At 42.2% G+C, this 144,179-nt stretch overlaps 1 protein-coding gene across 3 annotated transcripts; it reads left to right on the top strand.

The window, feature by feature from the left end:
• Nucleotides 1-1,033: 1,033 nt before the first annotated feature.
• Nucleotides 1,034-106,167, top strand: KLF7 (KLF transcription factor 7). Of its 3 annotated transcripts, XM_070387644.1 has the most exons (5): nucleotides 1,034-1,188; nucleotides 1,406-1,644; nucleotides 42,532-43,165; nucleotides 92,050-92,173; nucleotides 99,999-106,167. In XM_070387644.1, the coding sequence occupies exons 2-5, from the start codon at nucleotides 1,441-1,443 to the stop codon at nucleotides 100,048-100,050; spliced, it is 1,014 nt and encodes a 337-aa protein (XP_070243745.1). In that variant the 5' UTR covers nucleotides 1,034-1,188; nucleotides 1,406-1,440; the 3' UTR covers nucleotides 100,051-106,167. The 3 variants fall into 3 exon arrangements, with proteins under 3 accessions (XP_070243745.1, XP_070243736.1, XP_005908365.2); XM_070387635.1 differs by having other exon boundaries at nucleotides 1,051-1,644; XM_005908303.3 differs by having other exon boundaries at nucleotides 1,054-1,644; nucleotides 42,532-43,162.
• Nucleotides 106,168-144,179: the final 38,012 nt, after the last annotated feature.

Raw genomic sequence — 144,179 nt, forward strand, 5'->3', positions numbered from 1 at the left:
TGTCTTTAACACACACACTTCTTCTAATACTTCCCCTTCCAATTAACTCTAGCTGGCACTCCGACCCTCGCCGGGTCCCCAGCGCGGGGTCAGAGGGCTGGGCAGGGGGTTGGGGGCGCGGCGGCGCGCTCCTTGGCGCCGGCGGGCTGGGGGCGGGGCCTGCGCGCGGGGCGGGCCCCGGGCCGCTGTCTGCGCGCCGCTCCCCTTTGTTCTGTTCCATTGTGTGGCACTTCCTCCTCCGGCGCTTCTTCTCTGCACTCTGGTAGCCGGTGGGGAATTCGTGAAGGGGTTTTTGGTGACTTTTTCCTTTCTCCCCCGCTCCGGTTTATTTTTTAGGAAGTGTGGAACTCTTCTGTGCTGCCCCTCCCTCGCGGTTCCCCGCCCCCAGGCCTGGGAGGGAGGCGGAGTGGGAAGTGGCTGGCCCTCTTCCCCGCCGGCTTCCTTGTCCTCCCACCTTGCTCTTCCTCCAGGAGGCATCCTAACCCCGCATTCTGGACTTTCACCTCCTGACCGGCCGCGTCCACGCCAGAATGGCGATACACGACCCTCTCCCTTCTGAGGGCGCCGGCTCCGGCCGCCCGAGTTTCCATCTGGCACCAAAGCGAAGGTCGAAGGCCGGCGTGCGGCCCGAACCCAGCCGCCTCGGCGTCCCGGGAGCCGGCGAGAGTGTCGCCGCGACCCTCCCCGTCCCTCGCGCTCACGCTACCCGGCCGCTGTGCGGCCGCCTCAACCCCGTTATATAGCCCTCTAAAAATAGCTCGCCTCGCACCGCCTTGTAAGGCAGCGGGGAGATTCGCAGCTTGCCAATCGGCGCCCGCCGCCAGGGCCGAGCCCCGCCTCAGGTCCCGCTCCGCGCTCCCCATTGGTCCTGAGTGACTTCATGAGCCCCCTGTTTACCTTACATGGTCACACGCGGCCTAATGTACGCCCTCCTCCGAGATCCCACGGCTGCGCGGAGAGCGGGGCGGAGGGAGGGAGTTTGGGGAGGGGGAAGAGCAGGAGGAGGAGAAAAGGAGGAGGAGGGGGAGAGACTACAAACTAGCGAGGATGGGGTGGGGGGTGGGGAGGGAAGGAAAGGGGGGGAGAGAAGCGATCGCGAGAAAAAAAAAATGCAACCTCCCAAAATAAAGAGCAAAGATTGCATTAGGAGCGAACAGCGCTGCAGAAATAGATGGCAGCTTCGTATCAGTGAGTTTGCATCCCCCTTCCTGATCCACGAGCTGGAGTGATTAGAGCCCTGGAAGGGAATTGTTACTCCCGTGGAGAAGTCCCCTTTTCCTGGCAGCCGTCTGCACTGTACACGCTGGATGCTTCTCTCCATCCACCCCACTCAGTCTCTCCTCTCTCACCTCCTCTCTCCCTCTCTCCTGCATTGATTTTTTTTTTTTTTTTTTTTCCTTTTTAGTTGACTGAAACAAAACAAAACAAAAGGGCCACTGGATGTCTGCCTTCTTGGGGGGTGAGCCAGACAGACTGACAAACAAACAGACCCAACTGTGCTCGGGGAGGGTTTCTCCTCCGGTTTTGCCCGGCAGCAGCAACATGGACGTGTTGGCTAGTTATAGTATATTCCAGGAGCTACAACTTGTCCACGACACCGGCTACTTCTCAGCTTTGCCATCCCTGGAGGAGACCTGGCAGCAGGTGAATGATTTAAATTACTTGTGTAAATCGTGTGGTGGCGGCGGACTCGCAGGGGCTGCGTTGGTGTGGGCTTGGGGTTGAATTTTTTTGTTTGTTTGTTTAATTTTTACCCCCCTTTTGGCTGTTTGTTGTTGAAAATGTTTTTGGAAACAGTCATATGCTTACCTCTCCACCCACCCCCTAACCCCGTATAGTGTGCAGAGCTGAGCAGCCGGTCCGAGCTGCCTGCGTTTCAGTCACCAACACACATCCTTGTGCACATTTTGTTGGGCTCACTGTCCCCCAGCAGAGACCTGCCTAACTTCTGGGGTTCGGAGGAGCCGGGTGGGAAGGGGGTTTGGGGCTTAACGAGCCATCGCAGACAGCTACCGCGTCCCTACATGCACTAGCTGTACCTACTTGGTACCTTAAATCAGGTTCATCTCTCAACTGGTGCTGACGGCCGTCAGATGCGGAGGGGTGGGGGGTGGTAAGAGCAAAGCGGGGTGTTTTCCTAGTAATTAGCGAGTGTCAATAAAGAATAGGAACTTGATTTTGAGATTAGAAGGTGGGCAGGAGGGCGAGGAACCCAGTTATAAAAGGTACTCAAGGATATCTTGGAGGAGGATGGGAAGATATATCTATCTAGTGCTGACCATGCATTGTAGGCTTCCCCAGTGCAATATCCACGGAAAGAGATCGCTCTCTGCGTGTGTCCTTGCTTCCCTCTCTCCTTTGGTGTCCCTCTCCACTTAGCACAACCTCCGACAAAGGGTGGTGTGTGCTTCCATGCCTCTGACTTTGTCTTAGAGGACTAGTTAAGAAACTCCTAAGATGCTGAAGGGCACCAGTGCCAAGTTGGCTAGGTGTCCCAGGGAGGGGGAAGTGGGGCTGGTGACAAGTTCACTGGGCTTTGTGAAGTAGAATAAAGAAAGTGCTGGTCAGTGGAAAGTGCCAAATCTGCTGCAGAAACGGTGGTTTTTCGCAGTAAGGATTGGGAGCTGCTGAGGGGACATTTCTTCAGGAAAGATGGTGGATGGGGGGAAGGTGGAGGGACACGAGTATGCTTTAGTATTCTTTCAAAATTCTACAATGTGTATCATGGAAAGTCCAAGAAGACAATTCAGATTTGCATGGAGGAAGTGTGAACGTGCACAATCCGTCTTGGAGTAACGTGCTTGTCCTTGGGGAGGGCTGCGAGAGGCTTGGTGTGTGGCTGCTCATGTAACTTCTCTGCTTCGTGACAGCAGCTTGTTAAGGCTAATGAACGGCTGGATTTCCTCTGCCAGGATCCAAAGCGGGATTTGCCGGCTTGAGTCTAAGGATGTAACAGTCGCTGCTTTAGCGAGTGAGGTTTGGTTTTCGGTGTAAGGAGGTGATCCTCTGTACCATTGTTACTAATTGCCGTTACTCCCCTGATTCTTCCAGGCTGGAGTTTCTCCGGATACTGGTCTCTGGTGTCTGTGGGTCCATACATGCATTCCTGCCTGAGGATGCTGGCAGATGTGTTTGACTTTGTCCTTCTCTAAAGGCACACACAGCGCACACTTTTTTAGCATAAGGCATTTCTCCAGTGCATCCTTTCTTCCATCCTTGATGAGACTGCCTCATGAAGGGTCTCACTGGAGCTTTTTCCTCTTTTTATTTCACATGCTAATTAAACCAAAAGGTTGCCAGAATTTCATTTTCAGAAATAGTCTTCATTTCACACTGTCAGCCCACTGGTGTTGAATTGGTTGCCTATTAACAACTGTCTAGACTCGTTAGGGAAGAGAATCTGTTGATTTAGGCAACCCTTGTTTGTGACTAACTGTTAAGTAGGCTTGGAGGAAAGAAAGTTGGCTTTATTTGTTACAACGTTCCCCCCTGATGAATCACCCAACTTTGTTTTGGTTCAAGTTGTCACAGTAGTAAAGCCTGCTTTTTGGGGAAGGCCTCTCCAGAGGAAACCTGCCTTTCTAGATCTGGTTAGACCATCCATGAGAACATCTAGATCTATAAGGAAACATCATTGGTTTGATAATTAGAGGATGTATTAGATCTATTGTTTCCTCAGAAGCTTTCTCTGCTTTTCTCTCCACCTCCCACCCCCCTTCCTCCTCACTTCATCTCACCCACTTCGAGGAACCTCTAGTTTAGTTTCTATCTGTGGGCAAAGGAATTTCAGCCCACTGCACCTCCTTCCCTATTTCTTGCCTTAATCCTGTCCTACTGCCTGTTACCCTCACCTTCAGATCCTTTACCACGCTCTTTCAGAAGCATGCTCATAGTCCATACTGAAATATAACTTGTGAGGACACAGTCCTAAATGAGCTGTCACTCCAAAGAGCTTTCTTCTCTGGACTCCTTAGTCACAAATGCTTTCTGTAAAGGTGACTGGGACTCCCAAGTTCGTACTGGTGACATATCTCCAACTTCTCTCTCTTCCTCTCTCTCCCTACACCCTCCCCTGTGCTGCTTCTGAGTATAAAGGAGGGGAATGTGGTTACATGCAACTGTTGGTTCCAAATCAACCATCAGATGGTGAAATTTTAAGTCTCCTTTGCTCAAATCAGCTCAGGAAGGTTGCTACAAAGAACCCCAGGCCGGAGGAAGTTTGCTGATGCTCTGGGGTAATCAGATTTTAGAGGTCAAATAAGGAGCAATTATTAGATGTACTCCTGAAAGTGAACAGTGTACCTTGAGGAGATGAGCGAAATGCAGAGATTCCAGTAATCTGGTTTGGTTCCTAAGAAAAGACTGGCTTGGATGATAAACCCAAGAACATCTGTGCATTTGAAAATTAAGGATGGAGGTTTTATTTTAAATTCTTGCCTGAGATAATTGTCCTGCTTAACAGTCAGTGAGCTTGTCATGGATCTCCTGTCACAGGGGTCATCATTTTGACATTGGGTTTTGGGACAATCATGTCTTCTCCACATCCAGCTCCAACTGTGAAAATCGTTGCCGGTATAATTTTTAAATCCAGATGGACATCCTACATTAACAGCTCTCCATTCCTGGGCTCTGACTGCATACTTAAGCACTTGGCTCAAGTAACATCATCCCTGCCTGTCATATAACTGTAAATTACGCTGTGCTTATGTGGTCTATTATTTTATGGAATTCAGCTGACGCACAACTCCTACAGCCACCAGCCTTAAGCCCTTCGGAAACTTGCAGGAAATTTTCCAAGAGCTGTCTGAGCAAAAGTAGAAAAAAGTCAAAGGTAGGACAGAAGCTAGCGTAGTGTATAGGGTACCACTTGATGGATAACGGGGGACCCATTCATGAGTTTTGTCGCCGTCAGAAATCATGATTTTTCTGGATGTGCTGCTGACTTGGAAGATGAAGAAGGATTTAATACAATATTGATGGTTATTTTTCTTTGGGAAGCTACAAGCACTTTTAGAATTTTGATATATTCTTCATACCTAGACTGCTGTTTCATGAGTACAGGTCAAGTAATGATGTTCTAAGTCTTATTTACACTTAGCCTTGCTTCATGCCATTGAGGAGCATGGTGTGTTTACTGGAAAACTCTTATGGAATTATGTTTGTTGTTAATGCTGATTCATAATTGGCAGATGGGGTCAGTTTCAGGCCTCCCTTGTGCTCAGAGAAAATTTTCCACTGCTACTGGAAACAAATAAATAAATCATAGAACATTCCTCCCTCCTCCCCCACTCCCCCATTGTTTTAAACTAATGGCATACTTGGCTACTGTAAGAACTGCAGCGTCCCCATAACACTGCAATTTCATCTTGGTGACAGGCACCCTGAACCACTTTTTATAAGGGCCTTTGGTATGAAGCATCTCTAGGGGACAGCCTACAAAAATGGTTGCCTTCCAAGAGCAGCCTCATGGTGCAAGGGATAGGATTTGGTCCGTGAGCTACGTTGCTTCTCCTACACGGGGATCGTGCCTTCGCACTGCCTTCTACAGGCCCGAGCAGCCAGGTGCTGTCTCAGCCAGAAAGACAAAGCAAACTGTAGGGTCCCTGCACCCGCAGGTTTGCCTCTGTCCCCAGTTTGCAGAAAACCTTGTCGTGAATTAGAATTTCTTGGCAACAGCACCACCCAGGGAAATTTGTAGACACAAAGGAGCCTTGCTAACCACACTGAAAGGATAAAATAGCTGGCTTTTTATTTATTTATTTATTTATTGTATGTGATTTGTGCGTTCTTTAGTTACCATAAGCCTATTTTTAAAAAAATTTGAAACAGTGACTTGGCAGACTGAAAAAAAAAATTGGAACTGCCCCTGTTACCCAGATTTCCTTTATAAGGATGCAGTCACTAAATAAATGTAGCTTTACAAATGAAAGCACATGTGAATGCCATCAATCACACACTTAGCCTTTCTTTAACAGATTCATTTCCATGTTCTTCTGAATAGATACATCTCTGTGTAGATTTAGGGTTTCTAAACATGATCATTAAGTCTACCTGTTTCAGTTTGGTATTTTAAAGTGAATGAATGTTACAATGCAGATTTTTTTTTTTTAACTACATCTGTCTTTAGTTGCGGGAGAGGGGGTAAAGGAAGTGGTGACTTCTTTGTTCTCCATGTAACTCCCACCCCCACTCCCTACCCTGAGGAGAATGTGATGTTGGGGTCCAATCCATTTAAAGGGCAGAGCAGAAGATGCACTGTGACACCTCACCCTGAAATGATTTATGTATGGGTATGTCAGAGACCTTCAGTGTTCAAAATGCGCTCTTCCTCTCTCTCAGCCCATTCTAAATATAAATGCCAGTGGGGGCTATTTGCCTCTCCACTTAAATGGGAATAGTTTAGAGAGGGTCCTAATGGAGCTTTTAGTTGCCATTCTCTTATAAATCTTCAGATTCTTCTCCCATCAGAGAATTCCTGCATTTTAACTTTGTGCGTACAAGAAGGCAATGCAGAATTCTTTAATCAGCCTATGCTTATTGGGGAGGGAAGGCAGTTTCCTCCAGCCAGCCCCAAATGACTCACGTTGAGAGGGTAGCTGGCCACATGGGGTGGAGACACCCCCTATCTCTGCAGTTTGGCAGTAGCATGCCAGGAGTTTTCAGTCACCTTTGCTGGCCTCCATGATTGGCAAATGCAGAGAATGCCTCTGTGATTCCGGTTCACTCAGTCTATCAGTTAGCATGTATGTTGGGACAGAGATTTGCTGAAAGTTTAGGACAGCTCCCCAACGTAACCTGAGCAGTGCCAGAAGGGTGAGGGGTGGAGATGTATCTCTCTACAAATACACCCCTTTGTTTTCCCAGATCAACTGAGTGCTTGCTTTGCGTGAACAGGTAGAAATTTTTAACCCAGATCGCCAGATCTTACCAAGAACAGTGATTAGGAAGCTCTACAAGCACTAAAGGTGTTAAAGTCAGTGGAACAAGATACAGCAGCTAATCATTAATGTTACATGCAACACCTGCAAGTTAAGAAATACTCCTCTGCCCAGATACATTGTGTGCTTATTTTAGAACATCACACACCCACAGGAGAAACTCTGCTCATTCAATTTAAGTGTTCCCCAAATCAAGTCCTGCATTACTAGAACAGGTTTTTACCTGAAATTAGTCATCATCTTGTTCCTCTCCCTTCTTGTTCTTTCACTTTTGTTTTCTGCTGCTAATTTGGAGAATCATTTCTCCTGCCTTGGTACCTTTTTGTTTTCGTCACTTGGTATTTTGTTGTGACCCTGAGAATTTGGTCCTGCTGAGTGTATTGTGTCTGCTGCACTCTCCGTTAGAGCAGCTTCCAGCTGTCCCCATCCACCACGTGTGTGACATACAGAGGGACAGCTGAGGGTCAGCAGCAGCTTCGAGATCCATCTAGGATCAGCCTGCTTGACATGGGAGTGACTTATGATTTCATAGTGATTCACACTGCTGACTGAGCTGGTCGAGGCACTCAGTCACACCTTGTGGGCTTTTCTCTATTTATATGAAAATATGGAAAATACTTCACAGTCAGTACTTCATTCCTTTACTTTGGTTATGTGCAAAATACTGTTTGGGTGATGTGAATTTGAATTGGCTATAGGCTCTGCCCTGTATGAGCTTGACTCCAGTAGGGGAGAGTGAGCATGTTCAGAATTCAGTAATGCACTATCAGAACACTGTTGCCAAAAAGAGAGATTTGAAGTCCTGAATTTGAGTACTGACCCATGCCTCTCTATATAGCCTCACCTTGTTAAAATCTTGTTTATAGAACATACTTGAGATTTACTAAGTTCTGTTGTGCTTTTGTTTTAGCTAATGGGGTAATGGGGCTGGTGGCCCTTTGAGGGCAGATGAGTAGACAGCGTAAATACACATGTCCGTAATGGCCAGGAAACAGCATCCCTGTCTGTGTCATTCGGAAATGATTATAGGTAATTAAAATAATTAATGTAGAGCCGTATGCAATATCTATTTCTGAATATGGGTTTATTGACATTTCCTAAGGGTCATATTAAAAGTCAGGCCCCAGGCCTGTTATCAAAGCTAGATGCAGATAATCTTAGAGTTTCAAATCCTGAAAGGCTCTTGGTTTCTTTAAAACACTAGGCTAGGACCAAGTGATTGTTGAAGCCAGATGGAACACTGAACCTTCCAAGGTCCAGCTGTTGTTAACATGGATGGCGGTCCTAGGCCCCAGACTCTTTCAGATGTCCACATGATCCATTTGCTTGCTTTTCATCATGTTGTTCTGAGTATATTTTGGGTTACTTCTCATCTTTCCTCCTCTTTCTTTCCCTGTTTCCCCTTAAAAGGAGGCAAAAAAATCCTGTTTTTACTTTGAACAGCCCTTGTACATGAAGTTTGGGAATTGTCTGGGCCCTAAACCAAGCTATTGATATCTTGGAGAAAGCTTATGTGTGTCATTTTATCTCTTTTTCCACTTTTAATAATGTGTGGTAACCTGGAAAATGTACACTGTACTAAAAAGACAAAACAAAAGCCCCCAATTACAACTCCAGCCCTATGAAAAAAAGTGCTGTCACTTAAATGATAACAAATGGAGTGAGAATAAGGAGGTGCATTGAGATGGATGTGGTAGGGAGCTGGATGGATGGTGGAACTGGGGTTTTATGTGGAAAGCGTCAAGTGCGAAATGGTGAAATGCTTTGTCTCTGACAACTTGCCAACTAAGAGACTGCGTGAAACTGTAGCAGTTATCATGTGCCAATTCAGGAAAAGCTTTTCTGAAGTGTTTTAAGATTTCTTGAGAGGGTTGGATGGGCAGTGAAGTTGTAATGTTTTACAAATTTAAACAAAAAAATATTGCACATTGTGATAAGCAGTTGGGAAGAGAGTCAACTTCTGTGTGTTTTTAAAAAAGTCCTGTGGGGCTGGAAGGATTGTGCTGGCCTAATTTTGAGTGACTCTAGCGAGGAAAGGAAACTTGGGGCGCTCTTCACTCTACTTCCCAGCAACTTTTGGCCCGTCTCCACCCAATCTCTGGTAGTGATGATGGTAAAAGTTCTCTGTTGGAACTTGTCTCACAGATTGGCTTCACCTCTAAGATCTTAGAAATTGAAGTTTGCTTCCCAAATGGAGACTTCTTTATTTCATCAAAGCTGTAATCTACATGTCCAGCTCCGGTATCTTCCTGAGTTCAGTCTCACAGTTTGGAATTGGAAACATGGGGGCTGACACTAAAGACTTTTGGGATTGTCCAGTTATGACCTCAGCTGAATATACCCCGAAGTGTGAGCTCATCCACTCTGTCCTCCTTTTCCTGGCTCCCCTGTTTCTTGTACTAATCGCCTTTCTTCTGGGATCCAGGTTTGAAGGTTCTATCATCTGTGGCTTCTCTCTTTCCCTTGACTGTCATCGGTTGAAGAATCCCCCTGATTTGGATCTCACTGTACGGCACCTGGTTGGCTTTCTTCTTGTTCTGCCATTGCCCCAGGGCAGCCTGGCCACCTCACCTGGATTGACTTTCTACCTCAATCACCGTGTTTCAGATTGTTGGTGTTTCCCTCTTTTGCGTATGATGACGCCAAACGTCTAAGAGTCACAGTATTCCTAGACTGAGGCTAGGTAGTAGTTACAAGTTTGCCCTCTTGTTACCATGCGCGCTGCCATACAAATTGAATGATTGTGCTTTTTCTGCTTCTGTCTTCATTTATGTCATTTCCTTCAGACTTTTCCCTTCTTTTTCCTTTTCCCTCATGAGTCTCTTTGTCCAAATTCTACCCATCCTTTGACTTTCAGATGGTTGCCACATCATCCAGGAAACTCCCTCACTTTCCCTTTGCCAACAGTAATTGCTGCTATTCCTACACTCTTGTGTAGAACTTTCTACTTCCTCGTGATGCTTTTCAGTTTTGTCCTGTAATATAGTTTTTCTTTTTTCCCCATTACCCTGTTTTTCCAGTTAGGTTGTATGATTTGGAGCAAAGTCCATGCCTTGGTTGTAATTCTGAGAATAAACTTTTAATACATAACCCTTCAGGTTCTTAGAAAGCCATGCACATGGTAGATAATCAGTGGATATTTAAGACTTAAGATATGACCGTGACTTAAGATTTGACTATGTGTGCAGTAATGATTCACAACTGTGGTTGTACCCCAGACCAATTATATCAGTATTCCTTTGGGTGGAACCCAGACATCAGTGTTTGTTTTTTTCTTTTTTTTTAATAATCTTCTGGGTGATTCCAATATGCAGCCAAGGTTTTGAGCTCTTAATCTATGGAAGGTTGATATCAGATAGATCAGAGTTGTAGTTGGCTATTCCTTATATGGAAATATTTTATTTCTTGTATAACTTGGAAGCTAAGTGTAAAAGAGGTTTATAATAAAGCAGGGTAGTCGTGGGTATACTTCATCCAGCTCCTTGGTTAATAGCAACTGTCCAAGTGTTGTTTGATCCTTCTTGTTTTGCTTTCCTTTACCCTAAAGTGTTGAGTACAGTCTCATTTAGCTTACATTTCCTCTGACCCACTAGAGGTTTGCTTAACCTGGTCAAATTCCATTTCTGGTACTTTTGTGGTGGTGGGCACTAAACTCCAGCCGTGCCGTGCTTCAAATAATTCATTCTCAGCAGGCTGTCGACCATGATTTTCCACTTACCTCATCCCGCTCTGTGGTTTTGAAGGGATGGATGCATGCATGAACATCTGTTGGATGATGCCAGATAGGTATTAGGTACCAGTTCAACAGATTTCTTCCTGACCTCACTGTTTGCAAGTAGACTCTGTTTATAAAGAATTTCAAAGGACCCATGTTTCTAGTAAGAGGAGCAAAAATAAACTGTAGAAGAATTGCCACCGAGGACATTCAGGCAAGGGGGCCGCCTCCTTGTCCATAGAAGGCTTTAGCTCTTGTGGTAATGACTGTGGGCATGTGGTGATTTTCACAAAGAAGCCTTAGAAAGGCCTCGATTTCAAACTGTGATGTTTGCAAAAATGTATGTACTGTAGCTGCATCCTTTCATCTATAAACTGTCTTTGATGGGGTATGGTTGGCAAGAGAGAACATCAGGAGAGGAGCTCAGAGCTCAGGGTTGAAGGATATCTTTTGGAAAGCTCAACCCAGCTGTGAAAACGGCAATTAGCTGTGGAGCAATCGCTCGACAAGGGAGTGCCTGCCTGCTCCTGACCCTGCGTTCATGCTCACCTTCCAGAGCTCAGGTTGCGGGAATTCAATGGACTGGTCACAGTGCTGGCTCTTATTTTTGGAGAGGCGGCAGATTTGCTTGGCATACAAAGGAGTGGAAATAGATGGCCCCATCCCTCCCTTTTGAGCTCTTAGTGTTTGTTCATAGGGCCACTGTAGACCCTGTTCATAGAGCACAGCTCCTGTCTAAGAGGTGAAGGATGTCATCTGCGAGGAGCCCCCTGTGCAGAGCTGATTCTCCTGTGAGCTCCCTGAGATGCTGCTCAGTGTCACACTGAGTCTTTGGCTTTGCCTTCTGCATTCCAAGATGACCCGGCCCTCCCCTGTGCATTTACCTCCCTGTATTAAGTTTCTTTCTTTCTTTCTTTAATATGGACCAAGAGATGGTTTCCCCTGTGATGGGGATGTTCACGTTGGCTTGTAAGAGTCTAACAGACATCTGTATTGAGCTTTTGTTCTCAAGGACTCAGGGTGTTTTGATCAGGATCTCTTGTCACTGGCACATTCTTTCTGTAACTAAGGAACAGGCAGATATTACAGAATTTCCCATTCAGAGGTGAGAAAAATGGGGCAGAGGAAGATGAAGCAAGTTGTATTCATGTGGCTGCAAAGCAGATGAGTTGCAAAACCCATGGTGGAACATTCTTTCCTCTTCCTTCTTTCAACTTGGCCATTCTGTCTGTCACCATAACAAGCATCATAATAATACCTGTGCTAAGTTGCTTTACTCGTGTCCGACTCTTTGTGACCCTGTGGACTGTAGCCCACCAGCCTCCTCTGTCCATGGGATTCTCCAGGCAAGAATACTGGAGTGGGTTGCCATGCCCTCCTCTAGGAATAATATCTAATAGATATCAGATACTTCCTAGAGATGATCTCATCTGAGCACGTTATATACATCATTTCATTTAACTCTCACACCAACCCTGTGAGATATATGTTCTGCTTAATCCTCCTTTTACAGATGGATACATTGAGGTGAGAGTTATTAAATGACTTGCCTAAAGTCACACAACTTGGAAGTCTGGTTGAGCCAGATTGGGCTCAGAATGAGCCCAGGCAGTATGCTCAGGACTCTGAATTTCTACATTTATACTGACTCCTAGTTAGGAAGGAGACACCAAGGCAGAAGCCAAAGGTCATGGCTTGGGACTCAGTGGAACTGTATGGATTTGAAGGCTTTCTGGCCTATCTTTCTGGGACTTGGTTTTCTCATCTGAAAAAGAGCCCTATAATGGCTCAGATGGTAAAGAATCTACCTGCAGTACAGGAGACCTTGTTTGATCCCTGGATCAGAAAGATCCCCCGTAGAAAGGCATGGCAATCTACTCCAGTATTCTTGCCTGGAGAATCCCATGGACAGAGGAACCTGGTGGGCCACAGTCCATGGGGTCGCAAAGAGTCAATGACTGAGCGACTAACACTTTAGTTAGGGTTTCTTAAGGTCATAGTGTTTGTATTAGTCAAATTACATGAGGTGTTGAAATCAGGCAGAGCTGGAGCCTTGAGAAAGTCACCCAACATCTCTGAGTCTATTCTGTCATGGGTGGAATAGAGACAATAATGCCTAAGTAAGAGCAGGCATGTTGGCTCTCTGGCCCAGTGTCTGACACATAGGATCCACTCAACAAATTCTTTTCCCATTTTCAACCATTCTTCCTTCCGTTGAAAACAGTACTCTTTTTCTAAATAGTATCACTGGTTTCTCTAAGGCCCTAGTCATCTCGAGTGTCTAAGAGAAGGTGAATGATGGGAAGGCATGGTATTTCCTTTATCCATCCCACCAGAGCAGCTTTCATGAAATCACTTGCGCTTAGTAGTGGGGAAATACTCGCAGTATCCATTGCCCCCCAAAACTCGGCCTCCTTTGATACTGTTGGAATTTGCTTGGCTTGCTCACTCCCATGTCCAACTCATTCCCTTTCTTTCCAGTCTTACTTAGGACTTTTCCTAAGTTTTCCCGGCATGTGGATATTTTTCTTTGTGAGTCAGAATTCGGCACATATACTGTAATACAGTGCCGGTTACTACACCTGCCTTTTCTGCCTTACCTGATGACTGAGCTTATAGCAGCTTATGAGAGTGAATCAGGTTTTATGAGATCTATAAATATCTCCGATAGGATTTTTATTTCATTTTCCCCCTTCAAATAAGACATAATGGAAGCACTCACATACACAAGGAATATTCTTTCTGTGATAAAGTGGGTGTTTTTGAATTGGCCTCTGAAAAGCAATAATTTGATGTTGTTCATGATGTGGTTGTTCATGTTGGGAGTTTTATGGGGGAGGGGGAAGAATCATGCATATGCTGCTATAAAACTTGAAGATTATTTCCTCATATTGAAGGTTTAGCCCAGTACCTATGGAGAGATTTATGTCAAGAGATGCCAGCTGTGTGTACAGACTGCATCTCCTCCTTCTGAGGAGTGTGTGTTTGTGTGTTTCTTAGACACACAGAAACCAGGGAAGGAAAGTCCCGTTGGCTGACAGAAGCGGGGGCTCCCAGAAAGAAGATTTCCAGTTCTTTGTCTCATCTGCTTCTAGCTGCCCTAGGGGAGGATCTCGTCATCCTTCTCTGGACTTCATGAATTTCCTAGGGAGATTTCACACCACTTAATATATCTCAATGAAATTTTTTCCCTCGGAACTTCACTTTTTATTTTTTTTTAAGAGTCTTAAGCTTACCCAATTTTTTAAAAATGTACATTCCCCAATACCAAGAATGGAAAGGATTTTTCTTACCTTGCTTTTTGAGGAGTATCTAGAAGGAACCTTGAGCATGTAACTTTAAAGAATCCATTAAAAATAAAACTGTGAGGGTTCTTTGTCCCTCGTTTTTACTGCCTGGAAAATAGAAGTCAGGAACTCCACTTGCCATCTTATTCAGGACTGTTGTGACAAAGATAATTATGGACTTAACACTGGTTTTTGAAAAACTGGATATCTGACTCTGACTACTTAGGATTTTTGTTTTGTTTTTTTGCACAACCTCTCCTTGCATACATCTTCCAGCAATTCTCAGTAGCTTTATGTTTTAACTAGATGATATAATTTGGCCTCTGAAAAAATAAACTCTGTGAACTTAGTACACCTGACCTAAAGGCATGCAGGATTTTTGCCTTAATGTCATTTCATTTTTTTCCATTTAACATCATCTCGGTGTGTAATATAATCCTAGCATTTTGGCTCTGCTACAGGCAAACACTATTGCATGCTTATCATCAAATGATATGAGTTCTCTGGTCCTCAGTTTCCTCATGTGTAGACAGTAGGGTAGAGTTAGGAGCAGTCAGATGATCAGATACAAACAGGAAGCTCCTAGGCTAAACTGGCTTCAAGAGCTGTTTTATTTGGCCAGCATACCTATTTCAGTTTTCTTTTTAATTGGAATGCTTTCAGACACATCATGCACTCTTCAATTAACCTTGTCTCCACTATTTCTACCTTACTTTGTTTCTGATCTCTAGCCAGGTGAGCATGCATTTGAGTTTGTGACCCCCAGACTGTCAGCTCTCTAAGTCACCTTCCCCTCAAAAAATGCTGTGATTTGGGGGACAGCCGTTATTTCTTCATGAGTCTCAAGCTGGCTTGATTTCTGTTCTTACCCGGAATCCATTTTCATTCCTTTTTAGACTTCTCTGCCTTGTTGAATGTCTTTGTTTGGGATTCTATTTTATAAAGCAGATTCCAAATTGCATCTCAATTTCTCCGAGTCATCCAGGTTCTGTTGTAGATCATCGAAATCTGGGTTGGAAAAGTCCATCTGGTTTACCCCTCTCCCCGCCTGGGCTGAGCAGTTGCTGCTGAGCATGTTTATTCCTTATTGGTATTTGCAACATTTTCCAATTTGGAAACTGACTCTTAAGTTTCCTGAGCTTGCAGCGTCTTCTTGGTGGAAATGGGAGTGAAATGAGACAATACCAAAAAAAAAAAGTTCTTCTGGTCAGACAACCCTCATTAACAAATGACTGCCATTGTCTGGGTTTCTTTTGTCACTCATGACACACAACTGATCAGTGGTGGGGAAAAGTCGTTTTTGTGGAAGAAAAACGTGTATCCATTGCTGAGGTTTCATAGTCTTGATATAGAAGCATGTTGTATAGAACCCCATTATCAGCTTTAACTGCTAATTTTTTGTGGAAGTGGATTTTATATGACTTGTTTCACTGAGGAAGTGATGCTTTTTGTGTGAAGAACTCTAGGGCATTATAATAAAGTACTTTCCTGAGAATCAAGTAATTGGCTTTTTTTTTTTTTTTTTGGCCCTTGGCACTCAAATACTGCCAGCAAGGCACTTGGCCTTCATTTTCTAATGCTTTCAGGATGCTATTCTACATTAGGGGTGTTTAAAAAAATTTATTCTTTTGTATTGGCTCCCTGATATTACTAAGGATATCATTTAGGTTGACTGGCTGGCGATTTTCAAGTCATTCTTTTCCTGTTAAAAAAGCCAGTCATTCCATTGAATTACTTGATGCTGGGTATACCTCCTTTGCTACAATCTCCAATTACTTTTTCTTTTTAAAAAACTCTGAGGGTTAAGTAAAGGTCCAGCCTCATTATCTTGTTAGCATATGTATTAATTAATTTTTAAAAACTAAATAGTTGTTTATCTTACTATGTGAATTGACAGCTATTAAAATATTTCTGGAAAGTATCTTTAGAAAGGAAGAAAGAAAGGTAGAAAATAAAAGCAAGAAGAAAAAAGCAGGCAGACCTTATATGGCCCTCAAATGTCCTTGCACAGTTCTTCTGTGAAAGAGAAGCAGAATGCAAATCGTTTGTCTTCCTATCCAAGATGTGTCTTTTCCTCTTGTTTCTGCATTCATGATCTCTTTTTTTATGCACCCTCTTCAAAGAGTTTAAGATTTTACAAATATTAGAATCTGAGGACTATTAGACATCTCATCGCAATCTCTTTTCTTTCTCCTCGATTTGCAGATAACCTGCCTGAGCTCTGTTGTTTCAGTCGCAAAGTTGTGTCTGACTCTTTGTGACCCCATGAACTGCAGCACACCAGGCTTCCCTGGCCTCCATTATCTCTCGGAGTTTACTGTAAAGCCTGAGCTTTAGAGAGCATTATTTAAGTCCAAGCCAGTATTGGACCTTCAAGCAATTTGCTTTACTTGAAATACTTTATTTTAAAATTTTTATTGTAGTATAGTTGATTTACAATGTGGTGTTTCACGTGTATAGCAAAGTGGTTCAGGTATATATATATCCATATATACATGCATATACATTTTCAGACACTTTTCCATTATAGATTGTTATATGATACTGAGTATAGTTTCCTGTGCTATATAGTAGGTCCTTGTTGGTTATCTGTTTTATATATAGTAGTTTGTATATATTAATCCCAAACTCCTAACTTATCCCATTTCAATATTTCAGATGTCTTCCCATGTTAACATAATGTGTGGTGAAGCATGGCTCAAGGCAGTGCTTCTCAAAGGGTGAGCTACCCTCTGTGGGCTCAGGAGCACAGCGTTAAATAACAACAGAATTACCTTGGGAGGCCTTATTATTATTCCCGGTTCAGTTTTCTTTCAATCCTTCTGACTAACTCTAGGAGAAAGTCTCAGCTTTGTGTCCTTAAGGCTTCATGATCTTTTCCTTCTCTTCCTCCTTCTCTGTCCTGTCCTCCATCCTGCCCTCTCTTTATGCCTTCCTTTTTTTCATTTTTCTTCCTTTCTTTCTTTTTAATGACGAGAAAACAGAAACCAAACCCAGAGTTTTTGACAGTCAAACGTCCAGCTAAAAGTTAATATTATCATTTTGGTTATATTGTTTTTAATTTTATGGTTATTTTTTATTGATGATCATTTATAGGAAAAGTATTTTAAAATATATGCAGCCTTAAATTTTTACTGTAGTATAGCTGGTTTACAATGTGGTGTCAGTTTCAGGTGTACAGCAAAGCGGTTCAGATACATATACACACATACACACACGTATACTTTTTCAGACACATTTCTGTTATAGATTATTACAAGATTCAATGCCTTCATGAGGCAGTTATAAATGTAAATAATAGGGAAATGATTATACAGATGGAAAGCTGATTTGGTAAAAATGTATGAACGTGGGATGAAGTGAAATATGAAGAACACTGATGTGGTAGAGAATTCAAGGGACTCGGAGTCAGAAAACTGGAATTTAGTCCTGACTTTGTAAATATAAACCAGGGCAAATCGCTAAACTGCATTTTCCCATCTGCAGTGTGGGGTTTATAATAATAGGATTATTATAATCAAATGATACATGGCTGTGAAAGTGCTTTGTAAACTATCATATGCTACATAATGTTATTGTTTTCTATTCTGTGGTAGCGGAGGCTTTAGTTTCAGACTTAAACTAGCACTCTCTGTTGACTTTCTTCTTCCTTATGATTTCTGTTCAGTGTTCTGAGCATGGATATAGTAGCTTCTTACTTGTTCAAGTGGGGCTCTTGTCCCTTACTTGCAGCACTTTGAAAAATCTTCCTACTGGTTTTCTAAAAGTGGGGACATAATTTCTAATTTCTTTGTGTGTGTGTTAGCTTTTAAATAAATTTTGAAAAAAGTAAATTTAGTAAATATAGTATGTCAAAGCTAGATTAAGATAATACGTTTAGCTTAATTGATCCTTTCCAGATAAATTTTTAAAACTTAAAATATTTTATCACACTCATGAAAGAATTGGGTGTGTGTCTGTGAGTTGATGCCCAGAGATGAAGGCAGTTTGGGTTTTGTGTAGAAAGGAGAACCTTGGGGACAGTTTGCTCCTGAAAGTAGAAGTCTGTGTGGCTAAAGTGACTCATTAACAATGTCTGTCACATGTGGTTCACTGATAAGATGGGAACTTGGCCTGGTTAGGAAGTCCTGGACTTACCAGGACCTTTCAGCTGACTTCCAGAAAAGCCTAGCTTATGCTGCACAGGGATTGGAGTGACAGAGCAGCATTCATGGTCTCAGGGACATGGACTTTTATCCCACCCTAGACAACCCAGATCGGAGATAACTGTAGATAAGAAGGGAGGTTGATCTCTCTGACTTGAGGACCACACTGACTGCGTTGGTCAAGCTCCATGAACTCTTCAACTCAGGATGCTCAGATGGGTGCCATTTTGACAAGAATTTAGGAACTCAGAGTGTGAGGTCCAAAGGCCCTCTCTCATACTGCCTCATCCTGAAGCTGGGAATGAGGGAGTATCTGGATCCCTGTCTAAGAGAGGGCCACTAGGGTTTTAGCCCATCCCTGTTTTAGGGGATTGAGTAGCTCTGTCCTTATTCAAAGACCTCCATTCAAAGCGAAGGTTTTTAGGAGCAGCCCATGAAGTGGCCTAGCACAGGCCTCTCTCTCTCATCAGGGTTGAATGGCCGTCATGGCCTTCCTCTCAGCCTTGATAGAGTTACTGCTACTGCTGCTGCTGCTAAGTTGCTTCAGTCATGTCCAACTCTGTGCGACCCCATAGACGGCAGCCTACCAGGGTCCGCCGTCCCTGGGATTCTCCAGGCAAGAACACTGGAGTGGGTTGCCATTTCCTTCTCCAGTGCATGAAAGTGGAAAGTGAAAGTGAAGTTGCTCAGTTGTGTCCGACTCTTCATGACCCCATGGACTGCAGCTTGCCAGGCTCCTCTGTCCATGGGATTTTCCAGGCAAGAGTACTGGAGTGGGGTACCATTGCCTTCTCTGTTAAGGGGCTTCTTAAAACTCAGAGCTTCCAGTTTGCCCTTCTTCGGACTTTTAAGCGGAAGTGGAGATGGACAGGAATCTACTTCTGTAGGGATTTGTCAGGACATACCTTTGGCTCAACCTCCCACATGAGAAATTTGATTCTGGGGTCAGGAATGTGACAAAACACTTGAGTATGCAGCTGGATCTTTGCCATCAATATGATTTGCAAGGAAGTGTGGCCATAAAATGCTTGAGATCATGAATTGGATGGACTCCCCATCTGGAGAGCCATACCTTTCTCTGCAAACTTAAATACTTATGTACTTTTAAAGTTTAGTTTTGATTTTTTTAAAAGAGGATAGAAACTTAATCAGCTATTAAGAAAAAAACGGAACAAAACAAAAATTGCTTCAGATCTAGTGGTAACATTTTCAAGTTTGCAACAAACAGTTTTATTGGAAAATAATGTTTTGTTCGTTAAAGAAAATCAAACCTGTCCTAAGGCATTGCAAGAACTGGCCAATGCTACAACCCTGGTCAGTGAACACGGTGGAAAGAAGCGACAGAGGCTGGGGCTGATGTTGGCACATTGTATTATCAGAGAAATTTGTCATCATCTGTTACTTATCGTCCTCTTACTTTCAGGTTCTTCACTGTGGTTTTCCCTGTCAAGTGGTAACTTATTTCATTTTAGAAATGCTTTTTATTTTGAAGTAATTATAGACTCACAGTAAGTTGCAGAAATAATACAGAGTCCTATGTTCCCCACAGTGAGGGCATCTTACTCCATAGCCATCAGATGACTTGGTTCTTTTTGAGGGACTTGCTCTGAGGGAGTGGGGTGGGTGTGGTAAGTGGGGATACCTTGGAATACAGGGATGATGTTCTTATGGGGCAAAAGGGGCTGTAGGCAGAAGGCAGGGGTAATTGAGAAGGAATACAGGTCATACCTCCCCAGCTTGTTTGTAGCTGGGGCCTCCCAGCTGTTAAAAAGCCAATTAGTTTTTGTGTAAATGAGAAAAAAAGAAGAAATACAATTGTCTCTCTATATATACATTCAAATAAAAGGATATACTTATTGACAGTTTGAGGGGGAAGGAGGAGAGGGTGCTGGGAATTAGAAAGGGAGATTTTATTTTTTAAACCTTTTCTATTCTGTTTAAATTTTTTGACCTTCACCTGTGTTCATTACTTTCAATTTTTTTAAGAGCGATCCTGTGATGAAGTGATGGGCCTCTTGCCTTTTCTTTGTGATTTTTTTTTTTCTTTCAGTCTTATGTTCATTTAAAAGAATACCCAGCCTCTTGAGAGGATCAATAATTTGGACTGCTGACAATTGTCTATAATTATACCATGATTGCTCTTCTTTTAGTGGGGCCAATAAATTAACTCCCCTTCTCCCCTCCCCAACCCATTTGAGAAAATAGATACAGGAAACAGACAGATTAGAGGTTAAATATCAGGTTTCAAGTGGATAAAACTGGATTGAGACCCAGTTGGGAAGTGCCGTCTCATTCTGGCGTCCCAGTAGCTACTGTGGAATCCTCTCCGCACCCCCACCCCACGGCTTGTAGGCTGCTCATCCAGGGGAAGGAAACGTCGTCCAGCTGAGCAGCAGGTCGCCAGCTCTGCACTGCCTGCCTGGCCCCTCAGGGCTTCCCCCACAGCAGGGGGCAAAGCTTTCCAGGAAGGGGTTAGGATGACGAGAGAGGAGCAGGGCCTATAGCGTGTTTTTCTTTTTTCTTTTCTTTAATCTTTTCTCTTACAATAGCTTTCTTGGGCAGGAGTGAGGGAAGGTGATAAAAAGAAGTTTGGAAGCTCTACTTGCAGGACATCCTGGGAGATACTTACTTGGAAGAGTGAGCCCCGTGCCTCTGAGGAATTCTAGCGGAGGAGGGGAGGAGTCTAGTATAGCACCGGGACAGGCTCCAGGGTAGAAGGAAGACAGGAAGCAGCAATGAAGGTTTTATCTTGGTCTGACTCAGGGGAAGGGGCTCAAGGGACCTTGGTCCTAGGCCCTGCTCTTTGAGGAACACTGGCCAGAAAGGGACTGGGAGCAGCTAGGGAAGGGGAGTGACCCTGGGTGTGTTGAGTTCTAGTCTGTCCTGAATTCCCCCAACCTCACCCTGCAAGTAAAAATGGAAAGAATTTGAGGACTGCAGGCAGGTAGCCTCAAGGAAGAGTGGTGGAGGTAGAGAGATGAGAACAGAAGAATCCTGAGTCTCCAAAAATGCTGGTGTGGAGACTGCTTTGTCCCTTACCTGTCCACCTGTCCACTTGCCTCTTCTTGGCCACTTCACATCAGAATAGAACTCCTAGTCCCTGAAGTCAGCTGGCTCTTGCTGATCAGTCTGTCATCCACTAACAGGGGTGAAGGAGTCGGAACAGTCATACTCCTCTGTAATTAATCATCGGGATGCTTGAGAAGGAAGTAGGGAATGCTCAGTTTTGTAGTTATGCTTCATTTTTCTTCTATGATTTTTGTTTGGTTCTCTTTCTTTGTGATTTACTCAGTTTCTATCAGATTTCTCAGATAACAACTATTATCTCATGAATAGTTGATAGTTGCTCTTCTTGTGAAGCCAGGAACCACCTATGTTGCTATCCTGGTGACATCACTCTCTTGGTTCCTTTTCTTTAATTGATTAATTTAATTCATCCCTCTCTCTTTCTCTTCCTTCCTCTCTTCTTTTCTTGAAGGCTTTTGATATGCTAAGCATTGTACTCGGTGCTGAGAATGTATTAATGACCCAAACAGATGCTGTCCTTGCTAGAATCTAGAGTGGACCCACAAGATAAATAGATTGTGATTGGCATAGAAGGAAAAGAACAGGGTGTCAGGAGAGAATATTTCCTCAGTGATTTTCCCAGTCACATCTGAAATAGTTAAGGAATTTTCCTGCTCATCTCATAGCTTTTTTATATACTCCCCAAAATGTTCTTCTCAAAACTTTTTCCTGGAAGTATGTAGTTGACACTCAAGAAATCTAAAATGGAACAAACATTTTGGATTTAGTATACTTATGATCTGTTTCATTTATTGCATATATTTCATTTATCATGAGTCTCCTCTTGAGTGTGTAAATTCTCTTCTGTGTATGTAGCTGGAATTTTAATCTTGCTAAACAAAAAGGCTGTCACACTCCATATACTTACTGTGTGTATTGTCAGTGTTTGAGTAACTGTATTATCGTTTGAAGGTTTTGTTTTTTTTAACCTCATCTTATTTTCCAATAGATTTGTTGTATTCCTTTCATAGGAAAAACTGAGGGAAGTAAAGAAAAGGAAAAGCTAATGGTCTTTTCATGTCACAGCAAATCATGGCAGCCAGGAGATTCTGACTAAGCACGTCAGTTAAACCTTTAATGGTACGTTACTGTGCAGCACTTCCTTATAAAATCTATACGTAAAAGCAGTAGGTAATTTATGGTCATCAGTGGTGGCAGTTTTAAAAAATATAGATGTGATAAGCATTCTGTTCCTTAAGTTCTGCCTCAGGACTGATTGGTGAGTTGCCATTGTGTTGAGTGATGTGAACAATACTGATAAACATATCAGGTCGTATTTATTTGATTCCAGCTAAAGGAAAAAAACCTTTCTGGAAAGAGTGATGCTTCTTTAATAGCAAATGGATTGAATTGATGTAAGTATGGTTTGTAACAAGGGATATTTAACCTTCTATCTAGAATCAAATGCGAGAATCAGAGACGCTGAAGACAACAATGACTTTACAGAGAAGACTTTTGCTTAATCTGCATGATTGGAGGAAGGCTTTGGGGATAAAGATGCATCTGAAAACTTACTTTGCTTAGCTTGGTGCTGTGTGCTTAGTCGCCCAGTTGTGTCTGACTCTTTGCGACCACATGGACTATATAGCCCGCCAGCCTCCATAGGATTCTCCAGGCGAGAATACTGGAGTGGATTGCCATTCCCTGCTCCTGGCGTCTGAGGCACCTTTCAGCCTTGTAGTGACAATTACAGGCATTCCTGAGGGATGGTGGCAGGATATTGTAGAGACCAAGGTACAGCCTCACATGAAGGGAAGGTTGAAATGAACCCTGTTCCCTCAGGCGTGCATGAAATGTGTTGGTGATACTGACTTGGTGATAGAGGCAGCTGAATTGGGTCATGTGACTGATGCGAGGGAAGCCGTGACCCAGCTGGTTGGGAGTCCTAAGCAAATCAGAAGGGACGCAAGGATAGGGCTGGTGGTTTCATTTCCCTGCAGGTATAACAGAGGCTCTGTGTTCTCCTCTGCTGACATTTGAAAATGTTCATTTTGGTACTTGTCGGTGACCCAGGAAAACAAGGTGAAAAATTAGCAACAGTGGGATGCTATAAAGCTTGTGACTGAACATTTCTATGATGTTTTTGAAACTTTTGCCTTGGGTTAGCCCCCTGGCGTGACTTTTTGGAAGTCTAAACCAAACAATAACTCCCTGTCATTCAGACTAGCTTGTCTCCCTCTGAGACTTCTCCTTGACCAAGGGCACAACTTTTATGGGAGTGGAGGAGGTGCTATATCAATACTGGGTTCATCTGTAGAGCTTAGATGAATTTGCCTCCCGAGAGTTCAGACTTTAATGAAGCATCCTTTCCCTTGGAGCCAGCCTGCCTTTCTGCTGTCTTCACTCTCCACTAAGGCAGAGAGCAGAGCCTTCTCTTATGATATTGCAGAGTTAATAATGCTGCTCTATTGATTTTGTGAGCCTCTCAGTCACAGGGGAATGTGGGGGCGGGGATGGGTCCAGTGCTCATAGTACGCTTCCTCCAACTCTCTTTCCAGCCTGGAGCTGTTGTTTTGATTCTGGAAGCTTCTAACCAGGGCTGGATTTCCAAAGGTCAAATGTGCCTGCACATTTTGTCCTTAATGAGTTAGCTCTGCCCTGGAGTCCTCCCTGAACTTGCCAGCGTTCAACCTGAGCAGTAGCAACAGCAACTTCATAACCAGGTCCAATTGCTTGACACTCCACCCTTGAGAGGTGCCAAAAGGAGCCGCTTAGTGTTATTGGCCAGGAGAATGTGGTCATAAATGCATGTCTACAGGAATGGGTGAGGTTTCCTCTTTGCTTAGAAAGCCAGAAAAACATCAACAGAAAGGGGCTACAAAGGAGAAAAACACATCCAGGCGCTGAACCTTTGGTCCCCTCACCAGCAAAACATTTGATGGTTTTAGTGAGGAAATTCCACTTTTTTTTTTTCCTTAAAAAAATAGGGAGATATACTTTTTAATCATCTCCTTTTTTCCTCTTATTCTTTCTCTTTTATTCCATATTTTGTCTTCTTCCAGCTCTTGCTTTAAACCTGGCATACACAGATCAACTGATATCTGAGGAACTGATGTTTCTTTTTCTTAATGATGAGAAGTTCTTAACTTATTGTTGATCATTTTACCTTGGCTACCAGGAAACTCAGGGCTGAATTTCATTTTGTGCTTGATATACTAGCATTTTTTAAGCGTTCTTTTTAATAATATTTATCTCTTCTTTTATTCTCATTTGAAGGCTTATTATATGTGTGTCTTAAACTAGGAGTATAAATCTGAAATGGAAAAAGCCTCAGATGACTTTGTAAAACATTTGGTTCAGAAGTATTACTTGGTAGCATTAATATGACCAGTGGGCTTTACTAGTGTTTTTTGAGCTCTTCATCTTTCCCTGAATTATCCCCAATGCACTAGAGAAACAGCCATTGCTGTTTAGCAAATTATACTGGTAAAACTGAGCCCAGAGCAAACAGGCAACATCATTTTCAGCCGAAAACTGCATTTTCTGGGCCCGGGGGATGCTGTTGCTGCCCCTTTATAGCTACCCCCGTGTATCAGAACCACGAGTCTGCTCATCCACTTCCAGGCACACAGTGGGGCTTTCATGTGTCCGTGTGCTCTTTCTGGAATGTCACTATCCCCTTTCTCCACTTAACAGAAGCCTGCTCATTTTTCAAGGTCCAGCTCAAGTGTGACTTTTTCACGTGGCCTTTACCAACCTCTCCAGGAAAGTGAGCTGGTTCTTTTGCTGCGATGCCGTCATACGTGGTTTGTCCTAATTATTAGTCACACACATACTCTCTTAGAGTTGAGCATATTTCTGTCCCTCTGTCCCTGCTATACTGTGGGCATCTTGTAGGCAGGTTTTGAGCCCTAGGACTCCCCAGAATCTCTAGCAAAGTGTCTGATGTAAAGCAGAGACTCAGTAAATAATCGTTCAATTAATTTAAAAGAAGGACAAGACACAGTACCTGCCCCTGAAAGGCCAACAGAGTTCAAATGGGTGTACTCTGCATATCCCAGCAAAGTTCTTTCTCCCTGGCTGTTATCCTGCTCATCAAAGCAACCAGTTTGATCTGGTCACTTCTGAGAAGAGCACAGAATGATAAGTAATAGTGGCTCCTAATCAAGATTTCTTTTTAAAAAATTCACTTAAGAATTTACTGAGCAACTGCTGATGATACCGAGCACTGTGCTTAGCCCGAGGGAGGTTTAAAACTTGGTGCCTGGCCTCCAGGCTTCTGTAGATTTGTCCGCGCTTGCCCTCTCCTGCTTGACATTTCTTGGTGACGTCTCTGCACATTTCCCTTTCTTGTGTCAGGATTCTTCTCAAGAGCAGGGATTCCAGCTGTGTGGTGCTGGGCAAGGGTAGCTGAGCAGAAGATGAATGAAAGTGCTGCTCATTTGTGATTTCCTCCAGATGGGTCTCTCCTCAAGTGAGCAGTTTCATAGGAAAACTTGGAGGAAGGTTTACTGCAGTTCCCACCCATCTCTGTTGTCATATTCTTTCCACTAAATCCTGGCCCCTATAGGTGTTTGAGTGTGTGAATCCTGACCTAGATTTATCAGGAAGGGCATTGATACCTACTCGAAGTGTGTGTGTGTGTGTGTGTGTGTGTGTGTGTGTGTGTGTGTGTGTGTGTGTGCCCGCGTGCATGCTCAGTTTTTCAGTCATGTCTGACTCTCTGTGATTGTATGGACTGTAGCCCATCAGGCTCCTCTGTCCATGGGATTTCCCAGGCAAAAATACAGAAGTAGGTAGCCATTTTCCTCCTCTAGGGAATCTTCCTGACCCAGGGATCAAACCTGGTTCTCCTACGGCTCCTGCATTGACAGGCGGATTCTTTACCACTGAGTCACCTGGGGATCCTTAAAAACAACACCTGTCTACCCCAGCACCTCAAGGACAACTGTGTGGCCTTGTTTCCTGGGATCTCACCTGGGAGATTGGGCAGAAGCTGCAGTCCACAATCTGAAATGGAGATTCCGGAAGACTCCCATAAGCAGAGGGATCCGAATAGTAAAATTTCATCTTCCACATGCTTTGCTTCCTTTAGACAAGCAAGATTTGGCCATGAGAAAGCAAGGACCAAACAGGAGGTGACTTGAAGAAGGCCGCAAAGCTAATTACACGGGAGGAGCTGGTTAAAGTCCTCCTGACTCCAGTCTGTGTTCTCTCTGTGACCCCACATTGCCTTTGATATCTGTAAAAAGTCCCAAAGTGGAAAGGTTTTGATATCCAAGATTGATTAGGTGCCCATCCCAATAAGATGCTTAATTCCTTGATTTTTTAATAAAGATGGTCTTCCACAACCACACCTTTCTGAATCACAATAATGCCAGCCATCTTTCTTCTTAGCTGACTACCAAATGATTATAGACAAAAGCACTTTAAAATTAAGGTTTAGTTTCCATGTAGGGAGCAAGGCCAAGTGTCTCTTTTACCCTTGAGTTGATTTGCTGCCCAAAGTTTGATGGATCTCCTTGGTTAGAGGTGTGTCACCTGAGAAGAGGTATTGGCATCCAGGGTTTTTACACAGGAGTGAAATGCTTGCTGTTCATCTGTTTCGCTTGCTGCTATTTTTCCTCTTCTTGCTGCTTCTATTCCTTCTATGTCCTTTTTCAGGCTGCATTTTTTATTTGAATCTTAAACAAAAGAAATGAGTGATTGATAGTACTGGTGTTGAAAATAGCTTGAGTATTCTGAAGGGCACTGGTTGAGAGGGATGTTGAATCTGGTTTGGTCAAATATGCATTTTTATGTTTATTAAAACTAGGAAAATTTTTAAAAAGATGTTGAATGGCAGGTTCAACTACCCCTTTTAAAAAAATGAATCACTTATAGTTTCCATATATTTGTCATTAATCCAATAAAAAAATAAAATTAGGTTCTTAGTAAACCATAATTATAAATTTTCTTAGTTCAGATCTTAATGATACTGATTCCATTTCTTTCTGTTTCATTGATGACACTTGATGTTGATAAATTGGAATGACTAAAATTCTAATTACTTTTAACAATCCAACCAGGGTTTGGAACAGCCAGAGAAAACTCAGAAATTTCCTAATAAAGGGTGTCGTCAAAACTAAGACTTCTTGTTTCCTTCTTACCAGGAGAAATTACACAGAAATTACACAAATATTTGAAAAGCTTGTGGAATGAAATTTGGGTATTGTGCTTACAATTTGGGAAGATCCTGAGCCTTTGTCAGGAATCTGTTCCTTCAAGCTTACTGCAGATGGTTTGTTGAACTTTCTATGTTTTGAGATCATGATAGAGGGTTCAGAGTTGGACCAGAAAAAGAGCCTAAGGGAAAAGCCCAAGAATCCTTTGGTTCTGTTTCTGGTTTTGTTGGTAGTACGGCTATAGAAGTATGGAAAACCCATTTTTCTTTACCAGAAAGGCTTCCCCGTTAATAGGAAGGGAATTTTAATCCTTGTTGTCTAGTTAGACTCATAGGAGGACTTTAAGGTTACATGAAAACATTGACAACCATTTTCAGAAGCTTTGCACAAAACAGTTCTCTATAAAGAAGTTATATGTCATTTCATACGGATTGGATTGGAAAAGTCCCAGTTTCACCTGGCTGCTATATTTATGATTTGTTCCTGATTCTGTCAGCCTGTTTTCTAGAGAAAATGGAGGGGTTCTGTGGATCTCTGATTCAGTGAATCGTGGTTTCAGAGCTCAGAGTGTGTTTTCAAGAACGACATAGATAGTACATCCCTGCCTCAGCAAAAGTAATCCTTTCTTTCATATAGTTGTTTGCAAATCCTGATGGTGTAGATGTCATTTTTATTTTCTTTTTCCAAAAAGCACATTCAAGATCTCAATTTGTTGAAGAGCAAGCCAAACATGACCAAATTTTATGACAAGTGCAAATATAGACACAACATCAGAATATCTCCTTAATTAAGGCTGTGGCTCTGCTGGGGCCCACATTCCAGGATTCTCAGTTGAGAAAACATGTTTTCTTTATAGGGGAGTTTTATTAGCAGCAATGTTCCGGTATGTGGTTCAGGTTAATTAATGATGTAGTCACACTGGTGTCTTGCCATGAGTTTTATCCCAGTAAGCAGGGCACTAGGAAATCTCATTGGCATATCCTGTCAGGCCAAAATGGGATCCTTAATTTGAAGCATTAAAATACATCTCATTGAGGTCTGTCAACAAGGTAGTTTAAGAATTTTTAATGTGGATACCACCTTACACTGAGATTTCATCCACCATAAACTATTTAAAAGTATGTGCATTGATGTCAGTGAATATATGCATTTTGAAATATTTTGCTCGCTGATATGATTGAGATCTCAAAGACCGAGACCACCCACAGGCTCTGGTGGAGTTGACCTTCAATTGTGTAAGGAGATTTGTACCAAAAACCACCTTTTCCCCATGAGAGTTTTTATTAATTTTAAATCACGGTGGCGTTTTAAAACTTAATTTATGTTGTGCATATGTAGCAACCTTCCTTGGAGGTTGAAACAACAAAGCAACTGGATTGGAAATTAGATTTTCCCCCTTATGCTGCTAATGTAGTTCTTGTTCCATTGGGACTTCCCCTTTGCATGGGCTGATGATTTCTTTGAAACTGTATGGAAATTGGTTCAGACAGGAACAAAGAGGAGAGGGGATGGCAGTGATGATTCAAATTAGTGTCTCTTCTTCAGTGAGAAGACTGGTGCGCCTGAAAGTGCATGTCATGCCGTACCGGGTGAGCCACCTAGGGTTGAATGAGATGCCAGAGCTACTGGAAACCAAACTTCAGGGCCTCAACACTTGATTCTTCCCTGTCAAGTTGGGTTGAATTGTTAATTTGAAATCTGCAACATTGGATTGTGGTTCAAAAATGGGCTGGGCACAGTTTTTCTTTTCTTTACATGATGGAAAACCATCTCTTCCTTTCTCCCTCACCTGTTCCCAGCCATCATTGAAAGCTTCCTATTGCCTAACATAATAAACAAGAAAGGGACTGGCTCTGGGATTCTGGAAACAACAATGAGTTTAGGGAAAAGCATCTGAAAGACATGAAAAAGAATCTGCATTGCATTGTCAGTGACACGTGCACACGCTCACATACACTGGGACCCTGTACAGCTTATATTCAGTATTTTCACCCTTAGCTCTTGCCTAGTTCAAACGCCATACCCTCTTAATTGGATTTTGGCTTACTTCCAGGTTCAGTATTTGAGAGCTCTGTATCTCTGAGATAATGATCCTGAAATAAATAGCATCTCTCAGTAGAGATATCTTTTTATGTAAAATTCTTAAAGGGAATGGAGAGGAACGAAACGTTTTGTGTTTAGGAATTTATGGGAAAGTCACCAGAAGAGGCCAAAATAGGAATTTCCCAGGACCTCACCTATGTAAGTGGAGTGTGAGGCTATTTAAGATGACAAAAAACAGGATCCTTGCTGCCTGTGAAATTGAAATGCACTCTTTCATGGAAAGACCAGTGAATATGGGGAGACCCACATTGGGGACCAAATGGTTGTGACCCTCAAGGGCTGCAGAGACCAGTGATCAGAGTTGCCTTTCCCAGGGAGGCCCTTTTGGGTGTAGAAATGGGAATAAATGATATAAGAGGCTTGAGCCTCTACCCTTAGTCTGTTCCCTCAGGGCACCAGTTAACAAGCTCCTGGTGCGGAAAGCCAGGAGAGGGTGGGTTTGCTCATCTGAGTGACACTCTGAACACATGATGCAATACCGACTTCTGAGAAGAAATGCCCTCCTTGCATCTGTTGGAAATGGGCAAGTGTGAGGACCCAAGACTGATCCCTTTGTCTTGAGCAGAGACTCCATTCTGCTCAGTCCGATGAGAATGAATCATCAGCACATGCTTTCTCGGTGCTGATGTGTGAATGGAGGAGAAATGTTGATGGAGCCCTTTGACTTCGTAAGGTACACCTTTTAGAATAGATTTCTTGGCTAGAGAGACCAGCTATCATTCTCTGTAGAATTCGGCATTGACTAATGGCTTCATTGATTCCTTTACCCATTAAACTAGTATGTGTAGATGGCTTTTCCAAGCCCTGTGCTGAGTGTGGAGATTCACTGGCACATAAGCTGGAGGTCCCTACTCTGCTGGAACTTCCTTAATAGTAGGGAAGATAGACAGTAAACATGAAAACAAACAATTTGGATCTTTCCAGGGCTTGGCAAGTAACTGAAAAGCAAATAAAACAAGGTAGTCTGATAGAGAATGAATAGGATGTTTGAGTTATTTAGGCAGATCAAAGGACTCTGAATAGGTGGCAATTAAACCAGAACATCATAGGTTAAAAGAAAGCAGGTAACAGCAGGCACTGCGGCTCTGAACTTGGTGTGTTTGTGTGCATGGGAGAAGGGTAAGAGGTGAGGAAGGCAAGACAAGTTCACGTAGGACCTGATTGGCCATGGCAAGTAAGTAAATGTGATGGCTGGCTAGGATTGTCAGCAAGAATTTGAGCTGGAAGGAGTCTTTGCGAGGATGGTTCACTCATTTTGCAGAGAAGGAAATTAACTCTCTGCTCCAGGTTAGTAGTTTAGTGGGAAGGGGAGAGGCAGCATCAGAAAGGGAGACATTGAACCTGATTCCCAGACCAGGCCCTTTTACCAACAAAAAATGAAAATTGGACATAGCAGCTTGTCCACTTGTGTTTTTCTGGCGTCTCTTCCTGGTGGTTTCCGGAGGCCAGAGGAGAAAAGATGAAGTGGCCAAAGGAAGAGGAACATTCTCTGAGATGACGAAATGACTTTTACTTCCTACACAGGGCTGCGCTATGGCCTTTTAGGAATCTAAATATGCCTCTCATTTAGGAATGCTGGGTGTATCCCAGAGAGTAAGCATTTAAAACTTTACTTTTTTAATGAAAAATTTAATTATTAAAATACTGTGGAATCCTACAAGGACTGTTGCTGATTATATATGCATGCATACTTTTTTCTGATGTTCTTTGGGTGAAGGAGGAAGAATTTTGGCTTTTATCATACTCTTGGACCCCTACCTGACAAGAATTGTGCTCAAATATGTTGACATTTTGATGGAATTGTTTGAAAGTTGCTTCATTCATTTATTCATTGACTCATTCATTCATTCAACAAGACAAACGGACCATGAGAGAAAAACAAGTCCAGGTATCTGAGGAATCCACATTCTAGTGAAGATTAAATGCTAGTGAGGCCAATACCCACGGTGAAGCAGAGGATTAGTTTCACAGTATCTGGAAACATGGGTTAGAGAGTGTCATAAGCTTCCTGAGTCCCCTGTGAAGAGGCCAAAGACCGCCTTTTTTCTGGGTTCTCAGCCTCCTTCCTTTCACCAGCCTCTTGGGCAGCAGAGCCACGTGTCTCTTCCTTCGAACCTGTTCTCAATGAGCCATTCCCACCTTTCACCACTTTTACCCTTTTACCACTATTTCATGGCATCTTGGAACCGCCAGACGAGTAGGTTCCTAAGACCCCCCATCCGTTCACCTGGTAGGTGAGAAAACAGCCCCATGAGGTAGATCACTTAATCTTTCCTACTCAACAGCGTTGCTTTACCTGGATAATTATTTGCTGTTTTTATTTTCCCTTTCCATGCCCTCAATGTTCTTAGACATGTAATAAAAAGAACACATTATACTGGCTAGAGAGTGTGTGTTTCAGGCCCTGTTCTAGGTACTCAGCACTTGAGAGGGATGGAACTCGCACGCACTTCTGTGCTGTAGGTTTTTCTGTTATCTCATTTTACAGATGAGGAAAGCGAGGCAGAGGGGTCGAGTAACTTGCCCAGCAGTGAGTTGAGCTAGTAAGTAGTGCAGCCTGATATTGGCCCTTGGCAGTCTCTCTCCAGGGCCGACTCTTCATCCCTTCTCTTCTGCCTTTCAGAGCACACGGGGCCAGTTTCTTTAACTGGGGTGAGCAGCCCCGTGGCACACCCCTGCTGCCACCTGAAATATTTTGAGAAGTGGATTCCAAGTACCTCAAATGAAGTCAGTGTACAACCTTCTGTGTCAGGAAAAGCAGCTCAGGGCTTGGTTTTCATTATGTTTTTGCTTGTCACTTTGCAGTCTGAGGAGCAGAACAAACATTCCTTAGTACCTCCACCTTTAACATTCCACAGTGGAAGTTGTTGAAAACTCTCTTGGTTTTGAAAATATCCTCTGTGATCACCAATCACTAAATTGCATCTACCACTGAGGGCCCTGATGAGAACTGAACCTGTTGTTCTTGGGAAATTCAAGCTTTGACTGGGTATGTGTATGTGTGTGTACATTGTACACATGGGCAACTGTGCTTCAGGGTAAAAAGCAATCATATATGTATATGTAATTTTTATGGGAGGTAGAGAAAGGATATATTTAATTTACCCGACTGAGGAGGATATAACAATTGTCCAGAAGGGCGTCCATAAAATGAGTTTGCTTTAAAGAAAAAAAAAATCCCAGTAGCCTGAGTCAGCCTGTGCAAGTGATTTGGGAGAGGAAGGGGAGATGATGTCATGGGTTCGGCATGTTCCCATCTTGGCCACTCAGTGCAGAGGGGCCCGGGGAGTTTGGGGAGGGTGTGTGCATGTGTGAGCAGAGTTCACAGGAGTGAGTGGGGGAGTGAGTAAGAGCGCAGTTGTGAAACAGCATTAATAACCCCTTGTCAGACCTTTCTCTGTTACTGTGTTTTTCAGCAATCTTGGTTTGAATGAAGGCTCTCTAGCCAATTAATGTTTATTTGTTTCTTTTGGCAAGACCCGTTGGGGGAAGGGATGAGATTGGTGAGTTGAAACATTTTTGTTTTGTTTTTGCATTTTGGAAGAAGAGGCAAGTAATGTGAGTCTGGGTTTTCAATGAAGGCTCCCCTGCCCACCCCGCCCCTCAGCCCCAACCCACCCCTTTAAGAGGCAGGAGGCAAGACATGGCCAGCTGGTGCCTTGAACTGACGCAGGTGCAGAGGCTGTGGGGGGTGGGGAGCCAAGAATAATTACAGGTTTTTGAAGCATCAGGCCCCTCCTGACACAAGCGCTCGTTGCAAAAACTGCTCTTTATGGAAAATTAATGGTGAAGCTGAGCAACTGTCAGGATCACTGTTGTTCCCAGGAAGCATCACTCCTTGGACAGCATGCCTTCTCCCAGGTCCGTGGGCTCTTGTGAGTTGCTGGGACAGGACTTAAAGCAAGGACTGTTGGCACTCCCCTACATGGGAATGGGCTTTTCCTTTAGTGGTATCTCTTCTGCAGTTTTGTCTTTCTTAATCCACACACTCAGCCCAGAGCTAGGTCTTTGCTCTAATGGAGGATGATTTTTAATTGACTATTAAGGCATGAATTTTATTTTGTCCATGAAAGTGTGATGACTGAAGCAGAGACATCTAATGAAGCTTCTTTTCAAGCTATAAAGTAACAAATGGGATTTCCTCCAGTGTGTGTCAAGCTAAATTGAGGCTTCTTTGGGAAGTCTGTTGATAGCGGACCCAAGCATCTTCAGTGATCTAGCTGTGATGAGCAGTGGTGTCTATCTACCACTTGTAAGTTGAATTTAGTTTTAATTCAGTGGCCAAATAATAGCAAGTGCCTCTCCTAAAGGGCTGATGGAGGGTAGTTGCAGTAATTGTGGATGGAAGCCAGAGTGATAGACTTCTAATTGGTGTGTTCTGAAAAGTAATGTGTGGAAAAACAACCCTGAGCCAAGATAGGAAGACTTCTTATGCATGTACCTCCTTATCCCTATGCTATGCTAAGTCACTTCAGTCGTGTCCAACTCTGTGTGACCCCATAGATGGCAGCCACCAGGCTCCCCCGTCCCTGGGATTCTCCAGGCAAGAATACTGGAGTGGGTTGCCATTTCCTTCTCCAATGCATCAAAGTGAAAAGTGAAAGCGAAGTCGCTCAGTCGTGTCAGACTCTTAGCGACCCCATGGACTGCAGCCTACCAGGCTCCTCCATCCATGGGATTTTCCAGGCAAGAGTACTGGAGTGGGGTGCCATTGCCTTCTCCCTAGTGGACACTTAATTTTAAGGATTACAGACACTGAAGGAAGAAAGTGCTATTCTAAGTTGTTGGAGGTGTGGGGAGCCTTCCTTCAAGGAGCGTAAGACCTGGATCCCAACTCTGCCTAGGTTATGTGACTTTAAAACTCGCCTTAACAATTAATTTGGATTTATGTTGAGGTGTTTTTTTTTTTTTTTAAATGTACCACAACTAAGACATCCTTGGGAGATGAAACGAGTATTTGAGGCTGTTTATTTCAAAGACATCACCGTCTCCCCAAGCCTTTAATCTGGTCTCCTTTCTCCCCAGACTCCCCATTGAAAAACATACAATAAATACTTTTTTTGTATGTTGAAAATAGTTTGGGCAGGAGAAACACTGAAGAGGTTTTGGTAGAAATTTCCCAACTTTGATGTTTGTTTAGAATTCAATTAATTTTCATAGTACTGTCTCTCAGAGTGTACAAATTACTAGAGGGAAATATTGAATTTGGTTTCAGCTCCAGCAACCAGTTGATGTGAGAAACAGTGGAAAGGAATGCGATGTTCCAGTGATTTTAGTACTGTGGTTATTTTGTGGAGTTCAGCAGTTCTGGTAGTGATGTGTAATTCTGTTGTACCTCTGGGGTGTGCTATTGATGTGGGTTCTTTTTTTTTTTTAACCTAATAACTGAAAAATGCAGTAAGAGATTTTCACTTAAACCATATACTTGCTTACCCACAATATCTAGATAGAATTTTTTCTCCCCTAACCTTCCACTCTAATGTTTTCCCCCAGTGGAAGTCAAGAAAAAGTGGATGTTGGTTTAAAATCATCAGAGAAATCACTTTCTAGATCTTACAAGGTTAATTCTTGTCACTGGTTCATGCATCCTGCCTGCCATCAGTTAGGTTCAGTGTTACCTTCTTCTCCTCAAACATGCTTTGAAATGTTGAAACCCAGGAAGATGGGCAAAGAGTTGAGGTGCTTGTTTTGTAAGGTTCTCCTATATGCTTACTGAGCTTATCAATCATGGTGCTTCCTTTCCCCTTTCTAGTTCCTGAGAAAAATGGTACCAGAACTCTCTGGCCATGCTTTCCACTTCCTTTTCTAAACTCTGACCTAATTTTAAAAGACTAGAAATATGACAGAACCATTACATCATATCATCCTTTGAAGGGAAAAAAGAAATCACAAAGTTCCCATAAATATCAACTTTGCAATCCTATAAAGTTTTCAAGTTGGCTGTAGGAGTTAGAAGAATAAAGATTTTGCTAAAAAGTGTAAAGTGTGAGCATAGCTAATAATATGTTAGAAAGAATGAGTATTTTAAGAGATTGCTTTATAGAAGAAGGCCAGATTACCCTACTACAAGTCGCTTGTTTTGTGGCACTTTGAATTTCCATTCTGGGATGTGTGTTATGATTTCAAATCACAGAAAAGTAATTAAGCTTTGGGATACTCCCAGGAGAAAGGTAAGAGGTTCTTCTCCCTGTTTCTACACTTCAGATTCTTTGGGGACTGTGGCACCACGGTTAATAGCATGTGACAAAGCCACACATAACAAATGTCACAGGGAGGGACTCGCACGGGCAGCCAAGTACAGTTCACTTGTGTGTGCAGTTACCTGGGTGAGCATTCTTTCTGGGAACCAGAGTTTACCCCTTTCTTCCTAGGAGCATCGTCATCATCATAACCATCAACATCAGCAGGTCAAGGTCTGATCTCAGAAGAAGCATGACTTTGCAAGTTTCCGCAAAGGAGAATGCTGTGTCTCCCCATATTTTTGCATCTATATTCTTTCCCCAGATTGTTTTATCTGTTTGTATTTTAGATGAATGAAGTAAGTGGGATTCTTGGAATGAAGGGCAGATGGTTAACAGGAACACAAATGACTGATGATTGATTATAAACATAGGTAGTAGTAGGTAGCATTTTATTTTGATGACTGTATGTTTCCAGAAAGAAATCATTAGCAAAATGCAATTTCTTTTATTTCTTTTTTACTCACTAACTCAAGTATGTGTGGATACTTGAGTAAAAGTACAAAGACGATAAATAAATATTCCTAATGACACAGCTATTGAGCGGTGCCAAGAATATTGGACCACTGACTTTGTCTTATGTTCTAATTAAAAGACACAGAAATATTTACAGTGGTGGTGATGGATGGGGGTTGTGAGGTCAGCTTAATTTTTAGAAAGTTCTTAACAACTCTACACCACTTCAAATACTTAGATATATCTCCCATCTGAGATAACAAAGGTAGTTTTAGCTCTAAAAGATTATTTATATTGTTTGAGGCTTAAGTGATTTAAACAATATGATTATTGCTTTTAAGGAGATCATAAATCTTAATAAACCAGACATGTCACCAATTTGTGGCCCCTTTGATTCATTTTGGAGATACTATTTAATTGTCCAGGATTGAAGAGGAATGTTTTTAAGCACTTTACAGCCAGCATATTTTCTTAACATTTCCTAGACCAGGCTCCTTAAAGAGATAGACTTTATGTTGAACTTTGAATGAAAGGATAATTAGTTGGGGAGAAAATGAAAGATTGTGTCAAGTATATGGGCATGAGGGAAAGTTAATGAGAGGAAAAATAGGTGAGGAAAACCCTTTAGGAGAGATGGCAAAAGTGCCTGGAGATGTTTGTAGTCTTCCCTGGCAAGTTTCGTGTAAATTATGATGAGATAAGGACTGGTTGAAAAAGAGCCGTTTGGTAACCTTGGCATCATCTTGCCTGCATATGACAAGTTTCTTGCATACTTCTTGATCCTATGAAAGTAACTACCGCAGGGAGATTTTGGTGAACTGAATTTGTGCTGCAAGACTTGGATTATCTTGTTTTCTATCAACTTATGCCTTTGGATCCTATCATAGAAGTTGCAGATATGGCAGTAATAGATTTGCATTTTTTTTTCTTTTTTAGAGACTAGGTCTTGGATTGGGGCTTCTTTGGTGGCTCAGATGGTAAAGAATCCACTTGCAAGGCGGGTGACCCAGGTTCGATCCAGTATTCTTGCCTAGAGAATTCCATGGACAGAGGAGGCTGGCCAGCTACAGTCTTTGGGGCCACAAAGAGTCAGACACGACTGAGCGAATAACACTAATAACAATGGGTCTTGGATGATGGTTTTTAATAAGCATGTTTCAACAAGAGGGCTATGAAGAGAATGGAGAGAGCATATTAAAATATTTCAGAATGATCAGTTCAAAGCCAAATTCAGGTGATATTTGTTAGAAAACTCAAAGAAGCCATACATTTTGAAATCAAGATATTAGTGACTCATTTGTGACTCATAAATAATAAGAAAGTCGCTTTGCACTTGGGCACCTTTCCTTCTCACTGCTGACGGTAGTAGATTTTTGAGATGGTGGAGGCTGATACAGTGTCTCAAGTCTTTAGCTGTACTGTAAGCTCAGGCTGAGCAAAGCCTCATTTCTCCAAGGTGAGGTACCAGACAGCCATGATTTATGTCGTTAAATTGACATCTGCTGACTCCAGTTTGGAGTTTGCTGGCTAGAGTGTCTTTGGGACAGAGTAAATCTCTGTGTCTGGTAGAAAAACAAGTATTCACATTATATCAAAATTGACAATCTGGAGATGTTCCTAGTTTGCTGATGGGTATTTCTTTTTTTCTTTCTTTCTCATTTGAAATAATTTAGACTTAACAGAAGTTGAAAAAGTTGTACATAGAATTCCTATATACATATTCCCAATTTACTTTGATATTACATAACTGTAGTACAAGTCCTCTGGAGGAGGGCATGGCATCCCCACCCCAGTATTCTTGCCTGGAGAGTCCCATGGACAGAGGACCCTGATGGACTATGGTCCACAGGGTTTCAAAGAGTTGAACGCTGCTGAAGCGACAGCATGCACACATGCATGCATGCAAATCTCTGGTTCTGATAGAAAAACAGACATTCAAACTCTATCAAAATTTGCAATCTGGAGACACTCCTGGTTTGCCAGTCGGTATTTCCTTTTTCTCTCTCATTTGAAATTATTTACATTTACAGAAGTTGCAAAAATTGTACATAGAGTTGCTGTATACATATTCCTAGCTTACCTTAATATTACATAACCATAGTACAGATATCAGAATAAGAAATTGACACTGATAAAATACCATGAACTAAATCTATATGCTTTCTTTGAATTACATTGTTTTCCCACCCCTGTTCTTTTTCTCATCCAGGATCCAGACAGGGACCTATTGCATTTGGTTGTCTGATCGTCTTAGTTTCCTCCAGTATGTGACAGCTTCTCAATCTTTGCTCCTCATGACCTTGGTACTTTTAAAGAATACTGGCCAGGTATTCTGTAGAATGGCCCTCAGTTTGTATTGGTCTGATGTTTTCTCATGATAAGATTGAGGTTATTGAACTTTTGGCAAGAGTGACATAGAGTAATGTTGTGCCCTTTTCAGCCTATCATACCAGTGGAATATGATATCAATATGCTGCTAAATTTCATCATATGGTTAAGATGGTGCATGCCAGGTTTCTCTGCTATATAATTATTATGTTTTGTCCTTATAATTAATAAATGTCTTATTGGGAGGGGATACTTTGAGACTAGACAAATATCTTGTTTCTCATTACACCTTCATCTATTAATTTTAACGTCCTTTGGTGATTCTTGCTGAAAGTCATTGTTTCTTTGTTATTTGACTAGTAGTGATCTTCTATTTCCATCAATACTTATGTTTATTAATTGTCATTTTACTATAAGGAGGAGCTGATCTGTCTCCTCCATTTTTTTATTCAACCATTTTTTTATGTCACTGAATTTCTTGAATATTAATTTTATTCCATGGGTTAGAATCTGTTATTATCATTATTCATTTTTATTGCTCAAATTCCCTAGATTTGGGCTTTGAGAACTCCTTCAAGTTGGCTCATGTGTCTTTTTGACATACACTCATCACTTTATGAGCACTTTTTTACCTTATGGTACAACAACATATTCCAAACTCATCTTTATTTTCTTTGCCTCAGGCCTTTCAATCAACTTTTCCCTCCCAGGTTCTCTTTATTGGATAATGATATTTAGAAACCAAGATCTTGATGCCAAGTGTGCTAACTACTATTGGGGTGTCTTTGCTTGTGGATTCTTCTGATTGACAGAGCCAGGAAGTACATACATGTATACACATACATGCAAACACACCTTTGTTACTATAAAAATCTCTGTGTGTATATGTGTTGAAATCTCTAAATAAATACTGAAACCACAAATTCCAATTAAACATCATAGGTGTTTCTTATGGGACTTCTTGTAATTATTTTTTTTAAATATGGGAGATAAACTATCTCTTTTGCTTGGAAATAATCTAACAATGAAATAAATACTCCTCATCCTTAACATTTTATTCTCCAGCACTCCTGATGAGTTTCTGGTTGACAAAATCTTCTTTTCTATCTAAGCTTCATTACCAGCAGATATTATAAGAAGTAGATTTCTCAAGACAACAATATTCCATAATGATTTCAGAGGGCTATCCAGCATATTTTGACGGGTTCTCATGGTTTATAGCTCTCAGATGGAATAGAATGCCTTGTATTAGGATTGCAAGAGATAGCCTCTCTTAGTGATCCAGATTTCCCCGTATTTAAGTGATGAGAAGTATCTCCATCCTTAGATGATTAGTATGATCCATGTGTTCTGGGATTCAAACTAGGGCATACTGGGTAGGTTAGTTTGTATCCTCCCTGAAGAGTGTGTAAATGCATTTAGAATGTCTCAGTTCCTCAGAACTTTGAATATGAAGAGATCTAAGCCTCCTGTTAGTAACAATCACAATTTCTTAGTGACTTTTGAACCTTTGAGCTAAAAACTACATAAGAGGATATGACATCCAAAAGCCCTATCGATAGACACTGGTGACTGTGAAATAGTTCCTGTGTGTGAGGACCTGTCTCGAGGACCTGTCTCAAGGACCTCTTCTAACCCATGATTCAGCTGACTTCCCCCTGGAACATATTTGTGTCTCAAAGGTCTGGTTCTACTCTTTGAACAAAGCTAAAGGAGCGTTATGTTCTAGAAGACATGTATTAGTGGTCATATCTAGCTTCATCGTATTCCAGATTAAGGTCAGCAGGTAGCTTTTGTACAGTGGAGTGGAATAGAATGATTAAAAATAATAGTATATAGTTGGTTTATCTTTGGTTGGTAGACATTATGTACCTGATGGGTACCAGACACTGTTCTTGATAGGTGATGGTTTAAAAAGAGAAGGGAAGATTAAAGGGAGGTTTTTGGGGGGTAATATAATTCAGAAGTGAATTGACTGGGGCTGAGACTGGGGGTTTTAATACTGGAAAGAAGTAAATGATAATTTTTAGCAATGAGATGGAAAAAGGAAAGGAAAAAATCTTTGAAACATAGAATTCAGAAAAGGGACAAATAAGGATAAGAGAAATTTCTAGACCTGAGAAGGTGGCAGTATTGGTTTTAGATATAAAGTGGTGGAAAGCTACTCAGCAAGAGCTATTATTTAATCAATAAGCAAAATAGAATCAAGCTTAGTTTTCCAATAAGCTTTCCTTGATTAACACCTCCATAACATAAGAGTACAGAATTCATTGTCCACTCATCCTTTAAGAACTTGTCAACATACTTTATTGTTATATTATTTGGTATCACTTTGCTTGTAAATTCATGTAAATTTTAGCTTGCAGTTGTTTATTCTGTATGTACGTCACATGGATCTGTTACTGTGTCATCCTCTAACACAGAAAGCCTTGCACCTTGCTGTGAACACAGTAGTTGAATGAACACTTGTGACATGAGTATTGAATGAAGATTGGAACCATTCATTAGTTTATACTATTAAAAATCAGCAGTGAGACCCAAAGGTGATTCATCGTTAAAAATCTGCTTTTCTTGTTCAGTAATGCAGTTTTACCAGAAGGCTGATTAAAAACCAATCTTTTGAAATGTCACCAAAATAAAATCGTTGACAGATACAACACAACCAGGTATATCATTAAAATATATTCTTAACAGAATAAAAGCCTAGAATCAGAACACCGGTTGAAAACATAGAAGTGCTAGAGAGCCAGAGAATTAGGAGCTAGTCAGATTTTAAATTTGCCGGCAGTGTTTCTTTGTTGAAGCCCCAGAAGTTACAAGTTGAACTGATGGCATAAATTAGGACTGGGCTTCTCAGGTTGCACTAGTGGTAAAGAACCTGCCAGCCAGTGCAGGAGACAAAAGAGACACGGGTTCAATCCCTGGGTCAGGAAGATCCCCTAGAGGAGGGCATGACCCCCCACTCCAGTATTCTGGCCTGGAGAATCCCATAGACAGAGGAGCCTGGCAGGCTACTGTCCATAGGGTCACAAAGTGTCAGACACAACTGAAGTAACTTAGCACACATAAGTTGCTGCTAAGTCGTTTTAGTCGTGGCCGACTCTGTGCGACCCCATAGACAGCAGCCCACCAGGCTCCTCCGTCCCTGGGATTCTCCAGGCAAGAATATTGGAGTGGGTTGCCATTTCCTTCTCCAATGCATGAAAGTGAAAAGGGAAAGTGAAGTTGCTCAGTCGTGTCCGACTCTTAGCGACCCCATGGACTGCAGCCCACCAGGCTCCTCTGTCCATGCTCCAGGCAAGAGTACTGGAGTGGGATGCCATTGCCTTCTCCAAAACACATAAGTTAGGACTATGGTTTTCTACCAGATTCTGAAAGAGCAGGATTAAGTGAGGAGAGCTTTCAGGTTATAAACTTAAATATCCATTTTTGCCATAAAAACACTTCTACCATCTTACAAAGACTTACGAGCACCGTGGATGAAGATTTGTTGAAACTCTGAACTTTTCTGATTATATTTTTCTTGCCTCACTTCTTTACCAGGTGAAAACTTTATATTGAAATAGATTAGTGTCTTTTTCTTTAACAATTCAAATAGCTGTGTTTGAACTTATTTTTATCACGTAGACAGATGTCAGACTATTGTAATGGGACTCATGCTTCTTGCCTCGCAATACGTAATGATTGTGCTTAGTGATTTGCCAAAGTCTGTTTGAAAAATGAAGTTGGACTGTGGGGAGTCTTACTTGCTATGAAAACCTCATCTGATTTTGTTTGCTTCCTGCTTGCATACGGGCTCCTAGGGAGGCTAAGAGCATCTCACCTACCGAATTGGATTGTAGGATGTGAGATCATTTTAACATTGAATGTTCTCAGGGAACTTGATGGTGTGAGATAGCCCTTCTGGGTTTCTAGTTCCCCATTAACTGTAGTAGTTGAGCTCATATGATGTGACCCTTGTGAACCCTTCAGAAGTGTCCAGGGAGAAAAATAACAAGGTCAGACCTTTCACCAGGAAGATTTCAGATATGAGCCAGGAAACATCCTCTGTTCCTTCCTGTAGATTGCTCCTCAGCCTGTCAACATGTGGTCCCCTGGTGTTCTTTGCTTCTGATGGCTGTTTCTCTCCCTCCCTCCTTGCCCTCTGCAGACATGCCTTGAATTGGAACGCTACCTGCAGACGGAGCCCAGGAGGATCTCGGAGACCTTCGGTGAGGACTTGGACTGTTTCCTCCGTGCTTCTCCTCCCCCGTGCATCGAGGAAAGCTTCCGGCGCTTAGACCCCCTGCTGCTCCCCGTGGAAGCGACCATCTGCGAGAAGAGCTCGGCCGTGGACATTCTGCTCTCTCGGGACAAGTTGCTATCTGAGACCTGCCTCAGCCTCCAGCCAACCAGCTCTTCTCTAGACAGCTACACAGCCGTCAACCAGGCCCAGCTCAACGCAGTGACCTCATTAACGCCCCCATCGTCCCCTGAGCTCAGCCGCCATCTGGTGAAAACCTCACAGACTCTCTCAGCCGTGGACGGCACAGTGACGTTGAAACTGGTGGCCAAGAAGGCTGCGCTCGGCTCAGTCAAGGTGGGAGGGGTGGCAACAGCAGCGGCAGCCGTGGCGGCAGCTGGGACAGTTAAGAGTGGACACAGCGACAGTGAGCAAGGAGGGGTAGGGGCTGAGGCGTGCCCCGAAAACAAGAAGAGGGTTCATCGCTGTCAGTTTAACGGGTGCCGGAAAGTTTATACAAAAAGCTCCCACTTAAAGGCCCACCAGAGGACTCACACAGGTAGTGGTACAAGTTGGCCGCACGTGGTTTCTTCTTTTTCGTCCTTTAGCCTCGTGGGGGGAAGGGCTTCTCTCTGTTCCGAGAAGTGGCATCCATGCCAACGAGGAGGTATAGAGAGGCAGGCAGGCCTGGGAGGGAAGCCGAGTGACTCACCCATTAACCTTAGGATCTCCAGGTGTCCTGGGCACCAGACATGGGTTTGTCACTTGCTGGCTTGGAGATTCTTTCAGAGGGCAGTGCCAGCCTTGGTGTAGTATCAGACACTGCTGAGGATGCCTGAACAGGGGTTCTGGTGGTGTGACTCACAGCCGTACGTGATGTATGCACCTGTCACTTCCCTGACACTTTTCGTTGTTTTATCGGTGTGATTCGGTGGTTTTGATCAACACTGGAATCTGAGACGTTACCTTGGAGAGAATTGCAATTGAACAAAGTAGCCAGGGTGTCCCTATTTACTCTTTTTCCAGCATCCCTGATTTTTCATCAAAGTCACCAACAGCAGGAGGGTTTCAGAGTTCATTAGATGTGATCATTCTGTAATTAATTGGCATCTCCTCTTTTGCATTGTTCTCTGGCGCGTGCTTTATAGAGAGATGGCAGAATTGCTTTTTAATGAGCTTGTTACTGCGAAGTTGCTAAAGTGATTACATTGCTATGTGTGTGGTAAGGGCGGTGGGGACCGGCAGGGACTGTATAGTTTACTCAGGACTTCTGTGGTGACTCCCAGGACTCATACTGATCTTGGGAGTGATGGGATAATTTAGAAGAGTGGGGTTTGTGAAGAAAAGAATGAGATTAGCATTTTCCTTGAATCTGGTCTTTGTCCTCTGCTTTGAGGCAGAAACTTAGGGCTGGTGTCTCTTCTTGGGGTTAGCATTGTAGGAGCAATTACTGTCATTAGTGGTTTTTAAATGAGTCCCTGAAAGTATATTGCCGGTATGGTTTTTTCAATCTGCGTGCACAATACCAACTGAACTGGGAAGAGCTCCGAAAGTGTAAGTAGCAGAATCAGAGTGTTGCTGGGAAGAAATGGGTGATTAGATCTAGGCTGGGAGATATGTCTGGAGAGAGTTCTTCTTCTTGGGCTTGCTGCTTGCCTTCCGGGTGCTCTGTGGTGACTTGAGGACTATGTCACCAGAGAAGTGTGCAGTGCAAGGATCATTGGTTGGAAAATGGGGAAACCTAGGTTCTAGTTCTAGTGCTGTCCCTAACTAGCTTTGTCACCCTGAGCACATCCCTGTACCTCACTGGTGGCCTCATTTTCTACATCTACCAAACAATTTGGCTTTTGAGGCCCCTCTCAGCTCTAATGTTCTTGGGGGAGGCGGTTTTGGGAAATGTCTTTGTGTAGAACAGAGGAGCTTCCCTGAGATAGGAGTGTATAATGTGTGTGTAGAAACCATCACCACCTTGAATTTCAAAGTTATTCCCATGGGAGGATGATAGCGGACAGTGTTTCCTCACAGCATAAGACTTAGGCATGTTCTCCTCTCATTTCAAACTGACTTTTGCTTGTGGTCCTTGCTTGCTTCATGGAAAGTTATCCTAAGGTTACTTTTGAACCCGTGGCTCAGGTTCAAGTCCCACTCATGGTTCCTTTTGGAGTTTGAGTTCGAGTCCTCTAGTCCACATACTTCAAGGCAAAAGCTTCTTGCTACTGTCAGCTTTTCCTTTTTTTCACCTGTCTGGTATTGTTCTGGAGGTTAGTTTTATTTATTTGTCTTTCTCAAGTCGGTGAGTAAAGTAACTAGAAGACATTGCAGTGCTCCCAGGCTTCGGCCGTGACTCATCTCCTCTTCCCCCCAGGAAACCAGAGAAGGCAGGATGAGGTGAGAAGGTTGAGCTTTGTTGAGGGTATGGAATTCATGATTATGAGCACATTTTTAAAATTATTGACACGAAGACAGGCTATGTCCTGCCTAGTTTGGAGGCTGGGCCTCTCTGGGAAAGCAGAGATTCTTTTTTGGGGGGTGAGTCCAGAGCATTTGCTTCCTTTTCCTGTCCCCTCTTTCTAATGGATGTGTTAGGAGGATAACTCTGAGAAGTGATGCATCTTATGTGGTTTGTTTTTTTGGGCATTGTCTACTCAGAGTGATTATCAAGGTGGAGCTCATTATGTTTCCCAGCACCTGCAACCACTTGCTCTATAGTGGATTAAAGTGGAAAGAATCCTCCCTGTGGGGAATTTATCCAAGAAGGCACCTTGCATTATTGGAAAGGCAGTACTGCAGAGCAGTTAAGAGCAGGGCTTTGCAGTCAGGGAGACTCAGGTTTGAATTCTGGCTCTACAACTTCCTAGATTTATGACCTGGATACCTGATGCATCTTCCCTGAGTCTCAGTTTCCTCATCTGTAAAACAGGGATAATTTACCTCCTAGATTGTTTTGAAAATTAAATGAGTAAATATATGTAAAGTGAAAGTTAGTTGCCCAGTTGTGCCCAGCTCTTTGGGATCCCATGGACTGTCGCCTGCTAGGCTCCCCTGTCCATGGAATTCTCCAGGCAGGAGTACTGGAATGGATTGCCATTTCTTCCTCCAGGGGATCTTCCCAACCCAGGGATTGAAACCAGGTCTCCTGCATTGCAGGCAGATTCTTTACCTTGAGCCACCAGGGAAGCCCAAATATATGTAAATTACTTGGCAGATGGTAAGAGCTCATTAAAGAGAGTAATAGGGTTGGTTGTAGTCCTGACTATTGCTGATGATATTGATTAAAGATGATTTTGTGGAAAAAAAGAAAAACAGCTTTATATAAACTAGAAATAAATCACTTAAAGTTAAATCCCACTAAAAAGCAAGAAGCTTTTCTTTCCTCACTTCCGTAATTTCAGTGTCGGGGTGGTGATGCACAGCCACTCGTCACAGAGGATGAAGTTGGACGTGCAGGCATTGACCCATTGAAGTTGGCAGTAATGTAGAGCACAGCTTTCCTAAAACAACACAGGAAGCAATGACCTTGCACCCTCCAGAAGCATTTTGCCAGTAAAACCTTCTGCAGAGACAAACATGGAGGGAAAAGTAGGCTATAAGAAAGAGAAACAGACAGGAGGGGAGGCAGAGGTGGAGATGGGCAATGAGGAAAGGGAATCTGAATTAATTTGGATTAAATAGATGAGAATCAGAAGTATTTATTTGGAATTGGTGTGAAGGGGGCACAGGGGAACTGAAAACAAAAGTGATAATTTATGTGGTGTGGATGAACTAAGAATAATGAAAAAAGCATGAAGGATGGAATCAAATTAAGTGCAAACATATCAAGGAAGTGGACTAGCAAAAGCTTGGGGGCAAAGGTATATGGTGATGAGAATTCAGGTTGGAGATGAGGCCATTGATAGAAAGAAATGAATAAGGGAGGGCTGCTGACCAAGTGTTGAAATGAAGCTCTGGTTGGATTCAGGCAAGCTATTTTAACACAGGGCTCACTTTAATTCAATGAAAATATTTTCTTATCTTTCAGCTGGGGAAGTGTTTTGGGACGTAAAAAGAGAGAGAGAGGGAAAAAAAAATCCAAGAGAAAGAGAGGAAATACTGGCATTTTGTTCTCTGGAGTTATGTATATGCTCTATCTCTTCTATATGGTAATATGTTGAAAAAGAGACACACTTGCAAAAATGAAATAAACTGTGTGGGTCTCAGTCTATGCATAAAGAAAGACAATACGTTGTTGGTAACATGGATTTCCTTGCAGTGAATAATTTTTAAAAGTGTTATTCATTTCATCTTTATATAGATAGAATTTACTGAGCTGGAAAAGATATGCTGCTGCTGCTGCTTTTTTTGTCCTTCTGTGGCTGTTTTTTTGAGGATGCTGAATCCTTCAAACTTTTTGCCCTGGAGGATGTTAGGCAATGAGGTGATTTTTCTTTTTTTCAGGTAGCAGATGCTCAAATTGGTAGCTAGGGCACAAATACTGGTTGCCCAAGGAGCTGAAGTGAGGGATGGGGGAGCCAGGCTGGGGGTGGCTGAAGATGAGGCAGGGGCTGGGACAAAGGGAATATTGTGAAGTAGCAGAATCTAAGTGAAAGGAAGCATATAAAAATGGACATATGGTTTATTCATTGGGAAGAGCACTTAGTGCTGGCGTGAGGGTAGAAATGTCCTTCAGCAGCCAAGCCATTACAGACCTTTCTCTTCCACTGTTTTCTGGTCTTTGTATAATATATTTTTCTTTCTCAATAAGTCAACCATTATGTTCACAGTTTTATTTGTCCTCTTGAAGACAGCTAAATAATCCTAAATTTTGTTGCAGGGAAATCCCTCACTTTCAGGTTTTAAAATACTACTTTATTATGTTTATTTTCAGCAAAAATCAATTTGTTAAAATGTTGGTAGTTTCTATTCAAAAAAACAAAAAATAATTTTCTACATTTCTTCTTGATCATTTCTGAGAAGGAAAAAAAGCCTGTGATTGAAATGGATCTTTATGTTAAGTGAGCAGACTTCTCTAATATGAAAATTCATATAAAATCATGTTCACATTTACACGATTAAGATGAGTCATGTTGGTAAAGTCAGGACAAAGGCCAGCAGTGAAATCTTTGACTGTTGGTCATAGAGGAAGGAGCAGAGGCCATGTCCTGTCTTCTGCTACTTGGACAAGGGCTCTCCATAGACTGGAGTTGCTTTTGCCTAATCCATGGGTGGTAATAGAACATTCTAGGTTTTGCACTGAAAGATGTAAAGATATGCTTTTTAGGTGAAAAGATAAAATGACCATGCAATTTTCTTAGTATCTGATACCTGCTTTGAGGCAGGTCATAATGAATCATAATGTGGCACAATCTCTAAGTTTAATTAGGATTTAGGGAAATAGTTTATTTTTAAATGGAAAGATGGCTAAAAACATTATGAACAAAAAGATGGGTATCAGTTCAGTTCAGTTGCTCAGTTGTGTCTAGTTCTTTGCGACCCCATGGACTGCAGCACACCAGGCCTCCCTGTCCATCACCAACTCCTGGAGTTTACTCAAACTCATGTCCGTTGACTCCATGATTCCTTCCAACCATCTCATTGTCTGTCATCCCCTTCTCCTCCCACCTTCAATCTTTCCCAGCATCAGGGTCTTTTCAAATGAGTCAGTTGTTCGCATTAGGTAGCCAAAGTATTGGAGTTTCACCTTTAGCATCATTCCTTCCAATGAATGTTCAGGGCTGATTTCCTTTAGGATGGACTGGTTGGATCTCCTTGCTGTCCAAGGAACTCTCAAGAGTCTTCTCCAACACCACAGTTCAAAAGCATCAATTCTTTGGTGCTCAGCTTTCTTTATAGTCCAACTCTCACATCCATACATGACTACTGGAAAAACCATAGCTTTGACTAGACGGACCTTTGTTGGCAAAGTAACATCTCTGCTTTTTAATATGCTGTCTAGGTTGGTCATAACTTTTCTTCCAAGGAGGAAGCATCTTTTAATTTCATGGCTGCAGTCACCATCTGCAGTGATTTTGGACCCCCCCCCCAAAATAAAGTCTCTCACCGTTTCCATTGTTTCCCCATCTATTTGCCATGAAGTGATAGGACCGGATGCCATGATCTTAGTTTTCTGAATGTTGAGTTTTAAGCCAGCTTTTTCACTCTCCTCTTTCACTTTCATCAAGAGGCTCTTTAGTTCTTCACTTTCTGCCTTAAGGGTGGTGTCATCTGCATATCTGAGATTATTGATATTTCTCCCGGCAGTATTGATTCCAGTTTGTGCTTCATCCAGTCCAGCATTTCTCATGATGTACTCTGCATATAAGTTAAATAGGCAGGGTGACAATATACAGCCTTGACATACTCCTTTTCCTATTTGGAACCAATCTGTTGTTGTTCCATGTCCAGTTCTAACTGTTGCTTCCTGACCTGCATACAGATTTCTCAGGAGGCAGGTCAGGTGGTCTGGTATTCCCATCTCTTTCAGAATTTTCCACAGTTTGTTGTGGTCCACACAGTCAAAGGCTTTGGCCTAGTCAATAAAGCAGAAGTAGATGTTTTTCTGGAACTCTTTTGCTTTTGTGATGCTCCAGTGGATATTGGCAATTTTATCTCTGGTTCCTCTGCCTTTTCTAAATCCAACTTGAATATCTGAAAGTTTACGGTTCACGTACTGTTGAAGCTTGCCTTGGAGAATTTTGAGCATTACTTTTCTAGCATGTGAGATGAGTGCAATTATGTGGTAGTTTGAGCATTCTTTGGGATTGGAATGAAAACTGACCTTTTCCAGTCCTGTGGCCACTGCTGAGTTTCCCAAACTTACTGGCATATTGAGTGCAGCACTTTAACAGCATCATTTTTAGGATTTGAAATAGCTCAACTGGAATTCCAATACTGCCACTAGCTTTGTTCATGGTGATGCTTCCTAAGGCCCACTTGACTTCGCATTCCAGGATGTCTGGCTCTAGGTGAGTGAGCACACCGTCATGATTATCTGGGTCATGAAGATCTAGTTTGTACAGTTCTTCTGTGTATTCTTGCCACCTCTTCTTAATATCTTCTACTTCTGTTAGGTCCATACCATTTGTGTCCTTTATTGAGCCCATCTTTGCATGAAATGTTCCCTTGGTATCTCTAATTATCTTGACGAGATCTCTAGTCTTTCTTATTCTATTGTTTTCCTCTATTTCTTTGCACTGATCACTGAGGAAGGGTTTCTTCTCTCCTTGCTATTCTTTGGAACTCTGCATTCAAATGGGTGTATTTTTCCTTTTCTTCTTTGCCTTTTGCTTCTCTTCTTTTCTCAGCTATTTGTAAGGCCTCCTCAGACAACCATTTTGCCTTTTTGCACTTCTTTTTCTTGGGGATGGTCTTGATCCCTGCCTCCTGTAGTGTCAGGATGGGTATAGTGTTTAAGAGATAAACAAAAGTGCTTTAATGAAAGCTTGAAATATAATTTATTTATTCAACAAACACTTATAAAAACTTGTTATATGTCAGATAATGTTCAGAGTATTAAGAAACAAAATTCAACTGAGTAAATTTTAAAGATCTCACTGGCTTTATTCAGTGATTCATGAATTGGGCAGCATCTCATCTAGCATTTATAGGAAGGAGCTCTGAAATGCTATAAGGGACTTCCCTGGTGGCTCAGACGGTAAAAGCATCTGCCTACAATGCAGGAGACCCGTATTCGATTCCTGGTTTGGGAATATCCCTTGGAGAAAGAAATGGCAACCCACTCCAGTACTCTTGCCTGAAAAATCCCATGGACGGAGGAGCCTGATAGGCTACAGTCCATGGGGTCGCAAAGAGTCAGACACGACTGAATGACTTCATTTTCTTTCTGATATGCTATGCAAAGTGAAAGACTTTTATAGGCGGAAACCTGGACAAGGAAGTTATACCAGGAAAGAGCTGATGGTTTGTGGCAGGGTCACCTTCCTTTAGGGAATGGTAGGGGTCTGTGAGGCAGATAACCTCACTAGTTCTGACCTGGCCATTTCAGATTGCCTGGTTTAATATTCTATTCCTGGGAGAGGCTGAATCTATATTAAATGTATAAGTTTCAGCTTGTTGAAGTAGGGCTTAGCACAGTTCAGTTCAGTCACTCAGTTATGTCCGACTCTTTGCGACCCCATGAATTGCAGCACGCCAGGCCTCCCTGTCCATCACCAACTCCCGGAGTTCACTCAAACTCACGTCCATCGAGTCGGTGATGCCATCCAGCCATCTCATCCTCTGTCATCCCCTTCTCCTCCTGCCCCCAATCCCTCCCAGCATCAGAGTCTTTTCCAATGAGTCAACTCTTCGCATGAGGTGGCCAAAGTACTGGAGTTTCAGCTTTAGCATCATTCCTTCCAAAGAAATCCCAGGGCTGATCTCCTTCAGAATGGACTGGTTGGATCTCCTTGCAGTCCAAGGGACTCTCAAGAGTCTTCTTCAACACCACAGTTCAAAAGCATCAATTCTTTGGCACTCAGCTTTCTTCACAGTCCAACTCTCACATCCGTACATGACTACTGGAAAAACCATAGCCTTGACTAGACAGACCTTTGTTGGCAAAGTAATGTCTCTGCTTTTGAATATGCTATCTAGGTTGGTCATAACTTTCCTTCCAATTTCATGGGCTTAGCCCAAGTGACTCCATTTTGGGCCAGTTGTGTCTTTTTTAACAATTCTCCTAGTTTGATCAGACTTAGCCTGAGAGATATGATAAAAATTTAAGGCATCAAATGCCACTCCCAGCTACTGCTCTGAAGATCTCCCAGTTTTTGCTGATTCTCTGTGTGCTATTCACAGATCATGACTTAAGGTTCACATGTTTTAAGTTGGTCATTCTCTTCATCCGTTTTCTGACATTTCAGTCTTAGAGTATTGGTTGGTGGTTAGTGGCTACAGACATGCACTTAAACATGCATTTAAAGTGCACCAGGAAGACTATTATTATTATAAGCAAGACGATTCCCAGTGTCTGGAGTGCACTTCAGAGCCACGGTCCCCAAGACCCAAGCCAATCAAAACTAAATATGTCAAAGAAAGATCTTGTTAAAGCAATCACTTTTTAAAGCCAAGTGATTTTATGTTCAGCCAAGTTCAGTGATTTTATGAAGCTGAGTTTCAGCTTCCCCAGAAAGGTTAATGCAGGTGCAGCAAGTGGTGTTGGATGCAGCACAGACCCCTTCTGGTGAAGCTATAAGATAATCAACGGCTATCCCATCATTAAGAGCAACATTGGTCAGAAAGTCTAAGGATTTTTCTTGGGCAGCTTTAGCAGTGGATTCTGAGTTAATGATGGTTTCTGATCATTTGTACTCACTCCTAACCAGGGAAGTAGGGTTCAGTCTGTGAATTGGTAAGATCCCCTGGAGGAGGGCATGGCAACTGACTCCAGCATTCTTGCCTAGAAAATTCCATGAACCTGGCAGGCTATAGTCCATAGGGCTGCAAAGAGTCGGACATGACTGAAGCAACTGAGCATACACACACACGGGCATAGAGAGACAACCTAAGAGGCATTGCCTGGTTACACACCAGCCATCAAGGCATGTATAAGCCCAAGGAGAATGATAATCAACACAGACAAAGATTAATCATGTTAGGGCACAAACCATTCCTACTGATGGATTCATTTGCAGGAATTTGTTACATTTGCCCATTCAAACCAGGGGTCAGTTAGGTTTTCAGTGCATTTGGAAAGTATATCTAGCTCAAAATAAAATGTTGTTCTAAATTTCTGGCAAAGATGGGTGCTGCTGGTGAGATCTTTTCATGACTGGGGAAGAATCATAGTTAGATAATCATAAGAACATGGGAGTGCAGATATACTGGGATTTCTCTAGGCATTGTGTCTCGTTGTGTCTAGGGCACCTATAATAGAAAAGTGAAAACGAGGCACTGGTTGTTCTGGCCATTAAAATCAGACCCTCTAAATGATTTCTAAGGGAGGTTCAACTGTAGTTTACAGGACATTCGGAATAGATGAAAAAGTGGTCATAGGGAAGACCAGTGGTTCTTTAGTATTACCGATAGATTGGTATTTTTACTGGCAGATCCAGTAGTCTAAAAGGTTATCCCCCTTAGTAATGGCCTGGGAGATATGGATGATAGTGTTATCTTTTTAGGACCATGCCAAAGTAAAAGAAAGAAAAGAAGAAAAGGTTTTTGTTGTTCAAGTATGAAGTCTTGATCCAGCATCTTGGGTGGAGGCAGTCTACACTGATTTCAGCTACTTCTCTTCCTAGTCAGTTTTATTTGCGTGTCTCCAGAGTTTGCCCAATTCTAGATGTCATGTGGAGCCTTCTTCAGCTGTAAGATATGTACTCAAGGTTTATTACTTTCTAATTTTGTAGCAGTGTCAGTGGTCAGGAGCACCTGGTAAAGTCCTTTCCATGAGTCTCATTTTTGCAAGAATATTGGAGTAAAACAGTAGCTGTCTGTAAATTACAAAAGACTTTAAAATGCCCATTGTTGAAGATCTGATGCCAACTCATTTGCTAAAGAAGTATATTTATTTCTCTGATATACAACATTTTAAGATAGTAACTAAAATTGTGACTGATAATATTTTACCAGAACATATGAGAGTTCCAGGAATGTTAAACAGTTTCTGGAACACTTGTAACATATGCCTATACAAGTACAAAATAAAGAAGACTTAATATTACCTATTTGACAGTGCTTCTTGGTTAATTTAACACAGTAAATAAGCCTATTTGGTTTAACATCTCTTTTTTTATAAAGAGAGAGAACAAATCTCCTGAGATGTTCCAGGAGCCCTCTAGAAAATTCCAAAAAAGTTTGAAGTCAAAAAACTTCATTTAGAATTTGGTTTGGGGGAAGTTTGTAAAAAATATCCATTTAATAAAATGACAGTAGATATTGTTAAAGGCAAAACAGAAAGTTACATAATTGTGAGCAAATCTTAGTTCTTTAATTTTGAGAAGATTGGGTTTTCTTAAGTAAAAGACCTGATAAAGACAGTGTGAAGCACAGTAAGTTATTTTGGTATGACATAAAATCTTTACTGTTCAGAAAGATTACTTAAAAAATAAAGAAAATTTCACAGTCTGTTATCAAAAGTAGACCAAAAGTCCAACAACACCTTAGTAATGTTAACAGAGAGAATAAAATTCTAATTTTGCACCAGTGTACTTTTGATAGTAAAACTCATTTTTTAAACAATTAAATAAATTTATTTTAATCCTAGCTATCCTGACTCCACATAAAACCAAGGTTCCTCTTACACAAACTGTCTACAATTTTGTTCCATTTTTTTCCTCTTTCTTATTCTAAAACAATGAGTCATTTTACTTTCCTTTCCTACTTTTCATACACAGTTACTTTCCTTCACCTTTATTTTTCTAAGTAGTTCTAACTACATACATGATTAGAATGACTCTTAGAATGGTTAATTCATAGTGAAAACTGAGATGTAGGAAGTTGTGGACTATCTCTTACACGGGCATTCTGTGGATTGGCAAATTTAGAAATACACGTCATAATTTCTAGAAATACATGTCATAATGTCTAGAAATACATTCTTCCTCATAATAAATTTTCCAATGTGGCAAACAAAAAAAATGTTTACTAATAAACCCAAATATCTTAAGTTTCTCAGTAATAGGAAGCCAAAAGTAGACAAACCTACATTCAGGACTAATGTTCCAATATTTATTCAGAAACAATCTAGGTATTCAATTAAATATTCATCATTTAAATTAACATAGAAAAACTCTAAGGTTTCAAGTTACCGAAAAAATTTGGGGAATATATTTAAGTAAACATACCAAACTATAGTTATTACTGGAAAGTGGAAATAGTTAACACACTTATATCTATTCAAATCACTTGTTCTTAATAGTTATGTTTAGATTACTCATGAAAATTTTAGTATACCAAATTATTTTTCTTGGTGAAAAATTCTGTAATAGAGATAACCCAAGTAGAATAAAAATGGTATGCCTGCATTATTTTCAGTGTTGATAACTTTATAGACATGTCTATTTTAATTAAACCAACAAACTTAAACTACCCTTTATTTAGTGGAGATAATACTAGGTTGTGAACTTGAAACATTTGGGATAGTTTTTCTATTTCTGAGATTATACTTAATTTATGTAGCATTTGTTTGTTTTAAAAGCAATTGAATAAAGCCCTTTACAAATTAATTTTAGCCTTACTATCCAAAGGTAGATAATACCACACATCTGTAACACATATACAATTGACCTTTGAACAATGTGGGGTTAAAGAGAGCTGACTCTCTGCATAGTCTAAAATCTGTGTATAACTTATAGTCTGCCCTCTCTACATGGTTCCAGTACATCTGCAGATTCAACTAAGTGCAGATCATGTAGTACTGTAATACCAAGTATTGGAAAAAATCTATACATAAGTGGATCCACACAGTTCAAATCTGTGTTGTTCAAGTGTCAACTGTGTGTGTAGATACACATAAAGACAGATCAGTTCAGTTCAGTCTCTCAGTTGTGTCCGACTCTTTGCGACCTCATGGACTGCAGCACATCAGGCCTCACTGTCCATCGCCAACTCCTGGAGTTTACTCAAACTCATGTCCATTGAGTCAGTGATGCCATCTAGCCATCTCATCCTCTGTCATCCCCTTCTCTTCCTGTCTTCAGTCTTTCCCATCATCAGGGTCTAGCTTCCATTCTCAAATTTTAGCCACGAATCAAGTACAATAATATAAAACTCATTAGTTATATAAAATAAGTTGGATCCAAATTGTGTATTTGCCAGGTAAAATAAATTAACGGCTCAAGTGGCTAAAGCTTTTTACTAATATTGGTGGGGAAGACAATTAAGGTTTTTCATTTGTCTAAGTTCCAAATAACTACATACCTCTCCCCATTTTTTTTCCTTTAATAGGAATTACCTCCCTGGAGTTTTCATTTAAAAGAGATGGCCTAGATAAGATTTCCTAGAGATGACCAGGTAGAACATTTACGTCTCAAAGCCCAGGGAAAGAATGCAAATTCCTTCAAGAAGGACTCTTGTTTCCGAAGGCCAGGACTGGGGAACCTGCAAGTCTTTTGAGATGAATAAGAGAGGTTTGGGGATTGGACTTCATATTGTTTCTAGAGCTGCATTTCTGGTTTTGCAAAAATTTGTAAGATGTAGACAGTTGCTTTTAATTTCTATTTCTCTAAAGAAGTTATAGCCTAAATGATTTTGTTAAAGGGTTGATTTGCTTATCCAACCACATTATCTTCAATTTACTTTTTTTATACTGGGGAGAAGATTTCCAACTAAGATGGAAATGAAAATCTTTGGAACATTTTAGTAAATCCTTCCATAAAACCATCAGAATTTTGTTTTTTTAATTTTTTTCCTCCTTCTGGGTACATGGTTTCATTTTATCTTAGGAGAGAAGGTTTAAAATTTTTTTTCCATCAAGCTCTGAATATCAGCTTCTAGTTTGGCCAACCTCTGATCACAGAGCTACTCAAAAAATGCTTTCAAATATCTTGTCAATTTTCAGCTGAAACAAACAATAAATATAAATAAATAAATACTGGCAGTATTGAATATTCCTATGGACTCAAGAGGTGTCCCCAAAGAGAGGGCAAAAGATATACCTCCCAAGATCCAGAGCCAAAGATAGCCAAAGGAAAAAAAGGAAGAAATAAAAAATACAATTCCCCTGAGGACTGGCCATATCCTGGAGCTGCAAATGAAGTTCAACCATATTTCTGTCCAACCATATCTAACTGCAAATGGGGATATAACCTACATTTTCTGCCCAGTCATATTTTGGGGCACCCAAATTCCGTGGTAGCTCAGTTGGTAAAAATCTGCTTGCAGTGCAGGAGATCCCTCTTCCATCTCTGAGTCAGGAAGATCCCCTGGAAAAGGAAATGGTAACCCACTCCAGTATTCTTGCATAGAAAATCCTATGCACAGAGGAGCCTGTCAGGCTACAGTCTGTGGGGCCGCAAGAGTCGGATACAACCTAGTAACTAAAGTGAAAGTTGTTCAGTCGTGTCCAACTCTTTGTGACTCCATGAACTGTACAGTCCATGGAATTCTCCAGGCCAGAATACTGGAGTGGATAGCCTTTCCGTTCTCCAGGGGATCTTCTGGAGTGAGTAGCCTATCCCTTCTCCAGCAGATCTTCCGGACCCAGGAATCAAACTGGGGTTTCCTGCATTGCAGGTGGATTCTTTACCAACTGAGCTATCTGGGAAGCCTAAACCACCACCAAATTGACAAACCAAGCTCTCAGGACGTAAAACAAGACAAACAAGAAGGTAACAGCTGTCCTTGGGAGAGAAAGAATCAATAACCAATGTATCTGGATTTAGAAAGGAAAGGACCATGTGAAATTTTAGTTTCCTTTTTCCTCTGGGCATAACAGGCATTCAGGAGAGCTGATTCTGTTAAGAATTCTCACCCTTTGCTGGTCTCCCAGTTTTCCCATAAACCCATCTGCATGCTTTGCTGGTGGCTCAGACAGTAAAGAATCTGTCTGCAATGCATAAGATGCTGGTTCTATCCCTGGGTTGGGAAGATTCCTTGGAGAAGAGAATGGCTACCCACTACAGTATTCTTGCCTGGAGAATTCCATGGATAGAGGAGCCTGGCGGCCATTGTTGTAAGATATTCATAGCTTCTGGGACCACAGTTCTTAGACATAAAATAAGCAGATGTGCCAGAATGTAGTGTACTCAATTCTTTGAAACTTAAGGATCTCAGTTTTTTTAGCTAAGCCTTGGGTCTCTTGGAGCCAGAATTAATACCTAAGAGGAATGTGGCTCTGGACTGGGGATTGTGTGGTATTTTACAGCCTACCTTGTTATGTGGAAATTTCCCTGGGATTGGCAGGTGACCTGGTATCAGCCTAACCCGTTTTGTGACCAGTTTGTCCTAACACAGGAGTCTTTTGAGGTAGGTGACAAGTGCTCTAACAGCTTTTAAGTGCTCAACCATACCCATACACAAAGTCAATTTTGTGACTTTGGTCTTCTGAGATTCCCATTAGCAATAGTCTTTCAGTTCAGTTCAGTCGCTCAGTCGTGTCCAACTCTTTGCGACCCCATGAACTGCAGCACGCCATGCCTTCCTGTCCATCACCAACTCCCGGAGTTCACCCAAATTCATGTCCGTTGAGTCAGTGATGCCATCCAACCATCTCATCCTCTTTCGTCCCCTTCTCCTCCTGCCCTAAATCTTTCCCAGCATCAGGGTCTTTTCAAATGAGTCAGCTCTTCACATTAGGTGGCCAAAATATTGGAGTTTCAGCTTCAACATCAGTCCTTCCAATGAATACCCAGGGCTGATCTCCTTTAGGATGGACTGGTTGGATCTCCTTGCAGTCCAAGGGACTCTCAAGAGTCTTCTCCAACACCACAGTTCAAAAGCATCAATTCTTTGGTGCTCAGCTTTCTTTGTAGTCCAACTCTCACATCCATACATGACTACTGGAAAAACCATAGCCTTGACTAAATGGACCTTTGTTGACCAAGTAATGTCTCTGGTTTTTAATATGATGTCTAGATTGGTCATAATTTTCCTTCCAAGGAGTAAGGCTGACTTCATTTTTGGGGGCTCCAAAATCACTGCAGATGGTGATTGCAGCCATGAAATTAAAAGATGCTTACTCCTTGGAAGGAAAGTTATGACCAACCTAGACAGCAATAGTCTTTACATGCACATTAACATACCAGCAGTAACCAAACTGATGGTACAGTAAGCTGGCCAAGAGAAAGCTTTAGGTGCACACCTCCAGCTGTTCTCAATGAAGAACTACAGGCTAAACTAACAGACCCTAACAAATGGGGACTGGACTAGCCAAGGGCTAGGGACTTCAGTGACCCACTGAGGCCTGGCCTGGGACCGTGAACTAACCAAGGGCTGAGGACTGACACCCTGTTAGAGCCTCCTGTCAATCTCCAGGGGATCTTCCCCACCCAGGGATGGAACCCAGGCTTCCCACATTGCAGGCAGATTCTTTACCAGCTGGCTTCCTTGTTGGCTCAGCTGGTAAAGAATCCGCCACATTATGGGACACCTGGGTTCAACCCCTGGGTTGGGAAGATCCCCTGGAGAAGGGAATGGCTACACACTCCAGTATTCTGGCCTGGAGAATTCCATGGACTGTATAGTCCCTGGGGTTGCAAAGAGTTGGACATGACTGAGCAACTTTCACTTCAGTTCTTTACCAGCTGAACCACCAGGGAAGCCCCCTGTCAGTCTAGACTGGCCCATTAACCCTAGTCTGGAAAGCTAATTAGATCAGGAGCTCAACACAAAAAAAGTGGACCTCAGAGCCCAGAGGAACTTACCCACAGCACTTGGAAATGATAAGAAAGATAAAGAACTCAAAGTTTACAGGTACCAGCACCTGTGTTTCTCATTCTCTGAAACTGGCTGAAGTTTCCACTGGATCCCACCACTGCCCCCAAATTTGTTTTTCAAAAAAATTCAACTGAGTTCTTACGATCTTATTGGCTTTCTTCAATGATTCATAAATTGAGTGGCATCCCATCTAGCAAATAGAAAGGAGCTCTGAAGAGCTGAGCAAAATGTGAGACTTTTATAGGCAGAAGATAGCAGGACAAGGAAGTTATACCAGCAAAGAGCTGATTGTTTATGGCAAGGTCATCATCTCCTTGCAGAAGATGGCTGGGGTCTATCAAGCGGATGACCTCACTAGGGCTCACCAGGTAATTCCAGATGACTGGTTTGAGATTTCATTCTCTAAGGAGGATGAAACTACTTTGTTGTTGTTGTTGTTATTCAGTCGCTCAGTTGTGTCCAACTCTTTGCGACCCCACTGACTGCAGCACGCCAGGCTTCCCTGTCCTTCACCGTCTCCTGGAGTTTGCTCAAACTCAAGTCCATTGAGTTGGTGATGGCATCCAGCCATCTCATTCTCTGTCTCATTCATCTCATTCTCTTCTCCTCATGCCCTCAATCTTTCCCAGCTTCATGGTCTTTTCCAGCTTCATGGTCTTTGCATCAGGAGGCCAGAGTATTAGAGCTTCAGCATCAGGCCTTCCAATGAATATTCGGGGTTGATTTCCATTAGGAAACTGTACTTAAGTTAGGTATTAAGTCTTGGTTTGATGATACGGGGCTTAGCACAAATGACTCCATTTTGGCCTGCTGTCTTTTTTCTAAACAGAAGTTTTTTTATGAATATAACCCTTTAAGCCACATTAATGACACCGGTACTATTCTCATTTTACAGATGAGAAAAATGAGACCAGGAGAGGTCAAGTAACTTGCCCAATATCACACAGCTCCTAGGTGGTTGGGCCAGGGTTTGAATCAAATCCTGTTTGATTTTGTTTCTCCATTTTGAGCTTTTAATTTCTTTGCTAAGTCATAAGGGGAGATGCTGTCATTTAGATATTTTTCTTAATAACCCATTATTTAGAGGAAATGAGAAACTTACAGTTTAAATACAAATTGACAATGAAACTACTTTAAGTATCTTCTAAACAGATAAGAACTAGGAGGATCCTTAAACATATTGCTTCATCAAGTGACTAAGAACCAGAACAAGGAAATTACGAAGGAATGATCTTCCGTTTCCAGTCCCATTATTGTTGCTGCAATAGTTACTATTATTATGATCATTACTATGAAACCATTTTTTTTACTTTAGTATTAAAGAGACTCTTGTAACATTCTCAATTCACTCATTAAAATGATAAATGTTAGTACTGTATTCATATGAAATAATATAAACAAGTGTTATCACCTACAGGGAAAACTGAGGACCAAAAATAGTAAATACCTTAACCCAGGCTATACAACCTGCCACTAAATTAAAATTTGTCCCATTCCCTTCAGCTTGTATTCTATTTAGCATTAATATAGTTTAGTAGTATTCTTACTTTGTTCACTCAGCCATCTTACAATCAGGTATTAAGTGCCCATAGATTTCAGGTGCTGTGGTATAGAATAACCAGCAGTTAAGATAGGAAGGGCTGTTCAGATAAGGAAGGCTAAAGAAAGACAGGGCATTAAATGAGATTAGGGCTCCTGTCAGTGGTCAGAAGCAGCATGGATGATTCTGAGATACAAAGTCACTTTTCTCCTCTGGAAAGGCTGTTTTTTATTGATGCTGTTCATCTTTTAAAATTATGCCAATGTGATAATACATTAATTTATATAAATAGAAGCCCTAATTCAAGGTCAGGCATATCAGCAGGATGAAATTAAATACCTCAGTCTGGAACTGTAGGGGGCCCATCGACCACTTTCAACCTCCTCAGCTCTATAGATAAGAATTCTTTGAATTTATACAATAGCAACTGAAATAGGGCAATTTTAAGACATTAAAAGGCCTTTAATATGCTGAGACACATGGCTGCTAATGAAGTTTATCCATGTGTTGAGGCAGAAACTCATTAAACCCCTATTATGGGATGGAAACTAGCGTAGGGGTTAACTGTTCAGTTCACAAGGTGGAGAGAGTTTAATAGGAGGGTTTGGTAGTTTGGATTTAGCATATTCAGGGACTTGGGAGAAAGAGTTTGAAAGAAGGGGTGTGAATGAGGTGGTGGAAAACAGTTGATGAGAGAATCTTAGAGCTTTACCATATGATGATTTAGCAATATGCTAAATCTTCATACTATTTATGAAGATAAATTTAGGTAAACGTATATCGAGTCGAATGGCTTAAACTCAGCATATACACAACAAACACATTTATTTTATTATTATAATATGGTAATAAACATAGGCTTTGTAGGATGCCTATTCCAGATGTCCTTTTAAAGGATAATCAGTAGTCACAAAGTGTTAAAATAAGAATTGAAGAGAAAGGAAGAACCATGAAATAAATACTGCACCATAGACAGTATTTATGGAACACTCACTGTACTAGACATTATTCCTTCCCCATCTCTGAGAACCTCATTTTTTGATGCAAAAGCCTGAAATATGGTTTCATAAAGTCTAAATATAATATTTAGAACCTGATTTCAAAAGAGAGCATGGATTGGGGTTGGGAGGTAGGAAAAGGGAAAAGAGGAACCTCATTTTAGAAAAGGCTGTGGAAGTAATGGAATGTTATAAATTCTAAGATTTAAAAGTTAGGCCAGCTCTGTTTGCTCTAGAAGAGGAAAAGAGGGTCACAAGAAGTCTGTGCCAGTGACGGCTTGGCATTGGGAAGGCCAACTTAAAGTGTTCCCTTTAATAAATAAATAATGTATAGAAGTTGTTTCTAATATAATAAGAGTATTAATAACCATGATCATCAGGGTTATCCTGTATATATTACAGTGAGAGGTTGGAAGAAAGTTAAATAGAGCCTTTGTAAAGACTGCAGGTGAAGAGAATATCGTTAAAATCCATTGGTGGTAGGCAATACTTCTGTCTCCTGAAGCTGAAACAGTAGTGGAGTGATTCTGTTTGAATCAGGAAACCAAGGGGAATTTAAGACAGTCATGTGTGATAAAACCAAAACCCTTTTTTCCCTTAAACTTTGGAATAACTTTTGAAAAAAATTATTTGAGATACAAGCACAGATGAAAAAATATTTGTTAAATGATGTGTCTTTCTTTGAAAAATATACACTTTCAATTCTGTAGAAATTATAGTTGAAGCCCCATAAATAAATCATGAGGAAACAAGCTTTTCATAGAAAGAAGCTAATTCTGGGCAGTAAATGGAGCTCTGGGAGTCCAGGCTACTTTGGTTATATGTATTCAGTTCAGTTCAGTTCAGTCGCTCAGTCGTGTCCGACTCTTTGCGACCCCATGAATCGCAGCACGCCAGGCCTCCCTGTCCATTGCCAACTCCAGGAGTTTACTCAAACTCATGTCCATCGAGTCGGTGATGCCATCCAGCCATCTCATCCTCTGTCGTCCCCTTCTCCTCCTGCCCCGAATCCCTCCCAGCATCAGAGTCTTTTCCAATGAGTTAACTCTTTGCATCAGGTGGCCAAAGTATTGGAGTTTCAGCTTTAGCATCAGTCCTCCCAAAGAACACCCAGGGCTGATCTCCTTTAGAATGGACTGGTTGGATCTCCTTGCAGTCCAAGGGACTCTCAACAGTCTTCTCCAACACCACAGTTCAAAACCATCAATTCTTCGGCACTCAGCTTTCCTCACAGTCCAACTCTCACATCCATACATGACCACTGGAAAAACCATAGCCTTGACTAGACGGACCTTTGTTGGCAAAGTAATATCTCTGCTTTTGAATATGCTATCTAGGTTGGTCATAACTTTCCTTCCAAGGAGTAAGCGTCTTTTAATTTCATGGCTGCAGTTACCATCTGCAGTGATTTTGGAGGCCCCCCAAAAATAAAGTCTGACACTGTTTCCACTGTTTCCCCAGCTATTTGCCATGAAGTGATGGGACCAGATGCCATGATCTTAGTTTTCTGAATGTTGAGCTTTAAGCCAACTTTTTCACTCTCCTCTTTTACTTTCATCAAGAGGCTCTTTAGTTCCTCTTCACTTTCTGCCATAAAGGTGGTGTCATCTGCATATCTGAGGTTATTGGTAATTCTCCCGGCAATCTTGATTCCAGCTTGTGTTTCTTCCAGCCCAACGTTTCTCATGATGTACTCTGGGTATAAGATAAATAAGCAGGGTGACAATATACGGCCTTGAGGTACTCCTTTTCCTATTTGGAACCAGTCTGTTGTTCCATGTCCAGTTCTAATTGTTGCTTCCTGACCTGCATATAGGTTTCTCAAGAGGCAGATCAGGTGGTCTGGTATTCCCATCTCTTTCAGAATTTTCCACAGTTTATTGTGATCCACACAGTCAAAGGCTTTGGCATAGTCAATAAAGCAGAAATAGATGTTTTTCTGGAACTCTCTTGCTTTCTCCATGATCCAGCGGATGTTGGCAATTTGATCTCTGGTTCCTCTGCCTTTTCTAAAACCAGCTTGAACATCTGGAATTTTCCGGTTCATGTATTGCTGAAGCCTGGCTTGGAGAATTTTGAGGATTACCTCACTAGTATGTGAGATGAGTGCAATTGTGCGGTAGTTTGAGCATTCTTTGGTATTGCCCTTCTTTGGGATTGGAATGAAAACTGACCTTTTCCAGTCCTGTGGCCACTGCTGAGTTTTCCAAGTTTGCTGGCATATTGAGTGCAGCACTTTCACAGCATCATATGTATATGTATATTATATGTACAGCATATGTACAGCATTATATGTATAGTGGGACTCAAAGCCAGACTCCTCAGGTACCATATGAAGAAGGTCTGGCCATTTCCAACAAGGCAGTTTCAGTTTTTCCCGCACTAATGGAGGTGAACTCGCTGGCCTTGGGCAAACCTGTTTCATAAAAATTTTAGTTTCTTCCTTCTTCATGGCCCACCCAAGAATCTTATACTTGATGCTTTCCTATACTGGGTCACTTCCTGCCTTTTTGGCCTGCTTCGACCTCTTTCGGGCTTCCCAGGAGGCTCAGTGATAAAGAATCCCTCTGGCCAATGCAGGAGACTCAAGAGACAAGGGTTCAATCCCTGGGTTGGGAAGATCCCCTGGAGGAGGAAATGACAACTCACTCCAGTATTCTTGCCTGGAAAATCCCATGGACAGAGGAGCCCAGTGGGCTACAGTCCACAAGGTCACAAGGAGTGGGACACGACTGAGAGCAGCAACACCCTCCTTTACATCAGAAAGTATTTGGTGCACTATTAATTGATAGATTACATATCCATTAACCAGTAGTTTATAAAATAAGAATAAGAAATCTTTTACTACTTTTTTATTCTTCAATTCTAGGAGCCTCTTCATGGAATTTCAGGAATCTGCAGGCAAGTAGGCAGACAAGATGGGGGGAGCTGTTAGAAGCTGGAGCAGCATTCTCCACTTCCCACTCGTTCCCTTCCCCCTGCTACCAGATTTTCTGCATTTTCTAAGAGTAAGCTATTTTCAGCCATTTGAAAAAATAATATATTGAATGTTAATAGAAGCAAGACCATTCAAAATAATCAAAAGGGTAGTGGCTTTTTAGTGTGCTGGCTATTTGGGTCACCAGTGACAGTCACTGCCCATTTCTGCAGTGTCCCCACGTTTGGTTGCCAGTGTAAGGACCTGCCTCGCTTATATAATGGAGGTCAGCCCATTTAAATTATTTAAGGGTGTCTGCAGAGAGAATACGCTTTCCTTGGTCTTTGCTTTGTCTCCTCCTTTACCATCTATGCTTATTGAGGTAGGTGAGTTGGGCACAGATGCAGGATTGGACCCAATAAGATTTTACAGGTAGAAGACTAGGGCACCCCATTACTAGTTCCTTATGGAGCCTAGGTCCAGCTTTGTCTTAAACCAGGCCTGCTTGGCAGACTTTCTTCCTTTTTGAGCCCTGGGTCTTTTCCTCTCTTCCCTTCAAAAGTTATCTGCATTCAGGTTAGATTCCTTTTATTTTATTTGCAAAATAAATAGAACTTATAATTTAAAATTCATTTTCTGTACGTCACTCATCTGGTTTCAGCAGACATATACTTTAAGCTTCTTTTGTTGTTTCTGTCTTTAGAGTGTATCTTCTCTCCGTTACTGTAATTGACATTTAATTTATGGAATTCAGTAAAGTGAAAATGCCCTGTTTTAGGAACAGGTTTGACATTTAATTTATGGAGTTCAGCATTGTGCACTGTTGTCAAACAAGGTAAAATTTTTTTAAATCCCAAATTTATTGGGATAGAATAGTTTGAACCATTTCACTAGTGAGCTAGAGCTGACAAAAGCCATCAATCCTTTGGTGGTGGGCAGGAAGCCAAACACTGTCCTCAGTGGGGAAGGTTCTTTTCCTTCATGGGAGAGCATTGCCCGGTTAAGTGTGTTACAGTGTCTAACATCTTCTTCTGGAGCCTTTGCAGTGTTCAGAACAGGATAATTTTGTAAGGAGGATAATAGCTGGTTCTAAGAAGACACCGTTACGTGAGAGAGGTTCTAGGAGTCCAATGGAGGCCTTAAATAAGATGTAGACTTACATAAACTGTGCCCTGATGACTAAAACCCAGGAAAATGGTTGATGCCACTGCATGTCCTAGTTTATAAGAGGCGCAGCATGCAGTAGAAAATATTTTAGAATACTGGTGCAGAAGGCATGTTTAAACATTTTCTGTCTTAATTTTGTATGTTTGTGTGGTTTAACATCACCTCACTGGAATTCATTAGTGTGATTATGAACCTACACATGGTGTTTGAATCCCCTTACTGCAGTATACACACTCTTCATCTGTCCTCCACTTCTGTTGTAGCAAGGAAAGAATGATTCCTCATGTCGAATTCTCAATTGGTCATGAGCTTATTGAATCCAGTATCGGTATTTTAAAAAGAGCAACAAAAGATACATCTCCCTTCTCTGATATAGGTAATAAGACATTTTATGTTCCTCATGCTCAGGAGAGAGTGTCAGAAAGTCAATATGAATAAATTCAAGTACACAGAGGATTCAGCCTCTTCGAAAATGTGGTGTGTAGCAGAATGACGGTATGCATTATTAAGTGTTTTTTGCTTCACTCACATGTAGATATTAGCATGAAGAAAAGGTGCCATGGGTTACTTAAGAATTTAGGCAGAAGGCTATTTGCTGGCTTTTTTGTTTTTTCCGTTCTTTGTTGTTGTTGTTTAGTGTCTCAAGCCTTCAGCTAATCTGAATTTGAAACTAAATACTGTCATTACAGAAGATTTTTTTCTGAGTTCTTCCAATTTCTCTGGGGACAAAATAATGGCTGCTTGAAGCAGTGGAGAAACAGTAATTAGGGCAAATAGTAATACTGTGCATGATTGAGGAAAATGTGAGGAAAGGAGGGAGAAAATGCAACAGACAGACTTGTACAGCCTGTTACTAGGAAACCACATCAGCATTAAATACAGTGTGCTAATTGGCTATCCTTTTTCTGCCTGGGTACCAGCCTGGGCCTGCTACACAGCTGTTTCTGCTCCTTCTGGTTGCTAGGTAACTGCATCAATTTTTTTCTCCCTCTTTGTATTCTGGAGGCTAATTGGCTACTTCTGCTCCTGGTGTTGCTGCTGGGTACCAGTCTGGGCCTGCTGCTCTGCTGTTTTCCAAAGGGATTTAATGGGGGGAAGGGAGGAAAAAGGGAAAGGAAGATATGCTGGCAATTAATGGAGCATAAGTGCAAATTCTACACAGTGTCTGGCACCTGCGTCCCCTCAGCCTGCTTTCTCAACTAAATCCTTTTGCTGTGAAAACACATTAGAATCTTGAAGTCTTTCTTCTGCTTACCTTTTGAATATCGTTTAAAAGAAACAAGACATTTGAAGACTTATTACTTCAATGATGGATTTGATCTTCTTAAGAAAGAACTGGCAAGTCATTACACATCTATAGTTGATATGGGCACTAATAGAATTTGTGCAAACATGAACTTTCCTAACTTAGTAACAAAGCAGCATCTTTAACATCTTAGGGAGAGTGCTGCTTTATCTCTTAAATGGACCAAATTTTTTATAGCCATTCTTGGTATCACACAGAGTATAAAGTAAGAAATCAAATGGACTAAAAGCAACTATGGGATTTTCCCAACTGTTTTATTCATGAAGAAGGAGTAGAGAGAAGCTTCTAGACCCATGACTTTCCATTATGGATATCATTCGTCTGATGTGTGCAGCACATGTCCTAAGTGCTTTTTGCTGATACATTACATCGACATAGAAATAAATATGTTTGCATACCTTATTTGTCTTTCCTTATAGGAAATGAACAAATGTGGTGCAAAGTAAACCTAGAGTCAGTTTTGTGATTTTTTTTTTAAGTGTAATTACTTTCCATATCATTGCATTTCCTGTCTAAGTAGAGGTTTCTATTTCATCATTATTGAAATTCTCCCTGGAAGTGTGGGAAGGAAGATTCTTCAGAAGTGAAGTGACGCTTCAAGGAGGTTTCACTTTAAATGGTTGAGAAAGTGTATGTAAATTGAGGTCCCTTGAAGAGGCAACTTTGTCCCCCTGGGAAGGAGCTGTTTTATTGAGAAAACTCAGAGCATGTTGTGTGACTGTGCACAGAAATAGTTAGCAAAGGCAACTCTTACTTGGCGCTAATGGCTGGTACTGGCTTCCCATACTAATGAGATCTACCCTCCACTGTTGAAAGTGAAGCAGGAGAAGCTCTATTCTGAGCAGCAACCCTGTCACTAGTAGATCAGACCAGACTCTATAGAATCATTTCTGCTCAAATTATCCTTAAAATAGGTAGAAGGCCTCACACAAGGATGATGGAGAGAAGAGTGCAGTGTTTATAGTTCTTAGGGCTTCCCCCACGGCTCAGCGGGTAAAGAATCCACCTCCAGTGCAGCAGATATAGGAGATGCAGGTTCGATCCGTAGGTCAGGAGGATCCCTGGAGGAGGGCATGGCAACCCACTCCAGTATTCTTACCTGAAGAATCCTATAAACAGAGGAGCCTGGAGGGCTGCAGTCCATGAGGTCGCACAGAATTGAACATGACTAAAGCGGCGTAGCGCACACACACACACACACACACCAATACACATAAGCATGCTTCAGGGGTTGAGGGAAGTAGATATTCCACAAAGCTATTTCAAACTTTGCATTCTCCTCAATCACAAAACACCCCGGCTTTGCTAATTCTCATCTGCATAACAGTATTACTTCCTGTATGAGGTGCATCAGTTGACAGACCTGGAGAAGAGGAATCCGATGGCTGCTAGCCACCCTGCAGGGCTGCTGCTGTCCCAGATCTTGCTTTTGTGTGAATCAGAAAAAGGTGCCCTTCTGTGGAGCAGGTGCAACCTGTACTCGGGTGGCAGAGCTAGTGTCAGCCCCGCTCCACCCTTCAGCTGGACACCCGGTGCCCACTGCCTCACATGGCTGCATCCTCACCACAGGAGCTGATCCACTTGGCCGGCCTTCCCTAACCCTCCATGAACTTGAGAAGTTAATGAGGTTCCGGCAGGAACATGAAAGTCCCATGACTGTTCAAGGGTGGATATTGGGACCTTCTCTTCAGTGGTTTGCTTCCAAGGTGGTGCAGTGTGGTAAAGGATCTGCCCGCAATGAAGGAGACACAAGAGAGGAGGTTCCATCCCTGGGTCGGGAAGATCCCCTGAAGTAGAAAATGGCAACCCACTCCAGTAGTCTTGGCCTGAGCCTGGTGGGCTACAGCCCAAGGGGTCTCAAAGAGTCAGACACAACTGAGCACGTAGGCAACTCAGTGGTGAGAGGCCGGCCGTATGTGTGAGAGCAAACCTGTCAGCTCAGCCACTAGCCCCAAATATGAGATCATTAGTTGCCTAATGTTGTGATTCTCAACTTGGGCCCATTTCCCCCCTGGGGACATTGGATGATGTCTGGAGATACTTTGGATTTTCACATCTTTGAGGAGGAGGTGGTTGCTACTGGCTTCTGGGAGGTGGAGGGCAGGGACGCTGGTCAGTCCACTACACAGTGCAATTCAGTGCCCAGGACAGCTTCCACAGCAGACCCTCGCTGGGCCCCAAGTGTCCGCAGGGCCGAGATTGAGAAACCCTGGCCTCACGCAACTTTAGCTGGCTTTCGCTTCTTCTCTTTGGGCTCCTCTGCACCACTTGCAAAATATTTCTTCATCCTTTTAAGGTTACTGACCAGGTCTTGCCTTCCCTTTTGTGCTTTTTTTTATTTTTATTTTTTGGATGTGGACCATTTTTTTAAAGTCTTGATTGAATTTGTTAAAATATTGCTTCTGTTTTGTGTTTTTGGTTTTTCGGCCGAGAGGCATGTGTGATCTTAGCTCCCCAACCAGCGATCAAATTTGCACCCCCTGCATTGGAAGGTGAAGCCCCGACCACTGGTCTGTCAGTCTCCCTTTTGTGCTCTTTTAAAAATCAACGAAATATGACTATTGTATAATTATTTCTTTTGGGTCTTAGAAGATGGGCTGTCCCCCCGCTCCCCTTACGATATGAGGAAAGTCTCTCCACCTCTACCCAATGCTTAACTTCCTTGAATTAACATTCATTATTGTAGCTGTTCACAGGCAACACCCCCTCCCTTCTTGCTGAAGGCTTCTGACCTGTAATAGTTTGAGATTTTGCTGAGGCAGGGGTTTAAATCACATGGGCTGCCAGGCGGGTAGGTGAAAGAGAGGCTTTTAGCCAGAAAATGGGTCCATCTGACCAGGCACTAACAATCCTTCTCTACCCGTCCTCTCATGTACAGCAGTCTCGCCCAATTGTAACAATTGCTTCCTTATTGTCAAAGAGAAGGTTGATTGTTAGGGCAGAAATAAGGCTGAGAATAAATATTTTTAGTCAGAAAGTAGACCAGAATTTTACTGGGAAAAATTGATGTGTGCTCTCTCAGTGCATTTCCTATCGTTTCCTGTCGGGTTCACACCAGTACCGTGAGGAAAGTACCGGGAGGCATTTTGAGTTCTCAGGGAGAAAGGTGCTACCTGAGGTAAAAGGATTTTAAGTGGCATTATCTAATGGACACATACTTCAGGCTTGCATTTTGTCAGGAGATGTGAATTATGCATTGGCCCTTTCAGCTGCATTCACATGCATAGAAAATAACATTGTCAGACGTGTCATCCCCAGATACAATGGACAATATGCTATTATAATTGTGTGGCATTGTCCTTGCTGTTTGGAGATAATACTGCTGACATTATTCCTCTCATACATGTGAATGTGGCTGTAGGGAGGACGTGACATCTGTGTCTTTCACACAGATTAGCTTATCCCTTGCCACTTGGAGGGACTGCGATTAGTGAGCTAGCCTCCTGGGGTCATGGTGAGTGCCATGTTTTGGATCACAGTTGTTATCGGACCTTAGTTTTAGGTTCAGTAGGGAATTAGTAAGATTTATCTTGATGACCTGAAGAGGCAGTGGTTATTTAGTCAGCTCCCCAGAGCAGATGTGCTAAAGAAAGGGTAGGCTGAGACATTCCTACTCAGATTGGAAATGATGAAGACAGGTGGGTACCAAGCCTGGGAATGGTTGCCTGCACTTGATTGCTTTATCCAAGGAAGTGAGCAGGAAGATATCACACTGATCGTCGCAGCTCACCAAGTGCTTTCACTTACCTCTTTTTGTTTAACCCTCATTCACCTGTGAGGTGTTCTCATTCCCATTTTATAGATGAGGAAACTGTGGCTCTGAGAATGATTTTTCAAAGATTTCTGTGATGAAGCCTAGTGCATACCCCATTCTATTTGTCCTTTGGAAATCAGGTTTTTTTGTGGGGCTAGAGGGAAGGGACTAAATTCAGACAGAATATAAATGAGTTTAGTTGTTTAGTAAAGTAAATGGCCTAATACTTACCATCCTTCTTGTCTCACACATATGAGAGATGAGTTGTTATCTTGGATCCAATATGACAAACTTAGAATAGTTAAGAAAACTGAATGATTGTCTCATCTAGTCCTATATTCGGTCTTGATTGAACTTAACGATCTTTGATCTTGGTTTTTGGGTGTTTTTTTTTTTTTTTCTATTTTAAGAAATAAAGCTAGTTTTGAAGAACCCAACAAATGCAAGGCATTGATTCTCGAGATGATAGCCCAGTACTAATACACTTACGTATTTAAGAAAAGTTGAGGAGAGAAATAAATCATAAATAGGAACTTCTCTCCAATCCCTTAAAAGAATGCACCTTAGCAGTCCTCTTTCCTTACTAAACTGGAAAATCCAAGTGGAGGTGCCTTAGAGAAGAGGTGGGAGAGGCTATGGATGGATAGACCTTGGTGTGTAGGTTGCACGTTGCTGTCTTAGGCGTACCAGGGCTTTGGGGAGTTTGAACAAATAATTTGTGCTCTCATTTTTATTTGTATGATCCTCGTGGAGTTAAAAATAATTCTGTTTATCTGGTTTTTTTTGGCCACACTTTTTGGAGGATGTTTATGGATGTGTAAAATATCTTAAGGAGAAAAACATGTGATCGATACAGAAATTAGAAATCCCCTAGTTAGCAGAGATCCCAACGCAGGTGAAGATTCTGCTGCGGTGTGCAACGATCTTCCCTCTGTATTCAGGAGAGCATGTGGTGGAGAAGAATAGCTGCTTTCTAGCATTCTGCCTTAAGGATCTACAGGAACCTCCGAGTGACAGGCACTTGCATTGTCTTCTGGAGATCTGAAGAATGAAATGGTTTCAACACTGAAAGACAAATTCCTGGAAGGTGGAGGGAACAGCACACGTGACCCCGGAGGGCTCTGCTTTTAGCAGATTGTTTGCCAGTGGATTTTCCTTTGTCTGATACTGGGTTCCTGTGCATCTTTATATTTTCAGATTTACTTCCCCTTTCTATTTATTCTACCTGCCAAAGAGTTAACCTAATAAATCATTAGAACTGGCAGGGCCCTCATCCTCACTTAATATGCGTTTCTTGCTTACTTAGAATTTGCTGCTAAGCATTAGAATGCTTTCTAACCCATGTGTGTTTTTCCACTCCCCCACAGTCAGATCTTGAATTTTTTTTGTGATTTTCCTTGGTGTCCATCTTCTCCCCAAAGAATGTTAAATAAGCAGTGACAGGGACTGGAAATAATCCTTTCAACTGAGGAAAACCTTTCATGCATCCTTCCCACTTGCTGTCATTGCACGAGTTAGAAGAACCATAGGCACCAAGTTTGCAGGATCAATTACAACAAGCTCACTGTTAAACATTTTTTTTTTCTAAATCTGTTGTGAGAAGAATAAAGCAATAATTAAAATTAACTGAACAGCTTTTGCTCTATTGAGGCGTTAAACCTTTGTGTAAACACAATCATATTGTGCAAACATGGGTCTTTTCACTTGGCTGATTTAGACAGTGAAACCACTGAAGTTTTGAGGTCTCTGGGTCAAGGGCCCGTTTTGACACGGTTTGAAAGGTCACCTGCTCATTTGTGTCTCCGCTGTGCTGCACACACGGGGCCAGGAACGGGTCTGATTCCTTTCCCTCCTGCAGCACAAAGAGGAGCCGGCTGGCATTTGGCAGATTGTGGGTCTGAGACCAGCACACAAAGCCGGAACACTTCCCACAGGGCATGGGGAGGTGTGTGTAGTGGGAAAGACACTGGTGCCTCCCGGCCCCTGGGGCCCAAGCAGTGAACTGGTTCGAGCGTGGAGAAAACAGCAGTTATAAAATATAAATGTGTTTATTATTACACTGGGCCCCATGCTATATAATTTTACACATACTCATATCGGTGATTTATGGCTGCAGCTCTGTATGGAGGAGAAGCTTGCTAATTCACCCAAATTGATAGGGAGGACTCTGAAGATGATCAAACTGGAAGGAGCAGTAACTGAGAAAAAATGGTCTTTTAAAACAACCAAAAAAAATGTGGCTGCTATGTCAGAGGCATCCTTTGTTCATTTATTTTGATAAGCAGAGCTTCGCCTTAATTATTCACGCTAATGCTTGCTCTGAGAGGAGTGTCCCTCACGTGTCCTGGCAGCCTGGCTCCGTGCTGGGTGCTCTGGGAGATTAATGCCAAAACACCCAGCCCAGTTTTTCTTGAGCTTTTCTTGAGATGGTATCGTGCTTTCATCTGTGAGAGGTGAAGATAGGTCTGGGGATGGCGGGTGTTGAGTGGGCTGGAGGAGAGGAGAAAAGAGGGGAGGTCCCAGCCCCAGTTTGGGGCACTCCTGTGCAAAATCAAATCACCCTGAACCTTCCCATGGTGGGTGGTGATTTTCCCATCCAAGGGATGAAAAACAGAAGCCTGGGAAAGCCCAGGGGTACCCAACTAGTGAGGGGCTGAGCTGACTTCTGAGTCAGAGGCTGACTCCAGAGCCCATTCTCTTGCAATATTCTGCAGGGTTTTCTAGGAAAGAAGCCAGGAAGGGGCACAGGAACAAACGGCCACTCCCCCCACCCCCACCTCCACTGCAGTCCATCCCATTTGCTGTGCATTCAGCCCATTTCCTGATCTTAGCAGCAATTATCATCATTTCCTACAGCTTTCCCAAGTGATTCTCGTCTTGGCAGAATCTTGAGTTACTTCTTCTGGGAGCTCTTCAGAAGGAAAGCACTTTGGAACAGCATGCGCTAGTTCCCAAGTACTCAGAGCATCCATGATTCATGCCTCCTGCAGAGGAAGCTTCATGCAGACACAGCGCTGAGGCCCTGGGATGACTGGATGGGCCGTTTTTTCTTGGATGTATAATTGCTAGAGGGTGGCACCAAATGGCCCAGCCACTCTATTCATAGCAGAGCCTTGGGAAGCATCCCTGTACACAACCTTTTGTTTCCCCCTTATTCAGTAGTTTTCTATAGCTTGTTGGCACTATTTTCTAACTATGTTTTTTATGTGTTCAGCTCTCTGCCTCTCTGCTGCTAGGAGTAGTGCCATCCATGTTCCAGCCACCATCTTCTTTCTCCCAGATGGTTGTAGAGCATCCAAGAGCGTCTCTTTCATCATCTCATTTCCCTCTGCAGCCCCTTCTCCATTTTGTAGCCAGGGTGATATTTTAAAGATTCAAATCTGATTGTGCTCTATGCCTCTGCTTAACAGCTCACAGTGGCTGCCATTGTTTTTAGGATCCTGTCCAGATTCTTAAACGTGGTGTATGAGATCACTGTCTGATAGAAATATGTAATATAAGCCACGTGTACTTTATTTTAAAAGTAATTAACTATACTAATTAATTTTAGTAGTAGACTTTAATTTCCACGTCATCAATATTAACATTTATTAATGAACACTTTACATTTCTTTCCATAATAAGTCTTTGAGATCCAGCATGTATATTACATTTAGAGCGATCTTTATTCATATTGCTCACATTTCAAATGTGAGCCAGATGGGATAAATGGCTTCCAAATTGGACCAAGTGGTCTGGCCGCTGCCTGATTCTCTCTCCCCGTTGTGTCGCTCTCTCCCTGCTGGACTCACACTCCACATACCTGTCTTTGGCTTTCTAGGCTAGATGTGGGAGATATGCCAGAAGGTAAGAGTTTGAGGAACTAGCCCAGTATGGAGCCTTCTTCAGGCTACCTTTGAACCTGCAGGGCCTTCAGAAAGTCAGAGGTATGGGTTAAGAATGAAGTCCTCCCTTGTCATTGGCCTTGGGGGTTTCCATTTTGGTTTATCTAGGGCTAAACTGATTCTTTTTTGGGAAAGTGAAGGGAATGAAATGGAAAACCACTGGTACAGTTGATATGTGGTATCAACTTTGACTGCCTACCCCACACAGAGGTCCTGCAGTGAGTAGTAGCATTATATGAGCTAAAGATGAGACCATGGGACCTGACAGGAGCGAAAAGGGGTGGTTCACATCTCTGGCTTCTAGTTTCAATAGATAATATTCCTTCATTTATTCATTTTAAAATAGTTAGAACAGCTATTGTGTGGGTGCCTCTAAAGATTTATGACATTCTTTCAGTTGAAAGATTTATTTTACCAGAAAATATTTCCAAAAGGAATATGAACATTTATTTTTATTGTTGACATTTAAATAAGACGCAGAGTGAGATAGAAGATATCATGTGGACTCTGAAGGTGAGATTGCCTGGGTTTAAATCTGTGCCACTTTCAAGCTGAAAGTGAACCCAGGTGAACTTGGGCTGAATTTCTTGGACTCTCAGTTTCTCAGCTATAAAATGGGGGAGGATAATGGCCTGTATCTCATAGGGCTGTCGAGAGGATTAAAGTAGAGAATAGCCCTTGGTGCCTTGAAGTGACAACACATAATGAGTGCTCAGTAAATATTAGCCAATAGCCTGTTTCCCCAGGGTTTATAAACCATCATTATCGATTGAGGATTGATAGAATTGGGCCACAAGTCTTGGCTCAGGATGATCATTCAAGATGTTTGCTCAGGGAAGATACATTTATTGTCTGTTTGTATCTACAAATGTTTTGTGTTTTTCTCTCTCACTTGGTTCCCTACTATATATATGTGTGTGTGTGTGTGTGTGAGGAAGGGAAATAGAGACATCTCATCAGGGTTTGATTCTGCCATCCGTGTATCCAGTAGAAAAAGTCAAACATATTTCAGTGGATGAGATGTGAGACATGGTGAAATATATACCATGTATTAGTGGTATATGGACTATGACTATTTTTCTGTTAAAAAACTTTTGCTATTTAGTCCAAACACTTTGTCTTTCTAATCAATGACACAGTACCAGTTGAGAAGTGGGGGCTTAGGGTGATATCTCTGATCATTAAATGAAAGACTAGCCCTAGGAGGTGGTCTGCTCGTAATACTGTAACACTGACCTCTGACCATCTTAGGTAGAAACAGGTGATTGCAGGCCTTTTACTTACCAGGATGGTATGTCTGGGCACTCAGCGTTGGTAGGAGCCACCTTGCATAAAGAAGGAAGTTTATTTGGGAATATTTTAATAATAACTTTGTTTGCTGCTACTGCTAAGTCACTTCAGTCGTGTCTGACTTTGTGCGACCCCATAGACAGCAGCCCACCAGGCTCCCCCATCCCTGGGATTCTCCAGGCAAGAACACTGGAGTGGGTTGCCATTTCCTTCTCCAATGCATCAAAGTGAAAAGTGAGAGTGAAGTCACTCAGTCATGTCCAACTCTTAGCAACCCCATGGACTGTAGCCTACCAGGCTCCTCTGCCCATGGGATTTTCCAGGCAAGACTACTGGAGTGGGGTGCCATTGCCTTCTCCAATAACTTTGTTTACATGGTGTTTTATAGTATACAAAGCACTTGCCCGGATGTCATCTGTCTTAGACTTCATAGTAATCCTGTGAGGCCAAAATCGAAGAAGTTAGCCCCATTTGACAGAGGAAGAAAGTGAGAGTATGTAACTTTCTAAAATAGTAAGTAGGAAGAGTCAGGTTAGAACCCATGTCTCCTGACTGCAAGTCATGTATGTGAGTGTGAGTGTGTTGTGTGTGTATTTACGCTAAACTGTACTTGCAAGCGTGATACTCCATTTTCAGAAGTTGTGGCAACCTTTCTGAATTGAAAAAATTTTGAGATGTAAAATAAAGTTTGTACTGCGGGTTTTCCATTTGGGCATGTATCATTTTCATTCATTGGTTTGTTACCCTTTGAATTAATAAGAACATAAATGAAGCTATTTGTGATAGAGACCCAAGCTAACAGAGATTTAAAGAAGATGGAAGATTTTTTTTCTCTTTCATATAAGAGTCCAGGCTCCCAGACAGGTGTTTTCTGAGAAGCAGTCAAAAGCCCAGACTCCTTCTGTCCTGTTGGTTCCCATCCCTGGGGTTTCTGCCCTTAAGAAATAGCCGATATCCATGCAGTTCAAGATGGCTATTCCCAGGCCTGCTTTCCAGGCATCTAGTTTTCATGCAACTATTTGGAAAGTGGGAAGGGGAAAGGATGTCCCAACGTTTAAAGTACAACATGGAGTGGCGCTTTTCACTTCCACTCTCATCTCACTGGCCAGAACTTAGTTATATGTTGACATGCAACTGCAAAGAAGTTGGGAAATGGAATCCTCATTGTAGGTGGCAAGGAGCCCAGCTAAAATCTGGGGAGTCTCTTATGATAAAAAAGGGGAGAATGTATATAGATGGACAACTGGCTGTTGCTCCTCTGCCCTTAGTCTTAAGAATAGTCTCTTTTAAAGACATTTAAGCATGAGTCACTTGGGTTCAGAAATCCTAAACGTTTAATAGGGTAAGAAAAAAAAACCCTAGTGCATTTTAGTTTGTAGCACATTGCACAATCCAAATAACTGCAGGAAACTAGGTTCCTGTGACATGCCAGAAGTTCTGAATGGAAATTTAATTTACATTTTGCATTTTATGAGAATATTGCATTATTGGCATAATATGAAGTGACTGGGAAATGAATAACTTTGAGATAGTAAGCCTGTAGGGTCAAATTAACCTCATCTTAATATTCTTGCACATTTTTTCCCTTCCAAAGTATAAAGTCACATTGCATTGACATTTTCGTCCCAGGATGAAAATGTAGTAGGAGAATGAAAAGTATTTTGTAGCTATGGGTTTAGCACAGACAAAATTAAGACTGTTTGAGGTTAGGGGTATATAGGCTGACAGATTGTGTGGGGGTGTTTTTACATATGTGGGTGTCAATATGTTTGTGCTGAATTGTTTGCAGATTTGAGGGGAGGTGGTTGTGTGTGTATGTGTGTGTGTGTTAATATAGACTCCATGGGTAGCTTCAATCATTGTGTTTTCTTCCTAATTCCTACTACAGAGCAACAGAAAGAGAGTGTAGGAGGATCTAGGTTACAGAGTTTTGAAGGAAGGTTTGAATAAGGACTAGTCATAGAATGCATGTTTGTTCAATCAAATTCATCAAGAGTGTGTGGAATGTCTCCAGTATTCTAAGTCTTGGAAATAGTAAGGTGAATAAACCCAGCCTCTGCCCTTGAAGAGACCAATCTGTGAAGCTACAGCATGTAAACAAATCACTCAAGTAGTAAGATAAGACTCTTCTAAAAGAAGTTACAGGAGCAGAGAGGAAGGGGTGCCCACCTCTATCAGAGCTGGCATAGAATCACTTGCCCAAGAAGGTGCTTTGTGAGGTCCTTGTGCCACACATTAGATGAAGCTCTGAGGATCCGGCTATGTAAAGACATGGGCTCTGTCCTCAAGGCAGTCAGCCTCCTGAGAGGGAGTGGGAATGTGTCATCAAGGCCCCACAGGGTGTGGTTCTTACCACCGTTCCAGGCCATTCTTGTGATTCTTCATATCCTCATCCTTCACCTCAGCTGTGACAACCCCCTGTTCCTCATCTCTGGCCCTTTGCATCTCGTGTTCCTGCTCCCTGAAATGTCCACTGCCTTTGTCCCTGACACCCTTCAAGTTTGAGTGAGACGTCTCTTCTCTGGGAAGCCTTCCCCGATGGTTCTGCAGAGTCTTGGGGATGGCCTTTTCCACACATCCATGCACTGATCAGACACAGCGGACCTTGTGTCATTTGTGTGCACTGGTAGGGCTTCCCCACCTGGGAACTCCTCTGACATAGGGGCCCTTGCTGCTTTAATCTCCAGCACTTTCATTGCTCAGTGCATATTAAAATCAAGACTTAATATTGGTTAGATCCATGTTGTCACACTGAAGAGGCCAATGGTATTTTTCACCATCAGTGAGTTAGACCAGAAGTCTTGCTATTTAACTTTGCCTGCTCACCTGCAAACAGAGATGAGGTGTGTCGGAAACAATGCATGTTAGGGTTTGTTCATCTGGAAGACAGTATGTTACTGTTGATTTCTGATTGATCACTGACCCATTCATTAACGGGTCTCATACTGAGTGCATATAATGTGCCTGAGCTGGTGCTGGACAGGGGGTGATGACGAAGAAGCAAGTGAGAAAGCATCCAGCCCTGTACCCAGACACACATTGGATACTCAGTTGAATTTATTGAGTTGGAGGTGTAGGATTTCCCTGCTTTAAAAGCAATTTCCATATAATGTGGGTAGGGAAAAGTAGGGCAAATGATCAAGGCATAAAAGGGTAAATATCTACAGGAAATAGCAAAAAGTTGCCAGAGAATGAAAGCTTAGATAAAGCTATAGGTTTCTGAGGGGAAGAAATGCTTGGGCTGGGGTGACGTGTGGAAGACACATCCTGAGTAGATGACATCCCAGTAAGCAGGATGGGCTGGGGAGGGCTGCTTAGGGATGTTGGAGAGTGAGGGGTTTGTGGAAAGAGTAGTGGATAGATGAGGGTAGAAAAAGAAGTAAGATGGTTTTGTGGACATTTCTTCTTAAATCCAGGCAGTGGTATTTGAAGACCATCTTGTTTAGGTTATCAGTTGTCAAAATAAGAAACTAATATTTTCCTTTTGTGTTAGTCTTTTCTTAAACTTCATACCTGGATAAGGTATATATTTGGGATGCCTTATTTAGTGGGAAAATTCAGTCTCTGGGGGAAAAAAAAAAAACCTGGGGTTAATCTTGGAAGAGAGTTAAGTTATATAGACAAACTGATGTTTTAAATCTTGACTCAAAATCTCTAGGGAATTGGATTCATATCTGTTCAACTTGAATGGTAACTGGTCCAGGGGAGGGCCCATATCTCCATCACCTGTATGTAAATGATCAAATTTGGGCTTTTTGAGGATTGATAAAGTTACCTTTTTGTTTATTGATTTAAGGCAAATTACCTTATCAAATATTGATTTGCTTAGGCCACTTCTCTACCATCTCTACCATCTACATTAGGGAATAACAATTAATGATTGCATTAGCTTAATCAGAACAAATTCAAGATGCTGACACTAGTCATTAGATAACTACCAAAGTCAGATCTAACATGGTTTTTGGATTATCCACTTTTACGGGTTTTCTATACCATTGGTTCCTCTCTTTTCATGTATACCACCTGTGTAGCAGGAAATTAATTCTGTATTCTAATAGTAAGTGTTTTGAGCTTATGTTATCCAATTTTTCATTAGGAATAAAAGAAAATTACAGTTATTCTAAGACAGTAGACTGGGCATCATCAACTAATGTGATATGTACCAATTGATGACTGCCATGTGTCTGGGATCTGGTCAGATGTGTTTTAGCCTCCCCTCCCTACACACCGGTACTGGACCTCCATATATCTATTTTTGCCATGAATCCCAGATACACAATCCTCTCCCACTGTCCTCAGGCTCCCCCAAATCCTCCTCAATATCAGGTCTACTCTCCTTCAAAGCTCTGTGCTCCACAGTTACTCTTTGTCTTACTACTTCTCTCCATGCAAGAATAAATTCCTGCTGATTTTCACTTGAAGTTTTACACCTGAGTTCCCAGCCTTTGAAACATACTGGATCTTTGGGGGGAATGGGTCCTGTTCTAAGTTGGTTTGCTTCTGAAGGGCACACTCTTGTATTAGAGATACTGTTACTCTTACAGTGGCTTGGTGATACTTTTCATGTCAGTTAAGCTTGGAACATGTTGTTTGTGGCTAAAGTTACAGTGTTTTCCTTGTCATTCTTTAAATTTTTTAAGATGATTAAGAAATTAATACTTTAGTCATGGTTGTAGTAATAGACTGTTCCTGCATGTATCCTTTGCAATCATGCTGTCTTTATATTTGAATGCGAAAATTGAAGATTGGCCATGTGTTTGAAATTCATAGGTCTTAATCAAATTCCTACCTAAATATCACATTGAATTGTGGGAACCTGATTTACAGAGTAATATCTTTATTGCTAAATGGAAGAAATGTCCTATGAATTAGTTTCAAATAATTCACATGGTGTAGTTATGGTGACAGAGACGAATGTTTTAACAACTTTTCAAATCTAATTTCTATCTAGCTTTTAACTTTGTTGTAACTTTGGTAATCACTAAAATGTACTTCAATTTCCAAATTGGTATTAAACTTTCTTTGAATTTATCCTTAAAAAGCTGATAAAACTATTTTTAAAAATTAATATTGGGTGATAACAACCAAATTAAACCAGTGAGAATCAAAGCAAAATAAGAAAAAAATACAGAAAACATTAACCATGTTGCCAGAAAATAGTTTAGATCCCCGTGAGTAAAATATGAGAAACTACTTGTTTTAAAACTTGAGCACATATAATTTAAGGTATGAGTGTTGAGGTCTAAATTTTTAAATGAGTTTATAATCGTATGAGAATTATTCTCTTAAGAGTTGCAGGAGTTTGTTTTTGTTTTGTTGGGGGAACAGAATTAATTGTACCTCACGGAAAATATTAGAATACTATACACATTTTGATGAAATTTTAAAAAAATCAATTTGATTTTGAGAATATCATGATACCCCTAGCCTTAGGGGAAGGTGAAAGTGGCTCAGTCGTGTCCGACTCTTTGTGACCCCATGGACTATAGTCCATGGAATTCTCCAGGCCAGAATACTGGAGTGGGTAGCCTTTCCCTTCTTCAGGGGATCTTCCCAGCTCAGGGATCGAACCCAGGTCTCTCATATTGCAGGCAGATTCTTTACTAGCTGAGGCACAAGGGAAGCCCAAGAATACTGGAGTGGGTAGCCTATCCCTTCTTCAGCGATCTTCCCATCCCAGGAATTAAACCAGGGTCTCCTGCATTGCAGGTGGATTCTTTACCAACTGAGCTATGGGAAACATGCTGCAGTATCTAAAAATACTTACATTGGAATCACAGGTTGCACACTTGCAAAAATTCTAATTGCTGAGAGCTGTACTTGCTCCAGCATCTGTGATGGTTGCCAGTTTCATGACCAATCCACTCTTCTTCAGCATTTCAGACAAATTCACCAAGAATGTAACAGTTCACCTCCAAAAGGAATGTTTTGGAAAAAGTGTGTTAGTTGCTCATTTGTATCTGATTCTTTGTGACCCCATGGACTGTAGCCCGCCAGGCTCCTCTGTCCATGGAATTCTTCAGGCAAGAATACTGGAGTGGGTCGCCATTCCCTTTTCCAGGGGATCTTCCCCACCCAGAGACCGAACACGAGTCTCTTATGTCTCCTGCATTGGGAGGTGATTCTTGACCACTAGCACCACCTGGGAGGAGTTCCCAAAGATTTGTTTCATCCTATGTATTTCCTGGCTGTGATTCACAAAGCTTGGTGGGTCTGAAGAGTAATTTGGTGTGATGCTTAGGCTCCAGCTTAAGTCTCGTGGAGGAGCCCTTGTGCCCTTGCCTTGCACATAGAGGTAACAACGGTCTCTGTTTCCATAGTCTTCCCTGGCCTCCTGCACATCTGTGAACTCCCTTTTGATATTGCCATCGTCGTCAAAACCTTTTATCCATGTAGGACTTTGTAATTGACCAATCACTTCTATGTATTGGATTCCACTGAATCTTCATAACGACAAGGGAAGCAGGACAGATCTTTTAAAATATCTTTTCCACACAGTGAAGAACAGTAAGTTGGGATGAAGAAGTGAACTGACTGTACAGGCCATATTGCTAATACGTAGCAAAGCCAGAATTAGAAGAATCTGTTTTTGGATGTCTAGTCCATTTTTCTCCACCAAACCAGTAATTCAGGTTTCACTGAGACATCAAGGGATGCCTACCCTGATGGTCCTAGAGAGTCTTAGGGATGGTCTCCTCCACATATCCACACACAGGTGTTTATCAGACACATTGGGTTTGTATTATTTGTGTGTACACATGGGGTTTCCCAACCTGGGAACGCCTCTAATGCTGAGACTTTTTCACTTTAATCTCCAACACTGTCATTGTTCAGTACATCTTATTAATAGAATCAACAATTAAGGTTGGTTGCATCCAGATTGTCACACCAAAGAGGTCAACGGTATTTTCACCGTCAGTGAGTTAGATCAGAAGTTTCATTATTTGACTTGACCTGCTCACACGTGAACAGAGATGAGGTGTTTTGGAGATGATGCATGTTAGGGTTTGTGAATGTGGAAAGCAGGGTAGTAACATAGCTTTAATGATTATACAGTGGAAGTGAGAAATAGATTTAAGGGCCTAGATCTGATAGATAAAGTGCCTGATGAAATATGGAATGAGGTTCGTGACATTGTACAGGAGACAGGGATCAAGACCATCCCCATGGAAAAGAAATGCAAAAAAGCAAAATGGCTGTCTGGGGAGGCCTTACAAATAGCTGAGAAAAGAAGAGAAGCGAAAAGCAAAGGAGAAAAGGAAAGATATAAACATCTGAATGCAGAGTTCCAAAGAATAGCAAGAAGAGATAAGAAAGCCTTCTTCAGCAATCACTGCAAAGAAATAGAGGAAAACAACAGAATGGGAAAGACTAGAGATCTCTTCAAGAAAATCAGAGATACCAAAGGAACATTTCATGCAAAGATGGGCTCGAAAAATAGCATGGACCTAACAGAAGCAGAAGGTATTAAGAAGAGATGACAAGAATACACAGAAGAACTGTACAAAAAAGATCTTCACGACCCAGATAATCATGATGGTGTGATCACTGACCTAGAGCCAGACATCCTGGAATGTGAAGTCAAGTGGGCCTTAGAAAGCATCACTACGAACAAAGCTAGTGGAGGTGATGGAATTCCAGTTGAGCTATTCCAAATCCTGAAAGATGATGCTGTGAAAGTGCTGCACTCAATATGCCAGCAAATTTGGAAAACTCAGCAGTGGCCACAGGACTGGAAAAGGTCAGTTTTCATTCCAATCCCAAAGAAAGGAAATGCCAAAGAATGCTCAAACTACCGCACAATTGCACTCATCTCACATGCTAGTAAAGTAATGCTCAAAATTCTCCAAGCCAGGCTTCAGCAATACGTGAACCGTGAACTTCCTGATATTCAAGCTGGTTTTAGAAAAGGCAGAGGAACCAGAGATCAAATTGCCAACATCTGCTGGATCATGGAAAAAGCAAGAGAGTTCCAGAAAAACATCTATTTCTGCTTTATTGACTATGCCAAAGCCTTTGACTGTGTGGATCACAATAAACTGTGGAAAATTCTGAAAGAGATGGGAATACCAGACCGCCTGATCTGCCTCTTGAGAAATTTGTATGCAGGTCAGGAAGCAATAGTTAGAACTGGACATGGAACAACAGACTGGTTCCAAATAGGAAAAGGAGTACGTCAAGGCTGTATATTGTCACCCTGCTTATTTAACTTATATGCAGAGTACATCATGAGAAACGCTGGACTGGAAGAAACGCAAGCTGGAATCAAGATTGCCGGGAGAAATATCAATAACCTCAGATATACAGACAATACCACCCTTATGGCAGAAAGTGAAGAGGAACTCAAAAGCCTCTTGATGAAAGTGAAAGTGGAGAGTGAAAAAGCTGGCTTAAAACTCAACATTCAGAAAACGAAGATCATGGCATCCGGTCACATCACTTCATGGGAAATAGATGGAGAAACAGTGGAAACAATGTCAGACTTTATTTTTCTGGGCTCCAAAATCACCACAGATGGTGACTGCAACCATGAAATTAAAAGATGCTTCCTCCTTGGAAGGAAAGTTATGACCAACCTAGATAGCATATTCAAAAGCAGAGACATTACTTTGCCAACAAAGGTCCGTCTAGTCAAGGCTATGGTTTTTCCTGTGGTCATGTATGGATGTGAGAGTTGGACTGTGAAGAAGGCTGAGCACCGAAGAATTGATGCTTTTGAACTGTGGTGTTGGAGAAGACTCTTGAGAGTCCCTTGAACTGCAAGGAAATCCAACCAGTCCATTCTAAAGGAGATCAGCCCTGGGTGTTCTTTGGAAGGACTGATGCTAAAGCTGAAACTCCAGTACTTTGGCCACCTCATGCGAAGAGGTGACTCATTGGAAAAGACTCTGATGCTAGGAGGGATTGGGGGCAAGAGAAGAAGGGGACGACAGAGGATGAGATGGCTGGATGGCATCACTGACTCGATGGACATGAGTCTGAGTGAACTCTGGGTGTGCTGATGGATAGGGAGGCCTGGTGTGCTGCGGTTCATGGGATCGCAAAGAGTCGGACACGACTGAACGACTGATCTGATCTGATCTCATCTGAACGTAGCTTTTGGGCTGGGCATTGGGAAGAGTTTAGAAAGGATGAGCCCTTACACTTGAATTAATGGTGGGAATTCCACATAGAAGATATATTTTAACCTGTACTGTCCAAAATAGAAATATTTGTAAGCTATATATGTGATTTAAATTTTTCTAGTAACCACATTTTTAAGAAGTAAATAGAAATAGTGATAATAATTTTAACAATATATGTTAACTAACCAAAACAAAAGTGTAAAATATTCTTTACATTGCTTCAGTTTTTAAATTTTAATTAAAATTAAGTTAAATTAAAAGTTCAGTTCTTTAGTTGCCTTAGGCTCACTTGAATGCTCACAGCCATATATGATTCGTAACTACTACACTGGACACCACAGGTGTCAGCAGTTGTGGGATTAAGTCAAAATCCTTTCTCACCTCTCTCCGCATTCTAAAATAGGAGCTATAGCTACTTAAGGACATAAAGTTTAAATTCTAGATTATAGATCTTTAAAGAACCATTTTAAGGTGGTAATCCAGGCAATGAAGGGGCTTCCCAGGTGGCACTAGAGGTAAAGAACCCACCTGCCAATGCAGGAGACATGAGTTGCAGGTTTGATCCTTGGGTTGGGAAGATCCCCTGGAGGAGGGCATGACAACCCACTCCAGTATTCTTGCCTGGAGAATCCCATGGACAGAAGAGCCCGATGGGCTGCAGTCCAAGGGGTTGCAAAAAGTCAGACACAACAGAAACGACTAAGGACACACACATGCCAAGTGATGAGGAGTTAACCTAACCTAGGCCAGTTTTTATTTTATTAGTTGTTTTAAAAATTTTAAAAATAGAGTAAATGTTTACATGCTCTGTAAAGTGACTAGTGCTTTTTGTAAATTCAGTAACTCAGGTCATAGCATCTATTTGGCCTTTGGATGAGCAAGTGATTAATGAATGAAAAGAATCAACATGTAGTGTAAATAAAAGAGTATGTGTTTTATTTTATGTAGTTACTATAAATGCTTTTGAAATTATGGAAAATAAAGTCCTTGTCTCATTCTTCCATCAGTCACCTAAAGAAAGTATTTAGGATTCATCTTGAATCTAAGAGGAACTCTGAGACAGTTTTCCAAAGCAGAGTTAAGAACTTGGAGTATTTTCTTGTTGTAGCAGGTACCCCCTGAGAAGCAATTGCCAAACTATGGAGTGATGTTTACTGGTTACTCTTTTTCCAATGTTAAGAAAGCGTAGTGACATTTTCTCTCTCAATGTCTTTATTCCCCAGGTAGCTTAAATTCTCTAGTGCTGCTGAGTGTGATGTGAAAGCAATTGATAGGTCTTTGCTGGTTCCCTCTAGATGTACTCAGTAGCAATATAAACCCATTACAGAGTATTTTTCCTCCTTTCTATTTTGCTTTTCTATTTCCTGATCCACAGAATTACAAATTCCTAATCCAAGTCCTAAGGGGACTAGGACCCTAACATGCCCAGACAACAGAAATCTAGTAGCTACATTTTTTTAAAAAAGAAAAGTAAATAGATGAAATTGGTTTTAACTGAAACCTGGGTACGTCAGGGTCCTAGTCTCCTTAGGAATTGGATTAGGAACTTGACATTTTTCAGATCAGGAAGTGAATGCAGAAAATTTGCATTAGCGATGTTTATTTTCAAAAGACTTTTAATGCAAGATTCTGACACCTGTTCATACTTCATGCTACAGTCTTTGTCTTAGAGGCAAATGTATAGTGCAATACATTTGACATATCACTTACACTCTCCCAGCCTCTTCTTCAGTGAGAACCTTTACAAATGAATTCCGTAAAATGACGCACGTGGTTTCCCAGAGGAGATGTTGCTCAGGAGACCAATCCCAGGTGTGAGTTGAAGGTTACAGGAAGATTTTCAGGATACTCCTTTTTTAGGCTCAGGTGGATAGGAAAGAAGTGGGAGTGAGCTATGATGGTGAAGTAATACTTAATCCATTGTAGAGTTTCACAGTGTGGTCCCTGACACAGAGGTATGGCCGGGTTTAAACAAGCCAGCAATTATTTTCTGCTCTTAAGTCAGGTCAGAACATAGAGAGGGACTGAGATTGCTTAGACTGTCCTGCTCCTCTGTGTGGACTTGGGTCTTCATTGCAAATCAGAAAAGATGCTTCATTCATGCAGTGTATTCTACAAGGTTGAGCCAGGCCCCACTTTGGTACTGTCGGTATCACAACGAACAAAAGAGATGCCTGCATGAAGCTTATACCCTCCTAGGGGAAGCAGACAGTATGGCACACAAACATTATGCAATCTCATTTCAAAGTGACTCAGTTCAGTTCAGTTGCTCAGTCGTGTCCAACTCTTTGTGACCCCATGGATTGCAGCACACCAAGCCTTCCTGTTCATCGCCAACTCCTGGAGTTTACTCAGACTCATGTCCATTGAGTCGGTGATGCCATCCAACCATCTCATCCTCTCTCATCCCCTTCTCCTCCCACCTTAAATCTTAACCAGTGTCAGGGTCTTTTCAGATGAGTCAATTCTTCGCATCAGGTGGCCAAAGTATTGGAGCTTCAGCTTCAGCATCAGTCCTTCAATGAATATTCAGGACTGATTTCCTTGAGGATTCACTGTTTGGATCTCCTTGCAATTCAAGGGACTCTCAAGAGTCTTCTCCAACACCACAGTTCAAAAACATCAATTCTTTGGCGCTCAGTTTTCTTTATAGTCCAACTCTCACATCCATACATGACTACTGGAAAAACCATAGCTTTGACTAGACAGACCTTTGTTGGCAAAGTAATGTCTCTGCTTTTTAATATGCTGTCTAGGTTGGTCATAACTTTTCTTCCAAGGAGCAAGCGTCTTTTAATTTCATGGCTGCAGTCACCATCTGCAGTGATTTTGTAGCCCCAAAAATAAAGTCTGACACAACTAAGTGGTCCCAGAAGATGACAAAATATGCTGCTGCTCAAAAGAGAATGCCGAGGGTAGATCTCTCTGAAGTGGAGACAGTTGAGCATTGACCTGATGGCAGCGAGGGAACAGGAGCATTCCAGACAGAACAGGGAGCAAGTGCAAAAGCTCTGAGGTGGGAGCAGTCAGGTAGGGCATGAGTAATCGAGTTGGCCAGGGCAGATCGTGGGGATTCTATACAATAGGACCTTAAAAGCTTTTGACTTCTATCCTAAAAGCAGTAGGAACCCATTGGAACATTTACATTTTAATTTCTTCTTAACCTTTTTTGGGTCATGAACTTCTTTAGCAGTCTGGTGAAGCCTGTGGAACCCTCTACAGAATAATGTTTTTCAATGCATAAAATAAAATCCCAGAGGGTGTTAAAGAAAATAATTATATGGAAATAGAAAGATTAAAGTCCCCTGTAAGGGACATACATGCTCCGATTTATATTTTCAAAGAGTTCTTTTGGCTGCTGCAGGCAGAATAGACTGTAGGGACCAAGGCTGGAAGCACAGACACCAGTGAGCGCGGAGCTAAGATCTTCTCATTTACCCTGTAGGGCAGTGGTCTCGAAGTACAGTTGTGCAACACTGTCGTTTTGAATGCAGGGAGAAAATTTGATAACTTCTGTTTATATTTGTGTGTGGGGGGAGCAGTTAGTCGCTCAGTTTTGTCCAGCTCCTTGTGACCCCATGGACTGTAAGCCACCATGTTCCTCCGTCCATGGAATTCTCCAGGTGAGTTTCTAGAGTAGGTTGCCATTTCCTTCTCCAGGGAATCTTCCCAACCCAGGGATCGAACCTGCGTCTCCTTCATTACAGGTGGATTCTTTACTGCTATGCCGCCGGGGAAGACCCTGTTTATATTTAAATGACCCTAATTCCTTTAAATTTCTATATTGAGTTTATGTTTTATAATGTCCTAATGTATTAGGACATTAGTACATTTATATAATTCGTGGATTAATCTACATGTATTGGAGGTACATGTTCAGAAGGCAATGGTGACATTATTTTTTGATCAAATGTGATGATCACGATGTAGAGAGTTATTCTGTAAGAAATGGAATAGAAGGCCACTCTGCTTTCAACCACATTGCATTTCAGAGGCCATTTTGTGAGGAAGCATGAATTTGTGCCCTGCGGTATGAGTGAGCTTTAAACATGAAATTGTATTCCCCATTCTATTTTTCCTGTCCCTCTGATTTCTGAACTCCCCCTGTTTCAGGCACTACTCCTTCATTTGGTTGAGTTCTTTCTTAGTTGTTTTAAATTTTTTATGAGCATTTGCAGAAATGACAACTTGTGGGTTAATTAATCAGATGTTGGGAAAATAGCTTGACGAATCGCGATAGCGTAACTTGGCTAAACTGGCAGGGTGGGGGGGCTTGTCCTCAGTGTTGCTCTGTGTAGTACCTGCTGAAGCAGGAGACAGTGTTAGGCGACACGGTTCAGAGCCAAGTCCAGCTGTGTGTAGTTTCTGTCTTACAGCTGCAACAGGGACACAGCCACTGGAAGCATGCTGTGAAATAGCTACTGGGGAGAGGGTGCTTGGTTTGTGCCAGGAATTAACAGAGCATCCACGTTATCTTCTGGGAAATAACTAAATCCTTGACATTATTTGTCAGCATAAAACAGAACAAAACTAATTTTAAAAAATTCAGCAAGGGAAAAAGCAAACACTTAGAAATTAATAAAAAAAACCCAAAGACATCCACTTTAATCTCCATTTTGTCTCTGTCCTTCCTGTGTCCTTCAGAGTGTGGTTGCCTATGATGGATGGGTCTGTTCGATTGTGGGATTGATTTTGGGGACCGGATGTCTCTGCTTGTTGCTGCAGAATGTCATGGCATTTCCAGATGCCTCATTGTTGCTTTTGAGGTGTGCTTGGTACCCAAGGTTCCAGGACCCTCCAGTGTTACTTGTACATGAAGGCCTTTGGGAGTAAGGGGCATTTGGAATTTCTGAAGTCTTTGGTGCCTCATTCTCCATTTCTTGTTGTTGTGTTTGCCAGATTTCCTTGAAGTAACAGAGGCTCATGGGTGATTAGTAGCATTAAGTAAATAATGCCAACAGTCCTCTCTGGTACTTCTCTCTCCAACTTGGGTCTCTTAGTTCCCCTTCAACATCCCACTCATTCAGAGCAGATCTAAAGGACACGGTCTTTCTGGTCCATTCTCCGTCAGTATACTGAGGTAACACTTCAGACTTAAAAAGACTCTCCCATTTTTCAATATTTAGGTTGCCCAGAGTGACTCCAGGCTCAGCAGGCTGGAGCCTGAGTCCTAGAAGTTTCTTTGACCGCCACTTAGACCTGTCTCCTTAGCTGCCTCTGAGAATACAGGCGAATGGGGAGGAATAGGGGTTCAGATTAACTAACCATTTACCTTGCTCCAGGCTCCAGAAATGCCTGATACACAACACCTTACGTCAACCTCACAATAGACACAGGAATCTCACCCCCATTTGACAGATGGGGACCCTGAGGCCTCGCGTCTATAACAAACAGAGTAAGATCCCAGGTGTGCTAACTCTGAAGCTGACCTGACCCCATCACGCTTCACCTTCTCTCTGCAGCAGGCACACTTTTCTAAAATTGTGGCTGTAAGGATCTAGAAGGTGAACTTTTAACTCCGCTTAGTGATTCTTTTTTTTTTTTTTTCTGGTTTCCAAAACTGAATGGGTTTCCTCCTGCGCCTCTGGCCCACCTTCATGTCCTCTTGGTTCAGTTGAAAAGAGATGCCTGTATTTCTCATTCCTCTTCTCCGTGGGTCTTACAGAGCAGCGGCTCACTAGGGCACCGATTTAATGAAATAACATTTTCCATCCTGTTTGGTTCAATTCTAGGTGATACAAATAAAGAATTGTGAACACTTTGTAGTTAGGTTTAAAGGGAAGGAGAAAGGTGGAAAGAAGAAAGCGGGTCAAGTATAGTATCTGGGCAAGGCCTCCTAAACTGCTGCCTGGTGAAAGATTGAGCTATTAAAAGTGGAGAAGTAATGGGGCAGCCGGACAACTTCGGCACTTGTGTATCTGGAAATTTCGGGTTTGGTCATTTATACTGTTTTACAGTTATGTTAATTGTATCTATGCCAGGCATTGTTCTGATTAATATATAGTACATCTGTACATTAATTTATCCTCTCCCTTTGAGGTACATACTACTATTATTTGTAAAAGAAGACAGAGGCACAGAGAAGTTTATCATCTTGCCGAAGGATAGATAGTTAAGGGCAGAACCAAAAGTTGAGCCTATGAAAGTTGGCTTCAGAGGGCTGTTAACCTCTATGCTAACCAGCCTCTCAGTGACAGGGCTGGGTAACTCTCATGATTTCAGAGATCACTTTTCTTCTTTTTAGAACCAGCCCACCATACAGTTGGAAGAGTAAATATTTGTCATGTTTGGTGACAGACGTTGATGGGTTAAAAAAAAAAAAAAGGTCTTAGGAAACGTCATGTACTTTCTCTCCCATATTCCTCCATCTGTATTTACTGTTCAGAAAGGTCACTTGAGCACAGAGCTTGGATTTCATGCTTCTAAGCAGCTTCAGCGTGCCTGAAACCTTGCTCTACAAATTGACTTTAAAAATATTTTGTAATAATGCATATCACTCTCGAATATGAATGTGCTAGAGTCATTAAGTGATGATCTTCTTAAATGGGACTTTCGTGACTATATTTTACATAAATACCAGGAATCGTTAAGTGATTTTTTGTTTTGCTCTTAAATTGTAGCCTTTCCTCATGAGTGTCCATCCACTCACATTTACTGGAAGGAACCGAGGTTCTGGGAGCCCTGAGCTCTTTGCCTTGTCAGTCAGTTGCCTGGCTACACTTTGTGGTAGGAGAGAAGAGAGGGGAAAAGACTAAAAAGGCTGAAATGGTAAATTACTCTAGGTTCTGGAGAAAAATAGAATTAGAAGCATTTGTGGTTCTGATGAAAATAGCACATTTCCTTTCTGCTTGGAATGTGGGGGGTCAGAGAGCTCCAGAGAATAGAAAATAAATAAAAATTGATCCCTCTCCAGTCGAAGGAAATGCTTTGACTCTGGGAACTGAAATGACAGCTCTAGATTTGAAGATCTTGTGAAACCACTTTTGAAGGTTAAAAAAAAATAACAACAACAAAAGCACTAAGAGGCTTAAAAAAAATGTGACACACTATGTTAGGAAATTTAGCCTTTCAGGAATGATTTTATAGCCCTTTTCCAAGACTGAAGAGTAGGTAACAGACCCAGATCATGTTGTTCCTGTCACTGACCATGGTCATTCCATCTCTCCTTGCAGGTGAGAAGCCTTATAAGTGCTCATGGGAAGGGTGTGAGTGGCGTTTTGCACGAAGCGATGAGCTCACAAGGCACTACAGGAAACACACAGGTGCAAAGCCCTTTAAATGCAACCACTGCGACAGGTAAAGAAACTTCGAAGCTGGCGGGAAGGGAACGGGAGATGAAGTGGGTGGGAGGTTGGGTTGGTCGTGCGCTCCTGGCTTCATCACAAGCCTCTCTCGAAGAGATCGGGCCTGGCGATGCCTCTTACTTCTCCATGGAGAAAACCAATTAGATAAGGGTGCCTCCTTGCATACAATCAAGAGATGATATGGATTCTCAGGTCAGTTACATGCGTATTTCATGAACACCAGAATTGTGATGGTCTCTAGATATCAGTGAGACCTAACTCCTACCCTCGAGGGGATAATGTGACAGATAATTTTAGTATAATAAGAAAATTAATAGACTAGAGAATGGTCGCCGGTAGTTTCTGATCTTTTTATTAATATCAATACCGTTTTTCTCAATGTGAGAAGTAGAAAGCCTGCATGAAGGAGGAGAAATTAGTTATAGGACTCCTTTGAAGCATTGTTAGAAATGAATTTACTGAAGAGAGTTCCCATTGTTTTGGGAGGCCTAAGCCATCCTTTCTTCTTTAAAAGTAGGTACAAAGGTCTAAAAGATGGTGAGGCTTTGAGAACTCATCCTATAATTCAATTTCAGACCTTCAGCATTTGATAGTGGAAGAAAGAGCACGTAGCAACAGACACTACACAAGTAATAGTATCTGACAGCCCTGGCATTATCAACCAATAAACCCCAAAATGGAGACTCTGCAGGCCAAGGTGAAGGCAGGATTAGGTTTAGACGTAATCAAATAATGGGCTTGCATCTGAGCGTGTTATCCTTCTAATCCTATTTCTGTGTTTAAAAGGAAGCTTAAGAAAATTAACCATCTTTTTAATGCAATATTAAAGGTCTCGGTTATGATGAGAAAAATGCTTCTAATACGATAAAAGCCCTGAAAGCCTCAGGGTTCCCCGGCTCGGCCCCTTGCTCGCAGGGTGGCAGGAGGGGTGTGCAGGATGTCCGCAGAGGCCTGGCTCTCCAGTGGAGGAAATGCGATCGCTTTTGCATCCTGCCTCCCCCAGCCCCCTCACCAGACCTTCCTCTGGTGCAGAGCAGGACAGGAGTGGCCATGTTTCATGGGTGGCCAGTGCCTTGGTGCTCCTTTAAGATGCTTATAAAGAAGCATTCACGTTGTTCTTCCCCCTTTTTTTTTTTTTTCGTTTTTCCTGAAGAGCCTATTTTCCTCTTATCTTCATTCTGGAAGAACTAAATAAAGCCCCCATGCCTCCTGGAGCCCAAAGATAACCTCCCACCCCAAGGCTGAGGAAGTATACTCCATGAAGCTATTGTCTGTCCGTCCCTTAGAGCTCTCTTCTGCTACTCCAAAATACAACCTGTTTGTCATTTCTGCCCCATTCACCTCAGAGTCCCCCTGAATTTATAGAAATCAGCAGCTATTCTCCTATAGATTATATTTCAGTGATGTTGATGTTGCTCCACAGTCCTATGAGGAAGGGCATTATATCAGTGGGGGTGAAGATATATCCTTTGTGAGTTATCAGAGTGTGGTGGTAGTAGGTACACATGAGTCATCCTTCCCTGAAAGGTGGTGAGGCTATTATTTGGAAATCGTGCTTTATGGATAGCCATAAGCCTTGGAAACAGGCAAAGAATTGTTATGGGGAAATTGCCAGACTTAGTATTCCTCTTAAGTCAACTGAGTTATTAAGCAGTATTCAACTGTCTATGCTGGAGAAGGGGATGACAGAGAATGAGATGGTTGGATAGCATCATCAACTCAATGGACATGAATTTGAGCAAGCTGCAGGAGATAGTGAAGGATATGGCATGCAGTCCGTGGAGTCACAAAGAGTCAGACACGACTGAGCGACTGAACAACAACAATGCATCTCTCCAGCACTTAACATATTAGGATTAAACCTGACTGATGTATATGGAGAAATAATTTCAAACCGACTGGATATTTCAGTGTAGGAGATGTCAGGGATGGGTAGTTCAGTTAGTCTTTTGCTTGATTTTCCTCATCAAAATATACTCTGGTTTCTGGAGCTAGAAGTTTGCTGAGCAGATGGTATAAACTCTGACATGGTATTTGGGGCAGCTGGCGAGTAGCTCAAACTTCTGTGGCAGGAGAGTCAGTGCCTTTCAGCAGTGTCAGAAACCAGGGGGTGGAGCCTCGTTAGTGTCTCCTGACAGGCAGCACCTTGTACTTCAGCTGCAGGAACTGTGCTGAAAATAGAGCAGGTCTGGGAGGTGGCACGGGGAGCTGGAGTGGTCCCAAAGTGATGGAAGGAAAGCCTGGAGTGACCGCGGACTTGGCATTCCTTAGAAGACTTTTACCTTCAAAAAAAGAGGACATTTATAGCCCTTAGCAGAGCACTGGATCCTGTTGGAGTATGTATGAGCCTGAGAAATCTCTCTCTTGCCTCATATAATTGAATAATCAGACTGCCCTGTCGGCATGCGTGCTAAGTCACTTCAGTCATGCCCAACCCTTTACCATCCCACAGACTGTATCGCCCACTAGGCTCCTCTGTCCATGGGATTTTCCAGGCAAGATTACTGAAGCAGATTGCCATTTCCCTCTCCAGGGGATCTTCCTGAACCAGGGATCAAACCTGTATCTCTTAGGTCTCGTGCATTGAACGGTGGGTTCTTTACGACTAGCGCCACCTGGGAAGCCCTCAGACTATGCTACTTAGAGGCTGAACTAAGTAAGATTGGGGTTTCTTGACCTTAAAGCAGGTACCAAGTCTAACTTATACTTTTATTTTGCCTATAGGGTAAATTAAAAAATACATGAGTTCTTGTTTGTTTTGCTAACATTTCAAATTGCTAAATGTCACAAAAGCCTCTGTTCCTGGCTTTGAAAAATTGGAAGATCTGGTAACAGTGGACTCACGTTCGCAGGTGGCCATAGTTTTCTGGAGCTGAATAGTCACCGCTGCCTTTGGTAATGGTCCTGTGATTACTCGTTTCTCTTCCCCCTCCCTCACCACGGTCTCCCAGCGTGAAGGCAGGGCATCAGTTGCTGTGCAGCATGTCCAGTTATCTCCTTTTAATGAAGAGCAACATTCTTTTATTCACAGAAGTAGAATCAGATGGTTTAAAAACGCTGTGTGTTTCTTACTCTTGACCCATTGCACCCATTTACTTTATCTGCCTGACCTTAAAGACATTAAGTTTTGTGACCTCTGGCTTCAGGTCTGGGGAGAAAGCAATGAGGTGTTTGGGCTATCTTACCATCAAACTGCGCAGAAGAGCCCACTCAGTGATCAGGTGCTTAAAGGGATGAGTGTTGTTTCTCAGCCCATAGAGCAAGAGGCTGCTGATGGTAGTAAGCAGGGCTGTTTCCCTAAGTAGCCATATGCAGCTATAACCCAAGGATCCTGCTCCACGGTAGTACCTCCAAGATCCTAGAAGTTCAGAGGAGGCATTTTGATCTTTGATCTCTTTGTCAGCCCACTTATAGGTGGTGAGAAACATCAACCTATATCTAGCCCTTTGGGGCCCTGGTGTGTTGCTGTTGGCTCAATGCCCATGTGACTTTAGGGGGCGCTTTTCATCAGCAAGAGAAATGAAAATAGGGGTTTGGCTAGTTCTCTGCAGTAAACAAATTTTAGTCATTAAGAACTTTCTTATTTAAGGTCATCTGACAGCTGTACACTCCTAAATACCCGCTGGGGGTATATTACCCTTAGAATTACTAGCTTCTGCATTTCTAGATGCAGAGTTTATCTATTAGTTTTTACTTTACTATTCCTATGTGGAACTCAGTAAGTATAATTTAATAAATATAAATTAATCATGACTAAGTATCCTACTGGTATATTGGATTTAAATAAGACCTCAACGGTGAGGGACCCAGTCTCATTCTAAATCCATGCTCTTCCTAGAATTTTAACAAACAATGATGCTAGTTTGATTCAGGAGGGGTGTGATCCTATTTTATACCATGTTAAAGAATTGGTTGGGTTTTCACTTTTTTTTTTTTTTTTCTGAAAGAATTTAAAGAGTAAAGACAGATGCTTATACAGATTGCTAGTTACTCAGCACAGGTTAAGCAGTTGGTTAAAGGAGAATGAAAGTATGGAACACATACAGTACTGAGTGGTTATTTCAAATGAAGTCCTAAATCAAGAATGCTGTTGTCCCATGCGACTTCCCTGGTGATCCAATGGTTAAGAATCCACCTGCCAATGCAGGAGACATGGGTTCAATCTCTGGTCTGGAAAGATTTCCACATGCCATGAAGTAGCTCCTGAGCCCCATGAAACCTAATAATGCTCATGCTCTGCAAAAAGGGAAGCTACCGCAGTAAGAAACCTGCATACCTCAACTAGAGAGTAGCTCCCATTTGCTGCAACTAGAGAAAGCCCACGTGCAGCAGCAAAGACCCAGCACAGCCAAAAATTAATTCATTAATTAATTTTTTAAAAATACTGTTGTCCCGTATGTTCTCAGGATGTGGAAAAGAAAAGAGAAAGATTTTGTACTAGTAGCAAAGACTTCTGCTTTGCTCCTTACCATCTCGAATCCCCACTTGCCTCTTTTGAACACACAGAGTTCTTGGTACATGCTCTGTGGCTTTCTTGCAGGGCCTTGCTGCTCAGGCTTGACCAGATTAACTTCTGGATTCATTTTCTAGTTGCTGACGTTGCCAGTTGTCACAAGTTTAGTATCACCCTTATTTATCTTTACAGATTTATCATTTTACAGTTCCTTGGGTTAGAAGTCCAACACAGATCTCCCTGGGGGTGAAATCAAGATGTGGGTTGCTCTCCATTCCCTTCCTGAGGCTCAAGGGAAGAACCCATTTCCTTGCCTTTTCCAGCTTTCAGCTTTGTACATGTTCCTTGGCTCCTGACCCCATTTCTTCATCATCAAAGCTATTGAGTCCTTTTCATGCTTCCATCTCTCTGGTTTTCTCTTTTAATTCCCTTTTCCATTTTTAAAGACCCTTGCAGTGACATTGGGTCTACCCAGATAATCCAGAGTAAGCTTCCCATTTGAAAGTCAGCTAACCAGCAAATTAATTCCACCCACAACCTTAATTCCCCTTTGCCTTTGAACATAACATATTCACAAGTTCTGGGGATGAGGTGCAGGTATTTGGGGAAGACCGTCCATCAGTTCTGACTACTACCAGTTCTTTAAACGGACAGTTCAGCTTGACCTTCTGCTCAGCCTGAGAACTGGGTATGGCTGAAAGCATGGGCTCTGGAGTCAAGGCTACTTGGGTTCAGATTTTGGCTTTGCTTCTTTTTGATGAATATCTCATCTGGTAATGGGGCTAAGAATGGTACCTTCTTTATAGAGTTCTTGTAAGAATGTTAACTTCAGAGAAATACCTACAAAAACAACTTCCCGACTTAGATCTTCTTTCTCTACGCTGTTGAGATGAAGGAAGGAGAGAAGGAAGAAAGGAAGAGGGAAAGGAGAAAGGGAAAGAAAGAGAAGAGGCAGTGGATAGTACTAAGTGTGCCCTCGGCACAGGACAGTCAAACACTAAATTCCCCGCAGGCTGTACTGCTTTTTCTTATACCGGTGACATCAAGTACTTGCTTTTAAAGAAAATTTATCACTCTTCTATAGTAAATCAAATCCCCTTTAGATGCTATGCCAAGGAATTATTCAAGTATCTTGCTTATACCAAAATCAGAGCCCCAAATAAGCAGTTATGGTTAGAATTACTGTTATTCAATATGTTACTGAATTAGATCACTTTCTACTCTTATTTTTCCTGTTATGATAATTTTTTTTTCATTTTACTTTGTTCTATTTTGCTTCATTTTCTTGAGGTTCTATCCGGCATGTGTATCTGAGAAATGAACACAAACAGTGCGTGGAGAGTGCTGGGGTCAGCAGATAGGGCCAGGGGTTTTCTCTTTCTTTGTTTTAGGAATGAACAAATACAGGGAAATTCTGCCCTGAACAGGAACCCTTGCTGACCTGAGCAGAACAGCTTACTAACATACCAGCTAGAGTTTTGAACTGGAAGGATGTCTCAGGAAGTGTGTCAGGGGACCTGGGAACTTTCTCCCAGGTAGGATGGAGACCAGTGTCTAGAGCTGGATCTAAGGGAGAACTCACACCCAGAACTCAGAATGACTGCTGTCTGACGCACTGACTTCCCTGGGATTCCAGCCCAAGAACCTGAGACTGTATGTAGGCCTTGGAGATGCAGAAATGGCCACTCTATTAGTTATAAGTAGAGAACCCTGACTCAGTCCTGAGTTAGCTTCCAGGGTTTTTTATTAGCTCCTATAACTAAGACGAACAGAATTCGATTTGTCTTCACACTTGGCTGAGTCCAGGTGCTTAGATGTTGTCCTCAGGACTAGAAACTCTCTTCCTTCCTACCCCTTTGCCTGTTTTTCTCTGTTAATTTCATTCTCAAATAGGCTCTTTCCCCCGCATGGACACCCACAGCTCCTATCTTAGTGTCTAAGCCCCAGTGGAAAGAAAGCGTCTCTCTTCCAATAGTTTCAGCAAATGTCCCAGAACTTGCTCTCGTTGACCTTTGTGGATCACATGACTGTCACTAAGCAGATGACTGTGGCCATCACTTCAGCCTTAGGAGGTGGGTTAGCCGCATACAACTGAGAATGTGGAAGAGTTACCACCCAGGGCAAAATCAAGTGGGTGGTGTTAAAGAAGGGAAGGAGTGAAAGCAGCCACTGCTTTCACTCTGAGGCTGACAAAGGGATTCAGTGGCCAACCTTGGGTTCCAGAAACAGTTCAAAGAATGGGTTTAGACATCTGCCTGGCTTCTCACCCCACGACTGCCACTCATTGGCTGTGTGACCCCAGCCTCAGGGTCCCTACCACATGAATGCCCATGAAAAGAGTGTGAAGATTTACCATGGTAAATCTGAGGATATTGTTGGTGTTTCTGTTCAGTCGCTAAGTTGTGTTTGACTCTTTGCGACCCCATAGACTGCAGCATGCCAGGCTTCCCGGTCCTTCACTCTCTCCCGGAGTTTGCTTAAACTTATGTCCATTGAGTCTAGGGTAGTACTGGAGAAACACCAAGCACATGCCTGCATATGACACCATTATTAATAAACATGAGCTTTTCCTCCCTTTGAATGTGGAGTGCCTATATAGACCTGCAGATATCACAGGCAGCATTTCTGGGCTTCCATTGTAAAACTTAAGACTGAAATCTGGGTGTTGAAATGTTAAGAGTGTCATCATTTGATAGTACAGGCTAATCATTCTTTGTAGTGTATGAGCATGACACACATTATTTCCAAAACACTTTTACATTTGTTTCTTCTTTAATGATGACAATCGCAATAATAATATTTAATATTAATCAAGATTTTACCATTGGCTGGGCAATTTTCTAAGCACTTTACATAGATCATCTCACTTAATCCTCACAACCAATCTATGAAATAAGTGCTCTCAATTTTCCGCATTTTATTGAGGAGGAATTAAGATACCAGGCTTCCCTAATGGCTCAGATGGTAATCTGCCTGCAGTACAGAAGATCCGGGTTGGATCCCTGCATCAGGAAGATTCCCTGGAGAAGGGAATGGCTACCTACTCCAGTATTCTTGCCTGGAGAATTCCATGGACAGAGGAGCCTGATGGGCTACAGTCTGTGGGGTCGCAAAGAGTCAGACAGAACTAAGCAACTAAGACTTAAGACACTGAGAGGTTAAGTTGCTCCATCACACAGCTATTGCAGGAGGTGAACCCAAGCATTCTGACTGCTGAGCTCACCTGCCCTATATACCTCGTTTCCCAGTACACATGTACTGCCTCTCTCTCTCTTTTAGGGCTAATTCATTTTCTAAGGGGTGATGGAAGTTGAGTTCTTTATGCAGATCTCTGTAATATCCTTGTTTTTCTTATCTTCTCTAGGTGTTTTTCCAGGTCTGACCACCTTGCCCTCCATATGAAGAGACATATCTAAAAAACCTGAAGGCCAGAGTTGCCATGGCGTCGGCCGGCCGTTGTCTGAAGGAAATGCCACGAGGCAGGGGGCTGGACTTCAGGCGGGGACCCATTGCCTCGCAGAAGAAAGTTCTCACTTATTAAACCTCTGTGTACACACACACACAGACACACACACACGCACTCACACATAGACACACACACACACACAGTCATGCACTCAGCTATATTTAAAATATATACGTCTATCTTTATGCCTTGCCCTAGCCAGATGGTAGAAGAAGAAGAAGAAAGAAACCAGGTGAACTCAGCAAGGCAGTCTGGCTGCTTACTTCAGCGCTATTGGAATTATTTCCCGCTGTTGCCAATGGAAATCAAAGAAAATGGATGTGACGTCTCTACAGGTGGACGGCAGTAAGAGGGGCTTATTTAACTTGCTTCTCAGTGCAACTTGATAGGAGAATACAACGTCTTAAAGTTGCATATGTGTAGCACTAATGTTTCTTTTTCAATAGTTGGGGGAAAATGACCTAGCAAACCAAATTGCAGTTTGGTAGCCAAAATTAACTCTCGGTTTATTTGTCCTTTGTGTGTGAAAGTCCTACTATTCCGTGCGTCCGACTTCCTCACAGAACTGTTGATCAGTTTTGGTTCTTAGTACTATTGAGATCTTTCCAGTCGATACCAACGGCCTTAGCGGCGGCAGACTCCGGAATAACACCTTACACCTTTCTGGCCTGCATTTCTCTAGACTTCACTCTCCAGGTCTCCAGGGAAGAGTGTTCTTTTCTTACTTTTTGACTCTTGCACACCATATGCACTAGGGATTCTGGAAACTTCTAGCATGACTGCAAAGTGGCCAAGAGAATAAAGTCCTTGATGATCAATCACAGTGTATCCCTTGAGCCTCACCTTATTGCCAGTGCTAGATTTTTTCTTTTTAATCTCTCTGTTTTTTGCTAACGAAAACTTGAAAAGCTTATTTGGAAGCTTAAATGTTTTATCTTTTCTCCATGGACTAAACCTCTCCAGGACTCTCTCTCTCTCGTCACCTGGATGTCCAGCTCTCGAAGCAGCCAATCAGATGGGACATCACACTTTTTTCATCCCCCCTGAGGCATCCTGACCTCAGCTCATAGTGATCAACCCCGTGCTGTGTGTCACTGCTACCCTAACAACCAGTTTCAGCGTAGATGTCGCTAGTCTCAAAGGGCAGCTGCATATTGAACGTAACTCTGGGTTATGACCTGACAAAAAAAGCCAAAAATATCCCTCTTTCCAGGAATGGGGAGAACGGAGGATGCCTCCCAAGTCTAGTGGCTTCAAAAACCATCACCCTCTCTTCCTGTCTCATACCCACTGAGTCATGTCACCCCACTTGTTAAAACACACAATTCAAAATGCTGTTGTGGGAATAAAGGGTGGACATTTAAGGAAAGGGTTGAGATATTTCTCTCATGGTCTGTGTAAAAGGAGAGACATATTTCTGATTTTTTAATTTTTTTGGCTAGGCCCACCATGACTTGTGCCCTAGAGCACCTGGGATCAACAGAGGCCTCACTTTTACTCTGCAAGCTGACTCCGAGGGGGTTCCATGCCTCACTTTCCATCCCCCACACACATCCAGTATCGGTCTCCATCATCTACCCGCATTCTTAGCTAGTTGGCACTGGCCTCAACTCCAAAGACTGCCTTTAGGACCATTAAATGGCCTATGCAAGCAAGTGGGGTGGTTATTAGGGCAGATTGTATATTTTGTATATTCTGGGACCATCCCTTCAAGACACGTCTAAAAAAACAAAAATGGCATTTGGTCCGCCCATGGTTGCTGCTCCTTCATACCAGCTGGCTCCTCTCCTGCCCTCCTTTGACTGTTTGACTCATTGACTGTTAAAATGCCACCCCATACCTATTTGGGATGCAAAACTGAAGTCTTTGAAAGGAAATATAAGAAACACAGATTCATTTATGACAGCAAACTTCAAGATCCTTGGCATTTGGTTTCTCAGCTTTCTGCAAACTTTGATTTCACTGAAATGTTGAAACTACTCGTCTGAGGGCAGAGGAGCCTCCTTATCACAAATGCTGTAGCTGCCAGTTGGACACTTGGGGCATTCTGAGGTCTGGCCCTTCAAGTTTTCTTTCTCTTTTTTCCTTTTTTCAATTTAGACCAAAAACAAAAAAGAAAAACCACCCTAAACACACACACAAAATCTGCCCATTTGCCAGAGGCAATTATGTATATGTTAGTCAGAGGGTATTTTAAAAAATCAGTTTTATTCCAAAGATTTAAAACTAGACATGACTTAGAAACATTTCTGGAGCACTGCTTGCTGACAATCTCGTAGTTCTCGACTGCATTCGAGTGCGTTTGTAGCCAGTCCATCAGGGCGGACCATGGGATTATATTTGAATGTGTGGTTCATCCTTTCTGGATGAAGGATGTGTGAGGGACCTTGAACCTCAGCTGTATTAAACTGTAGCGCCTCCAGTCAGTGCACTAGACGAAACTTTAGACACCCCAGATTTTGTTGGTTTGTTGATTTCCCTTTCTAGAGCAGCCTCCAGCATGACTGCACGCACAGTCCCAGTGATGGCATTAGCCGTGGCTGCCACGATTTACAAATGTTCTCTCCCCCGCTGGAGCTGCTCTTGCCTCTCGAAATGCTATTATTAAGGGTTTATAATACTTAATTTAATTTTTGAACTGACCAATGCAAGGCTCTATTAAAAAGAAAGTTTAAAAAAATGCAAAAGAGTAATCATTGCTTGTTCGCTCCCCAGTTGTCATCTGTGGTCTTGAAAAGATCTCATTTGAATGTGACAGAACAAAGGCCCTTGGGTCTTCATCAGTGTCTGAAATATTGGGCAATTCTCCTCTCTTTTATATCAGTGAGGTCCTTTGTAATCTGCTCCTGACCTTTCTCCAAGCAGGGCGCACTGAACCTTGATGGTGGGGCTTGCTGGCTCCAAGCATTTGTTGACCGAGAATTGGCCTGAGAATTTGGTGGGTGCTAAGCGTATGGCTTTGAAACTGTTCTTGTGTAGCCTGATTGACACCTCTGAACGCTAACCAGTCCTGTCTGTTGTCGTGTGGGGAGAGCGGTAGTCATTTGGGCATGTTATCAAGTATCCATCCTCTCTGAAATGGCAGAGATGGTTGGAAGGAGCCTGCTGGAGTGAACAGGCTTTCTGGGAAATAACCTGAAGCTAGTTTGCTTCCAAGAGGACAGGTTATTCAAAGCAGTGCTTTAGTGGACAGTTGAAACATATTAAACCATTGTCTCGTTTAAATTGGTAACTCCCAGCATTCCAGGATATCTCCAATTTGAAAGGAAAAACCTGTCATGGTGTTTCTTGTAGTGGTCCTCCGAAGCACGCTTTATCCAGGGTTCAGAGTGTAATGTATAGAAAAAGAGTGTTTCGAAGCCATTGACAGTTTTTTTTTTATTTCAATTTGTGCTTCTTTCTCCTACCACATGACTGTAAGTCAAAGATGTGGAAACCTGAAATTATAATGCTGCTCCTAGCTACTGGCCTCCTGCCCCACTGATGGTTCATTGGCCCAGCTTAATGCCTGGTGGTTGATGAGTATTATGTCCAGAAAAAAGAGATGTTTGGATTCCATGACAAAGCTGCGTTTTATAAATATATCGGAGACCCCCCAAAATGAACTTCATGCTGACCATTTCCTTCTCCTCTCTGTGCTCTTCCTTACAAAGCCCTTCAAGTATCCCTTGTCCACCCCTCCTGCACCTCTTGTGCCCTTTTTACATCTTTGATTGCCTGACGATAACAGGGTAAAAAAGACAGCCAACCTCACGCATGATTAGTAGAACTGATTCCTATGTTAAAAAAAAAATCTTTGAATCTAGAAGCCAGAGAAGATTTTTTTTAAGGACTTCAGTTTGGGATAAGCTTCCAGATTAGCCATGTCTATTTGCATCAAAGGGGAAGTAAATGGGACTTGCAGGGCGACTCACCCAGTGCATTCAGGATGTCTGCCTATAGCCCCAACTCCTGAATTCTATGGCAAAGTCAAAAGACGTGAACTCAAATGGCAAGAACAACAGGACTTGGTGATTAGTGTTACTGGTTCATAATGGTTTCCTGTATGGAAGTCACTTCATAAAATATAAAATACAGTGCAAAGTGCAAAATGGCTTCTCTTTTGCATGAGTTGGTTTTAGGAGAAGGAAGGTTGGGAAAGTCGGAGATGCAACATATTAACTACAAAAACCAGGTTCATTGTTTCTTTAAAAAAAAAAAATCTTATGAGGTCCAGCATTTCTGGCCACAGTTTTGCACCCAGATCTTTGCCAAAGTGAAAATTCATTAAGTAGAACCTGGTTGACATCTACCTGGGGACACTTTCCCTGGCATCTTCCTGAAATGGCCACTGCCAAGTCGGGGGTGGAGGCAGGAGGAGAGAATTTGCATTCCAGCTCTGGATGTGTTTCGGTAAACATGGTGATATCTCAGTTTGAAGACTAGAGGGGCTGTTCTGAGTATACATCAATGCCTCTTTGATGGTCTACTTTCCTCAGTGAGGATCTTTGGGAATACTTGAGATGGAACAACGAAAATGTGTCAAAGGAAGCAAAAACTCCTTGTAAATGTGAGATCCCATGACTAACTGCCTGAGGCTTCAGGGTTTTCTCTTACTTTTAACACTCGCTTAAATCTCCTCTGTTGGTTCCTAATGGATCCCGGTAAAGGGAAAAATAAAGCTGCAATTTAACTTTCTTATGTGCACCCTTCCAAGATAGTACTGTATTCTTCAGGTGTTTTGCATTTATGTATAAGTGCTCGGGAAACAGGTATCAAAAATGGAGAGAGAAATCCCAGGCCGTCACTTCACGAATATCCCAAACGAGATACTCTTTTTCAAACAGGGCTCCCTCTCAGCAGTCACGAGGGGACGTTGATGCGTTCTTTGTTGGGGACTGTTTATACAATTTTTTTTCAACTGTGAGCTTTGGAATCGTAAACTGCTTTGACTCCAGCTTCTGTCTACTGCCATAAAAAAGGACCCCACACCAGAATAATGAGGGTGGTATGTGTGCATGCAGCTAGACACGTGTGCACGTGTACCTAATGTACCTTCGCAGAAGGAAAACAGTTAGGCTACTGACGTTTACGAGGAGTAGCCACCAGTGCCTAATATCTTTTGGGGGGATGGATGCTTATAATTGCCAGTATATTGAAAACACACTGGGAGTTCCACATAGAGGGGAGGGGCTGAGGGTGGGGAGAGGGGACATTTTAACCCTAGGCCTTTGGACTCCAGGCAGAATGATTTCTGCAGATCTCGGTCCTGAAAGGCTTTGGGGCTCATCGGCTGGTCCTCAAGCTTTTTTATTTTTGTTTTTCTCAGCATGCATTTTCAATCTGAACCCAGACTTAGTTGAATTTATCTTTCACTTCTGCTTCATTCCAGGGAGGAAAAATACACCTGTTATGGCCAAGATCTCCTTGATAACACAGAGGCAAAAATAAATGTTTAATGTTTTTGAAGCCTCCCCCTTCCTTTCCATAAATCTCCCCAAACTCCTTCTCTCTTGTCACCCCCTCCCTCCTCCCACCACATGGCTTCCTAGCCACCACCACTTTTCTTTCAAATCTCTCTTATCCTCTTAACAGTTGCTTGAAGAACTTTGTTTTTGCACTATACATTTTCTTTTGCCAGATGTGTCTAACAAGTGTGTTTGGAGAGACCTACTCCCAGCCCCCACCCCTCCCCCACCTCCCTCGGTCACATGCTCTCAGGCCTTCTCTGGTATTTATAATATATCACAGAAGTACCCAGTCTTATAGCCCTCGGTTATGCCTTTTTTTGACATTTTATTTTTTTAAGCTTTTTATATATATATATATAAATATATTACTTTGTCAAGTTTTTTTGCTGTACAAAAGTCTTAAGATTTAAAACTATTATTTGTATTATATGATGGTGGTATGTTAATGTTACAAAATTATTAATGAAGAAAAAATTTATTTTTGTTACTGGTCTGTTTCATAATTCTTTTTTAAATTGGTATATTGTAAGATATCTATGCAAAAAATGTTATGTGACGCATTTTTATTTAAGAATGTAATATGTGTAATAAACAGTAGAATGTGTTTGGCCTTGGAATGCCTTACTGTATTTCTCCTTAGCTTATTTCATTGGAGAGAAAAAAAAAATCCTCAAAGAGACTAAAATGGGCCCTTATATGCCTCATGAGAGTTTTCTTTCTCAGAGAGAGAAAAGGAAAGCGAAAGATTATATTAGATCATTTGTCTTCGTTTTGGGAGGCTGTTGGGTGTGTGTGTGTATGCGCGTGTGTGTGTGTGTATTTTATGGTTTCAGTGAGGTAGCTCAGATCCCAAATATGAAGGAGCACTGAAGGCAGTTTATTTCTTCAAGGAGAGGAAGACGGCAAATGGTTGGAAGTTATGAAAAGCAATATTTTAGAACGAAGTGGATTGTGGGATGTTATTTGTTTTGGGGGTTAGAAGCAACTTATTGAAAGCAGTTTATTTGGTGAGAGAAGGGGAAAGATTGTTATGTGATGGCATTAAATACAGCAGCTTTGGAAACGATAACTTGAAGCAGTTGGTGGAGGGAGGAAGGAAGAAGGACAGAGGTGAGTGAGAAGGAATCATTGAGGTAAGGGGTCGGAGAGTCAATATAAATTGAAGGGGAAGATCAGTGACAAAGTGGGGACGAGATGGCTCACCAGAGATAGAGCCATGTATGTGGCTAGGCATAGTACAGGAAGGTAGGTGCAAGCATAAGCAGCCTCCAGCACTGAAAAGGAGGAGCTGGAGAGCCTGGGAAAGAGTCTCAGAATAGAAAACAATACTTTCTAAAATTTTTCTTCCATACACTTCCAGGAAAGAACATCCACATTAGCAGGAAGGCAGAGAACCTAGTTGATGTTAGAATCCTGGGACCCCTCAGAGAGCAAATCTCTGAAAAAAGTGCTATCGTTAACTGGGAGCAACAGCAAACCCCTCGCTTGTCACCTACCAAGGCCACAGGGCTCTCAAGCTTTCCTTTCACACTTCAGTTTACAGAAATAAATACAATGGCGAATCACTTCTATCCCTCCTCCGATGAATCTCATGAGAGAGTTTTCTATTTTCCCATTGAAGATCGTGACTATAGTGACTGAACTTGCTGCGTGGGCACAGGCATGTCTCTGAACAGGAACATGGGTGTGAAGAGTGTTGCAGTGAGCTGGGAAGGGAAACTGAATGATTGTGGCCTCCATCTAATAAAACTGAAGGGGAAAGAACAGTAGATGCTTCAGGGGTCAGGAAAATGGTTGTGACCATTGTAAACATCTGCGCCCACATCTTTCAAGTAGGCAGGTGAGCTGGGCAACAAGGCAACCAGGCAACTCAAAGCCTTCTGACAAAAAACTATAGGCTCCGATGGGAAAAAAACACTGGGCCCAGAGTCCTTGGCCCTACCTCCTGGTCTCTGGTCATTTAGTAGATCCATGACTTGTGAAGTCATTCAACCATCTCATAACCAAAGTCATTGGCTTAGAAGTCAGTTTGTTCAAGGAAGGATAGGATAACATTGCTGTATTACTTAGAACAAGACTTATTTTTCTGTAAGAATGAGCCTCACATGTCAAAGCATATCAAATTGAACATTTCAAGTGGGCGACAGCATCACTGTGCTGAGATAATAAGAGGGGAAGCTGGTAACTGTAATCTTTTTGCCATAAGGAAAGGAGATGGTTTACATAATTAAATATTCTCGGTTCAGTTCAGTCACTCAGTCGTGTCTGACTCTTTGTGACCCCACAGACTGCAGCACACCAGGCCTCCCTGTCCAGCACCAACTCCCAGAGTTTGCTCAAACTCATGTTCATTGAGTCCGTGATGCCCTCCAGCCATATCATCCTCTGTTGTCCCCTTCTCCTCCTGCCTTCAGTCTTTCCCAGCATCAGGGTCTTTTCAAATGAGTCAGTTCTTCACATTAGGTGGCCAAAGTATTGGAGTTTCAGCTTCAACATCAGTCCTTCCATTGAATGTTCAAGACTGATTTCCTTTAAGATGGACTGGTTGGATCTCCTTGCAGTCCAAGGGACTCTCAAGAGTCTTCTCCAACACTACAGATCAAAAGCATCAATTCTTCGGTGCTCAGCATTCTTTAGAGTCCAACTCTCATATCCATACATGACTATTGGAAAAACTATAGCTTTGACTAGATGGACCTTTGTTGGCAAAGTAACGTCTCTGCTTTTTAATATGCTGTCTAGGTTGGTCATAACTTTTCTTCCAAGGAGCAAGTGTCTTTTAATTTCATGGCTGCAATCACCATCTGCAGTGATTTTTAAGCCCCCCAAAATAAAGTGTGCCACTGTTTCCACTGTTTCCCCATCTATTTGCCAAGAAGTGATGGGACCAAATGCCACGATCTTAGTTTTCTGAATGTTTAGTTTTAGGCCAACTTTTTCACTCTCCTCTTTCACTTTCATCAAGAGGCTCTTGAGTTTTTCTTCACTTTCTGCCATAAGGGTGGTGTCATCTGCATATCTGAGATTATTGATATTTCTCCTGGCAATCTTGATTTCAGCTTGTGCTTCATCCAGACCGGTATTTCTCATGATGTACTCTGCATATAAGTTAAATAAGCAGGGTGACAATATACAGCCTTGACGTACTCCTTTCCCCATTTGGAACCAGTCTGTTGTTCCATGTCTAGTTCTAATTGTTGCTTCTTGACCTGCATACAGGTTTCTCAAGAGGCAGGTCAGGCGACCTGTTATTCTCATCTCTTTAAGAATTTTCCACAGTTTGTTGTGATCCACACAGTCAAAGGCTTTGGCATAGTCAATAATGCATAAGTAGATGTGTTTCTGGAATTCTCTTGCTTTTTCAATGATCCAGCGGATGTTGGCAGTTTGATCTCTGGTTCCTCTGCCTTTTCTAAATCCTGCTTGAACATCTGGAATTTCACAGTTCATTGAAGCCTGCCTTGGAGAATTTTGAGCATTACTTTGCCAGGGTATGAGATGAGTGCAATTGTGTGGTAGTTTGAGCATTCTTTGGCATTGACTTTCTTTGGGATTGGAATGAAAACTGACCTTTTCCAGTCCTGTGGCCACTGCTGAGTTTTCGAAATTTGCTGGCATTTTGAGTGCAGCACTTTCAAGCTTCATCCTTTAGGATTTGAAATAGTTCACCTGGAATTTCATCACCTTCACTAGCTTTGTTCGTAGTGATGCTTCCTAAGGCCCACTTGAGTTCACATTCCAGGATGTCTGGCTCTAGGTGAGTGATCACACCATCATGATTATCTGGGTCGTGAAGATCTTGTTTGTATAGATCTTCTGAGTATTCTTGCCACCTCTTCTTAATATCTTCTGCTTCTGTTAGGTCCATACTATCACTGTCCTTTATTGAGCCCAGCTTTACATGAAATGTTCCCTTGGTATCTCTAATTTTCTCAAAAAGATCTCTAGTCTTTCCCATTCTGTTGTTTTCCTCTATTTCTTTGCACTGATCACCAAGGAAGGCTTTCTTATCTCTCCTTGCTATTCTTTGGAACTCTATTCAAATGGGTATATTTTTCCTTTTCTTCTTTGCCTTTCACTTCTCTTCTTTTCATAGCTATTTGTAAGGCCTCCTCAGACAACCATTTTGCCTTTTTGCATTTCTTTTTCTTGGGGATGGTCTTGATCACTGCCTCCTGTACAATGTCACGAACCTCCATCCATAGTTCTTCAGCCACTCTATCAGATCTAACTTTTGAATCTGTATGTCACTTCCACTGTATAATCATAAGGGATTTGATTTAGGTCATACCTGAATGGTCTAGTGGTTTTCCTTACTTTCTTCAATTTAAGTCTGAATTTGGCAATAAGGAGTTCATGATCTGAGCCACAGTCAAGCTCCTGGTCTTATTTTTGCTGACTGTATAGAGCTTCTCCATCTTTGGCTGCAAAGAATATAATCAATCTGATCTTGGTATTAACCATCTGATGATGTCCATGTGTAGAGTCTTATCTTGTGTTGTTGGAAGAGGGTATTTGCTATGACCAGTGCGTTCTCTTGGCAAAACTCCATTAGCTTTTTCCATGTTTCATTCTGTACTCCAAGGCCAAATTTGCCTGTTACTCCAGGTAACTTCCTACTTTTGCATTCCAGTCCCCTATAATGAAAAGGACATCTTTTTGGGGTGTTAGTTCTAGAAGGTATTGTAGGTCTTCATAGCACCATTCAACTTCAGCTTCTTCAGCATTACTGGTCAGGACATAGGCTTGGATTATTGTGATATTGAATGGTTTGCCTTGGAAATGAACAGAGGTCATTCTGTCGTTTTGGGGATTGCATCCAAGTACTGCATTTCAGACTCTTGTTGACTATGATGGCTACTCCATTTCTTCTAAGGGATTCCTGCCCACAGTAGTAGATATAATGGTCATTTGAGTTAAATTCACCCATTCCAGCCCATTTTAGTTCGCTGATTCCTAAAATATCGACATTCACTCTTGCCATCTCCTGTTTGACCACTTCCAATTTGCCTTGATTCATGGACTTAACATTCCAGGTTTCTATGCAGTATCGCTCTTTACAGCTTCGGACTTCACTTCCATCACCAGTCACATCCAGAACTAGGTGTTGTTTTTGCTTTCGCTCCATCTCTTCATTCTTTCTGGTGTTATTTCTCCACTCATCTCCCGTAGCATCTCCTGGGCACCTACCGACCTGGGGAGTTCATCTTTCAGAGTCCTATCTTTTTGCCTTTTCATACTGTTCATGGGGTTCTAAAGGAAAGAATACTGAAGTGGTTTGCCATTCCCTTCTCCAGTGGTCCATGTTTTGTCAGAACTCTCCACCATGACCTGTTCAAACTGGGTGGCCCTACACGGCGTGGCTCATAGTTTCATTGAGTTAGACAAGACTGTGGTCCATGTGATCTGATTGGTTAGTTTTCTGTGATTGTGATTTTCAGTCTGTCTTCCCTCTGATGGAGAAGGATTAGAGGCTTATGAAAGCTTCCTGACAGGAGAGACTGACTAAGGGGGAAAACTGGGTCTTGTTCAGATGTGTAGGGCCATGCTCAGTAAATCTTTAATCCAATTTTCTGTTGATGGACGTCTGTATAGGACTTCCCTCATAGCTCGATTGGTAAAGAATCTGCCTACAATGCAGGAGACCTGGGTTCAATCCCTGGGACAGGAAGATCCCCTGGAGAAGGAAATGGCAGCCCACTCGAGTATTCTTGCCTGGAGGATCCCATGGACAGAGGAGCCTGGCAGGCTACAATCCATGGGTCACAAGAGTTGGACATGACTTAGTGACTAAACCACCACCACCAGTATTATGAGTCTTTCTTAGTCTGAATATTCTAGATGACTGAATTTTCCATATTTAGAGATATAACTTTTGTTTAAAATATGTCTAAAAATACATTACCCACTTCACAACACTTTTAAGCATCTGTTTTTATCATATAACATAAATTCAGGTATGAGTACAGACTGTCAGGTTGTCTGACCCAACACTAAATGACTCCAGTCCTAACAATGAGTGATTCTACTTCCTCTGTTACATCCTCCCTATTTGTAAATTACAAGTTCTTTGTGTTTCCCTCTACCAATGTTTATCTCCTCCTCAACTCACAGATCAAGAAAGCAAGCTTGATAACTTAGTAAGTGCAAAAAGTAACTATAATTCTAATTTCACAGGCAGTAATCACAAAGTGTACCCTGGGTAACCTGGGGAGTAAAGTGAATAGGTTTTGTGACAGCTCTAATCTGAGGTTACATATTTGATTGGAAATTCTGTGCTAATAGAAAGGAGCCTTGTAAAAAGCAAAGCTCAGTGGAACGGATAAATAATTTAGTATAGCTAGCTCATCTTCTACTTAGGATTATAGGTTTAGAAGAGGACATGTTTAAAACTTTTAATTGAAAGAGGATTTTGAGGTGATTGGTGAATGATGAAGGTTTTGGGAGTTACCCATTATGAACCAATTGGTGATTCCTTCTTCAGCATTAAACCTTTTATCCCTGCTGTTCAAAACTATCAATATTGACTCACTTGAATGTAACCTATTGTTTTAAAAATCCTGCTTAACCATTATATGGTTAGATACCACCCCACTATATTTAAAAATACTGAAACAACAAAGATCTACAAGAGGTAGTGGAGAACAAGATTTATATTTGATTAGAACTTTGCCTTCACATACATTGCATAGGAGCCATGCAACAAGACTGCATGATAACGGCATAGGTATCATTCACTACCATGGCCCTTTGCCTAAACAGAGACACTGGGACTCAATAGATAGAGGACATGTGACTTTGATAGAGGGCCCACAGATGGAGGGCATGTGACTTTGTGAAGGTCCAGGGGACAGCGTTGGCACATAGCGTTGGTCTTCTTACTCTGGATTTTCCTCTACCCCTTACTCTTCTTTGGTGACCCAAGAACCAAATTGCTGCTTCTGCATGTCTAGCCATGACATCCCCATTGACAACAATGACTTAATTTCCCAGTTTCCTTCCCTTTAGTCACAGATGGTAACCTATAGTGTAGATAAATCATCACTTGCTAGAATTGGAACAGACCTTGGTGATCTCTTTTAATGCCACCATTGTGTTTGAGTATACTGGTGCTCCTAGAGGAGGAAATGGCAACCCACTCCAGTGTTCTTGCCTAGAGAATCCTATGCACAGAGAAGCCTGGCAGGCTGCAGTCCATGGGGTTGCAAAGAGCAACTTGGTAGGCACGCATGCACATACTGGTGCTCGGAGAGGTTTTTTACCCTCCCAGTGTCATACAGCACACCCTTTGCAGAACAAGGGGCAACCCAGGGTTGTTGATATGCAGTAATGATCAACTAGCCTTGGCCATGCTTCTTAAACTTTAGTCGCTTGAATATGGCCTTCGAGATTCTTGTGATATCCTTGCACAAATACTTCCTTAATATTTTTCTTCAAGTCAACCCCATTTTTAAAATCTTAAACACCTATTTTAGCTTTGTCCTAGGCAAAAATTTCCTTTGTCCTAAGTAAAAACACTGATTTGACTGTTTCCCCTTTAAGTATAATTGACAATAAATGTATAACTCAAAAATAAAAAATTCACATAATTGTGTTACATTGTAAGACTCAATTGCTACTGGCAGTATTGGAGAGGCATCATTCTGTGCCATTCTCTAAAATCTATTCTGTGCCATTTCTCTTTAGGTAATTATTTAGTCCATATGATGCTCCTTGGAGCACATTTCAAATTGAATCTAAGACTAAGTGCATGTGAAAATTTAATAAAGACTGATTTGATGACTGGGAAGTTACTTAAGGACCCAGAGGTCTCTTAGGAGGAAGAAGATAATGCAGCCGTGAGTGGAGTGAGAGTGCATTCTCTGCCTTGCTTTCCCATCCTTGGGACACCCATCTTCCCTCATGGAAAGGCACTCTCAGTGGACGGGCTCATGGCCAGGTCATGCCATTATTCTGAGAATGGAGCCTTGAACATCATGCGTTGACCGCATCAAGGAAATCACCCTTTCCTTGTGTCCCTCAATCAACAATCAATGCCTAGAAACAAATGCATGCCATGAAATATGGCATCAAAGATGTGTTTAACTTCATGGCATGTTTCCTGGGATTCCCTGCCCACCACATGTATATGCACATATACACACGATTCAGCCCCCAAAATATTCTTCCAATTGGCTTTCAGGCACCTGATATTCCACTATTAAAATCGTTTTATTTGCCTAAACACTTCTCTATTTTAAAATTTTAGCCAGCCAGGAGGAGGTAACTCTATCCATGATCTGTACTTTAATGTGAATAAGTGCATTCTGTCATTTCACAAGAAAAGACTTGAAGTGCAAAGAAGATGAGCGACATGGGGACCATGGATAGGAGAGTAGGTGGCTAACCTCAGGACTCAAGGAGGGGGAAGGGGGAAGCAGTCAGTCAAGCAGTTCTCTGTCCATCACTGCAGAGCTACAGGGTAGGCAAATGACTTCATAAAGAGAAGGAAGCAATTATTTTGTTGCCAGCAAAGTCTCCTATGTGATCAAAATGAAAGTTTGCAGGAAATTGGGTCTGCAGAACTAAACACAGGAAACAGCTACCAGCAAATCTGTGGCCACTCCTTAGATACAACAGCGATGAGACATTACTGGTTGCTGGGCTTGATTCTGTTCCTTGAAGCAACTACTTCTGGAGGCCTGGTCTTGTAAGCAGAAAGTCAAGGTCCCTTCATGAAGATGGAAATGTACTTGAGTCTCTGTGAAACTAGTTTTAAAAAAATCATCATTAACAGACACTAAGAGACAAAGCAATGATAATATATTTTCTGCATTTCTACACCATACTATGTTCTTAAGGTTAAGTCTGCAGACTGTTCTGAGAAGTACATGGTAATGGGATTAACTTTTAAAGAGCCCAGGCTGTAAGAAATAAGCATCTAATCGTACATCCTCTGGTGAGCTCATGGAAACAAAAAAAGATTTGCCACTGGAAATCTTAAATGAGTTGACTCAGTGTCACATCCATACAAAGTCATTTTCTATTCCTGCTTAGAAATATCTAACCACACTCTATTTCTCATGTTAATATGACTATATTAATGAATGGCCAAAATTTGAATCTTATCTTTGGTTCATGGAACTTTTAATATCTTTCTGTTCCCAATCTTTATGTTTTTCTTTTCATTTTTGTTCCTATTTATTCTTTTTTCCTCTTTTCTTTCTCCCGCCTCTATGCCTCCTAGTATCTGGTATTAGAAAGTAGCTCCCAAGCCCGTATTGGACTTCTCTCTGGTTCTATCCCAAAGACCTGGCCCATCATCCCATAAGTTCCTCTCTCCTCCTCCCCTCCTACATACCTTTGTAGTATCACTATATCCCAGTTGGATGGTGTCCATTTTCAGCATTATTTAAGATGCTGCTACTAAGAGAATGGTTGTGGTTGTTTTCCTGGTTTCCTTGGTACAGTTAGAAACAGAAAACTATAGGATGACATGGAAGTTTCCAGAACATCCTCATTTTTTAAACACTGTGATCTGCCAGGCAGTAGGTCAGTGACTGCTTTGTGTGTATTGTGTAATATGTGTCAGCCATATACACACCCACTTGAATGTTTCTAAGACACATGTGCAATAATAAAATAATAATAAAATAACTACTTGATGAATCTTAGACAGTCAGGATTGTAGAATACCAAATATAAATTTTTCCTGCTACAATATAGGTGGGTTTTGATTATGCAATATAATTATCCCTCCCCCACCCCCAATAGAAGTGTTAGTCACTCAGTCATGACCCCATGGACTGTAGCCTGCCAGGCTCCTCTGTCCATGGGATTCTCCAGGCAAGAATACTGGCATGGATAGCCATTCCCTTCTCCAGGGAAATCTTCCTGACACAGGGCCCCACAATAGAAATTGACTCTTAAATGTACACAGAAGCTGTGTGTAGTGTTACTCAGGGTGCAAACCAATGACCACCTGAATCAGAATGACCAAGTGTGCTTCTTAAAAAGACACTTTTCTGAATCTCCTCCCAAACCTGAATCACATTCTTTGGGGGAAGGCCTGGACATCTGCAGTTTGAGAGGTTTTCTTAAGGTCATTTTCAGAGCATCTCAGAGTCTGAGAAACATACGAAACAAAGCCGCATTTAAATGTAGAAAATTTGCTATTATGTTCTTAGTTTTGATTCTTAAAAATATGGATTTTCATAGGTACCTATGACTCTGATTTGCTCAGAGTGCGGTATGGCTGTTCATCACACTGCATATGTTTGGGATCTGTCACAGTAAGGACAGCCTGTCTGTCATCAGTTACACTGGGTGACTTCCAAGGAGGTAGCGGATCAGATTAAGTCCCAGGAAGCCTCTCCGGAAAATGTGTTGAGATGGAGGTCTTTGGTAATTCTTTGGGATAGTGCATTTTGATTTTGCTGGTTTTGATTCAATCCTCTCAGTTGGCCTTGGCAGCTCATGCCCCGTGTTGAGACAGTCCCTGGCAGAGTTCCTAACTGGGGCATAGGAATACCAGCCTGTTATTAGGACCTAACAACCTACCCACTTTGGGCTTAAGGCCCCAGTCTGGGCCCTATCCCTGGCTTCCGAGACACCAACGACACCTTCTCTGAATCAAGCCTTATTTGTTTCTTAAACCTTTGCAGCCTTTACACCATTGAAGTTCATGCATAGAGTAGAAGTCCCCTGCGACTAAGGGCTTGGAGGAGCCTGTAGGAATTCGCTGTCTGTCAGCAAAGCCCTGTGAGCTAAGCTCAGTTTCCCATCCAGATTTTATCAACTAAACTAGTGGAAGGAATCCATGTCACAGTTGGAGAATATGGGCTTTTCTATATTCTGAGAAAGTTGTTCTAAAAATAGGCCCGTGGAAGACCTAGCAGGGAAAAATAGGAGCAAAGAAGGCATTTAAAAAATGATTGTGAAATCTCTTCCTGAAAATGTACAGATACAGATTCCTGTTTATCTTCTTCCTCTGACCCGCAGCACCCCACCGATGGGGGTGGGGTGAGGTGGGGAGTAACTCAGGGAACAGGAAGGGGGAAGGGAATCACCATAAATCTGAGCTGATTTGGAAAGGGAAGGATGAAGCAGATACTCAGCAATCGATAGAGCAACGACTTGTTTTGCGGTAAATGTTTACGGCTCTGTTGCTGGAATGAAATCCTGCTGCATCAGAACATGGACCATTAGAGGTGAAATGAGTTCACCTAATGCCCTCGGTGTGTAATTGGTATGCATCCCTCCTCCACAAACAGCAGCCCAACGTCCCTGGCTTCCAGCTAGAGAGAAGGTTTTAGATGATTCTTGACATCTTCTTTACCCTTTTATTACTTCAGGATTCCACAGAAAGAGAAAAATGACCATGTCTCTTTCCTTAGCCCTTGCTTGCAGGACGGGATGTACAAATGGCACTTAACGCTTCCTTCCACTCCTGAAAGTGAGGAAATGCAAACAATGAGAACAGGAGGCGGTTTGTTCCTCCACTGCCTGCTCTCAAGGAGTGAGGCCCTGCTCTGCCTCGAGGGGAGAAGAAGCCATGCCTGTGTTTCCTTGTCACGCAAAGGGAAGGGTGTGAAAAATGCTTTGACTGAAAGCTGAGTGCACTAATTGATTGTTAATGACTACGCAGCCCTAAATGTCTGGAATTTGGTTTAGATTCAATGTAATTTGACATTTGCCAACCATTATTAAATCCCTTTGATGCTCTCCCTGTGCAGCAGTGATGAGCAGCTGATTGGCTCTTGGGGTTGGAAAATGAGCCTGGCTGGGCACTGAGTCAATGGGGTATCTGGAAGGCGGCCACCGTCACCCAACTCCCCTCAGCCTCGCCAGCCTTTCACGCGCTGGCATTCCCAGTGCCCTGTCTTCTCTGCCCCTTTCCTGTCTCTGTAGGCTCTCTCTCCTTGCATTTCCCCTCGTTCTCCAGGTCACATTCCCTTTCCAGCTCCAGTTCACCTGCCCCTTTAAAAGCAAACAATCTTCTATTCTCTTGCTTTCTCTAACTCAAAAGCCAGCCTCTCTCTGGAAACCACAAAAACAGTATCAACAATTGTGTATCAACATTAAAAGGTGAATAAAATTTTGTAGGAGGTTTACATGAAAACCCACTGTGGGAAAAATAGTCGCTGAGAGAACGGGAGAGACTTAGCCTTCTTCAGATTTCATTTCTGTTTTCCTTTGCCTGTTTGCTCTGTCCTTCCTTCCACAAACAAGCTTCTTTGCTTCCTCATCTATTGTATACTGTCCAGCATCCCGTCCACCTGAGCCACCCCCAAATATTAATAAAAATTCCTTAGTTCCAGCCTCGGCAGAACCTATCCCCTGGCTTCCCACAGGAACCGACAATGGTCTCAGGGTCCTAATTTCCCATGAGAAAGAATTTAATGGGCCAGGCTCAGATCTAGGGCTCATCACTAGTTGCATCAGCTGTTGCTGGGGTGGAGTGGGGAACAGAGGCAAGGCATGTAGCGTTCACTTTTCCAGAGCTGAGAGTGGGGAGGTAGAAAAGATGGCAGACCCGGTGCAATGTCCAGGAGCCAACCTCTTCATTTTGGGATCAACTGTCTCAGAGTATCCAACACGACCTTGCAAACAGTTCTGTGTTTTCTGTATCATAATTTTTTAATATACTCCAGTACTTGCATTAACCCACTTACTTTACCAGAACCAATCCCTCTCCACCTACACTTCTGCCAAATCTCCTTTCAAAAGATTTAAAAGGCAGGGGGAGGTGGGGAATCAGAAGATCCTTCAAGACAGATCCCTGAGAATTAAGAGTAGAGCTGCAGCAATGAGAGGAAAAAATGCATAATTCCATGACAGTAAAGACAAAGATGGATTTTGTTATCAGTTCATCTCTGAAGCAGCATGAAAGGGGTCAGGCAGAAAGGACAGGGGAGGAGTCAGGAAACCTTTTCCTGGTTCTAACTAGGCCTCTGATGAGCTGTGTGGCCTGAGGCAAATCACTTAACCTTTCTGGGCCTCACTTTTCTTGAAAAATAAAAAAGAATAAATTAGATGAATTTTTAAGTCATTTCCTCTTCTTCAGTTCTGGGATAATATAACTTCAAGAAATATTTGATAGAGAAATTATAGGACAGCCAAAGAATTTGATTGGTTCCAAGGAGGTATTCATCTTTCCATTCATTCTTTTAATTCACTAGGCAAAAATTAGTTTTTTCATGTTTTAATTCATTTAATTAGGGCCTTCCCTGGTGACTCAGATGGTAAAGGACCTGCCTGAGATGCAGGAGACCTGGGTTCAATCTCTGGGTCAGGAAGAGCCCCTGGAGAAGGAAATGGCAACCCACTCCAGTATTCTTGCCTGGAGAATCCCATGGACAGAGGAGCCTGGAATTTTTTAATGCTAGCTCATCTCTGGGCTAGGCTGTAGATGTGCAAATGGCAATGTGCAAATATGATCCCTATACTCACCAAAGGCACAATTTAGCACATTAAGGAAAATCTTTATCATCTGCATCGCAGTATTTCTGAGATAAACCTTCTTTTATGTAAATACAATTCTGTTTTCTCCTGTAGCACTCTTCATACATTGATGATGTATGGCTTCTTTTTCTTTGTCTAACTGGGCTAGAAGCCTTCCCTCTCTCAGTGAGACACTTTGAAACCCTAACACTCAGCTGCTAAGGAAAAACATGGCCATGACCAGATAGAGAAATTTCCCTGCTTTTCCATCTTCTTCAGTATCAGGTCTTTCTAAGCAGACTTTCCCTTTAGGTTCAGAAATTCCAAAAACATCAGAAGTCTTTATATTCAAGGATAAATATAAAAGCATTGTGAAACACCAGCAGACACTAATTACGAATTATTCCCCACATGGACTGTCTTGGTCTCTCTGAGCCACTTGAAGATCATTTCAAGAATTACACAGATGAATCCATGGCAATGATGGGAGTGGGGCCTGGTGAATGTTGCCTACTCACTAGGTACTGGAATCATTATCGGTACTAACAGAAAGCTGACATATTTCAGGGCAGAGTTTCTTAGTGTGTGTTGCTCAGTCATGTCCGACTCTTTGCAACCTCATGGACTGTAGCCCACCAGGCTCCTCTGTCCATGGAATTTTCCAGGTAAGAATACTGGGGTGGGTTGCCATTCCCTTCTCTAGGGGATCTCCCCCACCCAGGAATCGAACCCAGGTCTCCTGCATTGCAGAGGGATTCTTTACTACTGAGCTGCCAGGGAAGCCCATGGAATCTAATTCTAGTCCTTGAGAAAGTAGATCCGCCGCTCCCACTTACCCCAAGACCTGGATCAGGGGCCTCTGCTTCAGGCTCCAGGAAGGAGAGAGGGCATGCTGGCCCCTCTCCTGCAGCCACCCCAAATGTGTGCCCCTATTCTTCGGCCAGCCCAGATCCCCCATCACTGGGGGGACCAGTGTTTTCCAGGCTCAATCCTGCTCTTCATCCCCATGAAGCAAATCAATGTGTTCTCAGAAAACACGACCCCAGTGGAAATGTTTGCCATTTTCTTGGCTAAGTGTTATTTTTTCCATACTAGAGGTCTGATTTCCTGCCATTCTTGGAGAGTACCGAGAGGAAGAAGGGTCAGGAAGCTAGGCCCAGAGGGGAGCAGTGATTAAGCGCCCACTCATTTCCATCCTTTTCCTTCACAACTGCGGGAAAGGACTCTGCGGTGTTTCTGCATCGGTTATTTTTGTCCAGAAAAAGACAGTGTCTTTGTGAAGAGATCCTAGATGAGATGCACGGCAGATTCAGCATTTTCCCTTTGGTTCTGTCACTCACCAGCAGTGTGGCTTTCCTGAGTGCCGTCTCCCTGGGCTAGTTTCCTCAGCCCTTAAAAGGAGACAATACCAGCCTGAGAAATGACTTGGATTTCCTTCCAAATAAAATGTCAGGCAAGTCTAACATACTATTATTATTGTAAAAGGCTTCTGTCTTGGGAAGTAGCACTCAGTTAGAGGTGAAGAAAAGAGAGGGCAGCCTTGAGAAGGGAAAGGCCCCAGACAGGGTCACGGAAGAAATATTCTGAGACATTGTCTCCTCCAGCCCTCCCCTCTCTCTAAGAGGAACTTAAGAGTCGTTTTCACCAACCAGTCACAGGCTGCACTGCTTGCAAGAGTAAAGCTGTTTTAGTCTAATGGACCTGATTGATTTGATTATGTAGATTTTCAGTTACAGCTCTCCACTTATGTGGTTCAGTGCTAAAGAATCTGCCTGCCAAGAAGGAGATTTGGGTTCCATCCCTGGGTGGGGAAGGTCCCCTGGAGAAGGAAATGGCAACCCACTCCAGTATCCTTACCTGGGAAATCCCATGGACAGAGGAGTCTGGCCGGCAATAGTCCATGGGGTTGCAGAGTTGGGCACAAATCAGCAACTAAACAACAACAACTCCACCCACAGGTACAAAATACAGAGAACGTGATTTATCCAAGTGTTCACTAGTGATATAATGAGATAATGGAGAAGGCTATATACTCTTTTTGATGATTGTTTTAATACTTTGTCCATAGCTTTAATACATTATCTCATTTAATATTCATAATAAACATGTAAGGTCAGGAGAACAGATCTTACCCAAGTCAAATTCCCCATCTCCTTTTTGCCTTTTGAATGAGGAAACTCAAGCCCCAGGGAGCTTGAGTGACTAGCCCAAAGTCCCAGAAGTGCTAACCAGAAATCAGCGAAGGGGTACACGACTCTGAACCAAGGAAGGGAGAGCCTGTAAGAAGGGGGAAGGGTGCCAACCCTAGGAGCAGGGGGTAGAGATTGGACCCATGAGGACCACAATCACCCTTGGGGCTGCATACTGGGGGGCTCTCCCATCTCCTTCTTATTGCATTTGGATGCTCCTGCTACTTATCTGGTCTTGCCCCCACAAGCTCCATGTATTTCCTGGTCACCAAATCATAAGATTGTATCCAGTGTCAAGGTCCTGGAGCCTGAGTGATGGTTGCTGCTGCTGCTAAGTCGCTTCAGTCGTGTCCGACTCTGTGCGACCCCAAAGACGGCAGCCCACCAGGCTCCCCGGTCCCTGGGATTCTCCAGGCAAGAACACTGGAGTGGGTTGCCATTTCCTTCTCCAATGCGTGAAAGTGAAAAGTGAAAGTGAAGTCGCTCAGTCGTGTCTGACTCTTAGCGACCCCATGGACTGCAGCCCACCAGGCTCCTCTGTCCATGGGATTTTCCAGGCAAGAGGACTGGAGTGGGGTGCCATTGCCTTCTCTGGAGTGATGGTTGAATATCTTCAAAAGAGATAACAATCATATGAAAGCCAGTACACTGGCTGAAAGGGTAGGAAAAAACCATATTTCACTCTTGTTAATACGATTAATATGGAGCCTGTTCTGGAAAACAGACTGCTTCTCTTGAATAGTAAACTCTCAGGGACCCAGATTCCTGGCATAGAAAGGAAAATCTATTTTCCGCCCAGCGCATAGCGCCTGAAATGTAGTAAGAGTTCAGCAGATGTTAGCTGTTCTTATTAATATTATCATGAACAACTTTCCCCCAGGGGGATGAAGTCGTCGGCCTAGAAACATCATGACTGATATTAGACCACAGGGCTGGCGATCATTACAATAGTAGTCTAGGACTTTCTATGGGAGGGCAGGGGGAAAGGAGAAGGAGAGAGAAGACAAGATGACTGGCGGTCTGGGCTTCTCTCTAATGAAGAGGCTCAAATTGATACTTCAATCATTTCACCAAATGAGATGGTATCCTCAGGTTCAGAGTCACCCTGGCAGGATTGAACGAAGCCATTCATCAAACAGTTTTAAACTTGTGTTCTATTTTTGGATCAGACTGCCTATGGTTCCCCAAGAATAAATATTTTTCATAAATCTTTAATTATCTTGTGAGATTAAATTGCATTACAATCCTATTTAACTCTGATTAGGTTAAATATAAACACAAGTTATGGGATTCAAGATGTGCTAAATTTTTTAATGATTTTGAAGCCCCATTTTGACTTGCCTTCATTTCAAAAAATATTACATAGGTGCTCCCAAATGTCAGAAATGATTCTGAGAGTTCCTGGCTAGAGATTATCTAGTGATTTTTAAAGAGAGGTGCACATCTGAGTCTCTAGGAGAAATTCTGGAAAAACAATGCCCCACTGACCCCAAAAGTCTGATTCAGGAGGTCTGCTGCTGCTGCTAAGTCGCTTCAGTCGTGTCCGACTCTGTGGGGCCCCATAGACGGCAGCCCACCAGGCTCCGCCGTCCCTGGGATTCTCCAGGCAAGAACACTGGAGTGGGTTGCCATTTCCTTCTCTAATGCATGAAAGTGAAAAGTGAAAGTGAAGTCGCTCAGTCGTGTCCGACTCTTGGCGACCTCATGGACTGCAGCCTACCAGGCTCCTCTGTCCATGGGATTTTCCAGGCAAGAGGACTGGAGTGGGGTGCCATTGCCTTCTCTGGATTCAGGAGGTTTAGGTGTGTCTAAACCTGCACTGGGAAGGCAATGGCACCCCACTCCAGTGTTCTTGCCTGGAGAATCCCAGGAACGGGGGAGCCTGGTGGGCTGCCGTCTATGGGGCCGCACAGAGTCGGACACGACTGAAGCGACTTAGCAGCAGTAGCAGCAGCAAACCTGCACCTATTCTGAGTTTCTGGTATTCTGACCTCCAGTTTTGATTAAAATCCACTGATGGGGTCCAGTAGGCTCCGCCAAGTCTCAGTCCAGGGCTCCTCCCTCTAGCTCACAAGCAGTGTCAGGTACTGATGTATGCCCTGAGCTGGAGGGCCTGGGGCAGGTGTGTTGCACTTTTCCAATATTAGCAAGCGGAGTCTTTTGTTTCTTGCCATCCTTATTAAATCAGAGCCCCGAAGCAAGACATGAGGTGGCAGGGGGTGGGGGCTCTTAAAAGCCATGTATATCTGATTTCAGAAACAATAAAAGGAAAAGGCCATCTCTCTCTTTCTTGAAACTTGGTTTGGGAGGCTTATGTCCCCAAACTTGAATTGCTGATGAACTGCAAAGCTTGCTTTACAAACAGACTTTAGTTCCTGATGCCACAAGGCACAGAATTGTGAGAGGTGAATTTCTACTTTCTTTCTTAGAGCTTCAGCCACCACCACTCCCCCCAACCCCAACTCTGTGTCTTGCCCTAGGGTCACTCCTCCGGAAGAGGGGCTGAAGTCAATAGGCTCAGCTTCTCCCCTCCAGGACACATAGGACAGCTGGCCTTTGTGCTCCAGGAAAAGATGGGCATTTGTTGCTGTGCCTTAGATTCCTGAGGGCACGGTGCAGGACGCAGATGCTGCCTAGGAAAGACTGACTGTGTGGAATGCTTGTGCTCTCAGAGGGTCATGGCACATTAGCATTGGTCTTGGTGACTCTCAAAGGGACAGGGCATTCTGTCTCCAGATTTCATTCAAATTCTGGACTTGATGTCTGCATATTTGACACTAAATCATATCCTGCCTCAGGAAGTCAATGATTGTGTCTTCTGTTGTTCTATAACTTTATGTGAGTGACTCTCATCTCCCGCATTCGATGGTGGGCTCCCAGAGCAGGAACTGTAAGCTGCTTGTCCTTATAGTGTACTGCACAGTGTGGGCGCAACTGATTTCAGATCAAATGAATAAAAGAGTTCAGGAATTAGTCCCAGTTTAGTTCCTAATTGCTAGCACTAATAATATTACGTCATATCCAAAGATATGATCTTTAGGCCTTGTCTCTAGTTGGCAGAAAAGTGAAGATCAGGAAAGCGGATCATTGAATACAGCACCGTCGTTAAGGGTGGGACTTTGCCAATAAATAGATCTGGGCTTTGTCCATTATCAAGGAATCTTCAATGGACATCACTATTTCGAGTTCCTGAAGTTTCTTGAATGTTGGAAAAATGAAGAAGAAAGATAAGAATGGATGGTAATAGAGGTGTTAGGCTTTGGATTTTCCTTACTTGTGGTCCAGGCTAGGTTTACATAGATGATCTGTCAGTTGCTGAGGGCCTGAGGAAGTAGCACTCTGAAACACAACCGGTGAGAGTGTAGATCAGTATCACCTGGTGCAGTCAAGATTAGCACATTTAATCCATCAATTCTACTTCTAGAAATTCAACCTGAGGAAGTAATAGGACAAGTATGCAAAGATAGACATTAAGGAAAGTGTTGTGGTAGTCGGTCAGTCATGTACAACTCTATACAACCTCTATACAACCCAGCAGGCTCCCCTATCCATGGGATTCCCCTTCTCCAAGGGATCTTCCTAACGCTGGGATCAAACCTGGGTCTCTTGCATTGCAGGCATATTCTTCACCATCCGAGCCACCATTAAGGAACTTCATGAAAATTTGAAAATATTAGAAACAATACAAATGTCCACTAATGGGGGATTTGTTAAGTAATTTATTACATGGCCACACAATGCAATATGACGCAGCTCTCAAGAAGGTTAAGTAGAAATTTAAATACTGTATGTCATTATTTATAAGATGTCTGTTTAATATCTTAACATCTATGAAATTAGGACATGTCTTAGAATCCATAAAAGGCTTCCCAGGTGGTACAGTGGGAAGAATCTGCCTGCTAATGCAGGAGACACAAGAGACATGGGTTTGATCCCTGGATTGGGAAGATCTCCTGAATGAGGAAATGGCAACCAACTCCAGTATTCTTGCCTGGAAAATCCCATGGATAGAGGAGCCTGGCTGGCTACACAGTTCATGGGGTTGCAAAGAATCAGACACAACTGAGCATACAGAGTCTACAGAACCTGCTGATTATAATCTATAGCAGTTTTTCCTTCTTACGTACAAGGTGCATAATCTTAGAGTCACAAGCATCTTTCACTCAATGGTATGGCATATTGACATGGAAGGATGGCCATCGCACATGAAGTTAAAAAAGGATCCTACAGAACACTACCTAGATAAGATCCCATTTATGTTCATGCTGCTGCTGTGAAGTCACTTCAGTCACGTCCTACTCTTTGACACTATGGACTGTAGCCCACCAGGCTCCTCTATCCATGGGATTCTCCAAACAAGAATACTTCAATGGATTGCTGTGCCCTCCTCCTGGGGATCTTCCTGATCGAACCCAGGTCTCCTACAGCTGCTGCATTGCAGCAGGATTCTTTACTGCTGAGATACTTGGGAAGTCCCATTTATATTTATATGTATGTTGATTTCTGGAAACATGCATAAAATTCTTGACAGTGATGGTCAGGTTAGGGTTATGAAAGCTTTCTCTATATTTTGGGGTGATAATTTACAACATTAATGTACTATTAGGAAGAATAAAAATATTTTCAAATTTATCCATTGCTTTGCCTTTTTCTTTCCACTCACTGTAAGAACTTCTGGATGGATTGCTTATAAATGAGTCCGGGGAACAAAATGTCTTTCTCTCCTCCAACAACCATCAGCAATGTAGTCATGGCCACAAGGCTATGTTCCTGGCTTTCAATGACACGATCCCAGCAGCTTTTTGTGAAGGGAACCTGCAAGGCTGAGCTCCTATGTGACTTGTATTATGTTTAGTTTAACAGGATTGGCACCACGTCTTTCTCATAACGATGGCAGGGAGGTGTTGTCAGGGGACCTGCTTGGTGAGAGGAGGAAGGAGAAGGAAACAAGGTAGTCATTTGAGGAAAGAAACCACCTATTCTGATAATGGAAAAAAGAAAGATGGAGAAGAAAAAAATAAGGCATTTAGAAGCTAAGTTTGCCATTATCTTCTGATTCAACAGCTACCTCTGTTTGGTAAAAGTGTAGTCAGTAGGGTATTATTACCTTCACCAGGACTGCAAGATTGAACAGTAAATGCTTCAGAGGAGAATTCAGAGCATAAGAGTAATCATTTGAAATTATTAAGGCTTTTTTTAAAACATTTAATTGTATCATATTATTTAAACACCATAATTAGATGATAACCAGAGTCATTTAAATTTATTTAATGTGTGATTTTTAAATTCCGAAGCGTTGTGCTAAGTATAATGTTATTATCAATTAAATTAGCATTCTTACCACTTTTGCTCTCAATAACTTTTCAGCTGCTATTATCTGGAATTTTAGTAGCATCTTATCAGTAAAGTCTCATTGTGGCTGGCCCGTCTGTTCCATTAATAATTTCTTAATTAAATGAGATGACAGCTGTCCCTTCTTGTCCTCGCTACCTTGTCACTGTCTTTCTTTCCAAAGTAAATTTTTTTTTTCCTGGTCTTTCTTATTTTTTTTCCTCTACAGACAGGCTTAGCTCCTGTTGTCGTTCACAAATGGATCTGGAATTTCTTCTCTGATCCTCACTCCGCCTACCCCAATCTGTTCCCTCTCTGTCTTCTTGATTTCAGTTCCATATTCATTTCTCCCCTTCAAAAGCTTTTCTCACTTTTTGCCATCTCTCATCCTTTCAGTTGTCTTTGATTTCTTTTCTGCTGAGCTCTCATTTTTTCCCCTCAAACAATTTAATCATGTTACCTTCCTTTTCTATTTCTCTGTGTATTTCACCTTATGTTCTAAGTATCCAGTAATAGGAACATAGTTCTTATGCAAAGAGACAAAATTAGTGCCAGCTTCATCATGGAAACCCCTTATGACCTGGCAACTGTCAGCATCATATAAACAATCCCCGCTGCAGCCATCATTTATTTATTCAATTCCAAATATTTTTCCCCTGGTGATTTTTCTTAATGAGAAATGGAGAATGTTAACTTTGGAACAAGTATTATACTTGATATCACAATATAACTCCCAGGAGAATGTATTCCATAAGTAGTTCATCTTCTAGGATTGCCTTGTACTTGAGACTGTGTTGTCATTGTTTTAAAGTCTTTCCTTTTGTTGATAAATAAACCAGCTATGAACTTTTTGAAAATGTATAGGATTATCTTTGATTTGAGAATAAGAAAAGTAACTCTGGATTCAGCTTTTATTTTATCCAAATTGGCTTACCATTTCTGAATTGTGTATGTAGAAGCAGAGATAGACCTAGAAAAGACCTTAATGGTCCTTATCAATAAAATGAGAAAATAGAGCTTTGGATTCGTACTGTGCAATACAGTAGCCACTAACCACATGTGGTTATTTAAATTGAAATTTTAAAAATTAAATTAAACATAGTGTGCCTTTGTCAAACCGATCATGTTTCAAGAACTCAATGGCCACAATGACTAGTGGCCACCAAGTTGGACAGGAGAGATACATATTTCTGTTTCAGCAGAGGTCTATTGGACTGCACAGGTTTTGACTATACAAGGCAGAGGTTCAAGAATCTGGGACTCAGTCTTCCTGTAAGCTGAAGATCCCAATGTCCTATAATAAAATTTATTTTGTGATATTGTCTTACAGTATAGGAACCTGAGAGGTCATGTACAAAGGGAAACTGAATTAAATACAATTTCATATAGTTGATAGCTCATGAAAAGATGCTTTTCAGCTTACAAGGCATTTTCACATACATCACCATGTTTGATGCTCACAATAACCCTGTATGGTAGAAAGGACAGATGTTCACATCTTCATTCCCCAGAGGAGGAAGCAGAAGCTCAGAGAAATTTGAACTTGTCTAAAGCCACACTTCTTACAAACCAAGACATCAACCTAAGTCTCCTGCTCCAAATCCCTTGATCTTTTCATCATGTTGAAAAGTACCAGAAGGATGAGTATTAATTTTTAAGAATGTGTATTAAAAACATTCTCACAGCCAGGCGTTGTGCCAAAGGTTTATGTGTGTTATCTCATGTAACCCCCAGCTTGAGATTTAGTTTTAAATGTTCGAATTCCTACCTCATCACCTCTCCCCTTAAAAGTCTGGTCAATTCTCACACTTACAGTGTCTGAAGTAGCCTTGCAATAGCTTAGATCAGGAAAGATAGCTTAGAGTGAAAGTCACTCAGTCGTGTCCGACTCCTTGCGACCTCGTGGACTATAGTCTGCCAGGCTCCTCTAGAGAAGGGAAGGGCTACCCACTCCAGTATTCTGGCCTGGAGAATTCCACGGACTCTATAGTCCAAAGGGTCGCAAAGAGCTGGACATGACTGAGGAACTTTCACTTTCACTTTGCACGTTCACTCTCTTCTCCCTGGGTATTCGTCCAAATGTCACCTCTCTAGAGAAGGCTTTTCTTACCATTCTGTCTAAAGCAACCTACAAGTCCACAGTTGAGTCTGCACTATCCTGATTATTTCCTTCACAGCACTGAGTCACAATTACAATGAGCTCATTCACTGATTTATTGCCCTGTTTATTACCTGGGGCCCCGTCACCTGTGTTTTCTGAGCTATCTTTCTGAACTTTGAACAGTGCCTGGCATATAATAGGTGGTCAATAAAATTTTATTCAATAAATAAACAACCTTGGGAGCAAGTTCCATTATTCATTTCACAACTGAGGAGATGGAGGCTTAGGCAGTAACTTGTCCATTGTTGCTCATTGAATAGGTGGTATAAGCCAGAAATTGTTTCCAGTATATCTGACAACAAGGCCTGCTCTTCCCTATAAATCCATATTGTGTCCTTATTTTTAAATATTTCTTGTGTTCATTTATTCATTCATTTATCAAACATTTATTGAGCATTTATAAAGTAAAGACCAGTTACAACAGCCACGTTGGGCAAATTCTGGCTCTTGAAAAATGTGATATATCCCCTGTCTTCATGTAGCTTAAAATCTAGCAGGCTTTTTGTTAAGCTGAAACTCAATCACCAGTTTCTTTTATGTATTTATGAGATCTGCTTAAACCTTCATGTACTGGTTATAACGAAAGAATCACAGGAGTGGACAAGTTATTGAAAAGTCATTTCTTTGTCCTCTTCCCCTCCCATTCCAGGTGACAAGGATCTTTCCTTTGAAAATCTGAAAATGGAGGTTTTGCAAGATACTTTAATAAGTGACTAAAATTAAACATATACAATTCATTTGGGACCATCAGAGTGGTTTGTCATAGTAAACTGAATGATTAGTAACCCAGGTGTGATCCCTTAAATTGGCACTAAAGGAAGACCCCAAGAAGAGGAAGAATGAACACTGAGTTGGGAACTGAAAACCTGGGTTCTAGTTCTGATTTTATCCCTAAACGAACTTTAGTCAAGTCATAGTCCTTTAAAATTTCTTTTCTCATCAACAAAGTAGGTGGGGTGTGTGGGCAGGGAGGTGAGTTCTATCTACATCATGGCAAAATTGTGTGAACCCAATGAAAGAGTTAATGTGAAAGTGCTCTTTTTTTCTAATTTATTTTTTAATTGGAGCAAAATTGATTTATAATGTTGTCAACACACCATTTGATTTTGCTGTACAACAGGGCAAATCAGCCATAATTATACATAAATCCTCTCCCTCTTAAGCCTCCCTTCCCTCCCTTCATCCCACCCTTTTAGGTCATCTCAGAGCACCAGGATGGACTCCCTGTGCTATCCAGAAACTTCTCACAACACTATTTACAATAGCCAGGACATGCAAGCAACCTAGACCTCCACTGACAGATGAATGGAGAAAGAAGATGTGGCACATATATACAGTGGAGTATTACTCGGCCATAAAAAAGAACAAATTTGAGTCCGTTTCAGTGAGATGGATGAACCTAGAGCCTGTTACACAGTGTGAAGTCAGAAACAGAAAGATTTCTTTTACATAAACAAAAAAGCCAGAAGTGCCACACGATGTGCCTCTATCATTTCAGAATCTCATTTGCTCCTCAGAGGATGGAGAAGGTGGACGGGTCAGAAGTACAAAGGGACATAGGGGTCTGTTCCCCTTTCCAGCCTCACTTTTTCACTCCTTCATGTCATGATTTCAAGCCCCCCAACTTTCGACATGCTGGTCCCTCTGCCTGGAATGCCCTTTCCTCTTTGATGATCCTCTTGACATTTTTTGAGACTCAGCTTGAACCTGACTTTTTCTGTACAAACTTCCTGATACCCTCTGCTTTTAAAGCCATCTGATATATTTCTCTAACTGAATTCATGTAACTACAGTGTCATTATCTGTGCATAGATCATGAAGTTGGAAGCTTCATGAGGGTAAGGATTGTCCATTCTTGATGGGATTGTCTTTCCCACATCCCTCTTCTAGTGACAAGCTTGTTTCCCTCTACAGCCATATAGTCATCAGAGGATCCTCCATGTTAGTCCAATGTAATCCCTCCCCTTTCCCTGCATGGATGGATGGACTGGGAGCGAGTACCTTCCCGAAGCAGAGTATCCCATCTTGAAGGGCAGTCATTTGGTTTAGGGTGAGCTCCTGGTCCAATCTGGGAATTGGAACTGAGAAAAGGAGCTCAACCTGTTTTGGTTGTGAAGCAGTAAGCTTTAGCATTACTGGCATCCATGTTTTCAGACATGAGAGCAAAACAATGGGAGTCTTGAGAAAGAGAAAGATGGAATAAATGAGCTGAGAAGAAGAGAGCTGAGATGGGGGGCCTTGAGCTCTTCAGTCCCCATTTTCAGAATTCTAGAAGGTGTGTTCCACTTCTAGGGTTTCCACAAAGATACTTTAATGTTCCTATAATAAATTATGTTATTTAGTCACTGAATTGTGTCCAACTCTTTTGTGACCCCATGGACTGTAGTCCACCAGACTCCTCTGTCCATGGGATTTCCCAGGCAAGAATACTGGAGTGGGTTGCCATTTCCTTCTCCTGGTGATCTTCCCAACCCAGGGATTGAATCCACTCTTCTGCATTGCAGGTGGATTCTTTACTGCTGAACCACCAGGGAATTATACCCCAATCCTTATCATGAATTCCCCTTTGTACACAGACCACAGTGGAACTTCTGTCACCATCAAAAATAAATAAGCAAACATAAACATACAGAACTAAATAATGCAGGCTGCCTCGGACGTCTCTTGACTCCTGGTGTTGAACAGTCTTGTGCTCATTAGTCAGTAAATTAAGTAATCCTTACCCCAATTCTTGTGCCATATAGTTTTCACAATACTGAATAAAAATGCCTGGTCTTATATCATTCTCTCAGAAACTGCTCCAAATGGTGAATGTTGCAAAAAGTTGGATAATTACTATATTTTTCCCCTTCTGTTTTATCTTCCCTTCCAACTTAAGTCTTACCACCTCTTTGAAGACTTCTGTGATTTACTTCTGCCTGAGATTGTAAAATTTCACATTTGTCCATTTCATGTTGCAAAGATGCACTATCCTTTTGTGACCTTCACGTTCATCCCCACCCTTCCCCTAGTTGATTGCCAGTATCTTCAGAAAGTTACCTTGGTGTGTTCTTTCGTTGTTGTTGTTTGGTTGTTAAGTTGTGTCTGACCCCTTGCAACCCTATGGACTGTAGCCCAGGAGTCTCCACTTTCTATGGGATTCCCCAGGCAAGAATATTGGAGTGGATTGCCATTTCTTTCTCCAGGGGATCTCCCTGACCTAGGGATTGAACCTGTGTCTCCTATATTGGCAGGCAGATTCTCTACCACGGAGCCATCAGGGAAGCCACATTATTTCATAAACAGGTGTTTATAGAAATGTAATTTGAACAAACTAATTCACTGATTATGACAGTTTCCCCTATGATACTGGGATCTTAGAAAAGGAAAAAAAAGAGTTCTTGGGAAAATAAGAAATGATTAGTCTAAGGAGAAATCCTATCTCCTTAGGATGTTCTAAATTGCAAATATGGCTCATTGTTTACTCCAGTGCTATAAATCAGTCTTCATGGAATTTCTGGAAGCCTTATGGAGAGATTTTGGGTGAAGGTATCCTACAGTGTTTCCACCGGGACCCAGAAGCCAGGCACCAGCCGTTTCCCAGAGACCAGTTCTTGCCTCAGGCACGTTTGGACGCCACCCATCAGGCACTCTGGCAGCTCTGAAATGGTCCCAGTAGCGCAATGCCTGATGTCTGGGTCTTGTTGACAGGCTCACAGAGCTGGGGAATATGTTTTAATTTCAGGTGATGTTGGAGGGTTGCCCGGTTCTGAAAAGCAGATTTTTCTGTTAAAGGCAGCCTTTCTCTTCCTATTTCCATCCTCCCAACTCTAGGTGCGTCAAGGCCAAACTTGCAATTCAGAGAAAGAAGAGCCCAGAGGACCCAATGGGACTTGTATTTCTTAAGTGCTTGTGCTGTGAGAGGGCGAAGCGGGGATGGGAAGAGTGTTTGGAGAAGGCAGAGTAATTGTCACCTGGGAAGCCAGTTATTCACGAACTCCAGGAAGTAAAAATGAAAAAGCCCTTTTATATCAATCCCGTCTTCCCCTGTCAGGGAAGAATACACCAGTAATAATTGCTGCTAAGGTGAGCATCTCAGTGCTAAGACATCATTTATTCCTCTTTCCTTTGTCTTTCAATCCACATTAATGTTTCTTCAGCTTTTTCCATCTGCTATTTTTCTTTTTAACGATAATTGATATAGCAGGCAACTATCTTTTGTAAGGTTTACTTTTGAATTTGTTTTTTTTTCATTTCTTCATCCTTTTATTTATATGAAAATGCTTTATTTTCATAAAAACTGAATTTTCCATCGTTCTTATGATCGCAGTGTTCAGTCATCATGGCATTTGTTAGCTTTGGGTGTAAAAAGATGTGCCCGTAGGGCCTCTCAGGCATTAACACACAGGCACCATTCACCAGTTTGTGCAAAGGGTCAGCAAGAATATCTTCCTACTCCCCCTTTCTTCTCTTCACACAGTCAAATTAAAAATATGGTGTCTGTTAAATGCAGAAATCTAAACAGGAATTTATGGATAGGGTACCTATATCTACTGACTTTTTGATATTCAAAAACAACCTTTTGTGTACTCAAAAAAGAAAAGGAAAAAAAAAAACAAAAACAAAAACAGGACAGCTAAACAAGCAACACCAGTGTTGTTGAGAAACCAGTGAGTACCAGTAGGCCAACCTGCTAACATTGGTATTTCTCAAGTCTTTCCCATTGCCCGCATTTCTGGAAGTGTTGAAGGCAAGCAGCTAGTGGGAGAAGCAAAATCAAAGGTTCCATCCACCACAGAAAGTTGACTGTTCTTATTTCTGGACACACCATCGAGCTGAAGGACCAAAAACATTTGGTACACCTCAAAGTAAGCGGGGGGTGGGGTGGGGGGTGGTGGAAGGGTCGGGGTCGGGGTGACAGGAGGGGCGGAGGGAGGTGGCTTGCAACTTCTCACCAGCGCTTGCTTCCCGGAGGCCAAGGCGACGTATTCATATGCTGCGTGACCATTCTGGACTTTGGACTTGGCAGGTTGTCATTGCTTTTGCTCAAAACCAGACCCTGAGAGGAACATGAACTTGATCCATGCCATAAATCAAGTTCTAATACAGGGTGAGAGTCTTAACCCCTCTGCTCCCAGCTCCCCCTCCTGGGGCACTCATCCACATGCCTCCAGTGCTATTGAAATGATTCAGACAACCAGACTGTTATTTTTAATCCCTTGGTCCCAAAGGTACAATGGTCAGCTAATTTGGTTCTTATTCCCGACCCCCCCATATTTAGACATGGAAGAGGAAAGACAAAGAAAGAATGCTTAGGCAAATCAGTCTGAACACAAAGCTTAGGACAAAATGGAAAAAGAGGAAAAAAGAACCACCAAAGAGGATGCAGCCCACGTCTAGACAATCCCCCTTTGTTTTCAGAAGCCTTTCTTCCTTCACTCTTATTAATTTTTCTCTGTAGTTTATCTCTCAGCCCTTGGGTAGGGAAAGATCAGAGCCTGTGCACTGGCTCCAAAGGCAGGTGGCTCCCCAGGCAGCCGGGACCTGGGGGGAGCACCGGGACCACACTCCCTGACTGCCCTCCTGGAGTAGAGGGCTATTTTCTTATCCCTCACAAGCACCCTGAGGGAGATTAATGGTCATCCTCGGTTTCAGGCATTTGTTCCTTTCTCTGTGTCCTTGACACATACAAAAGATCCATTTTCATGCCTCTAAGCAGAAGGAATAAGCCCCAAAGGTTAAGGCTGGTAGTGGACAGTGTTATTCAAAGACATGCTGCCTGGAACCTTTAATGATTACGCTCTGGAGTTGCTGTGTCTTTGATACTTGGCATTGGTTGTTATCGAAGTGTCCAGAGGGGTTAGAAACTAGGGGCTTGAAATGAGCATACTTTCAGGTCAATGTTTTGCTATTTGTTATCTGCATGACCTTGATCAAGTTACTTAAACTATCTTAAGCCTCAGTCTCCACATCTAAAAAATGGGAAGGATAATACTGCTGCTGCTGCTGCTAAGTCACTTCAGTCGTGTCCAACTCTGTGCGACCCCATAGACGGCAGCCCACCGGGCTCCCCTGTCCCTGGGATTCTCCAGGCACGAACACTGGAGTGGGTTGCCATTTCCTTCTCCAATGCATGAAAGTGAAAAGTGAAAGTGAAGTTGCTCAGTCGTGTCCGACTCCTAGCGACCCTATGGACTGCAGCCTACCAGGCTCCTCTGTTCATGGGATTTTCCAGGCAAGAGTACTGGAGTGGGTTGCCAGAAGATTTTGAGAGAATAAGATGAATTCATGTGAATGATTGCTTAGTATGGTAATGGCTGCCTGTAAGAACACCACGAACCAGGGTTGAGTGGAGAGGAAAGCTATTATTACTGCTGTGTTTGTGCTATTAATTTTAATTATTGGTAAGGTGATCTGAAACATGATTAAGTTGTTATCTGTATCTGTAGCCAATGAAGAGTCTCAGAAAAAAACAGACTGGGCTGCGATTTCAGGGTCCAGTCAGGGAAACAAAAACTATTCGAAGTATTTTAAATGAAGGGAATTTAATACAAGAAATGATGCAGGTGGTGGAAGAAAGGAGAAGCCAAAACAGAAGACAGAGAAGCCATCCAGAGAGGAAAAATAGGAAGAAGCTGCTGCCACCCTTAGGACTGAAGAAATTCAGGGAAAAGGTGATGTTACAGAGGCCAAAGGGCTTCCCCATGGCTCAACAGTAAAGAATCCACCTGCAATGCAGGAGATGAAGGAGACGCAGGTTCGATCCCTGGGTAGGGAAGATTCCCTGGATCTGCTGCCGTGGAGGGCATGGTAAGCCACTCCAATATTCTTGCCAGGAAAATCCCATGGACAGAGGAGCCTGGTGGGCTACAGTCCATAGGGTTGCGAAGAGTCGGACACGACTGAAGCAACTGAGCATGAGCACAGAGGCCAGAAGCCAGGGGTTCCCTGGTGGGAGGTGGGACCTCAGAGGGAGGGGTTTTCAGGAGTGCAACTTGAACCACAGAGGAGTTCAGCCGTTACTGTATACTGCCACTTGAAGCAGATAGACAGCTTCTCCCTTCCTTCTACCCTCCTGGGCAGTGATTGAACCTGGCCAGAAGCCCAGTGATGAGGCAGCTTGAGAAATGTAGTTTGCAGACTCATCAATAGCTATAGACTCAACGGAGACGTATTCCAACCACGGAAGAGAAAACTCTTCATGGCTGTGAGGTTGAAGAAAAAAATTGCTTGATACACTGAGAAGAAACCATTTAGATTTTGGCTTTCAACTTTTAGCTGGGGATGCCTAAAGATCCAGAAGTTTGAAACCAGGTGATGATTTTGTGATGAACATATCTGAGATATAAGATATTAGGAACACAGAAAAGGAGGCGAAATGACAATCCCACACCTTTGGGGAAGCTTCTTTTTTTCCTTATCTCTTTTTTTTTTTTCTTATCTAGAGAGCTCTATCCACAATCATTTCAATAACTTTCACCAAAAAGCTCCATTATTTTTTTATTTTTTAATTAGGGGATAATTACAATACTGTGATGGTTTATGCCATACATCAATGTGAATCTGCCATAGGTATGTATACATGCGTCTCCTCCTTCTTGAACTCCTCCCCCACCTCCCTCCCAACCCCATCCCTCTAGGTCGTCACAGCACTGCACCAGCTTTGGGTTTCCTGCATCATACATCAAACTTCAACTGGCTATCTCTTTACATATGGTAATGTGTATGTTTCAATGCTTTTCTCTCAAATCATCCCACCCTTTCCTTTCCCCACTGAGTCCAAAAGTCTGTTCTTTATGTCTGTGTCTCCATTGCTGCCCTGCAAATCGTTTCATCAGTACCATCTATCTAGATTCCGTGTATATGTGTTTACATATAATATTTGTCTTTCTCTTTCTGACTTACTTCACTCTATGATAGGCTCTAGGTTCATCCACCTCATTAGAACTGACTCAAAAGTGTTCCTTTTTATAGGTGAGTAATAGTCCATTGTGTATATGTACCACAGCCTCCTTATCCATTCATCTGTTGATGGACATCTAGGTTGCTTCCATGTCCTAGCTATTTGTAAACAGTGAAAAAGCTCCATTACAATTTATCAATGCTGGTTGTGTATATTATTGATCAAATCAAAATTGACCACTGCAAGAAAATGACTTTGCCATTGTGGAAGGCCAACAGTGACTCTCTGACACATTAAAGAGTCCAAAGAGGAAAGAAAAAATGTCAATGTTTTTGCTTTCTGCACAGTTGCTTTCAGGCTGGAGGATGTTGTATCAGTCTTAAGTATGTGAGATGGCACTAGGTAAAGACTCAATCTGATCCAAGCTGGAAATGTTCATCTAGTGCTTTGGCTTCATCTCTCTATCCTAGACCATAGCACTTGTTTCTTATAAAGTGCCAGGATCTGGCTCTCTTCCCAGCACAGAATGGACTCCCTAGCCATTTCATTACCAGAAATTACAATGATCATCTGCCTAACTGGGAATAGCATATCTGAAACACAATTATAAGTAAACTCATGGAAAGTCTAGGTGGCCTGGTGATGACTAATTAGAAATATTACTGCCTGGCACCTCACATCAGATCATAACTCAGGATCATCACAGATACTCATCATTTTCAGAAGTACCTCAATTACCATGAACATGGCTGGAAGGAATGAAGCAGTTGATAATATCTTCAACTTGGGTGTCCAGGAATTGAAGCACACAAAGGTCCATGGGCATTAGTATTAAAACTGGTCAAAACATTTCCTTGACTCCACATACATGATAATGATTTGATCTAGTGTGATTTCAACTCTGGAATTCTCACTCAGTGGGAGTTCGAAGAAAGTAATCTTGAAAAATGGGACTGCTCAGGACTAGAGTAGCACCCAGTAATTTAATGAGGTTGTCAGACACACATTTCACGAGAAGTGAGCTACAGGAATTTCCCAGGCTATGGAAAGCACTGGAATCTGGCTTTTTTTGTACCTGAAAATCAAAGTAGGGAAAAAAAAAATCACCTCCGTAGGACTTCTGAGGATCTAGCCTCAAGTTCACTGATTCTGCCAAGGCCAAGGCTCTCTTCTCTAAGGCAAAACAAATTAACCAACAAAGCAACCGCACACATTTGCCATGATGGAAGAGACTATTTCTATAGATTGTATGTGTTTAGCTTTATGATCATGCAGTCATGTGACAGCAAAATGATTTCTTGTTGTGTTTTATGTCTCACCGTTGGGCCAAACCTTGCTTCATGTTAACTCAGGAGACTGAGGACCAAGAGGGCAGACAGGAAAGTCAGATGCCATATCTAATGCAGTCCAAAAGATTAGAATCAAGAACCTTGACCATCAGTGGCCCAAGCCACTGTGGAGTCCCTTTTTCTAAACTGCAGGGATCATCAGAAGAGGTGGCAGGAGCACTGTGTCTCAGCATCACTGAGGCACTTCTGGAGCTGCCCAAGGACAGCCATGACAGCGGATAAGTCTAGCTGTCCCTGTGACCAAAACAAGGGTGAAGAATAATAAAATGAAGACTTAGTTTGTATCGGCACTCCCCATGCATTAAATATTAGAGAAGTGTCCCCAAATGAATTGCAGTCTTTTTGAAAATGATGCTCTAGGAAAAAGAGCAAATATTGACACTTCAATAATGTTTGCCCAGCAATCAGTGAGCTGTATACAGCACTCAGGGTATCTATGTTACTGGAATCAATTAGGAAAACAGACAATTGGTACCCTCCAATGAGAAATATATGATAACTGCTGATATTACAGATAATGTCAGCTCTGCAAATCATCTCTGAAGTCATAGACCTACCCGACAGTTGTGATCGACGTTTGGGGAATCTGAGAACACAGCTTACCTCAGTTATGCTGCACGTTGCTCTTACCAGACACTGTCTCACCCAAGGTGCAGTTTCTATCCCCTGCAACCAATTCCTTCTATTCATTCATTCATCCGCTCATTCATTTATTCAGTAAGCTTACTGACAGCCTACCTTGTGGTAGCACTATTTTAGGATGGACTGTCTCCAGTTCTGGTAGGGTGACAGAAACAATGGAAAAGTGCAAAGTAAGGTATTTTCATAGGAAAATGAAATGAACAAGTCATGTGAAGGCCTGAATAAGGAGCATTCCAGCTAGTGGACCAACGACTGCAAAAGCCCTGGGGTATATTCAACTGTCTTCTCTTTAACCTCCTGGTGTGTTTCGTTGTTCTCTAGTCTGTGGTTGCTCCTCAGACTGGTTGCTCCTCCCTTTCTTCCCCTTTCCCCACCTTCTTCCTTCCTTCTTTTCTTTTATTATTTATACTGTCAGAGGTCATTTAAGAAAGTCTTATGGCCAGGAAGATCTTACATCATAAAGCCTTCTCTTCCCAAACAGAATTTTGTTGTCATTGTTGTTCAGATGCTGCTCTTTCTTCCCACATAGATTTTAAGTTCCTTGAAATAAGGACACACTGAAGTATCTTACATTTTTATGGATTTCCCAAAGTGCCTAATATAACCAGGGGCATATAGGAGAGGCTCAGGATAATAAATGTTGCCTCAAACTAAAATGTTTCTAGCTGGAGAAAGTTGTTGAGATAAATTTGCTCACCCAGGACATTTTTTGACTATCCATTCCTGGTCTCTCTCTTTCTGTTATTTATTTGTATTCAGTTTATCTTCAGAGAACTAAAAAAAACTTAAAGCACTCTGGGGAAGAAACACTTAGATGTTGCTAATGGTTTTTATTTAGCTGCATTTGGGGTATCAATTCTTATCCTGTGAAATAACTGATGTAGTCTTTATGGATAAAGGCAGTCCAGTAACAAGCAGATTTATGCAAGGAGTATATATGTATAGTATAATCAGGCTGGCCTAAAGTTGAAAGATAAAGTTCATTAGCTGCTCTTAGTAGGAAATGATTCCAAAGAGTCAACCAATGATTTATAGTATGTTTGGGAAAAGCCCTAATCCTTAACTTTTGGAACCAGAGAAAATTTTTCTCTGGCTGCTTCTCTTTTAAGAGAGGAAAGATATGACCCTGGGTGAGACAGAGGGGGGCGTTAACATAAATTCTCAGTCTGTGGCTTTCAGGATCACAGCTTTAGCCACCTAACCTCAAACTAGTGTAGATGAAAAGGGTTTTTATAGCAGCGGGCTGGTGCCATAGTGATAGGATGGTTGCTAAGGATGTCATTATCACTCTGATTGCAGGAATCGGTGAGTTAATTGGCATGACCTCATTCAAGTCCTCAGGGCCTACCTGTTCACAAATTATAAAGGAGACAAAAAGTTGATCTTTTTATAGTGTCAGGAGGCAGCACCTGTTAACATTTAACATAGCATTTGAAACAAGATATAACACACATTATTTATCTACTTGTTACCTTTTTCTCACCCTGTGTCCTCCTTTCTCCTCTTTACTACAGGGAATTAAGACTTGCCCTTCTCAAAAAAAAATAAAAATTATTCCACTATTGTTCCTATTCCCTCTAAAGGAGGGGGAATTTTTTTTTTTTTTTTTCTGAGAATCAGCCATTAAACTGAAGAAGGCTCAAGGAAATGAACTGCAATGTCTTATAGGAAGAAAAATAGCACAATGAACATGAAGAGGAAAAAAAAGGCCCAGAATAATGGAGATTGATCACTCGATCTATCTATGGCCTCAAATAAAACTGATTGAATTTAACATGTTAGGTTACAGTTAAAATGCTTAGTTGTTTCAGTCAGGGTAATATAGTTTCAAATTTTCATAGGGAGCCATTTATTTATTTTTGCATTTGTGAGTCATTTAGTCATTCCCTTGTGAGTGAGAATACATTTATTTTCCAACTCCCTGCTGTTAGGCGTTCTATTAATACCACACTAGTTGAAATAAATGGAGCAGTAGAAACTGTTTGGTGGTGAATTTGTTTTTCAGATTTTTTTTTTTTGATATTTCTATTTTGGTAAGTTGGTTTCCCAGCCTCTTCAGTGGTTTAAATAGAGTCTTAACTTCTCACCCTGTCCCCTCTCTGGCTGCACATTTGATTGTTGCTTTGCCTCAATATTGCCAACTTCAAGGCAACCTGAAGCCTTATAACCCAAGAAATGCATGAGAGAGAGGGTGTATGGTAAAGTAATTCTCATCAAGCAATGAGGCTGTCAAAAAATATGAACAAAATGACAGCTTTCTTAAACACAAGTTTTCTCTCCACCTCTTTGTACTCTACCCCAAAGGAAAAATCCAACCTAATAAAGAGGAAAATTATCTCTCAGGGTTATAAGGAAGTGCAAGGGTCATGTTTTCCGCATTCTAAAAGGGGATTTTCAAATGTACTTTAACTGTGCTTAAGCGCAGTAAAGTTTGCTCATGCGCCTTTAGAGTAAAGCTGAGCAAAGATAATGTCCTTGTTATTCTGGGCAGCTAATTACTGTCAGTAATGTTATTTGTAGTGAACACGAAGCGAGGTAAAGGGGGTGGGGTGGCGTGGGGGGGCGTAGTGCTGGGAGACGGGTGCGCTCGGCTTTGAACTACATCCAGCCCTGATTCCACGGAGCCGCAGGAGGGCTCCATCGGGAACCCTTCAGAAAGGCCCCGAAGGGGCACTGGAGGAAAGCACGTGGATCTACACACTTTCCGGCACTGGCAAAGGTCAGGCAAATAATCGAATCACTCTTCCTCAGCTTTCATTTCATCCACAGCCCAACTGAGGATGGGGGAGGGGTGGCTAGCGCGGGGTGGCCGTAGGTGGCCCACCCTCCTCCCGGTGAGGGGGAGGGGCTGGTCAAGGACATTCTAGTCCATTCGCTACTCTCGCGGAAGCCTTGGGAAAGAACAAAGAAAGAGTGACAAGGCTACAGACATGCTAGGCACGTGCATTCACAAACACACACACACACACACACACACACACAGAGGCAAGTACTTGCAGTAACGAGTCAATAGGAGCAAGGATAATTTATGCCGAGCCTGGAAACGCCGAGAGAAAACCAACGCAGAAGTGTGATGTGGGGAGCGGAAAGAGAAGGAAGACAATCCCTTGCATTTCTGAGGGGTCACTTCTCTAAGATTTTAAGTGACACCCGTGCCTGAGAGATATAAATGGGGTAGCAGCTGAAACTGACAAAGGAGGAAACTGAGGCTCAGAGAAAGGAAGTGAACCCTTCAGGGACATCGATCAAATAACCAGGGAAGTAAGGACTATACAGCTCAGATCTGTGAGCCAGTGTCCTGACACCAGAGGATCGTGGGCAGGTGGCAGCAGCTAAAAACATCTGGGTGGAGGAAGGATGTGGAATGGGGAGCCCATGGAGGCAGGCTTCAGTCTGCTTCATAAAGACACTTGCATCTTGGTGAGGCTCTGGATTATCTCTGATTTCTTTCTCTTGTTTTACGAAACCAATAAAGTGAAGTCAATGAAACATTTTACTGGCAGCTCTGGGTGTATTCTAATTGGCTTGTACTTGAAATTCCCTGTTATTGCCAGGGAGAAAGCAACCGGTCCAATTCCCTGAAGATGATTTAGGGGTAGATTTATAAGGGGGAGACAGGAACAGGGGTAGAAACTCAACTTCCTAAAGCCATTTTCTTTGATAGGGGTGGGGAGAATTTTGCCATCATTTCCTGCCTACATTCCTCAACATTTTTATCAAGGTCCCTCCTTTAATATCAATAGATTTGAAATCCCCAAAGATCAACTTTCAGGGACTACCTCATCCAGGAGTGAACCATCAACCAAGACAGACCTTGGTCACATTCCACCTCTGTCCGCTAGCCAAGCTGGCTGCTGGCTGGGAGAACTGGGTTTTAGTGTTTCCCCCATCCCAGCCTCCTCAAGGTTAGTTAATGCAGCTGAAAAGGAACTCACAGCCTCTGCTGCCCAGAGCCACAGTGACTTTGCATTATGCGGGGACAATGAGAGTAGTGTTTGTGGCTGAGGCTCTCACAAGCAAATGTCACTGAATACATTTGGAAGGGGCATGCTTAGCGGGACATCACCATGCTGTAGGAACCAAAACCAACTGGAAAAGGAAGAAAACGTGTAGAAGAGTTTAATTTCTTCAACTTCATCATCCAGCGTCTGAACTTGGACCTAGGTTCAGGTTTCAGCTGAAGTAGATTTTGAATCTTGTTCAGGTTATTTCATCTCCTTTGTGCCTCAGTTTCCTTATCTGTTGGAAAACAAAGCAGACATAGCATTTGTACCTAATTTACAAGTGTGTTGTAAGTACTCAACTATATTATTTGTGTGAAACAATTAGCACAGAGTCTGAAACATAATTAATACTTGACAAATGTTAGTTTAACAGGCTTTACTCCCTCTGTGTTCTTGGTATCTGTTACCCTTTTAGCTCTTCAATTTGTAGAATTTAATACTGCACAGGTAGAGTCATCCTGGGGCTTCCCAGCTAGTGCTAGTGATAAAGAACCTGCCTGCCAGTGCAGAAGATATAAGAGACATGGGTTCAATCCCTGGGTTGTGAAGATCCCTTGGAGGAGGGCATGGCAACCCACTCCAGTATTCTTGCCTGGAGAATTCATAAGCAGAGGAACCTGGTGGGCTACAGCCCATAGGGTCACCCAGAGTTGGACACTACTAAAGCAAGTTAGCACACATGCACGCACAGAGTCATCCTGAGGAAGTGAAGAATAGAAAAGGATTTAACTTTTGACTGGTATTTTGTTGTTGATGTTTATTCTAAATACCACTCACTGAAGAGTTAGAATAGCTACTGTAAAATGAAAGAAGCATTTACAAAGTCTTACAAATGTTGACTTTCTAATTCTGCTTAATCTTCTGATTTTATTCAATCAAATGTAATGCCTTGTGCATCATGTTACATAGACATTGTCAAGTGCCTGTGTAGTCACCGCATGTTTTTAATGTTTAGCAGCTTTGTGGTCAAAATGAGCAGATTCCATTTTGGCAGGTTGTGGAAACATCCAGTCTCACATTTAGACAGGAATCCATTTACCACAGAAAGTGAGAGTCAGCAGGAGGCATCCAGCCTGCCTGTGGGCATCTGGGCAGATTTTTGAAGGACACTGCAGCTGCTGAGGTGTGATACAGGTCCATTCTGGTTGTCAGGTGGCAGGTAAGAGCCCAGCCGTTTGTCATCATTGGAGGAGTTAACATAGGGGATCATCACATGACTCTATGAGAAGGTGGAGCCCAGTGGTAGAGAGTTCAAAGCATTTGAACATCCTGGCAGGTGGGCAGGATCAGGAGAGCAGAGGATAGTGGGGCCACATACACTGGATTCCCTTTCATGACAGTGGTTTGAGGTGGTTGAGAGAGTCTGGTATGGATCTTGGATTTTAAAAAACTAAATACTAGGCAAGCTATCAAGGGCTTCAGGCTTGAGTTAGGAACCAGCTGCCAGTGTTGGAGAGCAGACAGGGACTAGCTGTCAATGACAGCAGTAGCAGTGATAAGAAAACACGTGTACGTAATACTTCATACCCAATACCCATTCATATGCTTTGGCTGTGTTAACTAATCCCCACAACAAGCCTGTGGCTTGGGTACTATTATTATCATGCCCACATCTCCAAGGTAGAAAGTAAGGCTTGGAGAATAACTTG

The sequence above is a fragment of the Bos mutus genome, chromosome 2, assembly GCF_027580195.1.
Source record: "Bos mutus isolate GX-2022 chromosome 2, NWIPB_WYAK_1.1, whole genome shotgun sequence".
Lineage (NCBI taxonomy): Eukaryota > Metazoa > Chordata > Mammalia > Artiodactyla > Bovidae > Bos > Bos mutus.

Coding starts and splice junctions, on each gene's coding strand:
- KLF7 (XM_070387644.1), top strand. CDS start 1,441: ATGTCTGCCTTCTTGGGGGGTGAGCCAGACAGACTGACAAACAAACAG. Junction 1,645..42,531: donor TGGAGGAGACCTGGCAGCAG/GTGAATGATTTA, acceptor TGCCCTCTGCAG/ACATGCCTTGAATTGGAACG. Junction 92,174..99,998: donor AAATGCAACCACTGCGACAG/GTAAAGAAACTT, acceptor TATCTTCTCTAG/GTGTTTTTCCAGGTCTGACC.